This window comes from Marmota monax, unplaced genomic scaffold (assembly GCF_021218885.2).
Source record: "Marmota monax isolate L192 unplaced genomic scaffold, Marmota_monax_Labrador192_F-V1.1 WCK01_AAM20220418_F8-fsc00018, whole genome shotgun sequence".
In the NCBI taxonomy this organism is placed as follows: domain Eukaryota; kingdom Metazoa; phylum Chordata; class Mammalia; order Rodentia; family Sciuridae; genus Marmota; species Marmota monax.
Genome location: NW_026692201.1, coordinates 22,107,168 through 22,251,346, shown reverse-complemented (window position 1 = coordinate 22,251,346; position 144,179 = coordinate 22,107,168). Strand labels below are relative to the sequence as shown.

The following is a 144,179-nucleotide window of genomic DNA, read 5'->3' as shown; positions in this document are numbered from 1 at the left end:
GGATTCAGTTTCATTTTGTTGCATATGGATTTCCAGTTTTCCCAGCACCATTTGTTGAAGATGCTATCCTTCCTCCATTGCATGCTTTTAGCCCCTTTATCAAATATAAGATAGTTGTAGTTTTGTGGATTGGTTTCTGTGTCCTCTATTCTGTACCATTGGTCCACACGCCTGTTTTGGTACCAGTACCATGCTGTTTTTGTTACTATTGCTCTGTAGTATAGTTTGAAGTCTGGTATCGCTATACCGCCTGATTCACACTTCTTGCTTAGCATTGTTTTTGCTATTCTGGGTCTTTTATTTTTCCATATGAATTTCATGATTGCTTTCTCTATTTCAACAAGAAATGCCATTGGGATTTTGATTGGCATTGCATTAAACCTATAGAGAACTTTTGGTAATATCGCCATTTTGATGATGTTAGTTCTGCCTATCCATGAACAGGGTATATTTTTCCATCTTCTAAGATCTTCTTCTATTTCTCTCTTTAGGGTTCTGTAGTTTTCATTGTATAAGTCTTTCACCTCTTTTGTTAGGTTGATTCCCAAGTATTTCATTTTTTTTGAAGATATTTTGAATGGAGTGGTTGTCCTCATTTCCATTTCAGAGGATTTGTCGCTGATATACAGGAATGCCTTTGATTTATGCGTGTTGATTTTAAATCCTGCCACTTTGCTGAATTCATTTATTAGCTCTAATAGTTTCTTTGTAGAGCCTTTTGGGTCTGCTAGATATAGAATCATATCATCTGCAAATAGTGATAATTTAATTTCTTCTTTTCCTATTTTTATGCCTTTAATTTCTTTCGTCTGTCTAATTGCTCTGGCCAGTGTTTCGAGAACTATGTTGAAGAGAAGTGGAGAGAGAGGGCATCCCTGTCTTGTTCCAGATTTTAGAGGGAATGCCTTCAGTTTTTCTCCATTCAGAATAATGCTAGCCTGAGGCTTAGCATAGATTGCTTTTACAATATTGAGGTATGTTCCTGTTATCCCTAGTTTTTCTAGAGTTTTGAACATAAAGGGATGCTGTACTTTGTCAAATGCTTTTTCCGCATCTATCGAGATGATCATATGGTTCTTATTTTTAAGTCTATTGATGTGGTGAATAACATTTATTGATTTCCGTATATTGAACCAGCCTTGCATCCCAGGGATGAATCCTACTTGATCATGGTGTACAATTTTTTTGATATGTTTTTGTATCCGATTCGCCAGAATTTTATTGAGGATTTTTGCATCTAGGTTCATTAGAGATATTGGTCTGTAGTTTTCTTTCTTTGAAGTGTCTTTGTCTGGTTTAGGTATCAGGGTGATGTTGGCCTCATAGAATGAATTTGGAAGTTCTCCCTCCTTTTCTATTTCCTGAAGTAGCTTGAAAAGTATTGGTATTAGTTCTTCTTTAAAGGTTTTGTAAAATTCTGCTGTATACCCATCGGGACCTGGGCTTTTCTTAGTTGGTAGTCTTTTGATGGTTTCTTCTATCTCCTCAATTGATATTGGTCTGTTTAGGTTTTCTATATCCTCCTGACTCAATCTGGGCAGATCATATGACTTAAGAAATTTATCTATGCCTTCACTATCTTCTAATTTATTGGAGTATAAGGATTCAAAATAGTTTTTGATTATCTTCTGTATTTCTGAAGTGTCTGTTGTGATATTGCCTTTTTCATCCCGTATGCTAGTAATTTGAGTTCTCTCTCTTCTTCTCTTCACTAGCATCGCTAAGGGTCTGTCGATTTTGTTTATTTTTTCAAAGAACCAACTTTTAGTTTTGTCAATTTTTTCAATTGTTTCTTTTGTTTCGATTTCATTAATTTCAGCTCTGATTTTAATTATTTCTTGCCTTCTACTTCTTTTGCTGTTGTTTTGCTCTTCTTTTTCAAGGATTTTGAGATGAAGTATGAGATCATTTATTTGTTGGTTTTTTCTTTTTTTAAGGAATGAACTCCAAGCAATGAATTTTCCTCTTAGAACTGCTTTCAATGTGTCCCATAGATTCCGATATGTTGTGTCTGTGTTTTCATTTATCTCTAAGAATTTTTTAATTTCCTCCTTGATGTCTTCTATAACCCATTGATCATTCAGTAACCTATTGTTCATTCTCCAATTGATGTATGCTTTTTCCTTCCTTCTTTTATCGTTGATTTTCAGTTTCATTCCATTATGATCAGATAAGATGCATGGTAATATCTCTACTCCTTTATATTGTCTAAGAGTTGCCCTGTGACATAATATATGATCTATTTTTGAGAAGGATCCATGTGCTGCTGAGAAAAAAGTGTAACTGCTTGATGTTGGGTGGTATACTCTATATATGTCAATTAGGTCTAGGTTATTAATAGTGTTATTGAGTTCTATAGTTTCCTTATTCAACTTTTGTTTGGAAGATCTGTCCAGTGGCGAGAGAGGTGTGTTGAAGTCTCCCATGATTATGGTGTGGTGGTCTATTAGACTCTTGAACTTGAGAAGAGTTTGTTTGACGAACATAGCTGCACCATTGTTTGGGGCATAAATATTTATGATTGTTATGTCTTGTTGGTGTATGGTTCCCTTAAGCAGTATGTAGTGTCCCTCTTTATCTCTTTTGATTAACTTTGGCTTGAAATCTATTTTATTTGATATGAGTATGGACACGCCTGCTTGTTTCCGAAGTCCATATGAGTGATATGATTTTTCCCAACCTTTCACCTTCAGCCTATGTATGTCTTTTCCTATCAAATGCGTCTCCTGTAGGCAGCATATTGTTGGGTCTTGTTTTGTGATCCATTCTACTAGCCTGTGTCTCTTAATTGGTGAGTTTAAGCCATTAACATTTAGGGTTATTATTGAGATATGGGTTGTTCTTCCAGCCATATTTGTTTATTTCTGTTACTAAACATTGTTTGTTTTCCTCTTTGATTGTTTCCCCCCCCCCTTTACTGTCCTACCTCCCACTGTTGGTTTTCATTGTTATTTTCCATTTCCTCTTCCTGTAATACTTTGGCTAGGATGTTTTGAAGAGATGGTTTTCTAGCTGCGAATTCTTTAAACTTTTGTTTATCGTGGAAGGTTTTAATTTCATTCTCCATCCTGAAGCTTAATTTCGCTGGATACACAATTCTTGGTTGGAACCCATTATCTTTCAGTGTTTGAAATATGTTATTCCAGGATCTTCTAGCTTTCAGAGTCTGTGTTGAAAGATCAGCTGTTATCCTGATTGGCTTGCCCCTAAATGTAATCTGCTTCCTTTCTCTTGTAGCTTTTAAAATTCTCTCCTCATTCTGTATGTTGGGCATCTTCATTATAATGTGTCTAGGTGTGGATCTCTTATGATTTTGCACATTCGGCGTCCTGTAGGCTTCTAGGATTTGGGATTCTGTCTCATTCTTCAAGTCTGGGAAGTTTTCTTGTATTATTTCATGGAATAGACTGCTCATTCCTTTGGTTTGGAGCTCTGTACCTTCCTGTATCCCAATGACTCTTAAGTTTGGTCTCTTAATGTTATCCCATATTTCTTGGATGTTCTGCTCATGGTTTCTTAACAGTCTTGCTGAGCTGTCTATGTTCTTTTCCAGTTGAAATACTTTGTCTTCATTGTCTGATGTTCTATCTTCTAAGTGTTCTACTCTGCTGGTAGTATTCTCCATTGAGTTTTTAAGTTGGTTTATTGCTTCCTGCATTTCTAGGATTTCTGATTGCTTGTTTTTTATAACCTCTATCTCCCTGTATAGTTGATCCTTTGCTTCCTGGATTTGTTTGCGTAATTCGTTGTCGAGGTGATCTTTCATTGTCTGATTTTGCTGTTTAATGTCTTCCTTGATACTCCAGATCATCTGAAGCATGTATATCCTGAATTCTTTATCTGACATTCCATCTGCTGCAGCTGTTACCTCTTCTAAAGTTGCGTTGACCTGCATTGCTTGTGGTCCTTTCTTTCCTTGTCTTTTCATACTGCTTGCGTATCTTTCCTGCAGGTGCGGGCGGCGGCTCTGCTCTCTCCTTATTCCAATTGGGGTGTCGTGGCTACCCCGCCGGCAGGTCACTGGGCCTGTTCTGGGAGCTGGTGGCGGCTCTGTTCTGCCCCTACTCCAATTGGGGTGACGTGTCTGTCGTACCAGCAGGCCACTGGGCCTGTCCTGCTGGTCGGTCGCAGATCTGCCCACCTTTCGGGCACGAGTGGAGGCTCTGCTTTGCCCCTACTCCAATTGGGGTGTCGTGACTACCCCGCCTGCAGGATGCTGGGTCTGTTCCTGGCAAAGGAGGCGACTCTGCTCTGTCACTACTCCAATTAGGGTGGTGTTTGTACCCCGCCGGCAGGCTCCTGGGCCTGATCCGCCGGTCTGTTGTAGGTCTGCCTACCTTGAAGGCGCGGGCGGCGGATCTGCCCTGCCCCTCCTACCACGCCTGCGGACCCCTGGGCCTGATCTGCAGGTTGATCACTGGTCTGCTCACCCTGCGGGCACGGGTGGCGGTTCCGCTCCACCCCCACTCCAATTGGGGTCACGTGACCACCACACCGGCAGGGCCTGATCCGGGCGTGGGATAAGGATCTGCTCTGCCCCTACTCGAGTTGGGGTGACGTGTGTACCACACTGGCAGGCCACTGGGCCTGACCCGCCAGGCTGTCACAGGTCTGTTTACCTTGCAAGCGCGAAGGGCGGCTCTGCCCTGCCCCTCCTACCACGCCCATGTACTACTGGGTCGTGGGTCTGCCCACCTGGCGGGTGTGGGTGGCGGCTCCGCTCCGCCCCCTCTCCAATTGGGGTCACGCGGTCACCACGCTGGCGAGCCGCTGGGCCTGCTCCGGGGGCTGGCGGCGGCCCGGCTCCTTCCCTCTGGCTCGAGGACAAATTGAGGAGGCTCGGGTGACTGAGCCTCACCCCCCTTACCAGGAGACCAACTGCTTATGTCACCGCTGGTATTGATGAAGATCGCTCCTCCACCGCTTTCTGCTGACATCAGATCTCTGCCATGTTGGTATCCTATGCGAATGGCAGCATTTCGTTCCCCTTGCCAGGCAACCCAAGCAATGGGTGAGTCCTGACCTGCCCTCAGCAGGACCCGGACCGAGACACAGTTTCCGCGGGCTCCTAGCCCCGGTCCAGGGAAGTTCCGGGAGCCGGAACTCGGCCGCTCCGTGCTCGGTGTAAGCTCCTATAAGTGTAGGCTCCAAGAAGCAGCCCCCGCGGGCTCAGTTCCGGGAGCCGGAATTCGGCCGCTTAGTGTTTGGTGTATGCTCTGATAGTAGCAGGGTCCAAGAAGCAGCCTCCGCGGGCTCCGCAGCCCTGAGCCAGGGCGGTTCCGGGACGGTTCCGGGAGCCGGAACTCGGCCGCTCCGTGCTCGGTGTAAGCTCCTATAAGTGTAAGCTCCAAGAAGCAGTCCCCGCGGGCTCAGTTCCGGGAGCTGGAATTCGGCTTCTTGGTGTTTCGTGTTTGCTCTGATATTAGCAGGGTCCAAGAAGCAGCCTCCGCAGGCTCCGCAGCCCGGAGCCAGGGCGGTTCCGGGACGGTTCCGGGAGCCGGGACTCGGCCGCCCCGCGCTCCGTGTTCACTCCGATAAGATCAGATTTTAAGAAGCCCCCAGGCGCTGAACCCTAGCAATCTGTCTGCAAGCCGCAGGCGAATTGCAGCCTGAAATTACCTGTTCTATGGCTGAATGAGCTGCGGTCAGTCAAAAACAGGTGTGGTGACGTCAGTTTACCAACATGGTGGCTGCTGGCCTCCTCTGTGGTCTGACCGGTGTGGAGAACCGAGATGGACCGCTTCCTTCCCCGTCTCGAACCCAGAATTCAGCCCTGAGTGCGGTGCTTGCGCGGCTGGCAGAAACTGCAGCGCTGTAACCCTGCGTCTCTATCCCAGCGCGCCTTGCAGACTCTAGCCGCGGGGCGATTTGCTGAATAAGCAGTTTTACCCTCCGTGCGACAAACCTCTCGCGTTTGAGTCCCCGTAGCCGATCCTCGTGCGATGGAAATCCTTCCTCCAGGTTCCGGCGCACCCCACTATTGCTGGAAATTCCTAACAAGATATCCTTTAGCCGTCCTGACTTGTCATACTCCCACACAGTGAAGCAGCACACGGGGGTAATGCACTCCCCTCGCCGCCATCTTCCTATTTCTTTCATTTTTTTAAGAATAGTACTTTTTTTTCTTTGTTGTTTGTTTGGGGTTCGTGATCTTTTTTTCTTATTTTTGAGTTTTCTTGTTTGATACGTGGGTGTGGGGTTGGTGTTGTTCTGCTCTACTTGCTTGCTTGTTTTATTACTCTTATTTTCCTCACTTCTCCCTCTAATAGCAAAAAATCTTACTCTCTCTCTTCTACATCTTCTCTTCCTCCCTCTTTAGGCCCTTCGTGCATGACCTTACTTCTACTTTGTCTCCTCTCATTTTTTGAATATTCCAACCTTCCTTTTGCCTTCATACCCCAACTTCTTTGCTCTCAAGGAACTATATTTTTAACACTCTTTTAATCCCTGTAGTCTATCCCTTTGAGGAATAGTATAAGGCCATTCAGAGGAAATGCTATCATAGTTGGCCCCCACGGGTGAATCAAAACAACAATTCAGCACCAACAAATAGAATCTATAAAATTTAGAAGAGCGAAGAACTCTTTTACTTAAAACAGGTGATCTGAGCTGTGGGTTGAGGAGCCTGCTGACACTGTAGAGGACACACTGAGATCAATTAAATTCAGACCAAAGACATGTACAGGCTGAATGCAAAAGGATAGAAAAAGACATAGCATGCAAATGGAGACTGAAAGAAAGCAGGAGCAGCTACTCTCATATCTGATAAAGAGACTTCAAAATAAAATTAATCAGAAGAGATAAAGAAAGTCACTTTGTACAGGTTAAGAGAACCACCTAACAAGAAGATTTAATTATTGCAAATATCTGTGCCCTAATGTCAGTGTACCTACATACATAAAACAAATCTTACTTAATATGAAGAATCAAATAGATCCCAATACAATAATAATGAGTGATTTCAACAAACCTCTCTCACCAACAGATAAGTCATCCAGATACAAACTAAGATTCTTCAAGACTTAAAAAAAAATTATTAATCAAATGAACTTAATAAACACCAATAGAATATTCCATTCATCAACAACTGAATTCACTTTCTTCTCAGCAGTACATAGAACATTCACTAAAATAGACCATATTTTAGGACACAAAACAAGGCATAGCAAATACAAAAAAATAAAAATAATTCCTTGCATCATATCAGTTCATACTGGAATGAAATTAGAAACAGTAACAATATAAAAACAGAAAGCATTTTAATACCTCAAGATTAAATAATACATTTTGAATTAGGAATTGGTCATAGAAGAAATTAGGGGAGAAATTTTAAAATTCCTAGAAATAAATAAGAACAGATATACAATATATAAAAATCTCTAGGACAGTATGAAGACAGTTCTAAGAAGAAAGTTTATAGCATTGAGTGCCTGCATTTACACTAATGTTTATAGCAACACAATTCACAATAGCCAAGTTATGGAACCAGCCCAAGTACCTATTAACTGATGGATGGATAAATAAAATGTGGTATATATACACAATGGACTTTTACTCAGACATAAACAAAAATGAAATCATGTCATTTGCTTATAAATGAATGCAACTGAAGAACATCATGTTTAGTGAAATTAGTCAGAATCAGAAAGTTAAGGGTCAGATGTTTTCTCTCATTTGTGGGAGCTAGAGCAAAATAACAATGAAAAAAGCAGGGTGGGAGAACACCATGAACATGGGCTACCAGTGGAGTGGAGGAGGGAGATTCAAGGAGATCAGGGAGGGACAGGAAAGGGGAAAATAGCAGAATGAGGCTGACTAAATTATGCTGTTTGCATGTGTGAGTGTTACCATGGTGAATTCCACATCTATGTATACCTATAAAGTGCCAATTTATAAAAATAATAAATAGATGTGGGGGAGGACAGTGGAGTAGAGGAGTCGGCATAGAAGGTAGTGGGGAGAAGAGGAGGGAGGGAGGAGGTACTGGGGACTGAAATGAAGTAAATTATTAGTTTCGGAACTTTTTTACGAGTCTTCTTCATAGTCATGTGGACATTTTTATATCCTTACTTTAATTTTCTTGCTTTTTTCAGATTATCACCTTCATTATATACTGCACATTCAGTTGCATTCTATTTGTAAAACCATTTTCTTTAAGTTTTAAGAATTTTGAAATTCTTTTAAAGTTGAACTAGATCTCTTTCACTGCTTCTTAGCTGCCGTGAGCTGAGAGGTTTCCTCCACTACAACATTCTGCCATGAAGTTCTGCCTCACTTGGTCCCAGAGAAATGGAATCAGCAGACCATGGATTGAACCTCTGAAACCATGAGCCCAAATTAACTTTTCCTCCTAACTAAAAAGAGAGAAAGAGAAATAGCCAAACTTAGATGTTTTTTCTAAGTTTTTTGCTAATATTATTAATAATACCCAATATGTAGACAGATATATTCAAATTAATTTCATTTTCTACCCCAAACCACAATTCACTATTAGAGAAATTTTCTGTTATTAACTGCTATAGTACATTTTGAATTTCAAATTTTGTTTAAATCTAAGTGCTTAAATAGCATTTGGTCAGCATTCTCATTGTATAACCAAATGTATCTATTAGGTCAATTTTTTCCCTCTGGATTTTCCACATTTGGACAGATCCTGAATATATTGACTATAATGTTTAAACTATTCCAAAGAATGTCACCAATATAAGCAGAATTGAGGTCATGTCTCTTAATAACAAATATAATCATATATAAAGTAAATAGTATATAGTTCTAGATTTTTGCCACCTGATTTTTTCACCTTTGTTATCAACCATGTTTGCTTTAGAATCATAGTCTCTCCCTAAATTATATTTTAAATCAAAACCAAAAATGAAGTATTGTTTTCAATTTTCCCCTCGAGTAAAAATCTGTATTTTTCATAAGAGGTATGAAACCAATTAAATATTTATTAAGTTTAACTTTGTTATTCTTCTCTCCTAGAAATTCAGTATAAACATAAATAAATGTTATTAATTTAGCAAGACTTACGGATGCAATCTAAGTTGAACTGAGTAATATTTCTTTTTAAAATGTTTAGATATTCTGTCTTATTCTATTATCTCCTAATCATTTCATTTTAAAATTCTCCTTACTGAAGAAGTATTTGTTTCATCATTCATCATCAATCTTAAATTGTTGATTATTCTTTCAGCAAATTTCAAGTTCATTTCTACAAATCCTAAACATTTTTTCACAAACTTCTATGAATACTGAATATGCTATGAGAGACAACATTAAGCTCGGCTAGGAATTGGACATACAATATTCTTTGAACATTTCACTATAAAAATTTTAGTTGTCCAATTATATTTTAATAAAGTTGAAAAAACAACACTATGCCCATGAACTAATTTAATTGTTTCCTTTTATGTGTTGAATATCATCAATCATTTGCTATTTATTTAACCGTTTTTCAGTTCGAAAAATTACATGTGCACTTTCTCTGTGGGTTTTAGTCTGTTTTGTGTTGCTTCATCAGAATACCATAGACTAGGATAACTGATAAACAACAGAAGTCTATTTGACTCACAGTTCTGGAAGCTGGGAAGTCCAAGACACAGGGGCCATACCCATTAAGGGCTTTCTTGCTATGTCATAAATGTTGGAGTACATCACAGGATAAAAGAGAGACAGAAGAGAGAGAGAGAGAGAAGAGAGAAGAGAGAGGAGAGAAGGTACCCAAACTCATCCTTCCCTCAGGAATCCACTCCTGCTATAACTAACCTTCTCCCATGATAACATTAATATAATCACCACTTAAAGGTCCCACCTCAATACTTTTTGCATTGAGGACTAAGTTTTCAAAATATTTACTGTGTAGGATGCATTCAAATCATAGCATTCTACCCCTTGCCCCCCCCCCAAATTCATATCCTTCTCATATGCAAAATGCATTCATTCCATCCTAATGGCCCCAAATTCTTAAATTATTTCAGCACTAACTCAAAATTCCAAAGGCTCAACTAAATCAGATATGGATAAGACTCAAGACATGATTCATCCTGAGGCGAATTCCCTCCAGCTGTGAGCCTGTAAATCCAAAACAAGTTATCAACTTATAAAATACAATGGTGGGGGCTGGGGATGTGGCTCAAGCGGTAGCATGCTCACCTGGCATGCTTGCAGCCTGGGTTCGATCCTCAGCACCACATATAAAAACAAAAGATGTTGTGTCCGCCAAAAGCTAAAAAAATAAATATTAAAAAATTTTTTAAAAAAAAGATACAATGGTGGGACAGACATAGAGGAGAAATAGATAAGAAGAGGGGTAACTAGTCCCCCAGTAAACCAAAATTCAACATGGAAAACATCAGATCTTTAAGTTCCAGAGCAATCTTCCTTGACTCCATGCCCTACCTTCTGGGTGCACTGGAGCCTCAAAGCCTCAGCCAGACCCTGCTCATGGCTTTGCTAGGCACATACCACAAAGCAGTTCTCATGAGTTGGAGTCAAATGCCTGTACCTCTCCAAGGCGAAGTTGGATGTTGGCTGAGAGTTTTACAGTTCTGGAGTGTCTGCAGCTATCCTGACCCCCTATCGTTCCACAAGGCATTGCTTTAGAGGGGGCTTTCTGTTTGGCTCTGCCCCCTGACAAGTTTCTGCCTGGGTATCCAGGTTGTTGAAGACCTGTTCTAAAATCTAAGTAGAGGCCATTATGTCGCCATAACTCTTAAACTCTGTGCCTACAGAAGTAGCGCCACGTGGACACTGCCAAGGCCCTCTGTAATGGCAAACTGAGCTCCACCTAGGCCTGCTGGAGCCACAGCTGGAGCAGCTCAGGAGCACTGCACAAGAATCCTGGGAGCAGACTCATAGGGCAGTACAAGGCAATGAATGCTGAGGTCTGGCACATACCTTCCTGAAAAACTCTCTCTCAAGATTCTTACTCTGGTCTGTAATGGGAGAGGCTGTTTTGGAAATCTCCAAAATGCCTTTAGCGTCTTTCTTCCATTGCCTGGCTCCCTTCTATCCATGGTATTAATATCTTAAGCAAAGGGTCCTTTGACCACATCTTTACTTTGGTCTCCAAATCACACATTTTTCTTCTTTACATGGTTAGGCTTGAATTCTGCAAAAATTTCATATCTGCTTCTCTTGTAATTATAAATCCCATCTTTAATTGTTTCTTTCTTTTCTCATTTAATTTTAAGCAGTTAAGAGAAACTATATAGCACTTTGAATGCTTTGCTACTTAGATACTTCTTCTGCCAGATATCCCAGTTCATTGCTCTTAAATTCCACCTTCTATAAAGCCCTGGGGCATGAACATAATTCAGCCAAGTTCTTTGGAACTGTATAACAAAGATGGCCTTTACTCCAGTTTCCAATACTCTGTTCCTCATTTCCATCTCAGACCTTGCTGAAATGGACCTTACACTCCATATTTATACCAGTATTTTAGTGACTACTGCATAAGCAATCTCAAAGAAATTCCAGACTTTTCCTACAGTTCTTCTCTTCTGAAACAGAATCATCCTTGTTGCCGTTCATGAAATGTAAACTCTGTCTACTACTCCAAATTCTTCCAGCCTCTACTCATTAGCCAGTTCCAAAGCTTCTGCCACATTTTCAAGTGCTTGTTCTACCAACTGCCCCACCTGGCTAGCAATTCTATGTCTTAGTTTGTTTTGTGCTGCTATAATGGAACACCACAAACTGGGTATTTTCTAAATAATAAAAGTTTATTTGGTTTATGGCTACACAAAGTGTCAATGTATAAAGAACATTTTATATTTTACTTAAAAAATTAAGTGTATCCTCTCACAAATACATCCATTGGCTAAAGTCTATATTATTGGTTGTGAAACACTTAACAGTGACAACAAAATAGCCTCTAAATAGAGAATATAAAATACAGCTTCTACAATGTCTTACATGAAAGAATTTGGAAGAAAATGAAATACTGAAATTCTGGGGCTGGGAGTGTAGCTCATTGGTAAAGGTTATGCTTAACATGCATAAAACCATGGGTTCAATCCCCTGCATATGCACAGGTGTGCACGCACACACACATACACACACAAACACACACAGAATGAACAAAAGAAAATGAAGGGAGAGAGAGACAAAAAGAGAAAGGAAAAAATTGTCATGTTCATGCAATGGAAAACTTAGTTATTAATTTGCATTAGAGTGTGTTTTACTAGCAACAGTATCATACCATCAGAAGGATGTATGACTCCATTTCCAAAATCATCACCTAGACAAATGTTCTGGTGAACTTCTTCCCCAATTTGCTGATTTCAGAACCATTAATCTTCAAGATAGAGAAACTTCTCTGTATTCTAACAAGTAGGTCAGAGTTGCTTTTGTTGTTTCTGGCTTGTAAAATCGATATAAAATTGATTATCTTTTTCCTTCTCATTGTTTTAATTAGTAATTAAGTCTTCATTTAATAATGCATATAAAGTTGTAAGGATTCTCTTGGCTGACATATTTAAGTTGTGGATATCACAAGAAAAATATGTTTATTAATTTGCATCATTTTTGATCAGTAGCTAAATATTAAATAAGAATTTGTAATTTCTTTTCTGCAAAATCTATGAGGGTCATACTCAACAGAAGTTCACCTACTGTCATTGTTTCCAAGTTTTTATTTTTTATAAGTGGACCCTCTCTTTGGAATTTTTCCATTTTAAATGTAATTAATCTATTAAAATTTTTATAAAAATAAAAGTATTTGTATTTCTAGCATTCAAGGTCCATCTAGTTGCTTAAATTAAGAATTGATATCATGCTTTGAGCATATTTATTATATCTAGACACGACTGTATATAAATTTAATATTGCAAAATATTGTTCAACCACTGAAAGCAACAATTGCAAATACTGAACATATTGAAATAATCCCAAAACCATTAATTGGTTTACATGAAAAAAAAAACAAACAAGAAAATAGATGCTCAGCACAGTAGGAAATGAAACTTCATTATGCAAATGCCTGTTGCATTCATGCTATAAGAAGGATTTAAAAAGTTAATTAATTTATCTTTTCTCTCACTTAATATGCTTCTACACTGCAAATCCTTCCTGGACTCTAAAGCACTCTCCCTTTCTCATGTTGGAAGTAGGATAATCCAAAATACTTCATAGCATTTGGATGCAATCACCTTCCATTTTCAGGAGGCAAGTTAAAAGATGTGGAAAAGAATTTCCCTGGCCCCATGAATGCTAGACAAATGGAAGAATGTTTGGAGACAACAGAATCTATGGGGTTTTTTCGTTTGTTTGGTTGGTTGGTTGTGTTTTTTTTTTTTAATATATATATTTCTTTTAGTTGTTGATGGATTTTTATTTGTTTGTGGTGCTGAGAATCAAACCCAATGCATGCTAGGCAAGTGCACTACCACTGAGCCACAACCCCAGTCCATATCTATGGTTTTTAATGTGTTTAGTATATTTGTGATTTGAGGGCCCTCTGTAGCACAAGGCCAGAGCCTTATCCCAGAACTTGAACTCACCTTTCTACATTTCCCTCTCTTCATTGTCTCAATATACAACAAAACCACTCTCCCACCATAGCTCAGTTTGAGTCCTACAGAATAATTTACTCTTTCAGCCACCCCATCATTTACTGAAAATTTTGCACTGAAAAGTTCTTCAGACTTTCATATGTTGTAGAACTTTATCTGTGAGGAGAGTAAAATCCCCTTGAGGAGGGGTTGACAAACTTTTATAAACAGTATATAACAAAGATGGCCTTTCTGCTACCTGAAACACTATGCTCATGACATGACATGAGGACCATGTCTGAGTGTGTTTTGCCTACTATGATATCACAGAGCTTACCCAGGTAGAAGACACACAGGATTTAATTAACTATTTAACGGAGCTTACTATGGACTAAATGTTTGTGTCTCCTCAAAATTAGTATATTGAAGGTTTATGTTCCATGGAATGGTATCTGGATGTGGGCCTTTGAGAGGTGATTAGGTCAGGGAGCTGAAGTGCTTTTGAATGGGATCAGTTTCTTCATAAAAAGAAACATGAGAGAACTTCCTTACCCCTTCTCACACCCGGCTCCCTGTGAGGAAAACAGGAAGCAACTTGTCACCAAGCCAGAACATACTAGTAACTTGATTGCAGTCTTCCAACCTCCAATACAGTGAGAAATAAGTGTCAGTTAAGTTACCCAGTCTATGGTATATTTGTTATAGGAACCAAAACTAATCAAGACATAGTCTTTCAGATGCATCTTACATACTGTTTTCTTCCTCGCTTTTAAATCTTGATTAACCATCTCAAAATAAGTTTTCTCAGACCTTTATGACTAGTTCAAATTCTTTCATAAAATTACCTATGCTCCAGTGAATTTTCCTCAAAATTGTGGAAAATACAAAATCAAAATACTGTTTTCATGGTAAGCATCTGCATTACAGCAATCTTAGGAATATTTTCACCAATATTTTCATTAGCAAAATATTAAGTGCAGCCTCAGAGCATGGCCAATGTTAGCAAGAGATGTATTTTCCCCAAATGAAGCATTTTGAACACTGACTGACATGGGCACTAGGAAATAAGATGAGCACATGTTTTGAAGTAGTTCAGAATTTATTCTCAGCATTCAGTTTTACCTAGACATGAAGCAGCTAGGGAAACACAAACAAATATTTCTGGAAAGTTTCTTGAATCCTTTTTTGCAGATTTTAACTGCATTACCATGAAATCATTTGTTTATTAAAGAATGACTTCCATCCTGGTTCTGCTGAGAACCTGAAAAACCAGAAGAACCAACAAATGATGGTAATGTGTCTCTACATTTTCCCACAACTCCCAGTATTTGGTGGACACAGACCAAACTTTGATTTAGCTTCCTGCCTCTTCAGCTTTTCCATACACATTTGCAGGATACTTGTCCTCTCCTTCCTCAAAGAAAATTGGGAATTTGGAATGGAAAAACAACAAAACTGGACTATAATAATTGGACATTAACATCACAACCCACAAAACAACTAATGTTTAATTGGATCAGCTCTGAAAGTTTTTCAGTAGATAAACAATTTTTATTATTTGAGTCTTCATCTATTTTAAGTAATGGCATTATTCATCAAAAATGGGGAGTCCAGTGGGAAAGAAATGCAGCACCTAGTTCTTATAAGTTACTGGACTAGCTTTTTTTTTTAACATTTCAACTTTTTCCCCCCAAAGTTTCCCAAAAGCAGATGTTAGGAATTGAATATATAGCCCCAAAATTCATATGTTGAAATCCTAACCACAATGTGGCAAGTGGGACCTTTGGGACACGATTAGGTTATGAAGAAATAGGCCTCCAGAATGGCATTGGCATCCTTAAAAGAAGAGCTATGAGAAAACCTGCTTCCCCTCTCTTCCCTCCACCATGTGAAGATAAGAGAAGATGGCCTTCTGTAAACCAGGATGCCAAACATGGGATCTTCTGGCACCTGGATCTTGGACTTCCATTAGTATAGGTCCTAACAACAGCCTCAAAACTATGAAAAACAAATGTTTGCTGTTTAAACCACCGATCTTATGGTAATTTCTTAGAGCAGCTGAAACAGACTAAGACAGCAGAAAAATACTTTAGGAAACTCAGTCAGGGGAAACGTAGGAAATTATCAGACTAATTAAACTCAAACTCAAAAGATCAAGCCCTAGTTTATTGGCTCAATAAGAAATTCAAGTGAGACTCAGGAGCAAAAAATTTTGTTAATGTGTTAAGAAGTAAATTAGCAAAAATATGACCTAGAATATAATATTCAACCATGCCAGAAGGCCTGACCTCCATTTGGAATCAATGCAATTATTCTGGCATAAAAAGTGTACCATCAAGTTTCTGAGAAAGTGAGCATTGCATACTGATTCTGTAGCCTTAGAAATAAAGGAGGAAGAACTATTCATTTTTTTCTCATATGAAAACAAGGCCAAAATTGCTTTGAGTTCTTTATTTCACATAAAACAACATTAATGAAGGTAATATAGTAGAAGTAGACAGCCTAATTCACCTGTTTTATCAGGTAATACAACAGTAGAGGTCCTAATAACAGTCTATTATTTTCCTCTGCACTATAAAAAAAAATCATAAATCAGCAATTTTGTCTGTTGTAAAAGTTTATATATAGCAGATGTTTCTAGTGAGATTCTGTGGAAGTTCTCTTCGGAGCAAACAAACCACTTTTCTTTTTTTTTTTTTTTAATTTTTTATTGTTGGCTGTTCAAAACATTACATAGTTCTTGATATATCATATTTCACACTTTGATTCAAGTGGGTTATGAGCTCCCATTTTTACCCCATATACAGATTGCAGAATTACATCAGTTACACATCCATTGATTTACATATTGCCATACTAGTGTCTGTTGTGTTCTGCTGCCTTTCCTATCCTCTACTATCCCCCCTCCCCTCCCCTCCCCTCCCCTTTTCTCTCTCTGCCCCCTCTACTGGCATTCATTTGTCCCCCTTGTATTATTTTTCCCTTTCCCCTCACTTCCTCTTGTATGTACTTTTGTATAACTCTGAGGGTCTCCTTCCATTTCCATGCAATTTCCCTTCTCTCTCCCTTTCCCTCCCACCTCTCATCCCTGTTTAATGTTAATCTTCTTCTCATGCTCTTCGACCCTACTCTGTTCTTAGTTACTCTCCTTATATCAAAGAAGACATTTGGCATTTGTTTTTTAGGGATTGGCTAGCTTCACTTAGCATAATCTGCTCTAATGCCATCCATTTCCCTGTAAATTCTATGATTTTGTCATTTTTTAATGCAGAGTAATACTCCATTGTGTATAAATGCCACATTTTTTTTATCCATTCATCCATACCACCCTGAACGCGCCCGATCTCGTCTGAAACCACTTTTCTTTGTGGTTGAGAGGGGCAAAGGAAGAGGTTCTACAAAATCCTGTCCAATTCCAAACAGCACTGCCACACTGCTCTGCAGTTGGCCTCAACTGGGAACTGAAAGACGATTGAAATTGTAAAGTGATTTTCAAGGACATGAGTATCTTAACTTTTTGCCTTTATAAAAGAGTCATGTAAATATGTTTTTCTCCCTCCTCTCCCTGGATTTATTGGTTTGGGGTTATTTTTTAAATCATGCCTAAATTTCAATTTACTAAGTGCTAGTCCTGATACAATATGAGTAAATTGAAATCCTTTTCTTTAAATTAATAAAATAAACTTTGCTAGTATTCTAAAAGTGGAACAAACATGTAGAGATTATTAACTTTGAGAGGCATGGGTTGGTTTGTCGTCTTTTTTGTAAGTAAATTGCTTTTAACAAACTTGGGATAAATATTGCTCAATCTTTCTGCAATATTTTCAGTTATTGTCAAATTTGAGGACTATTGGTTTGGTTTGGTTTTCTGAATATACCATTTATTGAGTTTCTTGTTTTGTTGTTATTTGTTTTCCAAAGAGCATTGCAGCTGAAAGGAAAGAAAAAGTCAAGAAACTTCAAGAAAAGACACAACACCCTCAACTCCAGCTTACAGTGCAGGTTTCAATAGTCACCTTGTCACACATTTTAGAAAACTTTTAGGAGAGTTATTTCTAATCCAAGCTATGTGGAACAAAAAAAAATTAGAAGAGTATAAGCTTTTCTAATAACATGACTTTAAAGGAGACCAGTCTAAATGAATAGAATATCAATTTTTTTTCTAATTAGTTATACATGACAATAGAATTATTGTTTTAATGAATATTTTTTCCATTGGATGACAAGAACTCTATGGCTTTTAAAAAAAATATTGTTTTAGTTGTAGATGGACACAATATCTTTATTTTTATTTGTTTTAGTGTGGTGATGAGGATCGAACCCAGTGCCTCACATGCTCAAGGCAAGCACTCTACCACTGAGCCACAACCCCAGTCCAACTCTATGGTTTTTGTTAGCACTTTAGTTGTTGGCTAGAATTATTCTAAAGTAAGGGAAAGTCTGTATTTATTTTGCAAATATTTCAGTAATACATTATATGTTACATTTTCTCATTGGTCTGATTTTATTAGGAGGAGACAAGGAAACCTTTTTCACAGGATTTTATTTACCATCCATACCTCTGAAAGTAAAAATTAAAAACAAAATTTCATCCCCTTATCATGTCATACAAATCTTATTTTTTAAAGTTCCTACTTCTCCTATTTTATTGGGCTTTCATACAAATCAGAACTGTAAGCTTGTCTCATAACATTGTTATGTCCTTAAATTTTTCCATGACCTATATTTTGGATTATACCTTTAAAACTTTTAAAAAGTAAACAATTTGGGGCTGGGGATGTGGCTCAAGCAGTAGCGCGCTCACCTGGCATGCATGTGGCCCAGGTTCGATCCTCAGCATCACATACAAACAAAGATGTTGTGTCCACCGAAAACTAAAATAAATAAATATTAAAATTTTCTCTCTCTCTCTCTCTCTCTCTCTCTCTCTTCTCTCTCTCTCTCTTAAAAAAAAAGTAAATAATTTTATGCTTATCCAGACCCAATTTTTTAAATTACTATTCTTGTTCTCTGTGTCCCATAAGTTTACAGGTTATTGGTATAAAAGCCACCATAAGAAAAAAACGTGTTTCAGAGGTTCTAAAGTCAAGAGAGATTTAAAAACCTTCAATCCACCACCAGCCTTGAGACTGCTGCTCTGATAGTATTACTCCATTACTGAAGATTATAAACCCAAGCAAAGGGAATACAGAGGCCAAAACAGTTTCCATATGTGACATTTCAAAGTAAAACTTCATTTAGGCTCTCATTAACAAAATGAAATGAAGGGCATCATTTTTACCAGAAATTTGGAGTCCCCCTGACTCCAAAAGAGCTATGTATCAAAAGCCACTATAGCATCATCTTGACATTGACCTCTTATAGCCAAGTTTCCCAGAAGTGATTGACACATCATTGTCTAGCCTATGTGGAGCATGGCTTCCCCTCTGCTCTCCACCATGGCTGCGCAAGCACTGGAGAAGAAGTGATGGACATATCTGGAAAAGTACAAGAGGTTACATCTGTTCTGTCCTTTTCCCAACCACCCTTAGGCAGGTGGGGCCATGTCTGAAAAAATTCCAAAGATTTCTTTCTACCAGCATGGTTACCATATAGAGATCTGAGATGGTGAGTTAATCCCAGTTACTTAATCAAACATTTATCTGGGTGTTGGCATGAATATATATTTGAAGATGTATTTAACATCTACAATCAGTTGACTTTAAGTAAATCAGCTTACTCTTGACAATGTGGGTGGCTCATGCGATCAGCAAAAAACTAAGGCTTCTCAGAGAAGAAGAAATTCTGCCTCAAGACTAAAACAACACCTGCTTGAGCTTCTGGCTGGCTAGCCTGCCTGCCCTGCAAATGCTGGACTTGTTAACTGCCACCATGGTATAAGTCATTGCCTTAAAATCAGTCTCTTTGCATGTGTACATAACATACATGTTGATTTTGTTTCTCTGGAGAACCTGTCTGATAGAGAGCCTTTGGCCATTTCAGTTCCTTCTTTGCAGTACCTGTTATGTATTAGGGGAGTCATGAATAGACAAGCCTGTTTGCATTGGAGAATTATGGTTCTAAGAAGTACACTTAATACCTGGGATGATTCCTGGAGAAAGTCAGAACATAGTTTTCCCCTGTGCTTTACTGTACATACATAAGAGATCACTGTTCTAATTTACTGTATTTTTTGTCATATTTTAAACACTTTATTGTATTTGTACTACTGGCAAGATCAAAATTCTACCTTGAATTTTGGCAAATATTTATGTTGGAAGTTAGGTTTTTTTATTATAGAAATCCAAAATCTTTAACAATATGACATATATTTTGGCATCCATGTACTTTATTCCAACAGTGCTTAGATAGAGATGTGTTTGATATACTCATATTTCATTAGATCATTCAAGTTAATTGAAATGAGTAATTTTTGGAGATAAGATCATTTCCTAGAAAATGTTCACAAATTTCAAAAACTAATTAACTAAATTGTGAAAATGGAAAATGCTAACCAACAAGGATCTTGCAAATAATACTAGGTTAAACAATTGAATAATGGAGATTATAGTTTCTTGTGGCATGCTTTTTGAATCCTAAATATTTGGATGAGTCTATATAATTTTTAAGTATATTTTTGCGTGAAAATTTTCTATTATGTCAGATAATTTTCAATTTCTAAATATTTAGGAAGTTGGGGCCAGGGTTGTGGCTCAGTGGTAGAGCACTTGCCTACCATGGTGAGGCACTAAATTCCTGGCACCACATTAAATAAATATTTAGGAAGTTGAGAAAGCACCCAGTCATACCAATAAACCTCTCTCTATTCATTCCATAGTGCTGGTTTCTCATGATCCTTAGTTGAATAATGTCAGTTGTTTCCCAGTATTATGTTGGACTATATATCGTCTAGATTTGTGATGGCTTATGAAGACAAACTGGGAAAAATACTAGATTCTACAAAGTAGAAAGTAAAATTCTCATTTAATTAAATCTTAAGTGAAAATTTTTCAAATTTAAACATTTAATCAGAGTCAGCTAGAGTGACTGAATTAAATATCTATCTTTTGAAAACAATGTGAAATAAATATAGTAAAGGCACATGATTAGAGGATTGATCTGTTTACAACCACTTTGGCTTTCAAGATATATTCTAAATCTACTGCTGTTCTCATTAGTATTTTTTCTACCTTTTGCTAAAAACGTTGACATTGGCTTATAGTTAAGTACAAAAAAAATCACATCACTTCTAATATGAGTGATATCACGGTGGTTAAGACAACCTTGCTCTGCCACTTTCCAGTTGTGTGACTTTGTCAAATTAATCATTCTTCAGCATTCAGTAAAGTGAAGAAACTATTAAATTACTTCTTGTTTCACTAAAATGGCTCCAAAAATATTATGCATATATATTTTAAAATAGCTATACATATACCCACAAGTCCACATTTTTTTAAAAAAGCACTTAGCATGGTACTTGGCAAGGAAGCAAATGCTCAGTAACTGGTAGGCATTATCCACATCTTCAGAGTTTAGAAATTGCATGTGAATTACAATTAGTAAAAGTTCTAATCAAAAAATCGCTTAGAAATTGTACTCAAAAGCATTGGAGTTTCAATCAAAGAAAATTTATCTTCTTGTTCAATATTATTAAAGTTAAATTACACTCAAAATATTTATTTCTGTTCATTTTCCATGTGAAACTTAAAACATAAAAGGCTTATTGTACAAGAATTTCTTGCTTATAAGTCAACAGAACTAATAGAAGGGAGTGAAGTGCCCCAATAAGCCCTGGGGTAGGGTCAGAGATCAGGTAGTCTGGGGATCTAGATAGTAAAAATAGATGGGTTATTTTTCCCTTCAGATTTTTACTGCTGCGATGATTCTATTCCAATGGTGTCAGTCATTCTGTCACTCAAGATTCAAATTCCAAGAAAATATCCAAGTAGTCTATGTTGGTTGGATAGAATTAAGACCCTTTTATCCCCAGTCTTACCTTTACTTTGTTCCTCTAGAGCAAGTCCAATGGCAATTACAAAGGAAAGAAAAATGCATGCTAATGAAAAAAAACAAACGTCCTATATGTTCAGAAGCATTGCCTTTAATTATTTTTCAGAAATCACATGCCCAAATAGTCATCATAAAGACACACATTACATAGGTAACAAGGATCAGAAATTGTTATTTATTTAATGCTCCAATACCCAGACACATTAGCATATAGAACATACTTATAGAAAATTTGAAGTTATGGATAATATTTTTAATAAGCTATTGTTTGGTACTCCTGAATTAAGTAATATTACCTGGAAGTGGTAATGAAAATTTCTATTTCCACTTTTATACTAGGAGTAGATTGAGAAAATCTTCCATCTTTCCCCAGCCCAATTTTCTATCTTACTTTGTTATCTTGTTTTCTGAAAGTGGCAGGAATGGTGACAGAATCTTCCAACTTTGAGTTTGAATGGGCTTGCTAGGCAGGAAACAATGGCAGGTCCCTGGACCTTCACAAGCAGCCAAGCTGGTTTGTTGACATTGAAAGTTCACAAATTATATTGTTCTACCTACACTTCTGGTATAGGGTAAAATTGATGGAATACTAACACTGCACTTCTCAACTGTGGTGAAGTGAAAATTTTTCCAATGGTAACAAAAGAGTAGATGGAATTCTTTCTTTTTAAAAAAAATATCAGTAGGCTAATACAAGGGATGATAGCAATGCATACTCACCACATGGCTATTTACTTAAAGCTGACTATATTGATATATATGACTATATATACATGTAAATTATGTAAAATTCTAAAAAAACTAATTAAAATCTTTGAAAATTTGAAACAAATTGAAAGCTATATATTTGGATGTCAAAGGTATTTAAAAGAAAACTTAGTCAAAGTATATTGAGCCAGGCACAGTGGCTCACACCTGTGATCCCAGCAGCTCAGGAGGCTGAGACAGGACGATTGCAAGTCCAAAGCCAGCTTCAGCAAAAGCAAGATATTAAGCAACTCAGTGAGACCCTGTATCTAAATAAAATACAAAGTAGGGCTGGGGATATGGTTCAGTGGTTGATTGCCCTGAGTTCAATCCTTGATACAAAAAAAAAAGTATATTAAATTCAGTAAAGAAATAACATAGAACAAAACTGCCATGAAAATTTTCAAAAAAAAAAACAAAAAATACTAGATTCCCCATACTCCAAAGTCTCCTTGACTACATCACATTACAGTATAATAATTGACATTTTTAGTGATGACCCTAGATTCTTAAAAATTCTAACATAGGAGAGGATGTGATACATTTTAGAAAGATGTTCAAGAAATACAATTATTTAAAAAGACTGTCTATGAAGACAGTAAAACTTAGGGAGTTTCAAAAATATATACGTTGGCCCCCATGATTCTAAACAATAGCAATAACAGCAATAATAATTATTACTAATTAAGTATTTGTCATGTGACAAATGCTTTAACTTGATTAACTCATTTAGTTACAATAGTACATGGTAGGAATTGAGCTCACATCAATTCCTACCATGTACTATTATTATTGCTATTATATAGATAAGGAAACTAACAAGGTTAAGTGCTTGCCCATGGTCACTATTAGTGAGGATAGGTGAGATTACAATAACAAACAGCCCTAAAATTTCAGTAGCTTAAAACAACAGAGTTTTATTTGTTATTTGTGCCACCTGTCTATTATGACATGGCTGGGTCTCTGCTCTTCATAGTTCTCACTAAGGATGCAAAGTGATAGCATATCTGCTCTCCGAAATGAAGTTAGTTGCCGTGCAGATAGCAATTAGTACCCTGGCTCTTCCCTAATGTCATGTGGTCATGACTTACTTCAAGAAGTACAAACCTGCTGTGTGCCCAAAGGAGAACAGAATCCAGAATATTAGGGTACAAGCCTAAAGACTACCACAATCACATAAATAGAAAATAGAAGAGAAGAATTCAAACTTAAGCCTCCTAACAGTAAAGTGTTTATAATAAGGACAAGAGACTTCCAAGTTTTATGTATAAAAAAGAGTGACTAGGGGAGACAGGAGTGGGTCACATCTCTTAGAAAGTTCCATCTCCTTGCAAAAAGCATTCTTTTAGTCTTATAAAATGCTGACAATGTTGAGGAAATTAAAAAGTTTCAAGGCAACTTTGTCGTTTGTACAAATCACAGGGTTAGCAGATACATTTATTGCCAATGAGAGCAATGCAGAACAAGAGGTTTTATATATTTTCTGAGGATCAAATGCCCTTTTTTTGCATTGTCTAAGGATAAAATAAAGGGAACCTCTTTAAGAAAAGAATTTGGCTAGTATTAATGAAGTACTCTATAATCTTGGAAGCTCAATAGGAATAATTGTTGACATCCCTGCCACCATGTCTATGGTTACTTTAACAAAAAAAAAAAAAAAGCCTCCTTATAAAGTAATTTGTGCTTGGATGTGGAAAAAAATAGTTTTTTTCTTTTGATTGTTTGCATTGGATCTTTCTGATTTACATTTCAAAAAATGTTTCTGCACATTTTCCTTGGTAGCCAATATTGGGAAAAGTTGAATGTGTTCAACTTCATACTTTTCAGATTTGCAAACATGTTTTGAATGTTTACATATCTTCTGCATGACTCCAATGTAAGGTATTCCCTTACAAAACTCTTGCAGAAGAAAGATTAACAAATGGACTTAAAACAGATATCTACTTTTCCACAGGCAAAGTAAGCAGTGCAACACAGTCAGTACCAGTAGTTAAATAACCTGGAGTGAATTTGAAAAAAAACATCTGGGCTTTTACCCTGGTTTCAGGATTTTTCAAAACAAGATATATATGTGGGTTTACTTTCCACAAAATACAAATATATTGTACATAACTTCAATGTACATTTTTGTAACCTTAAGAAAATGAGACTCATTCTACATTTTATGACTCATACAGTCTTGATATGAGTTTAATAAACAAAGAACATTTTTAATTCCTAACCATATTTAAATTCTAGTTTTAATTCAGATTTCAGCTGACAGAAATGCTAGTGGGGGGCTTATTATATTTATATATTGTTTTCTTAGTCTTGGCAATAGCAACAAATGTGTGAATCTTGTCCTGAGACCTCAAAACAAGATCTATTGACTATTTATTATGTGATAATAATGCCAAGTGTCATATTACTACAAATTGTTATTTGTCTTCAATATCAACCATATCTCTGAGAACTTCACAAATTTGTGGTCACAATACATGAAAGTTTAATTGGAATTTATTGCAACTGGAAATGGGCATATTACGTTATTAGAAGATCTAGGGAGGACTTCTTGGCAGAGCACTTACTTTGAGCCTAATTGATGTGAGATTAGAATATGTAAAAAATATCTTACTTAAGAAATGAAATCCAACTAGAGATAGAGTAAAACAGAGACATGCTGCCTTTTGGAACATATTATTTAACCTAGGATCTGTTCTTTCATAACACTTTCTCTTTAGGATTAGGGTTTATCTATAGGAAGTCACCTGTTCCTCCCATTCCAACTGTACTTATTAGGAAATTGAAAATTTGGGAATTTTTATTTGTCAGTATTTGCTAGAAGTCCAGTCATGGAAGGGCTGTACCACAGATTAAAACAGCTGCCCAAATCCCTGCCCAACTCTCTGAGAGACTATTACCTCATTCACTAAGATTTTCCATTATCCAGGACAGTCTCTAACAACTGATAAGACAGGGGACAGCAATAGTAAGCTGTTTAAAACATTTAGTTTTAAGATCTTAAAAGTTTATAAGGTAAGAATTAAATTGAAAGGTAAAAGAAAATTTAGAAAAGAAAAAATAATGATAGCCTCAAATTTTAAGAAAGTACAAAAGTAATACCAGCTGTGACAGAAATTTTGACAAAAGAGTTGTGTATTCAGTGTACATGATACACTCCAGGAAAAATGAGATAAGCAAAAGCTGGTGTCTACATTCAAAATGCTTACCATGTTGGAGGGCACAAAATATACAAAGCTAATAGTATGAGACACGGTTCAATAAGTATGATGTGTCACTCAAAAACACATGTGGATAGGGTTATGCACTTGGTTTCAAATTTCTAGTGTGATATAAACAAAGAACAAGTATAGAATTCTAGTTAGTTCCTGAGCTTTGGACTTAGAAAAATGTATCAGTCAAGGTTCAACCACAGAAAAGAACCAAACCAGTGGTTGATCTGCATTGAAACTTATTGCAAAGAGTTGGCTTATATGATTGTGGAACTGACCAGGCAAATCTGAAATCTGCAGATAGTCCATCAGGAAGGACAGCTGAAACTTTCAGACAGCTGAAGCTGCAGCCTATAGACAGAGCTGCTTCTTCAAGGAGGCTCTCTTTTACAGCCTTTCAATTGACTGAATCATGTTCATGCAAATGATCTAATACACTATCCCTTACTTAAAGTCAAGCAATTATGGACTTTTTATTGCGTCTACAAAATAAATTCACAGAAATACTTATACTTTTATAATTGTGATTTTATAACTGCAGCAAAAGGTAGAAAACAAATCAAATGACCATAAATATTCTCTTTCATGATGATATATGATGGTAACACTATGCATTTATTTAAGAAAGTAAGAATGGTTTCTATATATGATATGCAAATAAAATATATATTAAAAGGATAAAGCAAAGTATAAAACAGTGTGTAAAAGTGTAATGATGGGCCTATATAGTCATTAGATATATTACATGTATATACACGTATTCATATCTTTATATATGAATGTCTATTTATGTTTACCTGAAGGAATTCTGGAAGGATACAAAAGAACACAATAAAGGATCAACTTGTGATAATGTAACATTGGATGAAACCTGGGTGAATGGAGAGCAAATCATTTTACTATATATCTTTTATATTTTTATTTTTGGACCAAGTGAATGTGTTTTCTATTTTAAAAACATACATATATGGAAATAATTCAACAATGCCTGTTATATTAGTTAATTGTTGAAAAAATGCTGTCACTGGCCAGACCAAGACTTAATTATTAAAGATTTATGGGTCAGCAGAAACTCAGCTGTCTTCAGTGCTTCAGCAAGCTCTCATTCTCACTCAGATACATAAGTCTGTTTCCTACTTCTCTCATTCTTCCTGGATCAGCAGAAACAGAGACAGAAGATGGCTAGTAGAATAATGCAAGACCTCTTAGTTCCTAGTCTGAAAAAAAATGGTACAATTTCTGCCTATACACCATTAGCAAAAGCAAGTCCAAGGAGGATGTACACTCTGCCCATAACAAAGTTCTGGCAAGAACGTGGATGCAGGGAGGGGCCAATGATTCAATCCATCACAGCTGTTGATCACTGCAGACATCCGGAAATATTCTAAAATAGAACTGTGAATCACAGGTCTAAGAGGCAGCAAACTGTAGGCATAACTTTGTAAAAGATTGAGTATTCTATGAATGCCACATCTTATCTTTAAGTTACATCATCGTTATCTATAAGGGTAATGAATGGAATGAAATGAAATGGAATGCCATTTTAGACTTACGAATTTGGAAGGGTCCTAGGAGCACACTGTGCCTTCTGCAGATAAGGAACTGAAGCCTGAATAAATTAAGTTAGCATAAACAAGAAACTAAATTTATTTGAGCAATTATAAAAAGCACCAAAAAAAAGAGCTGCAATGCCTAAAACATAACAACTTATTTAAAGTAAAGGGCAATCATGAACAAAAAATTAAATAAAGACTAGGAGGCACATCATAAAAATTTGTTTAAATGCATAATGTAATAGATTGATTAAGTTTCCTAAAAGTATGGGTCATAGATTGACCAGGGAAACAAAGAAAAGGAATTAAAGTGAGTGACATTATCTGCAAATAGCACCCACAGTCATAAATCAGGACACATTTCATGTGTATAAAGGAGTTCTGTTTTAGAAATATATCTCCAACATACATAAATAATAATAATGTATATTATATTTTTATTTTAAAATTTTTCATTAGAAATACAAGGGTATGTACAAAAACAAATCTCTCTCCTATACAATATAACCAGTATACCCCTTTATTGTGTTATTGTATTAATTCTTTCTAGATTTTGTTATTGTATTAATTCTTTCTAGTTTTATTCAGATTAATACACAGGACACTTTTATCTTATCCTAAGGATACAATTCTAAATACTTAGAATAATCCTATACTTACTTTCCCATAAAATATTTTTGCTTTAACTAATGACTATGGCAATGGTACTAAAAACAACTTACAATTCACTAGGTCCACCAGCTTAAAAAATTAGGCAAGTCTTACTTAATTCCTTTTAATCTGGGGAGAGTCACAATATTTAACTTATGTGGAAATACAAAGAACACAGAAGAGTCAACAATCCAGAAAAACAGAGTTTGCAGAGTTATACTACCTGACTTTTGAGACACACAACATAGCTACAGTCATCAGGACCATGTGGTAAGGGTATAAAGATAGACAGATAGCCAAAGGAACATATTCTTGGCAAACTTGTTGCACTAATAATTGTGATTGAACTAATCATTCACTGAAACTACTAAAACCACTTATGGGCAAGGATGTATCTATGTGCTTCATCCTCATTTTGTTAGTTGATTTAATCAAATATAGGACTTTACATTTTATCACCAGAGAATATCATCTTATTTGTTGCTTCCTTTTTTTTTTTTAGCCCAGCTCTTTCTAGATATTGATTCTGTCATTTAATACACTGTTTCTTCATGCTTCTTAATTTCTATGAACTTGGTAATCATGTTATTTAATATTCTTTCAGTCATAATTAATAAAGACCCAATAAAAATTCACCATAAACAAAGAGGAAATTAATTGACTCAAATAGTTAATAAGTCCAGTGTAAACTCAGATACAACTGGATCAAATAATACAATAGGAACTCAACATTACCTTGATTGTCCCACTCATTCCACTTCTCAGCATTGTTTTTCTTGTTACATTGTTTTTGAACCTCATCCCAATTATCTCAGCAAGTCTCGGACCTGAGAATGGTCTGCAATGAGTCTCATGTTCATTTCAGAACCAATCCATGTGGTTAGGAGACTGTATTTCTCTGATTGTCCTTGTTTGAAAAACACACTCACCCCTGGAGCCATGGCTGAGGTAAGCCTTCCTTCAAACACATGGACTAGGAGTGAGAAAAGGGAAAGGTGACTTTCCATGGAAAACAGGGCATTGTCACCAGTTTGTAGGGGAAATAAGCACCACAGCAAACAAAAATGACATATGTTGTCAAGAAATCCTAAGCATGATAAAATGAAAGGATCAATAAGGAGTTTATTATCATAAAGACATCTCCCAAAATTATTTTTAGGTTTGGTTTTAAAGTATGGTACTTGGCATAATGAAAAAGTGCTAGGTCAAAAGGAAGTAGAATATTATCAGTATTTGATAATTTTCCTATTCTGTTTGCACTGTATCCAAAAGATGAAAATGTTGTAGAAGACCTGTGTCTTAGTCAACTCAGGCTGCTATAACAAAACACCACAGACTAGATGACTTAACAGATATTTATTTCTTATAGTTCTGAAGGCTGAGAAGGCCAAGATCAAGGTCCTGGCAGATTTGGTTCTCAGTAGGGCCCTCTTCCTGGCATGGTAGGGCCATGTTCTCACTTTGTGTTCACATGACCTTTTCCTCAATACATGTATGGGGGGTAGGGGTGCAGTTGTTGCTTCATATAATAGCATTAATCCCATTTTGAGGATAATGAGAATTATCTTCTTGTAAACCTAATTGCCCCTCAAAGACCCTCCTCCAGTGTGATGTATCACACTGAAGGTTAGAACTTCAACATATGAATGTTGGGGGTGGGGGAGATACAGTTAGACGTTAACATCAAAAGAGCCATAACCAAGTTCAGAAGTCAAGAAAAGGCCAGAGGAATGACATTTATTTAGCCATTATTCACACAGTGAAAAAATCAACAGAACCAAAGATGGTCAATTTGGTTTTCACCCAGAAATAACATTATTCTTAGGTAAGCTTAATCTGCATGTATGAGAAGAACACACTCTGTATCCCCTCCAAGATTTCTTCCTTCAACCAGGAACTAGTATTAAAGTCAACAAATCAGGAAAAAAGCCTCAAAGGGCACTATTGAAGTAAACTATGTCCCATCAGCAGGAAGTTCAGCACAAGAGATTACACTTAATGGAAGCAAACTGGTCAATTAATTGAAGAATATGACATTAAAACCACCTTTTAAAATCCACAAGAATATCTGATAATTATGTGATTGAGGAAAACTGGAAGTACAAGATATAAAATGGGTGATGCCAAAAAAGAAAAGAAAATTACAGGTTATTATGCCAATTAGGGCTTTAAAAATATGTTTTTAAAGCTCAGATATTTAGCTATTGCAGGGCTGTCATTTTCGTTGGCTGGATCCACCAAGTGAAAACAGGGTATGAGAGGAGTTTCCTCCAATGTCTAGTACTTAAAATATAAAAAGGGATTTAAAAGTATAGAAAGTAATAAGGAAATAAGTAAGTCTGCCTTAAAATGTGCTAGAGAGCCCAGTCCAATCACTGTATTTTTAATTTTAAATTGACTTTGTGTTTCAAGGTCAATTTCACTGTCCTGGGGTTTCATGCCCGTTCTGATGATAACAAGAAATCATATATCTTTGATACCCCAAAGCAAAGTTATGCTCCTGCCCCTGATGTCAGGAACATCAGAAGCCTTGATTTTATTTTTTTTTCTTTTTTTTTTTTTTTTTTTTTTTTTTTTTTTTTTGGTAGTGCTGGGGCAAGTGTTCTACCCATTAAGCCACATTCTCAGCCCCAAAAGCTTTGATTTCTAAGCCCCACTGTGTCACTAGGTCAGACAATGAAATCATCTAATACCTATGAAACTGAGTTACCATTTAATCAAACTGACAAAGAGGAGCAGGGGAACCACAACAATGCTCAACAAGAGAGAGAGCAATATTTTGCAAATGTGAGTGAGCCCTACGTGCTCACTGACCACCCGCTCCCTAAGGAGCTCTGCATAACTTCTTATGTGGTTCAGGATGCTTAAACAGGGTTGAAGAGATGAAAATGAGTAGTTACAATCTAAATCTATCATAATCCACCAAAGGAAAAAAAATGAATTTGCCAATCACTTAAACATAAGTATTCATCCTTTTTAAGAAAAATCACAAGTTTCTATGAAAACAAAACTGACGTTAGAAATATTAAAAGTTCAAAATTTAAGACATAGGTATGGATAATACTTATTAAAATTATATTTTGATGTTCTTTAAGTTTATTGCACTGTATTTAACATATTATATGCTATGCATTATATTATAGTCTTTAATTTTCCTTGTTTCATTCCTTTAAAGAGATTCTACTTTTAACAACTCTCTGGAGATTTACAGTAAAATTATGTAGCATTCCCATATGCCCCACATCCAATTTCTCCCATATATTAACATCTTTAAATGGTTTGTCTTTGGTTTAATTGCTTTTATTTTCACCGGATATTCACTTTTAATCAACATAATTGACATACTTGATAATCTAATCAAATGATACTAAAAAGCTATCGAATACATCAGTCTCTATTGCATTCTTCCCTGTGAGTAATCACTTTCATGTGTATAGTTATTTTTTTTTTGGTTAATCAATTTTTAAATAGCATATTTATACTAAAATCACTTCATTTATTAATACTAGAAGTCATTATAAAAATTTTTCTAAGTATTGCATCAAATCTACCACATTAATTTCTGAGCAGTCTAATGTCATTAGATAATTCATCCCCTTCATTTCTTCCCTCTATTTCTGTACTGGAGTTTCCATCCTCCTGCTCCTGTCTGTCACTTACAGCTCCCTACACTTGATGCCTATCTGAGACCTACTTCACTAATACCTATGTTGTATCCCAACTGGGGACTTCATCTTCTTGGGTTCTGCTTCATTTTGTTGGAATATATGTTTTTGTAGCTTCATAAGAAAAGACTTGAGGATTTGATTTTTTTTTAACTTTCCTTGTCAAACCCTGTCTTTATTCTGTTCTCACAATTGATTGTTTGAATATAGAAGTCTGGATTGAAAACCATTTTCTCTTAGAGTGGTAATGGAATTGCCCTCTTGTCTTCTATCTCCAGTATTTTACAATGTCTTAAGTCATTCTGTTCTTTGTGATATGTGACCTGGGATGTCTGGAAGCTTTCAGAATTTTTCTTTAATCCTATGGGGCTATGGGGGTGGTGGTGCCTGGCTTAAATTTTATGAAGACATGCTCTACAAAGATCTCTTCATTCCTTGTGCTAGGCACTCAGTGGACCCTTCAAAGTGGAGACTGTTTTCCCAGCATCCTCTTCCCTACTTTCTATATCCTAAAATCTTAATAAAACCTTTCAACCATTGAGGATTCTATTCCCACATATTATAGGAGTCCTTTGAAGGAATATTTCAAGTGTATTGCCAAACTCTATGGCATGTATATCGGCTTCAGTATATGATCTGAAATTTTGAAAAGTATAGCATCTCAAGCTAAATAATAAAACCACTTGAAGAAAACCTAATCACCTGAGTTGAAGTTACCCAGTTTTCTTATCTGCCTCCGAATATAATCATTAGCATATGAATGGTCCAATTATGGAGCACCAATATCATGTTATTATTGTCATTGTCCTAAATCGCTTGGGAGTATGCTGGAGAGTAAGTCGACCTTTACCATTGAATATTTCATGGTGCATGTCCTGGGAACAAGTCATCTTCTCACATAACATTCCTGACTTTATGTCTAGTAGATTGAAGAAACAAGATACGCTCTTGCTAAAATTAACCAAAATATATGAATTCCAGATACAATGTATCTACACTGTATATGGACAAAGAGATTTAATGATAACAATAGAGTAGAGTATTTTTGTTATATGATTACACCTGTTCTTTCATCCCACGACAGTGGGTCCCACAGAGCTCTAGAACATAGTGTGTGGCATGACCTGCCAGCAATCAAAAGGTTTTCTAAAGCCAAAATCAACTTATGTTTTATTACTGGTCTTTGAAATACAAAAGATTCTAATGTGTTAAATTTAAATGTTGGTTTATTCTGTATTGGCCTTGCTATTTAAAATACCTGAATATAATTCTCACTTTCATATGTCTTCTGGAATTTTTTCTTATCAGAAAGTTTATCAGGGTCAAGATCTGAGAATGGAAAAGAATGGAAAATGTTCTATACAAGGGAAATGTGGTTTTCCTCAAGCTTACAACCTTGAGCACTTAAAAAATAGTCTTCAATGAGTTCTTAAGAAAAAATACATTTTTTTAAATTCTAAGTAACCAAACACCATCAACACATCTAAGTTACCTAAGAGGAAATAAATGATCTTTCTCAATAAGGATATTTGTGATTTTTTAAGTTGTAAAATGAACATGGTTTGTGTGAGGATTCATAATGAGAATATTTACAGAAATTTGATAAAATTTGAAAATGAATATTAAGAAAATGAATAACCATTCCATGAGAGGTATTATAGTATCATTAAAAAAGAACAAGTGGGAATGATTTAAATAGAACTCTATAACATTTGACGTGGTTTCAAAAATGAATACATAAATATTGTCATAATTTTAACAACAGCTTTTTCAGCTTTATGGCAAATGAAAGCCAGTGCTTCTTCTATTTAAAAGTGTTTTAACAACATAGGCTGGGGGTATAGTTCAGTGGTAGAGTGCTTGCCTTGGGTTTAATCACTAAGACTATAAATTTAAAAAAAAAAAAAGTGTTTAACAACACTTCACCAAATGTAGTGGACATCTGTTGTTTGTGTCTGCTCAGCATTCACCAGGGACTCCAGGTGGATAGAGAGAGTTTGTCAGTCAGGGAGCCTGACTCTCCCCTGGCTTCAAGAGCTGGGACAGTTGCTGGATAGTCAATCTTTATACCACCTTCTGAAGTTCACAAAGATTATTAAAGTGGTGAAAGTAGCACCCAAGTTGGACCAATCAGTCTCCTGATGAGCTCCATTCTATACACTGCTCTCAACTAATAAAAGACCAGTTAAATGTGGAACTGCCACTGGCTGTCTTTAACTACCACAAGCAAAGATGCTGCCTGAGGATAAAACCAGTACTAGAGGAATGTTGAATGGTGACAGAGAGTCAAAGAGACTGGAATTTGTTGAGCCCCTGGATTCAGCTATGCTAAAGCCAATTCCAAACCTATACTTCCTAGTTAAAAGAGCAAGTAAATTCTCTTTTTTGCTTAAGGATTTTTAAACTTTTTTTTCGCTATACATGGACACAATATCTTTATTTCATTTATTTATTTTTATGTGGTGCTGAGGATCGAACCCAGTGCCTCACATATGTGAGGCAAGCACACTATCACTGAGCCACAACCCCAACTCCCCTTCCCCCCCCCCTAAGTTAGATTACTGTCACTTGCAACCAAGCATCCTGGCTAACAGATAAGGCAAGTCCTTTTCAGAGCACAATGTATAATTTAAGGCATATATAAGTACCCTTAAACAATGGTTGCTCCTAAATTGTACATTTGCCAAATAAAGATTATAAAGTTATATGAATATAACATAAGCTTAATTTTCTTATAGCTTTGCAGCTCCACCATTCATATTTAAACAGCCCCAGACTGTTGATAGCCAAAAAGAGAAAATGAGCATATGGGTGGAGGGAAACAGAGCAGAACTGGAGGGGGAAGTCAAGCCAAAGACTCCCCCAGTCTGAAAAGCTTTCAAATGTCATAGGATCACTGTCTTTGCACTACACAAGACTATTAGGTTATTTAAGTTCAAGTTTGAGGTGCTGTAGTTATAACGGAAGTTGAGAAAATATGTTAGAGAGGTTGACTCAATCTAAAAGGCAAATTTTAGGAAGGGGGCATGAGATTGGTTTATTTCAGATTCATGTTCTTGTGACATATTAAAAATAAATTTCTTATTCTTAAAAAATTCTTGTACTATAAACAGGCTCTTTGGGAAAACCTGAAACATGAGAAATATGCACTATGGTTTTTAGTACAATAAAGAGAATTAGATACTCAGTACAAACCAAGTTCATTAAAACAGTTCTGAGTATTACCTCTCTTAGGGAAGTAAATACACCTTCTTACCACAGTGAAGAAATATTGTCCAAAGGTTGGTTGCAGTTGCATAGACTGGATTCTTCATTCATGTGTCTAACACGTGAATTCTCTCCTGCAGGCACAATTTCTACACTGATCTTTGGAGCATTAGCCTTGATTTTTTCCTCCCCAATTAAATCCTCAATCAGAAGAAGGGTATATCTCTAGACTCAGGGAACCTTAGAACTAGCAAGAAGTATGTGACATTCTCTTGTAATGATTCTTTTTCATATTTCTCTCTACAAAAACTTATGGCATCTTTGTCTTTCCTTTACTTAAGAGTCCCCTCACAGTGCTTGGCACAAAGTGAGTATTCAATAAATGTTGCTTGAATGAACAAATAAAACATCAATCTGGAAAGGATCTTGAGAATGAACTTTCACTTTATACTGGGAACAAATCAAGGGTCTCAAGAGTTGTCATGTGCCAAGAGCACAAAGCTAGTTATTGGTAGCCCTAAGACTACCAATAAATAAGGACTATTGGTAGTCTTGATTCATAATTCAATGTTCATCACTAAACTAAAATTCTCAGCCATTTTTCGTAATGTTCACATAGAAGACATATTTTCAACATATAACCTGCAGTGTGATCAATTCTAAGATATCACTGTAAGCATATGAAGTGTTTAAAAAGTCATTAGCAAACATCAGTATTTGACCCTGTACTAATCACAAATTTTCTGAGACATACTTTAAAACAGATGGAGACAAACTACTGGATTAAGAGATCAAACAAGTTGAGGCCATTACACAAGACTAAGCTAACATATTAAAGTCTTTTACCTCAAGATATCAAATTCATCCCTTGATTTTTACCTCATTGTTCTTGAAGCCACCAGACCTTGAGTTTTATATCCTGTGCTCTACCATTCTTGGTTATGAACATTACCTCCCTGTACACGAAGCTGGAAATTGTATCATTCCCCTTCATATGTCCCCAAAGCCAAGCCTTCACCCAGACATCAGTTTATGAGATAAATGAGGACAATCGGATATCCACATATAAAAAGAGGCACTTAGGGTCTTACCTCAAACCACATACAAAAATTAACATGATCAGATCATAGTTTTAAATATAAGAGCCAAATAGAAGAAAACACAGGAGAAAATCTTTGAGACCTCAAACTAGGCAAAAATTTGTTAGTACAAAAACTGCTCCAAAAACAAATTTCATAAAAGAAAAAATAGATAAATTAGACCTCATTAAAATTTAAAACTTTTTCACTATAAATTATACCACCAAGAAAATAAAAAGAGAATAAATATACTGCAAGAAAATATTTGCAAAACACACATCTGATGGAGGATTTACATTCAGAATACACAAAGAACTCTTACATGATAAAAAAAAGTGACCCAATCAAAAATTGGCAAAATATATGAATATATATTTCACTAAAGAAGATAGAAAAATTACTAAGGGCTAATAAACATGGAAAGATGTTCACTGCCATTTAATTAAGGAAATACAAATTAAAACAAGAATGAACTGTGGTTTCACACCCACTAGAATGCACATAATAAATATATCAGATAATAATAAGTGTTGGTGAGGTTATGGAGAAATGGGAAACTTCATACATTGTTAGCAGGAACACAAAATGGTACAGCAATTTTGGAAAACAATTCAGCAGGTTCTCAAAAAGTTAAATGTAAAACTACCAAGTGACCCAGCAATTCCACTCCCTTACATATTTACACAAGAGATATAAAAGCTTATACCTACTCCAAGACTAGACAGCAATTTTCATAGTAGAGTTATTCTTAATATCCCCAAACTAGCAACAATCAAATGTCAATCAACCAATGAATGGCTCACTAAGGTGGTATATCCATATAATTGAAAACTACTCAGCAATAAATGCTACATTGAGGGAGTAGGGGAGGGAAAAGGTAGGTACTAGGGAATGAGATTGATCAAATTATGTTATGTACATATATGAATATGTCCCACTATCATGTAGTATTATAATGCACCAATTAAAATGAATAAATTTATAAAGTTACATTGAACTGTGAATTTTAATTATTTGTCTATTTAAATGCAATATATAAAAAGCTTATTTTGTTATTATGAAAAATTATATGTAAAAAAATGACCCTCTTCAGTGCAAAAAATAAAATGCTGCTGCTTCACTGACAAACTTCAAAAATATTATGCAAAGCGAAAAAGCCAGACATAAGAAATGGCATATGATTCCATTTATCTTAAATATCATAAAAAGTACAAACTTTATAAACAGAAAGTAGATTTGTAGTTGTCCGAGCTAGGGTATGGAAATATAAATAAGTTTCATTGGGATGGTTTGGAGGAGGGAAATCTTATTGAGAGGATTAAAATGTTCTAAAACTGATTTAGGGTGATGGTGGCATTGCACAGAAGTGTTACTAAAAATCAGAATTGTGAATTAGGAATGAATGAATTTAATGATACAGAAAATATGCCTTGCTAAAGTTGTTTTTTAAAAGACGTGTATAAATCATTGACACACTTATACCTTTGGGAAGATTATTCTCATCATTGTCATTCATCCATTACATAGCCATAGTACCAATTTCCAAAAACATTCCATTCCCCTTCCCCTTAAACTCTTTCCATCACTACTGGTACCCCACTCAAAGAAGTATCTCAAAAGCCTACACTACCTTTTAATATATTTGTTCCAGTACTCCCATTTACAACAGATAGACATGGGCCCTTGCCAGCAGTTCATTCACATTTTCCTGGAGTCCTTCATCAATCAGTCTAGGTACCTTGCCCACAGAATGCTGACAGTTTGACAGATGAAATGATTCACAGAAATATTTATCAAATAAAGGCTCTGAAGATGTCAAGATCCTACCAGATGTAGGTAAGCAAAAACAAAGAAAATTCAAAGGAGATTTTATCTGAGCAAGACAGTACATGAGAGTCAAAATTCCCATGGGGGAAATGACCTCTTCAGCACCAATGGGTGGAAATATCTCTTCTGAGTGCTTTCAGCTATGGATTTTCATTCCTAGTCGTTCTTTTTTCTTGTCAAACCTTCTGTGAGCTCTATTATCATACATGGCTACTCAAACAAATTTGAACAAAGAGCAGAAGCTGAAGAAATAATTGGGCTTTCATCTGGAGCCCCGTGATTAAATTATCTCTTCATCACCCATATATAATGATGTCTTAGAAGATACTATTTCACAAATGCTGTTTTTCTACAATTTAAGCACCTGGAACCCATAGATAGTGTATCAGAGAAAAGGCTAGAAGAGCAATAGGAAGGCAAGTCCTGGGAGAACCCAAGCCCTGAGGCTCTGGAAAGAGAAATCCTCCTTAATGATTACTATGTAAGGTATATAAGTACAATTTCTTGACAAATAAGTGAATCAAAATTTAGTACAAAAATATCTTGTGTTTGGCCCTGCATAGAAAATGAATCCTGTCTCTTTAGTGGGAAACCCACTGACCCAGCAAGCTGACTCTTAAGAGAATCTGTTGAATCATTGTATAGAAAAATATCATACTAAATTTGCTATGTTGGTTCCAAAGCATTCAGAGGCTTTTGGCAACATGAAACTGTAAAGTGTCACTGTATTGAATACAATTGGTCCTTTCCTATTTATCAGGCAATAAATACATTATTCAACCATTAAGCAAACACTTAACCATGTGTCCGGCACTGGAATAACAACTGATAAATGAGGATAAATAAGAATAAAAGATGTGTAAGGGGTTCAAATAAAGTCCAGTGTTTTAAAATTGTGATCCATGGACCACCTGTATCACAAACACCTGCATGTGAATTCTAATTAAGTTATTGGAATAAATAATCCTGGGCCCCACTCTAGCCCAAACGAATCTAAGTCTCTGCCGGGAGAGTTCAGGAATGTGCATATAATGAGCTCCACAGGTAATTCTTGTGTATACTGAAGCTTGCCAATCAAACTGGTGAATTCATATCTAAAGGAAATGCAACTGTATGATAATAGACATCTCCATTTGAGTTAGTGGTGATTACGTGCCAAAGTGCTCTTCTATGATGTTTTCAATGTTAATACTTTTATATATAAGCTTCAGGAATAGTCTCATGAGGAACTACTATTAAATTATCAATATTGTAAAAATAATCATCACTGTAAAAGAGCACAAAGGAAAATGAGATTGACTCACCAGAATCAGGAAAGTTATCATATTGGAAATACTTGAATGGGGTCTTACAACTAGATCTTTAAGCTTGCTCAGCCAGTTCTGAGATGTCCTCTTAGGATTTTCTCAACATCACATTCAAGAACTGGCTGAAGAAATTGCTGCCACTGTTGATCCCCAAATCAGTTGACTCCTGCCATCTAGGAACCTGACCACCAGCCTTCTTCCTCCTATATCATGTTTCTGAGTCGAAATCTTCCTTGGTGCATCAGATTGATGTCACCTAGGTCATAACTGGACTCGAGCTACAGGGAGATTGGAAATACACCCTTTTGCCTTTGTTTTTATGTTATCTAAGAAAGTTAAATGCAGGGAACTATGAAAACATGGAATAGATGGTCAAAGGATTTTTAATTGCTATGTTATTATCTGTCTACTACACAGTATATATCCAAAACTATGTTACACTCTCCAACTGTGACCAGGAGCATGTGAGTATTCTAATTACCTGGCTATGGGTCATGAATAGAATGTAGGAGGTGGAAAGGGCTGAGCATTTCACAGCGCAACCTTCCAAGGCATTTAGTATAACTATTTCCAAAGTTCCCTCTCCTTTACCATATCTAAACAGCCTGAACTGGATCCTGACGCAGTGGACGGGAATCTGAGAACCCTTCCCTCTGCTTTTAACCTGAGATTATAAGAAGCAACTGAATCTATTGATCAATTGCTTCAAAAATAAACAAGCATTAAATATAAAGTATGCCAAAAACCAAATCTTCATTTCACACATACAAATTTCAGCAGCAGTTGGGCTGGGGTTGTGGCTCAGCGGTAGAGCGCTTGCCTTGCACGTGTGAGGCACTGAGTTTGATCCTCAGCACCACATAAAAATAAATAAACAAAACAAAGGTATAGTTACCATCTACAACTAAAAAGAAAATATATTTTTAAAAAATTTCAGCAGCATTCAGATGGGAAATACTAAATAATTCAATAGGTCAACTAATGTAATTATCTGAGCTTAGATCTCAGAGATAACTTAGCAAGGCTTCAGACCATCTCAAATTGGAATATTATAAATGAACCATATGAGAGTTCAATAGAAGAAGCAGCTAACTACTGATTCTAATAAATGGAATTTGTCAGACCACAGCTATTTCTTCTCTGCTTGTGATATAAAATTAGGGACTCAACAGAATGCATAGCTAGACAGTTAAGCAGGCTGAGATAAGCTCCACTAGATCAAGGTGTTTGATTCTTATAAAAATGTCAATACTTCAAGACTAATTTTTAAATCATACCTCAGTCCTTTTCCGTGGACCTCAACCATACCTCCTTCATTCTTGAGCTCACCTCAGTTGCTTTGGTCAGCTTACTGTCATCTGAAAAGTTGCTGCAGGGGTGGAAGAATAGGAAGCTATGTACTTTAGCTCTTCAGCAAAATATGGTTTGTCTATGGTCAGTCAGTACAAGAGTAAACCACATCAGGAATATTTTTAATTTTTTAAAAGTCCTTTAGCAAATATTTTCCAGTGTGAAGATTAATGTTCTTATATAAAGAGAATCACAGAAAATTATTTTTTTCCTGTTGTTAAAATATATGAGTCTTCCATCAGTGAAACACTCTTCCCTTTATGACACGAATAAAAGTATATAGTGCATGTGGTTTTCACTTTTATATTATCTATCAGGAATCTTGAAACTAAATTTCCTGCTCAATGGCAATGACTATCTTTAGTTGTTTTTTTAGGTACAATTAATTTCTTTCTTTATTATTTTGTTCATATTCTTTTAATAATATGTCATTAATTTCATTCTCAATTTTTATTCATATTTCTAATATAAAATTCACCCATTTTAAATATATGGTTTGAAGAATTATCACAGTTACACATAGTCATGTAACCTGCACAACAATCAAAGCATAGAATACTTCCATCAACTTTAAAAATGTCCTTTTTTCTTTTTTGCATTACAATTCTTAATACACCTTTATACCACAATTTATCATCTCTGTGTGTATATAAAGTATGTTAATTATGATTGTAATGCATTCCACTATTGTCATGTGTGTAAGAAATAAAAATAAATAAATATTTTTTTAAAATAAGATAAAATAAATGTCCTTTTTATAATTGATCCTCTCCTACCACATTAATACCCAACCTTAGGCAACTATTGATCTAATTATTGTCACTACAGTTTTTCTTTTTTTTTTTTTTTTTTTTTTTTTTTTTTTAACTTGATATATTTTTATTTTAATATTTCTTATATTTGAATCAACAAAAAATAGGAATATATTCTTTATGCTTATAGTTCTCATACAACAAAAGCTAAACATTTACAAATTAAATTTTTAACAAAAATATAAAACAAAAATGCAAATTAGTCATCTTAATTTATTTAATATAAGAAATAATGCTGTTTTGCTCAGATAGAAAAATGTTTTGTTCAAAAGAAATAAATCAAATATTTGGTTTAACAGTAAAAAGCTGTAGTTTCAGATTCCATTCTGTTCTTAAACAATGTTTTTACTTTAATGACAATGATTGTTCACACAGGTATCTTATTCAAAATGGCATTAATAATTTCAAGTCTTTCCTTTCTTTTTCATAGTAACCAGGAATATTAAACTCCTTGTAAACATGACACTTCTTAAATATCAATTTTAAAAACATGAGAATTGACAGACTGACAATTGAAAACTATACTTAGTAAAATCTGCGATAATAACTACTGAATCCAATTAGTTGTAGATATGAATAGGAACATTCTTGACTATTTGCTATTATACTTATTGCTAATGAACTGTTGTAAGTTACTCTGTATAGGAGACTCACAACTTAAGGGTACTAACTTATGGTACAGCTCTTTTCTGAGTAATGCTAAGACACTGTCATGTCAAAATCCAAATCAGGTATGTTAAGTATACAATAGCTGTACACCATCATTCTTCTCATCTTCATAGAATCTATGTTTTCCAGCTTCATTAGTTTTATTTTTTTTCAAATCAGATTTTAATTTTGAATACTTAACACTATTATTGATGTGCATTTCACTTTCTTCATGTTTACTAAGAATATGTGATAAATGCTGCCAATCTTTGCATCCATTCTCATTTTTCAATTGATTTTTTCCTTCTCCAAAGAGTTTGCAATACAGGCAAAACACAGAATCTTTTGAGGTTGAATAAAGTAGCCAGGATCTAGTTGCTTTTTCACCACTTGGAAGAATTCGTGTATAATAAGTTTCTGAAAACTTTCTCCCTGTATTGTCTTTTGGAAAGTTAAAATTTCTTACTTGAGGTGGATCATTTTCAACAAGAGTATCCCGTTGTTTAATATTCAGAATTCGGGGCCATGTACCTGGATCTGCAGAAAGCACAACTGGTATAATGGAATCTTCTGAAGTTTTGTTTTCCAGTTGCTCTTGAAATTTATCAGCTATGGCTGACATGGAAGAAAGTAAATTCACATTCTGTTTGTTCAGTAATGTATCTGGGGTACATTCTGCTGAAACCTGTAGTTCCAAACTCTTTTCCTTTTTTTCTGGTATTCCTTCTATTTTTTCCAAAAGTGTATTTGATGATCCATATAATTTTCTTTCATTTTCTTCTCTGATGGCATTCCTTTTTCTGTTTTCTAATGCTGATGCTTTTGATTTTGCTTCTGTCATCTCTTTATATTCATTAACACAACTTTGGGAACAAAATCGCTTCTGTTGACCTCCAATCAGGATATTGTTTCCAGCATTTTTATTGGGCATATACTCTCCACACTGTTCACAGCAGTTCATTATTAGACCATTGGCCAATCTGTACTTATTAAAGCAATGGTTGCTGCATAGCTTGTGTGTTACATTATTAACACTGACTTCATGACGAATCTCTGTTAATTTACTACAGATTGTACATCTTGACTTATTAAAAAATCCTTTTCTAAGATTCTGGTTGTCTTCATAGGGAGACAAAGATGTACAACAAAATTCTTGGAAGGATTTGCTTGATTCTACTGGAGTAACAATAGTAGCCTTCTTTGTAGGTGCATCTTTTTTACATGTAACATTTCGTGTCTTTCGAGCACGTTTATGAGAGAAGGAAGAAAGGCAGGTGGTAGAACAGAAGAGGTGAGCAGATCCTTTTCGTTGATAAGCTGTCTGTCCCTTCTGTAAAGGTTTTTTGCAGTTTGCACAAGTGATTTTAGCTGGTTTAGTAAGTTTTTGTTGGGCTGGAGGCTGGAAATTCTGATTAGGAAGTAAGGCCACTGGATATAAAGAATCCACCCCTGGCTGTTTCTGGTTACGGGGAAATGATGCTGACTGGGAGATCCAAGAATCAGGATTATGATGAGTTGGAAATCCTCCATTCTGAAATACATCTACTGCCACATTCATTCTACCAGGATTAAAAGGTCTTACTCCAGTCTTGGTCTTACTTCTTGAAAGACTTGAAGTGGAGAAATCCAAATCTTTGGTATTATTTTTAGTTGCAGGAAGTCCCCACTCAGTAAAATTGGAAGAATTTTTCTCCTCTCCTCCATTTGTTTCTATGTCCTCTTCATCATCAATAACAATTGTCTCACACATACTTCCCTTCTGAGAAGCCAAATCTTTTGAAGGCGTCAGGAACATGGAATGATTTCCTTGTGGTTTTTCATGTTTTGATGATGCCAATATAAAATTTCTTTGATCGGCTATTGTAGAAATTGAAGGAGGTTGTACAGATTCAATAAACACAACATCATCATCATCTTCCACTGATGAGTTTCTAGATCTATTTACTAAAGGACTAACTGGATCACCACGTGTATTTTCTATGTCCATGAGTTTAGCTGCCATGGCCGTACTCCCTAACAAAGCAGGAATCTGGTTGGTCAATTCTAATCCTCCCACTGAAAAATCATCCATGCCAAAGAACAATAGAGATATTTTCTGTATTAATTTCTGCCAAAGCTTCACCAAATTGCCCTGAAGGTGATTCCGGGTCCTGGTCCGGCTGGGTTCAGGAGCCCGGGAATCCGCTGCCTGGCTCCGTCGCTGGGCCTCTGACTCTCAGAGCCGGGACAGCCGGGAGCAATTGAAGCGGGGTCACTTGTCCTCGCGCCCGGGCTCCAGGCCGTTTCCTCGGTTCGAGAAGAGATGCGGCCTCGATGCCCCAACGTTCTCTCCAGTCCCTGGAAGGCTCCAGCGAGGGAGGACGCCCGGGATGACTGTCCAGGGGCATCTTTCAGTGTCGCCGGCGCGGAAACCTGGCCGTTGGCCCTCCCACAACTCCACCATTGCCTAGTCCTCAAGGATTGATGGAGGCCGCACTCAAACGCCTGCTCCATCGCTTCTCCCAGTTTTTCAATTTCTAGAATTTCACATGAATAGAATCAAGAAGAATATAATGCTGTGTCATCTTTCACTTGGCATAAGGTTTTTGAAATTCATCCATGTTGTTACTGTACATCAACATCTCACTTTTGCCAAATTATATTCCACAGTACAGTTATAACACAATTGTTTGTTGTGGTAATCACTTGATGAATAATTGAATTATTGAGAGTATTATGAACAATGTGCTTATAAACTTTCACATTCAACTCTTTGTATGGACACATATTTCTCCTGGGCAAATACCTATGAAGTAGGAAAGCTGGGGTATGGTTTTTTACTGTGTAAGACAGTATCAAAGTAATTGGGTCATTTTGCATGCTCACCACAAAGTATGATCATTCTAATTCCTTCACATCTTTGTCAACATTGGATGTTTTCAGGCTTTTTAGTTGTAGTCATTCTAGTGACTGTGTAGTGATATCTCATTGTGGTTATAACTTGCATTTCATTGATGATGAATAATGTTGAGCATCTTTCCTTGTGCTTAATAGGCATACTTATATATGTCATTTTTTGAAGTGTCTGTTCAAATCTTTTGCCCCATGTTTTTTTTTCTTATTATGGGTCATAAAAATTATTTATATATTCCAAAAGCAAGCCTTTTATCAGTATATGTTTTAAAAATACTTTCTGTCAGTTTGTGGGCTTGCCTCTTTTCATATTTTTAAAAATTTTATATATGGTGCTGAGGATTGAACCCAGTGCTTCACACATGCCAGGCAAGTGCTCTACTGCTGAGCCACAACCCCAGCCCCTCATTTAAAAAAAAAAAAAAATATATTTTGTTAGTGACTTTCACAGAGCAAATGTTTTAAGTTATGATGGTCAATTTCAATTGCTTTATTATGTGACACATTATTTTGTGAACTACTTAAGAAATTATTGCTTAACCCAGACTTTCTCAAACTTGGCCCTACTGGCACTTGAACTTTGTGGTAGGGAACATCCTATGCATTGCAGAATATTTAGCAGCATCCCTGGTCATGACCTGCTAGATAGCAATTATGTCCACTTCTGTTATAATAATCCAAAATGTATCCACACATTAGCAAATGTCCCTGAGGGTACAAAATCACCTGTGATTGAGAACAATGTCCTAACCCAATGCCATAAGTACCCACCTATGCATTCCCTGCTGCCCACCTGCTTCTTTTTTCTAGTAGGGTTATAGTGTTAGCTCTTGAACAGCAATCCATGTGGAGTTATTGTCTATGTAAACCATGAAGTAAGAATGAAAGTTCATTTTTTCCATATAACTATTCAGTTTTTCTAGTACAATTTGTTATAAAGTCTATCTTTTCCATTGTGGGATTACCTTGACAGCACATTTGTTGAAAATTAGTTGATCATATAAGTGGGGACCTATTTCTGAGCTCTCTATATTGTTCCACTGCTATATGTTTATCTTTATGATAGTAACACACAGTCTTGATTATTGTAACTTTATAGTAAATAAGAAAATCAGATAGTCTAAATACCTTGGTCTGTTTCAAAATTGTTTTGGCTATTCTAAGTCGCTTACCTGTCCGTAAATTTTAGAATAAATGTTTAAACTTTGATTGTTAAATAAACTTTATTCTAGAATAATTTTAGATTTGCAAAAGAGTTGCAAAGACAGTATAAACAGTTTCCATATTCTCCTCACTCAGTTCCTCCTAATGCAACATTGTACAACATTGTGGTACATTTGTCAAAACTAAGGAACCAACATTAGTACATTGCTCTTAACTAGACTTTAGACTCCATTTGGATGTCACCAGTTATTCCATTAATATTCTCTCTTTATTCAAGATCCAATCTAGCATAACACATTTCATTTAGTCATCCTGTCTCCCTAGTCTCTTCTGGTCTGTGACAGTTCTCAGATTCTTCTTGGGCTTTGTGCATGGCTTTTTTAATAGTCCCAAGTACTAGTCAAGTACTTTGTGAAATGTCCCCCAATTTTGGTTTACCTGATATTGTTCTCATGAGTTTATGGGTTCTTAGAATGGCACAGAGAAGTGTCCACATAATATTAAGGGCTATCTCATAGTCACTTGGTAGCATCACTGATAATGTTAATGTGAAGTAAATTTATTTTTTTAAAAGTCTATTAGGATTTTTAGTGGAGTTGTAAAAATTGTCTCTCTATACATATAATATATCAGGAGGATAATTGCCATCTTAATAATATGGAGTTCTTCAATCCATAAACCTAAAATTTCTCTGTACTTATTTGGATCTTCTTTCATTTCCCTCATCTTCTCTAAGAAAGAATTTCTCATTAAGATTTACTGTCTGTTCACTCTCCTGTATCTCAAGTACTTTATAATTTTCCAGAATCTATGGTTATTATGCAGAGGTCAGTTCAACAATATCTAACTCATCTATTTCTGGAAGTAGAATGCAAAATTGCCTCAAGTACTTTTTAAAGATGGACAGGGAAAACAAATTTAAAAAAAAAATTATATTATTACTTTTAGATACCCTTAGAGCATAGTCATAATCAAATCTGTGCCAAGTCAACTAGCAATCATGAAGTTCACCAATAGTTGGTAGACAGATAGTGTGTGACCATGAAACGAGCTTTTCTCTGTGAAAGAAAAGTGCACACACACCTGGGATAAGCAGCAGGTTTATTGTCAGGAGCCTCACAAGGCAGCTTTGTGCAGAGAGAGGGAGAGCAGCAACTCCCCCTTGAATGTTACCTGTTACAGGCTAGAATCGTGGCGGAGCGCTAGGGGTGGGTTTAGTCTTGACTGACATAGTAAGCATCCCCTGATCTTGTGAAAGGCAAGTTTGTTTCTTGGGAATAGAGACAGGCAGTTTTCCTATCTCTCAGAGTGGGGACGGGGAAACAGCATGCCCCTTTATCTTCTCAAGGAGAGAACAGGGTAACCAGTACGTCCCCATCTCAGGGGCGGGTAAGTTGTCTCCTATCTGAGAACAGGAAGAGACCAGCACGTCTCCAGGCCGGTAGGTTTTATCTCGGACTACTTTCTATTTCTTGGGAATAAGAACAGTATTCATAAAGTGGGGGTGGGGAAAAGGAAGATGGCTGCAATTATGCTAACACTCTGTATGTAGTGAATTGATTATATGGAATTGATGGCTTCGTGCTTGGTTAAAATTTCAAATCCTAAGATACCAAACCATATGTTTAGGAGCACCATATGTCTAGTTTTTGGTAAAATTACTCAATGTAGTCCACCCAAGTTGCAGTAAAATGGGCATCTTTGTATACAGCAATAGTTTTATGGTAGTTACTTTAATTAGCTCATTGGGAAAGCATGTGCATAAGAGCTTTAAAATTATTCATACCTTTGACCTAGTAATTACACTTCTGAGACTCTATCCTATGAAATAATGCTAGAGACAGAAAGAATAATGACCCTTATTCACAAATATTTTTAATAAAGCATCACTTATCATTTTTTCTTTGGTGCTGGGGATTGAACTCAGGTCTCATGCCCTACCACTAAGCTGTGCCCCCAGACCTATAATAATTTAAAAATGATACTATATAAAAGTCCAACAGGAAAAACATACACACTCAGTAATTTTTAAATGTTTATTAAAAACTTTTAACATTATAATATCAAGCATACACACACATACAAACACACACACACACACACACACACACATATGCTACTTGAGCTCAACTCTAATTTTTTTAAGTGCTGAACAAAAGACTAGAAGGTAGGTACTTAATGGTAGCTAGTGGAACTTTTAGATTTTTTTCCCTTTTTTCCTGCTATGCTCTTATTCAATAGTGAGCCAAGAACACAAAATATCTGTTTTAATCTTATAAAAACTTGTTTCTGAATTTCTGAGTTAGAAAGATCTCTAGAAAAACTGGCTCACCCCTGTACTTTATTGATAAGGAAGCTACCTTATCAATAATAGACAGAGAATTTAAAATATTTGTCTAAACTCAAAAAGAAAGTTGGTAGTACTCTAAAACTGACATTTCCTGACTGGACATGACACATATTCTGGTCAATTTCTGTTGTATTCCAGCCTCTATTTCTAGATTTAAAGGAATGGGTATGGTTCACATTAGCAATATTTCATTAAAATTATTTTTACATTATTAAATAAAAACCTCAAACTCAATTTTAGCTTGAACGCTCTAGAACCTGGAAAATAGAAGGAATTTTAGAGCTATGCCAATGAATATTTGAAAGATGAGTAAAAGCAAGGTTTCCAACTTTGAGATTTGAAATACCTCATAAAGAACACACATTACATTTTATTTATTAAAAGCTTGTTGTTCCTGGGGATGGGGGTGAGAAAGAGTGGTAGAGCACTTGCCTGTCATGTACAAGACCCTGGGTTCCATTCCTAGCACCACAAAAAGATTAAAAAAAAAAAACTTATTGTTCCCATGTTAGTGCTATTACTGTTTGCAGTTGTCTGAACAGAAATGACAGGGTGCAACATGATCTTATAAATTAGGACTTTCAGTTATGAACTGGTCCATCTTTATTGTTCTATAATGGTGGTAGAGTACCAGCATTGCTGATAATTATCTCTAAATCATACATTAGACCTTCAACTTAGTTTCAAATTGCCAAACAAGTTCTCCTAAAGTCTTTCTAACTGGATAAAAATATTTTTAGTTTTGCATTTCATACCACTGAAAGATAATCCAATGAGAATGTTTAAGGTTAGTAATGTTTATCTTATCAAAAGTGGTCCGGTCTGTTTGGGTTACTGTTTGGCTTCCAGCTGATCAGGCCTATTTACTAGTTTAAAAATGTTCAGCAATTAACAGTGTTCAAACAACACCAATCTGCTATGTTATTTCAGCTGGGAAAGCAGCTATATGAACCAACCCAACTTTCCTACTAAAAATAAATGATAACACTTTCCACTAACTGGGGAGTGAGCTTTTAGTCCTTTAGGTATGTCACACTGTCACACTGCATAAGAAAATAAGAGAGTGTGAAACAGCTTAGTAATTAAAAACCCAAAAGATATGCCATGTTTTCAGGTTAAAAAATCATAATAAAGCAACTTTGCCAACAGAAACATCATTGCAGGAAGACAAAACAAATACAAAGGGATTTTAAGAGGCAAGTTGTGGTCTCTCTTCCATCAAGAACAAGAACCTTCCCTGTTTTTAAGACTGTTTGGTTATATTAGCAATTTTCAACACATGGTGCAAATCAACAATCTACCTGCTCTTCAGACTTTGACACTTCCCCAGCTGCTAGGCCTGTGCTTAACTAAACAAGTACAGTAGCACAAGTGGAACATTTATGTAACACAGGAACTATAAATGTTCTTTGAGAAACAGGCCTACTCATCCTAAAAGATATGACAAAGGGATGAGAGCATTACATTTCAAAGTAGATTTAAAACTCCTCTGAGGAATATATATTTTTTATACTTGTTGAAAACTGTCACATCATTTATTTACTGACAATAAAATGTCCTTTCTTATCTTTAAATAATTTCTAAAAATTCTTTTGAGCATTTACCTGGCATTAGACTCTCCACAAAAGATTTCATACAGATTGTGTAATTTAATCCTTGGAATAATCCTATGAAATGTGAAGACCAACATTAATCCCCATTTTGCAGGTGGAAAAATGGAGACTTGAAAGGTTAAGTAAACTGCCCTAGGTGGCTCAGCTAGTAGATACTAGAGTGTGGTCTGAACTTCAGAGCCTGTGCTTTCTTATATACTATGGGCAAATCAAATGATACTAAAGAAGTTTAGAATGGAAAAGCTATCAAAATACCTGAATAAAACTTTGCAGATAAGATCATAAAGTACAGTCTATCTATGGCCTTTCTTTTCCCATTGATTGATATCTGTTTAGTGACTTCCCTTACCAATACCATCTTGTTCTTCCACTTCCTGCCCCTTCCAGTTCCACTTTCCAACACACACACACACACACACACACACACACATACACACAGCAGTGGTGGTGGCAGCAGCAGCAGCTTCACTATACAGTGCCTTTGATAGTAACACACAGGGCAGAAAGAAGTTAATGTTCTACTTAAGCAAATGGACTAAATGTTAAGTATGGCCTCAGACATGGTGGGGTGAAGGAGCGGGGAAGAGGTCATAATTTGTTCAATCGATTGGATGTACCCACTGCTTGTTTATTTCATTTATGGATATATAGGAACAAGAAAGAAAAGTCTCCCACTAAGGGTATTTCCTGGATTTCCTTCATTCTCTGCCCAGGCCATACAGCCTGTTGTTTACTTGACCAAAGATAATATTGTCAGTTTTCCAGAACAGAGTGAAAAATGAATTTCTGTAAGTAAATGTGGGTCTCAGTGAAGAAGATTCTATAGATTAGCACCTTCCAGTCAACATGAGAACCAAATTTTTAACCATATCTTATTTTAAGTAAGTGCATGTGGCTATTAGCTATTGCATTGGAAAGAAAAGCCATCGATTTGTCTCAACTACTATTCATTGAGCATCAACAATGTGTTAAGAAAGGTAGAATGTTGCCCCATTTTACAGATAAGGAAGATATGGCTCAGAGAGATTAAGGGGCTTTTCCATGAATTCACAACTAACAAGTGGTAAATTCTGGATTGGATTTTGCACCTACATCTGTCCCCCACAAAGCCCGGTGCTTTTACAGCCAATGCTGGTGTATTATTCAAAAATATTAATCTCCAGTTCCCAGTCTCTGGAAATTTTTATTTAATTATACGGGGGCTGGGCCTCAGCATAGGCACATCCTGAACTTCTACTTTGCAACACCACTGGGGTGACTGAGACCCCTTCTCCGGTGGTGGCAAACCATTTTTAAAAAGGAGAGCTGTGAAGAAGCTCTGCCTCCACCTCTTGTCGGAAGCATGGTTAACAATTTAATGCTGAAAAAGGAGACCCATGCCTTCATTTTGCAGATCGAAGAGCTGAAGTGAGGTCACAGAGCTGTTATTTGTAATAAAGCTGAGACCAGGGCCCAGATATTGAGTTAAAAGGTACAAGCTCCAGCTTCCAGAATGTGGGTAGCAATCAATCACAGGTCAGGAACACTCTGTCCAGGACTGTGGAGCCTAGAGAGCAGTGGGAAGCCCAAGGGCAAACACAGGCTGTGAGCAGGCAGTACCTCACTATTTCTAGAGGTAGGAACACCTGGTTCTTCCACCTGGACTTTTCAGCTTCATCATCTCCATCCCCTTTAATCACCTCTAGAGTTGTCCAAAGGCCTCTGCACAGCATTCTTCATTGTGACAAAGTTGATTTTAATGGATGGAGCCCTACCCTGGTACATAGTAGGTGCTTAAAATTATAACTGTGAAAAGAATGAAAGCATATTTTCTAATTCAAAAAACTGAAATTTATTCAGCTTCTGTGTGAGCTCAAACATCTGACTATGTATTCAATAAATAACTTTTTTATTTTTAAAAAAAATCAGATACAGAGTCCCTTTTCAGAGTCTTTTTTTTTTTTTTTTTTTTTTTTTTACTTATCTCACAAAAGCAGTTAGAGAAAAATGATATCAATCTCTAAGACAGGCTTATTTTGCCTAGACCTGGGGATGAGTGTTTTTGAGAAGAAACCAGCTCATGTACAGCTAGCACTGAGAACTACTGGTAGTCAAATTCTCAGGCCTTGAAGGAGACAGATGGAGGAGTAAAATCCCATTCCAGATTCTACAACCTTTAAGTGACTGGAAAAGTCACTTATCTCCAGTTTCACCTGGGAGGGAAAACTACCGATTCTTTGTCAGGTTTCTATTCAAACCTCCTTTACTGGCACAAACATATGGTCATTAAAAAAAAAAAAAAAAAGGAACCACTTTTTCAAATGTTTAAAGGTAGGCTTTTCTGAAGCTGAAAAGGCTTTAAAATGATGAAATAAGAGAGAAAGAGAAAACTGAAAAAGTTGAAGACAGGATTTTATACCATAGCCATGCATACTTCAGGAATCCTGTTAAATAAGGGCAACCTGCCTCTGTCCCTGTCTTGGGTCAGGAGGGCCTAGAGGTCAAGAAAGTCAGCAATGCAGGTGCTTGAAGGCAACTGCCATCAAAATAGAAAATGCTGCTGTAAACAATGTCCCTCAGACTAGCTGCTATTTCTTCCTCTCACACAATAAAGGAGTAAAAATAAAGATAATTTGTGTTTTAGATTATCCTCAGGAATGATGTGTGGCTGTAAAATGTGCTGGGGAAATCATCTCTCCATTCAGGAACTCGGCACAGCTGCTCCAATAAGGAGACTGTGTATGTTCTGAAGCTAAATGAAGTTGTATTATAAGAATTTGTCTTTAGAAGCAACAACTCTGAAAGCCATGAGCAAAAAAAAAAAAAAGAAAGAAAGAAAGAAAACAATCTCAATGATGATTGTAGCAAGTGACTTCAAATAGAAACACCCAGTCTGTTGGCAAGTGGCCTTTAGAAGACAGAATTTGAATTCTTCGAAAACAAAATCACTAATCATTCTTATTGGCCTGCTGCTCACAAAAATGGGGAGAACATAGATTTTTCCAAGCTGCATGTTCAAGAATTAGTTTGTTAATTTTGCTTTAGTAATGTAAAAATGAAATAACTCAAGAGTGCAGGAATCATTAACCCAGGGTGATGAGAGATGTGAAGAAGGCCAAATGGTAGAAAAAGCCACTTCAAATATCTCCAGGCTTCAATTTTAAGCCGTCAATTTTTAAAATCTTATCGGTTTTCCCTATCTCTCAAGCCCCTTTTTTCTTTCTTAATAGTAATACAAGCCCCAAATTAACAAACAACAAATAATCCCTCAGAATTTTTAAGCTATTGTCTACACCTTAAAAGGTTAAAGAAATATGAAGTCCAGTATGAAACTGTCCTAAAGAAGCCTGTTTCTCTGGCCTGAAATCTTCCATTCCAGGCCACTATTCGAGCTAGAGAATCTAAGACAGAGAATCAAAAGACAGAAGTTCAGCTCCTCACTTATCCCCAACCAGGTTTTGCCTTTGAAGAAAGTATGTCACCTCTCTGGAAGTCTTTTGTTTACCCTCTTTGGGGAAGCAAGAGAGGTGAAATTGCTGATTCTTGGTTTGCTTGCCATCAAACCTTTACTGGCACTAACAGAAATATATATATATATATATATATATATATATATATATATATATATATAGAGAGAGAGAGAGAGAGAGAGAGAGAGAGAGAGAGATAGATATAAATCACATGAGCCACTGAAAATTTTAGTAACCACTTTTTAAAATGCAGTAACCAATTATCAATTTTTAACCGATTTTTCAAAAGTTTAAAAGTGGGCAAATTTTTAACAACACCTTTTATTCATCCCAGCATACTCAAAATATTATCAACATGCAACCAATATAAAAATATTAATATTTTAAAAATATTAGTAATAGTTAACATTCCACTTTTCAACTAGGACTTCAAAATCTAGTGTGTATTTGACACAAGATATTTTAATTCAGACCAGCCACATTTCAAGTGCTGGATAGCCACATATGGTTGGTTGTTACTGTTACAGGTAATGCTGAACATTGTTCTATTTTGGTGAGAAGATCACTTTTGCATCTCTATACTTTATTGTCTCTTCTGCCAAAAAGAAGGAAAGAAAGAAAGGGAAGGGTGGAGGGAAAAAATTAATAAATAGATAAATCACTAATTTATCATTTGTTGGCAATGTCTGATCAGCAACAAAATGTAGACTCTACCTAGATTACTCAGTTTCAATATCAGAACTTTAATTAATACCAACACTACATCCCTATAATACATTTGGTCTTCAAGTGAATTTTTATTGTCTGGCTGAGTCATTCCTATTGAATTTTAGGTCATTAACTCTGAGCTTCACAGAACAAAATGAATATAGTATCATTGTTAATTAAAAATTTGAAAAATATCCAGTACTTTTTGAAAACAGACTAAAATACTAGCTGACCTAAAAGGCTATCATTTTTCTTCATTTTTATTCCCACAAACCAACCTCTTGTACCCCATCAATCATGTTCTGTACTTCTCAACCCTCTCACTAAAAAAATACCTAAAGCATCAACAGGCAGTGAAAGTTTAGCAGGTCAAATATCATCTAAATACTGAACTGATTTCCAATAAATTCAACAAATACTCTTGAGTACCTTCCACAGAGCAGGAACTATGTTTAGTGTTGTAGATTCCCACCTTGTGGTTTAATTTCAAAGGCTCAGATAGACCATTATCAGAGGTTCTGATATGTGAGTGTTGGGGCAAAGGAAACGTAGGATTGTATTCTATGGTATCTTTTCCTATAATTAAGCTTCCCTTGAAATCTGACACATTTTTAAATGAACTCCTTTTTATCCCTTCAAACCTATTCTGCCTATAAAATTATGCTAAAACGCTACGTACTGCTTTTGGCACATGTTATAAATTAAAAGTAGCACACACTCGTTGTAAAAGAAAATAAAAAGTGAAAAGTTATTGCCTCTCTAGATGCATTCCCCAACTGCACCCCTTCAAAGTGACCAGTTAAAGGAGTATTCTAGGATTCTTCAAGCATGTATAAATATATATGCATACTACACACATATGTGTATGCATATAAATCCATATGTAAGTTATGAGAAAACTTTTTTAAACGTATTTTTTTACTTGTAGATGGACACAATATCTTTATTTTATTCATTTATTTTTTATGTGGGGCTGAGGATTGAACCTAGTGCCTCACACCTGCTAGGCAAGCATTCTACCACTGAGCCACAGCCACAGCTCCGAGAAAATACATTTTAAGTAATGGGTTATAGAGAAAGTTCAGCAATATGAGGTTTATTTGTCCCTTATTTTAAAGATTTTGAACCATGGAAAATACAAGCCAGCACCAAGAATTGTAAACACAGAATCTCCCACTTCTTTTGTGCTTTTGCCTGCTAACAGCCAGATATATTCCATATGTCTAACATGCATCTACAAAGGAAGCAATCATCAATAACTCTTCTTCTGATTTTAAAAAGTAAAATTACTATCCAGAATTTAGAAATTGAAATTCCTATTCTGATTTTAAGAATTAAAATTCTTATCTGGGTGCACGCCTATAATCCCAGCAGCTGAGGAGGCTGAGACAGGAGGATCACAAGTTCAAAGCCAGCCTCTGCAATGGCAAGGTGCTAAGCAACTCAGTGAGACCCTGTCTCTAAATAAAATACAAAATAGGACTGGGGATGTGGCTCAGTGGTTGAATGCCCCAGAGTTCAATCCCTGGTGCCCCCCCCACTTCATAAAATTAAAATTTTCATGTGGCAGAAAAATAAAGAAAATAGTGGAACTTTGGAATAAGTCTTGGAAGAGAGAAAAAGCATTTAAAGTTTTACGGACCACCTCAGTGTTTTGGCGTTGCTATACCAGAATACCTGAGACTGGATAATTTATAAAGAACAAAAATTTAATTTGGCTCATGGTTCTAAAGATTGGGAAGCTCAATATTGAAGGGCCACTAGTGGTAGAGCTCTTCTTGCTGTTTCATAACTTCACAGAAAGCCTCACTCGGCATGAGAGAGCAGGAGAAGACTGAATTTGCTTAATAACAAACCCACTACCACATTAACCCATTCACGAGGGCAGAACCCTCATGACCACATCACCTCTTAAAGATCCCACCTCTTGGCATTATTCTACTGGAGATTAAGCTTCCTAGTTTGCGGGATACATTCCAACTATAGCAGGGGCTCTGTTTATATTCTTATATGTTTAGCACTTCTTAAATTTATTCATACAATTAAGGTATTCATTGATCCACTCCCCAAAACATCATTAGTGAATTTGAACACATTCACTCTGAAGCACTTTTGAGGTACTATACTTAATCCATAAATAATTTTATATCCCTGCATTTCCAACTCTTCTCCATAAATAACTTATGAAAAATTAAAAATGATATTCTGAGCTGCTATAAACATTGAGGTGGCTTTGTCACTATAGTATGCTGATTTTAAGTCCTCTGGGTATAAACCCAGGATTGGGATAGGTGGATCAAATGGTGGTTCCATTCCCAGTTTTCTGAGGAATCTCCATTCTGCTTTCCATAGTGGTTGCACCAATTTGCAGTCCCACCAGCAATGTATGAGTGTACCTTTTTCACCACATCCTCACCAACATTTATTATTGCCTGAATTCTTGGTGACTGCCATTCTGACAGGAGTGAGATGATATCTTAGAGTAGTTTTGATTTGCATTTCTATAATTGCTAGAGATGTTGAACACTTTTTCATATATTTGTTGATCAATTGTATTTCTTCTTCTTTGAAGTGTCTATCAATTCACAATAGTTAGTCTATGGAACCAACCTAGGAGTCCCTCGATAGATGAATGGATAAAGAAAATGCGGTATATATACTCAATGGAATATTACTCAGCTTTAAAGAAGAGCGAAATTATGGTATTTGCCAGTAAATGCTTGGAGTTGGAAGATACCATGCTAAGCAAAATAAGCCAATCCCACAAAACCAAAGGCCAAATGTTTACTCTAATATGCAGATGCTAATTCACAGTAAGGTGGGGGGCACTAGGGAAGAATAGCTTTACCTTAGATTAGGTAGAGGGAAATGATGGGAGGGGAGAGAAGGAGATGTGGAGATAGGAAAGATGGTAAAATTAAACAGACATTATTACTGTATGTATATATGTAACTACATGACCAATATGATTCTGCAACATGTACACTCAGAAAAATGAAATTATATCCCATCTGTGTATGATATATCAAAGTGCATAAATGCATTCTGCTATCATGTATAACTAAGTAATACAAATTAAATTTTAAAAAAAGAATTATAAGTTGAAAAAAAATGATATTCTAAAATACCATATTATCTATTCTTCATAGTCCCATTTCTCTTCCCTGGGAAGTGTGAATCTCCCCTTTACTTATATCCTTTATTGAGAACTGATATTATTATTTAGCATATGTCATGTATAACTAAACAGAATAAAGCTTAAAAATAATTTTGTCTAGAAAGGTGCTTTTAGTGATTTTAGTAATAGGTTAAATGTACATTTTTACCTGTAGCATGACCTGAATTTTATATCCATGAATGCATATATGTCTAGATATAGATATAGATATAGATCTGTGTGTGTGTGTCTGTGTGTGTGTGCGTGTATGTGTGTGTGTGTGTCTGTGTGTCTGGGAAGGATTGGTATATGCTTCTTAGTAATGACTTTTTAGGTTATGGAGTTGACAGATAATTTAATTTTCTTTTTTTCTACTTCTCTACATTTTCCTAGTTTGTCTGCAGGGAATATTATAGGGAACGTTAACAACATTATAGGTTAGGCCCTAATGCTTCTGATAGCCATTATTCTTTAATATGAACCACTTAAATTTTTTTCAGAAATGTACTCTGATCTTCTGGATACTTCCACCAGTTCACTGAAAAGAGTGATAAATATGAGTGTGAATTTCCCACTTTTAAGGAGTGTTAATTCATTCAATAGCACAATTAAGTTGCCACCTGATAACCCAATTCATTACAGCTCACCAGACTCCAAACACCCAGTTCATTTCCTCTTCTGTTCTACGTGGGCATATATATCTTGACTTTGTTAACTGAACCATATTACATTGTGAGGCAGAGATTTCTATATGTTGTAAGACAGTGAGTTACTTTTCAATTGAAAAACTGCTTGACTTAGTTAGAATCATGAAGAATCTCCCATAACAAAGTGTATCCAGTATATACTTCTGTTAATACATCCTGCTTTCAACAGTTTTTAAATAACTCTGCTTTTCTACAATGTTCCTTAGACAAAAAGTAGAAAGGACAAGAAGGATAAGCATAGAATCCTGTGATACTATTTATCTATCTAGACTTTGGGTATCATGTAGCTCAGTGACTATTAATACTAGCCACACATTAAATTGGAGAATTTTTAAACATATGATGCCTCAGCCCTACCTCAGATCAATTTGCTCAAAATCTCAGGATGGGGCTTAGGCATGGTATCTATTTTATGTGTGCTAGTCACAATTCTGAGTATTTTTATTTATGCTCAATCATTTAATACTTCACCCATGACATAGGTACTATTGTTACCTTCCGTTTACTTGTGATGAATTGAGGCTTATTGGGTAAATTTACTTAACCCAGTCAGACAATGAAGTAAGTGGCAGATCCAGCATCACACCCAGGTTCCATTACAGCTTGGATTTTAACATCCATTCTCAGAGCCCTTTAACCTGTCTTCCCAGAGCCTTCAGCCTACCACACACTTCCTGGTTCTGTAGAGTTCTATTGGATAAAATATAATCAGAGATGAATGAATGCAAACTATGCAGACTGATTTTAGGGAAAGTTAAAGGCACCAGTGCAAATAAGATAGGTGACATAAATTGCATAAAAGACACCTGAAACTATTAAAATCAAGCAGTCTGGCTAGTGATGATCAGGAATGAGTATTCAGCTGAAATAAGGATATCTTCAGGCCACAATCTAAAAGACAGTCAAAGAATGCAAACTGGAGATCTCACAAGTTAAGTCGAGAAGAGTTTCACAGGCCAGGTACATACATGAACCACAAGTACAGGGTTCATTCCAACTTGAGTACTTTGAACATAAATATCAGGTTAGTAAATCTGATTCCCACATGCTACCTACATGCAGAAAGAACCAACTTACATCAGATTAATTTGTGCTACTGCTTTGACTTCAGACACCATTTTATCTTATTATCAACAAAGGTAGGGAAAATCCCTGATCAAAATATAGTTAAGCTGTTGATATGGGGAGATGGAAATAGTACATTCTAGGTCTACAGAATAGCTGGTGGAAAATGTGGATTTTGATTGCTTGTGTTTGATGGGATTTTCAATTTACTTTTAAAAGTAGGTCATAAGTGCCTGCGTGAATTAGAGGAGGAGGATTCTCTAGAGACTCCTGCTGTGTTTTGAGAAATGTCCTTTGGAGCACAGTGTGCTTTATCCACAGAAAGTAAAGTGCCCTTGAAGATTACAGGCAATAGCTTCTCTCTTCTTGCCAGTATAACCAGAATAGGGTGGAGCCACAGGATTTGACTCCCCTTGGTTATTGTCAGGGGACCAATTACTATATTCACAGCTAACTTAATGGGATCCTGAGTATCTTCATTAAGGGCACAGTAGGCAATAAATGGTTATAAAAGAACCTTGTGAAATTCCCTAGGTATCTATGCCTGGTCTACCTCCCTTCCCTAATACCATCTGTGGATATGCACAGATGACCTGGAAATGGAAATTGTGTAACTAATAACTTCTAATTGAAAGAAATTCTAACTTAAGTCTGTGTATACTATTCATTGAATGTTATATTGTAGTTTACACCTAGGGATTCTAAACCAGTTCTTACTAACCTCTTTGGAACTCTGAAGTTAATCATCACTAAGTTTCATAACACCTGTGCCAGGTGAAAGAATATTTTTTAAATTCAGTTGAAGGGCAATAGTTTTTGGTAGGAGATGCTTGCGACCTTTGGAGAAATGACTGAGGGATCAAACAATGAGGCTGTTGTTAAAATGCAGATTCTTAGCTACTTTCCAGACTTACTAAATCCATACCTCTGAGGGCTGGGGCCCAGGAATCTAAAGTTTAACAAGCTCCCCAGTTGATTCTATGTACATTAGTGTTTCAGAGCTTCGGCTCCAAGGTGTCACCAACTCAAAGCTAAAATTTACCTGTAACTACCAAATGTTATAAAATATTGAATTTCTAGTATTGCACTTCTTAGTATTCCAACCACACTCTGACTTGCCTATATTAGGGTGTGTGGTTCTCTGTGTAGCAGAGATTTTTATAGTGATGCTGTACAAGGCTACTAATAACCAATCCTTATGCAGAATACCAATACCATGATTGGTTTGTTCCAAACTTAATCACAACTATTCTCCTCCTTTTGGTATGTTCTCTTGTCTTCTCTAAAGTAAGGACAATGTAAATTTTAAGCAATACTTTGTAAAACCAGTACACATTTCCCTTATCAATATTTTAAAGCATATTCTTCTTATATTGTTCTTTTCAGTATATTTATAAATTTATTCCTATGATTATAAATGGCTTCAACCCCTTAGCAAATATTCTGTCTTATAAAATAATATTCATAAAACTATCTATCAAAGGTAAGAAATTGACAAAACAAAACAGGATGAAATAAGCTTCAGCAACCCAAAAGAAAGGCCATGCCCTCAAGCTATGTCCTCAAGTGCTCAAAAATTCTTCTACCTAATCCAAATGTAACAAATCAAATCTTGAAGAGGGGACTAGGGATCTTTGAGGGACTATCAAAAGCCAGAAAGCTTGTGAAACTAATAAAGAATAGGTAATACAATGATTTTTTTTTTCTTTTGGTGGAAGTTGCCATGCCTGTTTGTTTTTCAGAAAGAAATAACAGCCGGTATAAACACTTGAAGAAAATAACATTTATCTATACACTGAGCTCACACAGAAACTGGAAATTGGAGCATATCTGTGAAAACTTAAAAAAAAAGTTCAATTGCAGAGGCACTAGAAATCAAACTGCTTTCATAAAGAAAATTCTCCCAATCAGACGCCATTCAGTCTAGCTCTATTAGCGTCACTTTTCAAAAGGCAGAAATCTTAAATGGGATGAATCATAACAGCTGGTTCCCACCAACTGCATGTCCACCAGACAGGAAGCTGGTTATCAATGGGTGGTAAGGTGTCGCCACTGTCCAGCCTGCTCAGGCAGAGTGGTAGGGTCTATAGAGGTGGTGGCTCCCTGTGAAGCCGTCAAAGGAACTTCTGCAGATAGTAGTTCAGTAGGTGGTTATTTTGAAAACATTTGCTTTTTGACTCGGATGCTGGAAAAACACAAGTTAAATGCCATAGGGCATGGGGGTCTTGTCAATCCAGGAAAGAAATAAAAGTAATATGGCTATAATTTATCCTGAGTTTACAATCAACATATAAGCTGAGTGAAGACTGAAGGAATTGGAATTGTTTATAAATAATTTATTTGCTTTAATAAGAAGATTGAAAAGGAAATTTACTAAAGTGCTTCACAGAATTTGTTTCTTTCTAGCACAGATGGTCAAGAGTTAATGCTACTAAAAAGCTACAATAATCATGACAGTGTGGTATTGGCAAAAGGAAAGACACACAGATCAATAAAGAATAGAGAATCCAGAAATAGACCCACATAAATACTATAGTCAATTGATTTTTTTTTTTACATAGGTGCAAAGACAAGTCAATGGAGAAATGACTGTCTTTTTAACAAATGGCACAAATCCAAATGGCAAAAAGAGAACTTAGACACATATCTCATGTAAAAATTAACTCAAAATGGGCCATAGACTTAAATGTCAGTGTAAAACTATAAAATACTCAGAGGAAAACATATGGGAAAAATCTCTGTGACCTTAAGCTAGACAGAATTCTTAGATATACTACCAAAAGCATCATCCATAAAAGGAAAAAAATGATAAATTGGACTTCACCAGAATTAAAAATGTTTTTGCTTTGCAAAAGACACTTTAAGAGAATGAAAAAAAAAACAAGCCACAGAGTGGGGGACAAGTTGGCAAATCCCATATCTGACAAAGAACTTAAATTCAGATTATATAGAGAATTATAAAACTTAACCAATATGAAAATAAACCCAACTTTTTAAAAGGACAAAAGATCTGAAAGACACTTCAACAAAGAAGTTACACAGATGGCAAATAAGTACACGAAAACATGTTCTGTAACATTAGTCACTGGGGAAATGCAAACTAAAATCACAATGAGATACTACTATTGTTAAAAGAAAGCCTGAGACCAGTTAAATTTAACAGTTTTCGTAAACAACAACAACAAAGGTTCCAGAACCAGGCAGCATTCCAGACCAAAGATGCCATACCCCAACCACATGTACAGGTTACATTTATAGTCAGAGAAAAGGATATGGCATAAAGACACAACCTGACAGGCTTCGTAGGCACTTACCTTATATGGGCATGATCTGATCAGCTGCAGTCTATGATTGGCTAAGGCTTGAATGTTGTGAATGGCTGAGATTTAGCTGCTTTGCAACAAAAGTGAACCACTAAAATTAAAAAAAAAAAACTAACAATAACAAGTGATCTAATGCTGCAAGTATACAAAGAAACTGAACTGTCAAATGCAAAATGGTGCAGTCCCCTTGGGAAAGAGTATACCAAATTGTTTTAAAGTTAAATATATATTTATTACACACAGTAATCTCACTCTTAGATTATCAGAACCATTAGTGAATGTGTATAGGAACTCTACTCATAATCATCCAGAACTAGACACAATGTATTAACCCTAAACTGGTAAATAAACTATTGAGCATCCATAAAATGGAATACTATTCAACAATAAAAAATAATAAACTACAGGTACATACAACACCATGGATGAATCACAAATGCGTTATGCTAAGTGAAAAGAGCCATACTCAAAAGGCTACACAGTATGTGTTATTCAATTTATATGACATTCAGAAAATGCTTAACTACAGCAATAGAAAACAGATCAATGGTTTCCAGGGGATAAGAGTGAGTGGAAGAAGGATCAGAACACAAGGAGTTTTTTTAAGGGTGATAGAAGTTTATCAAATGTATAAAACTATACACCAAAAAGAATAAATTTTACTGTACATATTTTTTATATTATTGTTTTGGTACTAGAGATTGAACCCAGTGGCATTTTACCACTGAGTTACATCCTTAGTCTTTGTTAATTTTTTTTTTTTTTTTTTTTTTTTTTGAGAAAGGGTCTTGCTAAGTTACTGAGGCTGGCCTCAAACATGTCATCCTCCTGCCACAGCATCCCAAGTCATTGGGATTAGAGGCATGTGCCACATGCCCAGAATTGTACATATATTTAAAATAAATTTTAAAATGTTTATCTGAGATAACACTTAAATATTTCACAGTAAACCTTTTGGGATACTTATCATTGCAAACCCCCAAAATGCCTTCAGATTTTCTATTTTTAAGGTAAATTTCCAATGCTATGTTTCAGTTTTGGCAAATATTCAAAACTAGCATTCAAAATTCCAGGCTTTCAGTGAGTGTGTAAAGACAAATTAATTATAAAACCACAAGATAGAAATTTTAAAAATAGATTCAGGAACCTAAAAATGAGGCAAAGATACTTACCAAGTGAAAATCTACTTAGCACAGATTTCTCCTATGCAAATACATTCTTCAATATTTGACAAAGCTAAATCATGCTACTTGGCTTTTTATACTATTGTGGTTTAATACAGTCTGCTGACTCGGGCCTCAGTCTTTTCACCAAGGGTCAGAGCCATAATAGATCATCAACATTCTGGACTATTGTTTTTAAGAAACGTGAATGTCCCTGTTAAAGGCTAAGACACTTTTTGCAGGTAAATCAAATCATACTTTATATTTTATATTTTTTACATTGGTTCAGCTGAGAAATATTGAAGATTTGAAATGTAACAATTCAAATATTATGAGCTTTTAAATTACCCAGAATCATTACATAAGAGAAGTGGTTTTATTCAGGGCAAGAATTAAAGGGACAGAATCAAAAACAGTTCTTCTTATTTTGAGTTAATGACCCTGCTTCCAAGATCAGATTACAGATTATCAAACACATTTCTCTTAATAGTCATCATTAAAATTAATTTGCACTAACAATTTGAAGGTGGCATTATAACTTTTAGTACTATGACACAATATCAACCTTTGGTATTAAAGGAATAAATGTATTTCTTTCCTTTTCCAGTTGTATAAAATTTCTTAGGATTGAACTGAAATTTTTATCCATTTAGAACAGATAAAAATCAGTGTACAATGAACAAATTTATTCACTAAGTATATGGCTATGGCCAATAACAAGATTCTTTTACTAAATACTTTTTTCAAATTACCATTTAGGCTTCATACTATTCATTATTTCATGGTATACCCAATTTCAAACTTCCAAATAATATAGAGCCTCCTCTGATCAATGGTCTGTTTATTCTCCTCAGTAATCTCTTTTGTTCCCTAAACTTTCCAGATCACAGTGCCTTTAGGCTCCCCAATTACTGCCTACAACAGTGAATGGCCCCCTACTTTCTGCTATAACATAACCAAGGGATGTGGGTGTACATCAAATAAGTGCAATGCCTAAAGGCAGTTACTTATTCCACCCCTTTTCTCCCACTCCAAGAAACATGTCTGAATACAAGTAATTAAGAGTGATGCTATTACTGGGAAAATCTTGGAAATACAGTCATGGATACACACACACACCACAGGTCTAAGATGCTTGGGGAAGTAAGAGTGGCCCACCATAGCCATAATTCTTAATAGGAAGGAGCTGTGCAGAACTTAAAGTGGGAATAGGACTTGGGGAGACTCCCTAGTTCTTTCCTTTCTCCTCCTCTTTTCTCATAAACTCCCTCAGAAAACTTTTCCAATTCCACACCTCCTATTATTACTCATGGGGTGGATTCTGAGACCTAGGACCAAATCACTAATACCTCTAATCTAAATAAGCTCAATCTCCTGATTTCCTTACTTCTTTTCATAGTATCTTCTAGTAAACCAAACTTGATGATAGTAATTATTTTTTATTCTTCATGCTCAATCACCTCTCATACCTAAATCAAGTTGCCAAATCAGCCCATTCGACCTTCATAGAGACTTTCTTATTCTCCTCCTCCCCTTCTCCATGCATACTATAAGTACCTTAATACAGGACCTCATTACTTTATGCCTCCTAACTTAGCTCCCCCTTCCCTGTATTCCACATTTTAATCCACTTCTCAAACTGCTGACACCTGGATAGTCCTATCAAGAATTAGATCATGCCACTTCCTGTTCAAAAGACACCTATGATTCCCTATTGTTCACAGATAAAATACAAACTAAGAAGTGTGTATCCATTACTGAAAGCTCTGTTCACCATCTGTCACAAAGTACCTGCATGTGCCCACAAGCCAGTTAAATCATATTACTGTCTTTCCCCAAAACACCTTAATGATAGCTCATAAGATCCTTAAGCTTACAATGTTATTTAACCATTATCACAGGTACAAATCTTTGATATCCCAATGCTAACTCTTCCATAAAACGTTTTCCAATGCCCTGAGCTGAATAATTCCTAGCATCTGGAACTCCTATATCATAGAATTAGTGCCTATATAGTGCTTCTCACCCAATATCCCTTACTCTTATCTTAATGTCTTCTATTAGGCTATATTGTCCAGTTACTAACTCTGTAAATATTCTAACCTAATAGGACATGTTGTTTCTTAATTTTTCCCAATCTAAAAGCAATAGCTAAATCTCCAAAAATAGTAGAGCATAACAAGTCCAGAAACTAAAGATGATTTTAAAAAAAGATATTTGAATAAATGACTAATTGAAAACAAAATGGGATCAGCCATATCTGCAATTACAACTAAGTTAAATCAGAAAAATCTCTGTGTCCATAGGTGTGATCCATTTATTCTCTATTTATTCATATTTTTGCCATAATGTATTCTGGAAACAATGTCACAAAGTGACATTTTCCCAGGGAAATAGTTATATTATTGGGGTAATTTTGGCCAAAGGCTCATTATCAAATGAGTCATAGATATGAACAACATGCAATAAAAGTAAAGATATAACAACAATAAATCTTTGTAATAACTAAAAGTTATACTCTGAGCTCTTTCAAATGGGTACATATGCACTATACATATTCATTATACCAAAGGTTCCAATATATCAAGAATCAAACATGCCACACATAAACAGAATTAGCTTTCATAAATCTCACTAAATCACCTTGCTAACTATAATCCATGAAAGTTGAATGGATTTTTTTATTTGCCTTCTTACTATTTAGAAGGATATCTGGCGTTTGGTGTAGAAAAGGTGATACAAATTACTTATGTCTTGCTTTCAAGACCAACGAAACCAAACTCTAATATGTTCAAAAATGTACAACAAACCATTTGCTTTATTGTGGCAACCTGACACATTCAGTTTAATTTTTCAGTCCTGACAGCCATGTCTAAAAGTAGATGTGCTAAATTGGGACAAGTGAAATCTTAGGTTCTGACCTGGCTCTGTCACTTATCAAGTGGATGATACACTATGTGAACCTCAGTTACCTCAAGAGTAATGTTTTATTCAGATTTTTGATGCTGTGACTCAAGGACCAACCAGAACAATTGTAGAGGAGGAAAAGTTTTTCCGGGGGCCCACAGTTTCAGATGTCTCAATCCATAGACAGCTGGGTCCATTCCTCAGGGCTTGAGGTGAGGCAGAACATCATGGCAGCAGAGTGTGGCAGAGGGAAGCAGCTCACATGATGATCAAAAAGCAGAGAGAGACTAAACTTGTCAGATACAAAATGTATACCCCAAGTGAACATTCCCAATGCCATATGCCTCCTCCAGCCATATCCTACCCACCTTCAATTACCACTCAGTTAATCCCCACTAGGTGATTAATTCACTGATTGAGTTAAGGCTCTCATAACCCAATCATTTCTCTTCTAAACCTTTCTGCATTGTCTCACACATGTGCTCTTGGGAGACACCTCACATTCAAACCATAATAGGTAACAAGAATATAAAAATGACTCTGCTCAGAGGGATAGAACAGTATATAGATGGTATATAGAACAGTATATTCACAGAGTTATTGAGAAAATTCAGAGATAATATAACAACAGTTGCTTTTAAACTATAAAGTCTGTTCAAGAAAAAGCTGTTCATAATCATCAGTATTATTCTTGATGTTGATGATATTTGGCCCACTATTAGCATCCTTAAAAGTAAAAAACTTGGGCTGGGGTTGTAGCTCAGTGGTGGAGCACTTGCCTGGCATGTGTGAGGCACTGGGTTCGATTCTCAGCCCCACGCATAAATAAATAAAATAAAGATCTAGCGACAACTAGAAACACATTTGAAAAAAAAAGTGAAAAACTTATCAAACATCCTCCCCACCTTCTACCTAACTCCTCAGTAATACACATGTTCCTCTACAGTACAAAATAGCATGGAATGTAAGATCACTCCTCACCACTCTTCTCCAAGCCTCTCTGAGATCTTTCAGGGCACTCTGCACTATGCTGAAAAACCATAAAACAATTATCTTGTGTGAAAAAGCAATACTTGAATTATTATATTGTGCAATTCTTTGGACAGGACATTCTGCTCAATCAGGAAAGGAGGAGAGAGTTTTATTGGTTTGCAGGAAAAATAAATTTGACTCTTTTTGCCTCCAAAGTACATGCAACTCCCTAAAGACTGCTCTTCAAGTAAGGAAAGAGAAAAAACAGAGAGAGAAAGAAGCTTGGAAAGGTGTTAAGGAAGACTAAGTTTTACCATTTTAGGAAGTCAGTGTGTGCCATGTTCAATGTGTGTAAAATAATGTGAGATAGTCCTGCTCACCTAGCTTCTATTCAGCCCCAAGAGTGAAGAAGGGATTGTAACAGGACAGGATAATGGCAGTGAAAGTAGGATTCTGGGGGGCCAAGGAGTGGTGACAGATGAAACTTTTCCTACATCCAGATCACTATATTTTAAAAGAACTCACTGTCCTACAAGGAGAAAGGAAGTTTCCTGAGAGGGAGGCAGTACCTGGTAACTTTAAGCTGTCTGTCTCAACAAAGATCCTAGATGAGCTATCCCTTTCATAAAATCATGTGGACTTGGACCATGATCATATAAAAATGGACAGGAACAGCTTCAACCTCCCTTCTTATAATCCCCATCAATACCCCCTTAGTCCTACCCCCAATAAATACACAATCTAAGTAAAAATCCAGCTTCAATTCAGGTCCTCTGGTTTTATCCATCCATATTGTGCTCTGTCCTAAACCATCCTGAAGACAAATTCTTGAACCTCTAATGGATTATACTAGCAGTGATGATCATAGACCAGAAAGCCTCCCACCGTGTATTCTGCAACATTTGTATGACCTATGAATATACTGTTCTATCCCTCAGTGAAATGAGGGGGGATTCCTATCCAGATTTAGAAATAATAATAACAACAACAAATAATACAAGGTGACATTTCTTATACTTAAACAGTAAAAACTATTCACACATGATAAAATAATAATTATTTAGTTGAAACTTGTACTTACATGGCAAATATTTATACCCTTCCTATAGGTATTTCATTTTTATTCTCTATAAACAGCAAAGTTCTTTTAAAACCTACTTCAACTGCATCCAAGGAAAGGAGAAGAGTTTTGTACAGTGTGAGGCAAAGATTTGAAAGAAGAGTAGTATAAATGGTGCAAGTTGAACACATGGACAGGAGGTATCAGAGAGAATTCCAAGGGAAGAATTTCCACCTGGAAATTCTCCATTCAGAGAACTTCTCTGCTATAATTCAAAAAGGTTCTGTATTTTCTTTGAATAGTAGAAGCTACTATCCTGTATTGATATTTGTAGGCATTAGCTTTTTGTATGGGTGGGATTAAGAAATAACTCATAAAATTGCTAAGACAGGTACAAGATAGATTGCCTTCTGCATTGAAAATCACTAAAGTAAACAATGAAAACTAGAAACGTGTGTTAACTCTGACTCAAAGACATTCTATTGCTGTTTATTTCTTTTACAATAGTGGGGATTGAATCTAGGGTCTTCATCATGCTAGGGAAGTGTTTGCCTCTGAACTCCATTCCCATTTCCCACACCTTTTTAATTTGATTTTGAGACAGGGTCTCATTAAGTTGCTCAGGACGGCCTCTAACTTGTGATCCTCCTGCCTCAGCCTTCCAAGTGGCTGAGGTTACAGGCATGCACTACCATGCCCAACTCAAAGACATGTTTAGTGTCCAGAAAATATATATCAAAATCTTTTATTAAGATGCTAACAAGGTGACCTACTTCAACTGCATCCAATGTGATTCTGCAACCTGTACAATCAGAAAAATGAGAAATTATACCCCATTTGATTCAAATGTAAAAATAAATAAATTTTTAAAAGATGCTAACAAATAAAAATCAGGAGGTTCATATAAAATCTTTATTTTCAATCTCTTCTTGAAAAATTAAATCAAGCAACATGGGCCCCCCATGCATGTTCACTTGAACAATCAATTGAACCAAGAAACCACTAAATTCTCTTTTATTTTTTTAAATTTTGTGGTAAAACATTATCCTAATGAAATGACTGAATTCTTTAAACACCCCCAGCTTATCACAGTCCAGCACCTTCAGTGCCTATAACATTTTATCTGGATTATTTCACTCACTTGAAGACTCACTGGTCCCTACACGTGTCTAAATTAGTGACCTCAGTCCTGAATATGTCAGAGATGATCATTAAATATGCACCATTCAGGGATATCAGGTATTCTGTTGTCTGAAGACCAGAGAAGGAAGACCTTAATGTTCAGATATCCTCTGCCTACACTGTATATTAGACATCAGAAAGAGAGTGGGCCCTGTGTCAGATTACTTCAATTTTGTCTTTGCCTGCCCTTAACTATCTTATAAGGCAGATTTCTTCTCAGTTAAATGCAAACAATAGCTACTTGGTACATATAGGTACTAGAAGGACACTTAGAGATCTGATTCAGAGACTGCCTCTTCTGATTATAATAGATTAGGCAGGATACTTTAAAATTAACAGGGTCTCTGCTTTCTTATTCACATGGGTTCTGCTACAATGATCATAAATATCATTTTTATTTGGCCTCTCTCCATCTGTAATGCCTCCACTTATTTAGGATCTACTCTGCCCTCAAGAGATTTTCAAGTTCCACCATTACCACAAAACCTCTTCAGATGTCTCCTTTCTTTGGATTTTTGAGGTTATCACCAACACCATCTAAATTAGCATTTATTAATTATCTAATTGTTTTGCTTTGAGTATGTTGGTGTGAAACAGAAAATTCCCTTAGAGACTATAATGTTTACTTTTTAAATTCTCTACAGTATGCTACACTTAGCAGGAATTTAATCATTAATTATTTAAACTGAATAAAAATACAGAAAATATATATACAATGATAACTTTCTCAAACAGCAACTTTCATCAGCCCTCTCCAAAATAATTATCCTTATGAACAGCCCAACTTGACCATCTGACTCAGGCAGGCATAATTTCATGCTATGCCTGTGAGATGTCCATTAAGAGAACTACTAGATTACCATATTACTTTGTACATGATCACTGAATCCTTCTACAGTTGAAAAGCTCAAAGGAATACAAACATTAACCCACTACAATAATATAGTGTCCATTAAAGATCTGTTACCCACTAAAATAGGGCAGAAGAAAATTTTTCATACCACAATTAAGAAAAAAATCATTCCACTGTCATGTATTTAAAAAAAAAATAAAATCAATAAAACTAAAAATAAAAGGAAAAAAACAATTACTAATAAGAGGCCATACTGTAGACATTTGAAAACGACAGTGAAAATTACCCTTGTTCCCTGCCCACCTTGGAAGTCATCAGAAGTTCTGAGTAACAGAAGACCAAGTTAGGATTTTACGTGGGCAGGAATTTACCCACCTTCACAGAAAAAGCAGCAGGATACAGACTTTACTTGTTCTGGGCAAACCTCCCCTCACCCCAATAATTAAGGCTTTAGATACATGGTCAGTCCTTTTCTATGGAAGTAAAGCAAACAAGAGAAAAAATAATTTTATAGTTCACTTAGATATGAAGTAGTTAGGTAGGGTTTATGCTTCTGGAAAGCTGAGAAAACCAGCTAATAAAGCCTCTATTTGCCTTCTAAAAGTAAAATTCTTAATCCAATTTTTTGTGATTGTCTTAATTTCCCTATTTGATAAATTTAAGATAACTTGACACTCTGTATTAACACTAAGGTAAACTAAATTAACAAGTGTTAATCATGTCTTAAGAGCTAGCCAATATATTCTAGTATATCGCAGTTAAGTCAATTTACAAACAGCTCTCCTGTGATAAAACAACACCTAACACAAGCACTTTCACTTAATTCAAATGCTATGGGGAAAAAATTGTTCTGAAATTCACATTATACTCATACAATGCAAGGGTTTGAATCAAAAGACAGTGTACCTGTAGGGTGGGGAAGGGATGTATTCATATGTGTGAGTGGTGGAGGGTGTGGAATCATGGAAAACTGGAGCACTAATCCTATTTAGAATAATTAAATACCTATAAATTTTCCCCAGGGAATTCCAGCAAAAATGCAACAAAATTTTAACAACTGTAAAGATAAGCATCTCAATTTTTTTAAAAGTATCTTCTTAGATTGCCTCTTAATCATTTCAAAACTTTCAATGGTTTGTTTTTATCTGGTGTTTCTGATCACTCAATTAATTCATCATTTCCGAAAGCCTATCTGTCAGTCTATCTACACACTGCCTGAAGAGGACTCTAGATTATGCTCCCTCCTTTAGCCACACCCCCACACACAGCATCAGCTGGAATGACGACTATGCCAGGCCTCTGCATCCGCCTGGACCCATTTCTTTCATTTAACCTCAGGGGCCCCTCTACTGATCTTATAGCTGTTTTTTCCACAGCCCTATCAAATAAGATGAACCGAACTCTGGAGAAAGTGATGTCAACGTTTCTTTCAATTTAGGTCAAGCCAGTTCTACCCTTCCAGGGTCCTTTGAAAAAAGGTATCCTTCTAACCAGGGGTGCTTCTCCCTACTCCATTAACAGGCATGATCCTGACTATATATGGCAAGCTCCAGGGAAACTTATTCCATAGGAATGATTCTCTGTTATGCTAAAACCACGCAAAAATAAAATAAAATAAAGTAAACCTTCGGCATGGCATTGTATTTAAGATACTTCACACAATTTAAAACAATCCCTAATACCTAGGGTCAACTCACTAACCTCAAATTTAGAGTAAAATGACTAAGGGCGTTCTTCCCATCACATCTGCTCAACCACAGTACTGAACTTAGTTTGGAGAAACTTTTCAGCGACTGTCTTCACCTGCACACGCCAAGCTCTACAAGGTTCCGCAGCCGTCTAGGGACAAAGTGTTTACACTGTCATTTGTCATGCCCTCACACCTTTGAAGTGGGGATCCTCCTCTCCAAGTATCATCAGTGTATCCAGACTCTCTACTGCCCTTACTTGCCAGTATCCCCCCGCAAAGGGGTGTGGCTCCGACTTAGGTAACCAAACCAGGCAGCCAGGATACCCAATTAGCAGGGGATCCCCAAACCAACCCGGCCAATCACGATCAAGACAACCACACGTGACGTCAGGTGTGATTAAGTTGGAGCGTCACCCCGACGTCAGCCTCTCATTTCTCGGACGTCCCGTCCCGGGAACCAAACTCCTGCGACTTTGGGCCCCGCCCCCGTGAGAGTGGAGGGCGGCCAATGAGGGCAGCTCTGAGGGGAACACGGCCAATGAGACGAGCCCGGGGCGGGGCGCGGGGCCAGAGGGTGGGGCGGGTGGCGGCGGTGGCAGCCCGAGGTCTGGCTGCGCGCAGTATATGACAGTACGTCAGCAGCGGGATGGCCGTAGCTGTGGCGGCGGCTGCAGAAGCCCGAGCAGCCGCGGCCGCAGTGGAGGCTAGAGCCCGAGCGGCGTCGGCGGTGGCACCCCGGGGAGTTTAAGATGGCGGCAGGGGGGGCGGCGGGCCTGCGGGAGGAGCAGCGCTACGGACTGTCGTGCGGGCGGCTAGGGCAGGACAACATCACTGTACTGCATGTGAAGCTCACCGAGACAGCGATCCGGGCGCTCGAGACTTACCAGAGCCACAAGGTGAGCGGACCAGCCGACCCAGCTCGGAAAAGAAGAGGGCACTTCTCACCGCCCGGCCGCGCCTCCCCCTGTCCCGGTACCCGGCGCGGGGACCCCGTGAGCCGTGGCTCGCCGCTGCTGCCGTCAGCGCCCGTGGCGGCAGGGCAGGGCAGGGCCAGTCAGGGTAGCTGACGCCGCGGTCCCGGGCCAGCGGGGCGCCGGGGCGTTGGGAGGCGGCGGGCGGGCGGGCGGGCGGCCCCTGGCGGCGGGGCCCAGGCAGCCGCAGCCCGGACTTGGCTGCGCCGCCGCTGCGGGACTTTCCGACGGCGCCCGCGGGTTTCCTGGCTTGTTGGGTCCCAAGGAGGGAGAGAGGCCCCAGGGCGAGAAGTGAAATGACCACGCTGCCTGTAGCGGGGGAGGGGGCGCGCGTACAGCGTACCAGTACAGAACCAGGGGGTACCCGTGGCACAGGCTGTCCGCTTTTTCGGGATAACACCGTGGCACCATAGACCCGAGAGACCAGGACACAGGCGCTCCTTGTAAGGGTAGGACACAACGTGTACTCCCAAAGACTTGGAGACACAGACGCTTTACGTATGCGGGGTTGGCGGGTAGGCACAATGTGTACTCGAAAAGGCTAGTACACAGCCGCTGAGAGTACGGGCTAAAAGGGACACATCTTGCTCTCTGAGGGGCTCTAGAATACAGATAGTATGCGTTCGCGGAGACGCACCGCGTCCGGGGCGAACACGAACCGACCCGGCGTCCCAGGGAGACACATGAGAACTCCCATATATCTAGCCCCTGGAACATGATTTTGGGTTCTGGGAAAAGAAAGGCGAGGAAGCTCAACATACCAGAAAGACGCTCAGCGTCTGGGGTTGACTCGCGGACTTAGACGACGAGCGATCACGATGGTGGGAAGATACACTGCATCCCAGGCAGAGATTCCGGACTCTTAACCGCCCCCGTTCCGGAGAGAAAACCATGGGCACACATCTCCAGCACAGGGAGAGGCTCAGACGCACTTATACAGCAGTTGGGGCACAAATCCAGGAACGTTTTCATGTTGAAAAAAGTGGGAGAAAGGGGCACCAAAAAGAGACACTGGCGACCAAGGGGCGTGAGGAAGTTGTTTATGGACATGCAGTAAGTACTGTGGAATGAGGGAGACCAGAATGGACGCATTGCCTAAGGGGAAGATATAATTTATATATCAGTAACATTTTATTTGGAGAGAAGAAAGGGAGATATAACTCACAGGGGCATACTGACAAATAGCTCAATCCATACTAAGGAACACACTCTAACTGGTCTCATAAAACGCACAGAGGAACGGAACGGAGGGACACCCAGACAGACTCTCATACTTATTCAGATAAAGTGGAGAAAAGAATTCACATCTGTTGAGCTCCCACTAGTGCCAGGCATTTTAAATACAGAGAAGACACAGAGTCCTAAGCAGAATGGCAGGAGAGGTGTGAACCTGAGCCAGTTTAGTCTCCTCACATTAACATGCACATAGGAGGAGCACACAGTTATGCACACCTTGGTAAGTATATGAACTTGTATATGAACTTCACATGATAGGATATATGTCAACAGAGCAGGAGAGATTCAGAGATGAATATACTCTAAGAAAGGCTCTCAAAGAATTGGGTGGACACATGGATGTATCCATCAGGATGCATATGTTACCTACCAGAGAAGCATATGTTGAAAAACAGGATTTGTGGGGGGGTTGAGGAAAAGTGACAGAACAGGGGAGTGCACATACAAAGAAAGAAATACCTTCCTACACACTATGAAATCCTAGGGAGAAAGAGTCTCAAGTATGACTGATAGTTAAGTGTATATCAGTAATTAAGATGTAGAGAGGTAAAAGAAATTAAAAAACCTGCATGTTTCAGTAGCTACTCCCAGACAGGTGCACCTGCAATGGAGAGACCCACACCAGCATGGAGTGGGAGGCCCACAGTGGGGGGAAAGCCAGATACACAGGCAGAGGGACTAAGGCAGGCAGTGGAGAGAAACTCAGCCCTGTAAGATGGAGAGATAAGCTTGCCTGTTCCAAGAGAAGGGCGTGGGAAGGAATGACAGTGAGAAGAAGGTAGGTCAGGGGATGTAGAGAGAAAAACATACAGAGGCCTGGAGAGAAAAAAACCAGCAAAAGGAGGCCAGTCCCTAGACAGAAACAGACCTAGGGTGCAGAGAAAGACTGACACAGCTGGTGGGGAGAGGCTCTCTGGAGACGGGAGTACAGCCAAACACCTTGGGAAATAACAGGCAAACTGTACAGTTAAACAATGAGATTGACACTGTATTTGGTGAGGAAGAAGCCCACACTAGGGGAGGAGAATGGTGTACACAGGGTGAGTGAAGTGGCAGAAATGTCCCTAGTGCCCACTGATCAGCATGACCACTGGAGGCCCAGGAGGGGAATTGCAATTTGTTTTTCTACCTTCTTGTGGCCTTCATTTCTTCTTCCTATAACCTTGTGTTTTCATGCTTGTGGCAAAGGTTTGAGTGGTCCAAAAGCCTCTACATTTATATGCCAGTTTCTTCTAAAAGACAGTAGATCAAACATTTTCTTTATCTCCCAACCCACCACTTGATTTTTTTCCCCTATTTTACTTTAGTCAAAAATCAGTGAAATGAACTTGATAGCTTTGTTTGCTCTTGACTGTTTTTATTGCCTATTGATATCATTACCATCTTTTTCCTGTAATCCTAGGATTCCTTTTCTCCTGAAAAACTGGTGATAAAAGCAGTGGCATGCTAAAGGGTGGGAGGGAAAACTGAATAAGCTGACTTGGCCTTTGCAGTTGAACACTGTCTTGTTCCTGACTTAACCAGTTCCTGTCCTCAGGCCTCACTATCACTTCAGCTCTAGAAACTCTTTTTAAGGGAGGGGGTGAAAAAGTAGGTAGGAATTGGGGGGAAATGCCAAGCCATGTTGGACAAAAAGTGGGAGGAAAGAAGCTGAAGAAATGAGGGACCTTTGGGATGACCATAAGCACTATCAGGAGCCTCTGGAGTGTTCAGCCAAGCCCCCTACAGATGTGCCCTTAGTGCCTCTCCTGGCTCAGCTAAACCAGGGCTCCCCCATGGCATGGTAACAGTTTCCAACAGAAGGCATTTGGCTGAGCTTTTATCCTCAAATGGAAAGATATTTATTTGGTCTTTTTTACTTTTTATCTTTATCAGAAGTACAGTTCATGACTTTAAATTATAGCTTCTATTTGGGAATGTTGGCATATGTCAGATAACTAGAAAAAAGTTTCTGATAGTTTATCTTGTTACTCTGGGGGGGGGGGCAGTGACTTTTATTTCTCATATAAAACTCCTCCCACCATTACTTTGCTTATGTAGGAAGGTGTTTGATGCTTGAAGACAAATGACCTCCACAGTGACTTTGGCCAATGCAAAGTGAAAACTGTTACTCCTTCTCTTCTAATGACTTCTCTTCTAATGACCAGAAATTTCAACAGGTTAATTTGATAAATTAAGCATCAGAGAGTTTCTTTTTTTGTTTTTTTTTTTGGTCCACGTTATTTTGTTTATTTGATTTAACTCTTCTAAATTATCTACTTGACCTAAGTCTTCAAAGAAGTGCATTTAGGAATTTTAGCAAACTGATTTAAGCAGAATAAACAAGTTCTTTAGATATAATTGAGCAAATATTCCATATTATTAGGATATTCACAGTTCCTCACGAAAGATAAACTTGTTTTACCTTTATTATTATTATTACCTTTATTATTCAAGTTTTCTATTTTTACAGAAAACTTTTTCTATTTTTACAGAAGAAATCTTGGAAAACTTTCTAAATAGGCAGGGGAACATTGTGAGTCCAGGAATAGGAGTTGTAGTTGGAGTAAATATGTCCAAAAGTTATTTTCTACTCACTTTGAATATTTAAAAACTATTTCAAATTGATTACATATGAAGTGTTCACTGAAAAGGAACTTTCATTGTTTGCAGGAAAATTCAGATATGCTAGTACAGATATCTAAGATCTGAAGCTTTTTAAAATATAGATAAATTAGTTTGAATGAGAGGACAAGTTACTAAATAAATAAAAATCACAAATTACAACTTTATATCATTTAAATTGGTGTTTGTGATTATGTGGTCTGCATAAGCTCTACATATTTTTAAGTGAGCATGTATTACTGTAATTACATATTTCTCCCAAACATAAAACATATTTAAAATGAAAATACAACATCTTATAATTTATAAACTTAATTTCTCCAGTAATATAGTTGAGTAATAAATTTGTGTAACAAAAATTTTATCAAAATAGAGTTTAGATTTTGTCATTGCTGAGCCTGTCAATTTAGTTTTTACAAATGTTTTCTTAAAGTTTCAAAGGTAGTGGTTCAAACACAATCATGCTTACCCAACTATCACATGAAAAGTCTTACATGGTTGTGTTGAGGGCTAGGGGCTACTCATTCTCCATCTCTGAAGGCCAAGAAGTAAATCCATTTAAGTAGGATTCTGTTAAAATATTCTCTTGTTAATTGTAATGGCTTAAAATAAATTTTTCTGCCTTGATTCAAGTCATTTAGGAAAAATCTTACTGTTTTTGAAAATTTGTGCAAATATGCTTTCATTTCATCATTTAATTTTGCATGAAGAACTCAGTCTCTTTATTAACAAATATTATTTTTAATCAAAGCATTAGGTCTTATTTAAACCTTCCAGGTTATTGTCCTTCATGGTAGCTCCCTTCAGTGTGTTACTTGATCTTTTTATTTTCAGTCCCTGATTCCACAAGTTATGGGGTTTCATGGTTTGCAGAAAAATTCAGATATGCTAACACAGATATCCAGAATATCAAGCTTTTTAAAATGTAGATAAATTTAAAATGTAGATTTCCTCACCTTGGCCTTTCTTTCAACCAGGTGAATATTTCAGCATTTGATTCATTTTGGTTTAAGACACAGAAAAGACTCATCTCCTGTTTCTTCTCTTTCTGTTCTTCCTGCCCTCAATTGTGTATATGTGTAGGTTTTCACTAACATGCCTTATAAAATACAGAAGTCTGTGTTCCCCAAAAGCCTCCACTTCAGTATCCCGGTCTGCTAACACAGCCCTGCCATCACTGTCAGACATGTTTATTAAGTAGAACAATGAGGTTCGGTGTAGTAGATTCCATTTGTTCCACTTCAAAAATGTAGCCAGGCTTAAGTAATTTAAACTTGCTTACTCTCACCTTCAGTCAGTGCTTGATCTTAACCTGGTTTTTATCAAATTTGTGCCCCTTGCTGCCATGTTTGAAAAGTTTATTCAGATGCTCAGTTAGTTACTCAGTGCAAAGGAAGGTGTTCCTCCCTGAGAAAAGTAGTAGCCAGATCGCCTAAAAAGATAGACAGGGAACCTTGGCACCAGAATTAGGAGGAGAGAGAAAGAACATATGTGAAGGACTGGAACATGTTCAAGAAAAGAATTTAAAAGGAAAGGAGTGTAGAATTCTTGGAATGATTTCCAGGGAAGCTTACCAAGGACAATCACCAGATTCAGCCTTTCCATTTGCTCCATTTGCACTTGTGAAAAATTACGGAAGCTTTGCTTCTAGGGCTTGTTAGGTAATTTGCAATAAAGCCAGCAGAGGGAAGAAAAATGAGAATTGCAGCTGAACCAATGCTGGGTCATTTTTAACAATTTGCAATGACCCTTTTCTCTGTCACAGAGAGGCTCAGGAACTAGCACCAGAATCCAGCCAGTTTGGGCCCAAGTATATTTGGAGTGTTTGAGAATATATCCCTAAATGTGATATTATAGTCATTTTTACATTTAAAAAGAGCTAAGTTTTACATCAAAGAACAGAGTGAGTAATATAACCCTGCATTTGGCTTTCCTGCATGTCACAGCTCCAAACAACATTTCCTATGACTTGTGCAAAAATCTAGAAAAGCAAGTCTGGAGGAGAATGCAATAAATTAATGGCCAAGTCTCCATAGACAAACTAAAACTGAAAAATATGGCATAATTCAGGTCAGATGAGAACTGTTTTATCTTTGTTTTACTTTTTCTCCTCCTTTCCTTTTTGTCCTTACTTTTATCCTTCCCTTTTTCCTTCCTTCTTTCTTAAATTTCTACCTATCTATAATTTCTGTTGTGTCACTAGGGCTTTTAAGAGTCATGTTAAATCATCAGGAAGAACTGGTTTAAGGATCTCCACTAATACTGTGCTAGCAAAGGTCAAACCTACCTAGCATTTCCATGCCTGGTGATTTAATATAGGACATAAGAAGAGAGAATCTTGTTAAGGTATAAGCTCCTTAAAGATTCATGAGACAAATTAGTACCTTGAATTGACCTCTACAGTCAGACAATTTAGCTAGTAGGTTCATAGTAACTACATTGTTTGACAATGGCATGAGCTTCTTTTCTTCTTGGAGTTCCTATGTTATTGATCTAGAAAAGATCCTTGGGTCTTAAAGGGTTTTAGTATTAAGATTTTAGCAAATAAAGACTGGATGGAGGACCACATCTCCCGCAGAGAGAATGTCATAGGTAAAGAACAGTAGTAGAAAACCTCAGGGCAGGCTCTGAGAATTGTCGGAAACACCCTGTTTCACTTAACCTGGAGTGCAGGAGAAAAAGATGGTTGTGTTTAAGAAAGTTGAAGCAGGTCCAAGTAGGGTGATTACCTTATGAAGTAATTTGGACTTTATTCTGTCTACACCGGGGAGACACTGAGTAGAAATTTGAGTGATCTGAGCTACACTTTTAAATTATTCTGATCTTGGTGTGCAAGATGACTATGAAGTGAATCTGGAAGGAAATAGACAGGTTATGAAAAAGTTTATGGTCCAGGCCAGAAATTATTGGAGTCTATGCTACGATTCTGATGGAAGATATTAGAGATGAATCAATCTATAGAATTTAACAGTACTTTAAAGTAGGAGTTTGAGTTGAGATTTCTAGCCTCTGGGAGAGGGGACCCTCAGAAAAGGAAAAGTCAGAAACAGATAGGAGAGTGGGGTGGGGTGGGAAGGATAAAGATGATGAGTGTGATTTGATGAACATTTATTCAGTCTTTTGTATAGTCAAAAGAGACTTAAGTATATTTTGTATTTACATGATTAGATGTTGTGTATTTAAAGGTATATTTGGGAGTCTGAGGCAAAATATAGAACAGTGCTGTATGACTTATATGTCCTATATTAACTGTTCTATTCAATGGAAATTTTGGAAATTGTTAATGTCCAGGGGGAGATTTAAATTGGAAAAATTTTGGTTTGAGTGGGGCTTTTTAAATTTTGCTTTTATTTTTTTAAACTTTCTTTATTGAGTAATCTCTATAGGTTGTACTTAAGATCACTATTGACCATAGATAATATGAAATTAAAAGAGTCGGTGTTTTTCCTTCTTCCAGATTATCTCCATATCTGTTTTGGTGGAGTTTTGTTTGTTTATTTTTTTGGTTTTGTTTTGTTTTGGTTTTTGATGTTTGTTTTGGCGCTAGAGATTGAATCTAAGCTCACACTCTACCATTGAGCTATACTCCTAGTCCCTGTTTGGGGGCTTTTTTTTTTTTTTTTTTTGTACCAAGGATTGAGCCAAGGGGCACTTAACCACTGAGCCACATCCCCAGTCCTTTTTTATATTTTATTTAGAGACAGGGTTTCTAAATTGCCTAGAGCCTTGCTGAGTTGATGAGACTGGCTTTAAACTTGTGATCCTCCTGCCTCAGCTTCCCAAGCTGCTAGGATTACAGGTGTGCAACAGCATGGCCCTTAGGGCCAATTTTTTTTTGTTTCACAGTTCCTTATAGAAAACAAAGCAAAACAGTCATGAATACATCAAGTTTTTGTTATATATGCACAGTGTAGTAGACTAATATGGGGCTGCATTCATAATCCATGGTGGTAATCTTGGTGAGAACACTTCTCCACCGAATAGGGAGCTTCTTCAAGGGTGAAATCAGGCTGGAACTTGTAAAATTCGCTGATCTAAATATACTTATTTGGAAATGTAAGTGTTAGCATATTTTAAAATAACATTTATTTAATTAGTATCATTGCTTTTGGCTCCATTATTGGAAACTATAATGCTGCAGAGGACCAGAAAAGGTGTCATGTAGTAAAAACTCAATTGAATATTTTAAGATGTTTCTTCTTTAATAAAAGATTAAGAGGTAGCAGTCAAGAGTTACAAACTACCTTTGTTTGTTCTTTCAGCAAACATTTTTATTCGTCTTCCGACATCTGCTAGATATAGAACTAGGCATTGAAGATACAAAGCCAAATAGGTCATAGATGGTTCCCACCATGAAGAAAGTACATATCATTAAGTAGAAGCAGATAAACATGTAAAAAATAAATAAACACAAAGTTTGTGTTCATAGGGAACACCAACAGATAGAAAAGTTGTATTTGAGGGTGTATCTGTGTATTCTTCACCTGCTGTCCTCAACTGAGCCTACTGTCTCTTCCACACCCCTGAGGCTACACCTGACCAGATACTGTTGCAAATCATTTCTCTGTTCCTATCTTACCAGACCTCTGGCATCCTATCATGTTGACCATTTCTTCCTATTACAAACATTTTCCTCTTACCTCTTGTCCTTTGCTTACTATCCTTTATTTCCCTGACTCCTGAATATTGGAGATCTCAGTTCCCTTCTCTTTATCTGTTCACTTTCTCCAGGCAAGTTCATCTAATTCTTTGGATTTAAATGCCATTTATATGTTAATGGCTCCCAAATATTTATCTTCAGATCAGAATTTTTCTTTTCAACTCCAGGCACTTATTTTCAACATAGTACCTCTTCATCAAAATTTAATAGGCATCACACACTTAATATATACGAATATAACTCTTGATTTCACTCCTTAAGCCTATACCCACCTGAGTGTTTACCATCTCAGTCAGTGGTAGCACTCTCCAGTTGCCTAGAAATTGACTAGTAACCTTTGATTTCTCTCCTCTTTTGTTAACATCCATCAGCAAGTCCTGTCACTTTTTAAAATGTCTAGAATCCAACCCCAGACATTAATGCTATCTCATTCCCAGCCACCATCATCCTTCTTCAGGATCACTGCCATACATCTCCCAGCTAACCTCCAGATTTCTACTCTTCCCCCCTAATTCATTCCAAAGAGCAACCAAAGTGATCTTTTAAAACTGAGTATAATCATGTAGTTTCCCAGAGTCAAGCTTCCTAGTGATTCACTTTGTAAAAAGTGATTTAGCTGTTCTATTTTTATCAATTTATAGACTTTTCAAAATAATCTCTATTTATCTAATCTTATTTTACCACTTCTCTTTATACTTCTGCTCCAAAGATCAAGATCCCCAGGAGCAAAGCTTTATTTGCTTTTACAAGTCAGATTTGACATGTAAGTTTATTATATGATTATAAGGCCAACATTAAGCTCTTGGGGGAAAAACAGTGGGATGTTGTGCTTCAGGCATTGTTGGTTTAAAGGCTGGGTCACAGAAACTAATATTTGGCTGGTTTTTCAGCTAGCATTTTTGGCTTTCATGTTCATTTAAAAGTTGTTTGAAATCCTAAGATTTAAGACAACAGTAAATTTTGTTCTTTTAATTTGGTATCAGGTATCTAGTTTCTCAGAAGCTATCCTTCAAAACAAGGATTGTGCTAAATAGATTAGTGTTTTTCCTTCTTCCTACTGTATTAGTAATTCCTTTTGTACATCATTCTTCTGTGTTGTAATGGCTAGAAAGAAATTATTCTTTACTACATATGCTCTTTGATCTTGTTATTCAAAACCTACAGAAACGGAGTTTCCTCTACAACTAAGGTAGGATGGATTCACAAGGCAAAATACTAGATTGGTTCTGTGAGCATTAGTGACTCTTCTGTAGGCATCTAATAAAAGGTTTGAGACAAAGGAGATGCTGTTTATTAAAGCAGTTTTGCATTATCTCTAAATTTCATATCATGTATCAATCTATGTTTATTACTGGCTTTTGACAAGAGCTGGTACATTTGATTTTTCAGGATCAACTGTCTGATTTCCTGTGCTATTTCCTGCTTTAGCTCCTATTTTCTTTCTTCCTCTTCTCTCTGTCTAAATATTTTTTTTATTACAGTAGTCAAAATATAATTATGGGATAGACTTTGGATTCTCTGTCAGGTGATATTATAAAGAACAAAGACTAAAATGACTCTTAAAACAAAAAATTCACAACCACATGTTTTTAACTAGTGTAGTGCCTCTTTTAGGAAGGAAAATGAACTATTTGATATGTTATATCTCAAGGAAAATCATATCTATTTTTTATTGTTTACTTGTACAACTGAAAACAAGTTCTTGAATTGCCTGATACTCTCCTTAAGCCATAGTGCAAAACCAAAGCGATTCGCTGTCTGTCCTTAGTCCTGTCTGTTTTAGATTTTTTCATATTTTATACACCTATTTGCTGGAGAAGGATAGGAAAAAGCTAGCTATGTGTAAAATGGTGGATTAAAGCACAGTTTTTAAAGTGAGACAGTAATAGAAAGAGCATAGTTCTTAAAGTATTACTAGGCTTGAGTCCCAGGTCACTTAGTTGTCTGATCTTAGATATTCATAAGACTTAGCTGAGAAATAAGAACCCACGTATCTACCCTACAAGGGTGTTTGTGAAAATCCATGAAGGTTGTGGTAAAAATAATTAGCACATCTGATATATTTCAAGCATTCAATAAATGGTAACTGGCTAACTAACTATAATTATTTCTTTTTTTTTAGAATTTTATAATTATTTCTTAAAATAATCTCACTTAAATCAGTTACCTGTACCATCACTATTTATAGAAAGTGGCTTGTTTGGGGCAAAGTTCCAAAATTATTTTTGACTTTGAAATTTTCTGCAATATACTTATCATGACACTGATTACAATTTAAATCCATAGGTAAATACCAACAAGTATGTAATAAATGTTTAGTTTTAGTAATTCAAGAATAATTCAGAGTAATTTAGGGTTAAGCATTCCATGATGGGCTCAGCATGGAAGCTGAAGGTATCTTAAATGCAACTCTAACTTAGAGACAGTTATAAACTACCCGAATATGTAAGTGACTATTGAATTCCACAGAACTGTGGAAAACTTCTCTCCCACTCTCTAGGAATCATTTTAGGAATTAATATTACATTATTAAATTAATATTACTTAGTAAAACTGCTTAGTAAATTAGGTATTATTTTTATAGTCCTATGTTGAGGAATAATTCCTGGAAATACGTGAACATAGATCTCTTTGGTCATAGAGCAAGTTTTATTGCAGTAGTATTGGTTTGTAATGGCAAAAATCAACAGTATAATAAACTTATGAGCATTTTATTATTGGTACTTCTTTTCAATACTTGAGAATGTCCTGCCTATATAAAGGGTTACATGAATTTTGAAAGAGCTATTTGGTACAAATATTTAATTAAAACTAAAAAACAAAGGTTGAAGCCCTTCCAAAACTTATTTCTTATGAGAATGTAATTAGTAAGGTAAGATTTATTTTTAAAGCATGCCAGATCCTATTTGGCCACCTATAATTACTTCAACTTTTAAAAGTAGCTTGCTTTAAAAAAATTTTTTTTAAAGATACAGTGAATTGAGGTCATAGGTTTGCTGTTAAACTAGGCTAAAAAACGTTTGGACAAAAAACTAACAAGCTTGTGATACCTGCTTAAAGTGGCATTTACTTTTAGAACTTCTTATTCCCAGTAATTATCCTTTTAATGTAATGGTCAAATGCATCAGTGGTATAGAGTTCTGTGGAGGAGTTTGCTGTGCTTTGGTATATGGTGGGAGGACCATCTGTGGACTGTATGACATGCTAAGAGGTTCTGCTGGCTACATGAAGGATTGGGAAGTACTTGAAGGAAGGAAGGAAAGCTTTTATCTAGGTGCCAGGTGATAAGGGCTTGAAATGGGCCAGGGGCTTTAAAGCTACAGACTAAGCTTATGTTGAGGAAGTCTGCAGCAGACTGGCTGGAATTGATGATTGGTAACCCTAGAGCCACCTTGACATCATTTTTCTTGGTGCCTGATATTCAATCTGTTAGCACATCTTATCAGTCTTCTTTGGGAATGTCTGCACTGTCCACCATCTCTTTTGGGCTCTAGATATAGTTATACTAATTTAGGCCTTTATCACTACTTCCAGGGTATTTCTAAAGCATCACTCGAGCTGTTTTCAAAGACATTTCCCCAGCCCTCCCCTACCCCAATCCATCTGTTTTACTCATGGCTGAAAGAGTTGCCTTCACCCAAAACATTTGTTTCAGCAGCTCACTTTCTTATCCAGAAAAGGAAAAGCCCCCAGTTATTTATCCCGTGGGAGGCAAGACTTAAAGATCATTAGTACGAGGCTATGGAGGATATTAAGGCAGGATTCTTTCACAGGGTGATAAATCTTTAGGGTGGATATCCTGAGATCTGAAATTTAAATTATTGTCCTATTTATTCTGTAACAGATAGAATCTAAAAGCAAAGGCAAATTTTGAGGACAGCAAATGCTTAGGCAGGAGCCTTGGGTTCAATAGCCTTTATGTTGTGTTTTAGTGTGAAAGAATTTTGTATATACACACACCTTCCCTCTTCCTAGACAGTACCAATTCCTGTCTCCTTGCTTTTTTCCTCAGGGCACTCTCTCTCCCTGGAGTTTGTTTTTTTTTTCTAATCTATTACTCAAAGTCTATTTTTTTTTTCCATAAATCTTTTGACTTTTCTGACATCTATTAAAATTCATGCTCTCCTTTCCTTTCTGAGAATGCTTACTATACTTCCCAGTAGGACTTAACCCAGTACTTAACATCAGGTATCCCCCCAATTAAAATATGAACTCTGAATTGAGGAATTAGGCATCCATATTCTTGTACCTTCCAAAGGAGATATGTGTATTACAAGGTAATACAAGAAAAGTAGCAAGATGCAGGGTACAGTGGCATACAGCTGTAATCCAGCCACTCAGGAGGCTGAGGCAGGAGAATTGTAAATTCAAGGCTAACTTCAGCAACTTAGCGAGACCTTAAGCAATCTAGAGAGACCATGTCTCAAATTTTTAAAAAGGACTGGAGGTGTAGCTCAGTGGTAGAGTGTCCCTAAATTCAGTCCCCAGTATAGAGAGAAAGAGAGAAGGAAATTAGCAAGGCCCAGCTTAGTTATTACTGAACCACAGGGACTGGGAAGGACTGGGGATAGAATGGTGGGCATCAACTATTATTTCCAATTTCTCTTCTGGATTTGGAATTCTGATTCTAATGACATATAATTGATTAATATAATATGGGGTTGGGGACAGGAGATGTAAAGAGACTATAAATTCTAAAGTTGTAAGACTGAAAAACCAAGAGTAAAGAAATGTCATTGCCAGGACAGTAGGAAAGAGGTACCAGTTTGGTTGGGGAGGCTGGAGATGCGAGAGTTAGTGTTTGCCAATCAGTAAAAGTTTGCTGTATCGAGAGTTTCTAATATAAAGCACCCTGTATGCAGGAGTAAACAGACAATTGTAGAAAAATGCCAGATGAGGACTGGAGAAGAGATTTAGTCATTTCCAACAGGTATGGTGAACCTCCAGAAAGGAGTGGGTATAGAAAGAGGAAAGGAAGCTAGCTTTTGAAATGAAATGTATGATCAAACACCTGAGAATACTGGTGTCTCTAAGTACAAGGAAGAGGTAATATACAGTGGAGAAATCAGCAATCTGAAAATTGGGGGGAAAAAAATCTCATTTATTTGACAAAGAAGAGATGATGAGCATGATGGAGAATTTCAAGTTCCAGAGAAGTGAAGGCAGCATATGAATTGAAAGTAGTCAAGTAGGAAAGTGTAATCAGCCTCCAAGGAAATGGTCAGATTCAGGAGATAGGGCTGATGGACACATTGTTAAAGCTGGAACCTGAAAAAGTAGGCCCAAATCTCCATCATGTCGGTTTAGGCCCCAACTTCCTTAACAAGACTCCTATAGTGCAAGAATTAAAATCAAGAATTAATAAATGGGATAGATTCAAACTAAAAAGCTTCTTCTCAGCAAAAGAAACAACCAGTGAAGTAAATAGCCTACAGTTTGGGAGCAAATTTTTACTATTTGAACGTCAGATAGAACACTAATCTCTAGGATATATAAAGAACTTAAAAATCTTAACACCACAAACACAAATAACCCAATCAATAAATGGGCCAAGGAAATGAACAGACACTTCTCAGAAGAAGATATACAATCAATCAACAAATATATGAAAAATGTTCAACATCTCTAGCAATTAGAGAAATGCAAATCAAAACTACTCTAAAATTTCATCTCACTCCAGTCAGAATGGCAGCTATTATGAATACAAATAACAATAAGTGCTACCGAGGATGTGGGGAGAAAGGCACATTGCTGGTAGGACTTCAAATTGATGCAGCCAATATGGAAAGCAGTATGGAGAATCCTTAGAAAACTGGGAATGGAACCACCATTTGACCCAGCTATCCCACTCCTCAATCTATACCCAAAGGACTTAAAAACAGCATACTACAGGGACACAGCCACATCAATGTTAGCAGCATAATTCACAATAGCTAAACTGTGGAACCAACCTAGATGTCCTTCAGTAGATGAATGGATAAACAAAATGTGGTATATATACACAATGGAATATTATTCAGCATTAAAAGAGAATAAAATCATGGCATTTGCAGGTAAATGGATGGAGTTGGAGGATGTAATGCTAAGTGAAGTTAGCCAATCCCCAAAAACCAAATGTCAATGTTTTCTATGATTTAAGACTGCTGATTCATAATGTGGTTGGGATGGGCAGGGGTGGGGCATGGGAGGATTAGATGAACTCTAGATAGGGCAAAAGGGAAAAGAGGAGGAAGGGTAAGGGAGGGGGCACAGGGGTAGGAAAGATGGTGGAATGAGATGGACATCATTACCCTAAGTACATGTATGAAGGCACGAATGGTGTGACTCTACTTTGTGTACAACCAGAGATATGAAAAATTGTGCTTTATATGTGTAATATGAGTTGTAATGCATTCTGCTGTCATATATAACAAATTAAAATTTTAAAAATGAAAAAAACAAAAAAGCTGGAACCTGAATCTGTGTTACCTAACTTGTAGGGCCACCTACTTCAACACAAAGTACGGCTTCTAGCCTCAGCAACTTTTATTACTTCAGGAAGAGTAAGTTTAGCCATGGAAGGTAGTTGGATGGGGGTTTTCTTCTAAAGAATAGTATCTGTATTTTCTACTTTTTTTATACCTTTATTTTATTTTTTATTTTTATGTAATGCTGAGGATCAAACCCAGGGCCTTGCACATGCAAGGCAAGCACTCTACTGCTAAGCCATAACCCCAGCCCATGTATTTTCTATTTTTTAAAAAAAGCCTATGAATTAGAATGATTCACTACTAAAAATTGTGTTTTAAAAATTCAAGCACTATGTTTTTATCTTCCCTTTTTAAGAAACCCATTTTTCCCTCACCAGAAATGAATTTGTCCCCCAGTAGTACTTTGATTCTATTAATAAATCTAGAGTTAAATTATCTTTTCTTGGTGGTCAGACAGTGATAATAGTTTGCATTATAATTTTTCCTCAAGATGTTACCCATTTTTGTAAATAATATTACTGCTTTATATTTTATATTGAGGTTTTCTATCTTTTAAAGAGGCACTATACTCCCCCACCCCAGTTATTATAATCCTGATTAGTAAACTTTTAAATCTGCAGATAAGTTTCAGGAAGTAATTAGAAGTAGTAGGTGATATGCTGTAGTTTATGGGAAGGACACTTGGCCACCTCTATGGGCATGGCAGGGGTGGGGTGGGGTGGGGGTGGATCAGGGGGGTGAGAGGGGGTGCGATAAAGATTAGACCAGAAACCTTTTTTTCTGTTTGTGGATTTGGATATAAGGGTGTGAAAAATAATTTACAGACTGCCATCACTATTAAGTACTATTCAAAGCTGATTTTCTTATAGATGCCTTCTAACAATTTAGAAAAGCATTCCCATGGGAAAACATATTGGTAACTTTGGATATAGAAAATTATGCTGGGGATAGTGACTGATAATTAAAATTACAGCATAACTCTGTGATACAATACTGAAGTTATAAAGATGACAAAACTCATAATTAAAAAAACAAAAAGCACTGATCTAGGAATTATGTTCTTCTAGAAAGAATCTGTGAGAATATTGGTAACCTGTGTGACCTTCAAGTAAAAGCTTGATAAAATGTGAAAAAGTGGAAAACTTGAGTTGATTCCTGAATATTTTAATTTTATATTTGTATTGGAGTTTTTTAAAATTCTCCAATTATCTCTTCCTTTTCCTCATCTGTATTAAAAATATGTCAGGAAATTAAGCAAGAATTTTTAATATACAATTGAATTAGAATACTAATTAGTTTTACAAATCATGTTAGCCAATTTCAAAAACACCATTAGCTACACAACCAAAAAATACCTTTAATTTATATGGTTCAGAGAAATGTAAACAGGTTGTCAAAGCATTGTAATATGTTGACATCTGAAAGTAAGCACATGGTGAAAAGACGTTTTCATATACTATGGCACTGACTAAATACATCAATTTAAAGTTTATGTATTTAGTTCTGTGTCACCATAACCGAGGTTTACATTTTTGTTTCTTATGTTTCTTTTAACAGAATTCAATTCCTTTTCGACCTTCGATTCAGTTCCAAGGGCTTCAAGGGGTGAGTACTGTTATTGATTGAGCAAAAATATTTAATATTCTTTTTATATGCCACAGAGTTTGAAATTTACTTTAACTTGGCACTCTTAATATCATTGGTCACTCATATTTGGCGAACTTTGTGACTAAACAAAAGTTTCTGACTTCTTTGATTAAGACACTTGAATTATCTTTTTTTTAATTTCTTTAAAAGATAATTCAGATATAGCTATTGAGAATTTTTTTCCTAAATCATGAATAATTGCATATTTGAACCTTTTATTGAAGGTTCAAACATCAAAGTTTTGTATGAATGTTTTATTTGCCACAACAAAATCTCCATAAAGAATTATTTATTTCAAGCATGTTATAAATATGTGATTTTGTTACTATTAATAAAATTTGCTGTCTGTACCCTCAATTTTAAAAATTATATATGCTAGGAAATGAGATGTATGAATAGAAATTAAGCTTTTTCAGTGTATAAAATGAACCATTTTCTGTGTCTATTTTATTGCTATAATAAAAAGCAAAATATGCTGGGGTGTAGCTCAGTGGTAAGGACGTGTGAGAGGCACTGGGATAAATCCCCATCACCAAAAAAAATGCATAATATGTGATAACTTTTAATAAAATTGACCAATGTATTGTGTGTTTGCAGTATATAATAAATTTTACAATAATATCAATATTATTTTAAGTTATTATTATTAATATTTGATAGTAACAAAATAGACTGCTTCCTCATTGAAGTTAATATGCATTTCTGTCCCTATGTACTGGCTTATAGTATGGATATCTGGAAGATCTGTAAGATCGAGCTATGAAAAAGGCAAACTGAGGGAGGATGATCATACTCTTGTTTATTCTAAATCTATATGCTTATGATTTTTTAATGTTACAAAATGCAAAAATGTTCATGTAAATAAATACAGTAGTTCTAAACTTTACAACTTGAAGACATTTTGAGAGTCAGATTAATTATATCATTCAACTAAGAGTACAGTACTTCTAAATCTGTTGTGTAATGCTAACTTCAAGAAGATGTTTGTGTGGATGTCAGGGATTTTCTTCTAGTGACAGCTTTACAATGAAGTCCTTCCCCCCCCCCCCCCCCAGTAACTGAGTGTTCATGAATGGGATCCTAATTGGAACAAGCATTCTTCTGAATTCTGTTGTATAGCTTTTTAGGTAGTCTTTAGTGCTTACTGATTCTATATTTGAGGAGTTAGTTCGACCCTTTATGTAAGGCTTCTTGAGTTTTTCTGCAGGTTTTAATGGCATTGGTAATATTTGAAGGAATGTTCCAAAGGCAGACCTAAGTCCTTGAGTCCCAGAGGGCTCCATGGATTTTCAGAAAAGGGTTATTTGGAAGGGGAGAGCAATGGCTAAGGGGGAAAGTAAAGTTGGAGCTGCATTTCTCTCACTAGGGATCTTAAGGCCATACTTGTTGTGGGCTACTGCTTCCCTCAATTCTCTCTTTAATCCAGTTGGGACATTAAGGTTAGGGAAATGCAAGTAAAGGCTACTTTCTTAGGAGGCACTGAATTAGATTGGAAGACTAAATGATAGTGAACAATATATGTATGCTTCCAAACTTCCATTCTGACACTTGCAGCTTTTAGAAATCTTAGAAGGATCATGGTTTTCGCTGACATACTAATTGCCTCAGGACTTAAGCACCATTGCAAAGCAAGTAGATTATATTTGAAAGCTTGGGCCTTCTTTTCCAAATTCTCCACCTATCTTTCCCCATAGTGTTCCTGGCCCCATGTGTCCAAGCTTCCCTAGTTTTTATTTGCCTATAACACTCTTCTTCCCACTCTATCCCTTTCCTGAATATAGATTGCTGATAAAAATAATTTAGTTATAAATAGCTGGTAGGTTTAAATCTTAATGGATGTTTGAATTTTAGCAGATAAGCTTTTTAACCCAAGTGAATGGTGGTTGGATTTGGTACAGAAGAGGGGTAAGGGGGCAGCAGATTGAGAGCTATAGGGTACTTGTTCCTACCTTGCTTATTCTGGATCTGTCTTCTTAACCGCGCCCCCCCTCCCTTTTTATTATTCTAACTGGGAACAAAATATATGGACTCAGCATTGTTTTAGAGCCTGCAGCTGCATTCCATCTGCCCTCCCCCCTTCTCTTTGCAGAGCTCTCCCCAGCCCTTTGGGACTTAGTAAAAACAAAGAGTCATTACAGGGGAAAGAGTGGGTTGGCACAGCCTACAGGGAATATGCAGAGCCATAAATGTGAGGGTCTTCTGTACAGTGTTCCTCTGTTTTTCTTGAGAGCCATGATAAGTTAGCATTACCCATGCTGATTGCTTAAAAGCCTTGAGGACGTATGCTTAAAGAGTTTTCCTATGCGGAAAATGCTTAGGATTTGAAATTGGAAGGTTTAAATTTAGATTTCCCTCCAAAGATACTTACCCTTAGTTAGAAATTTTGTCTTCTTACACCAGACATGATTGAAAATGCACCTTAACTATCATGATAGTGTCATGCAGGCATATTTGAAGCATAACTGAAGCCTGCTAAAATATCCTTTTAAAAGTGAGCATGGCATGTTAAAATTATCTCCTGTTTCCCTGAGGAGACTTATGCTAAGTACCACATGGTTATGCTGTTCCTTGTTACTAATTATAGGATTTTTCCCCCTCAGTAATGTCTTTAGGAGGCCAGAATTTGAGTCTTGGCAGGTTAACTTTTAAGTATATTTACTTTTCTGCTTGAACATATTCTCTTAGGTTGAAGTTAACTTCTAAATAAATTCAGATCGAAACATTAAAGTATGAGTAAAAATTCTAAGAATCATTGATAACTTGGATTTTTACCATCAGAGTTGAGCAGCAGCTTTTATAGCTTAAAAAATAAAAATAAAAAAAATTTATCTTTCACAGTTCAGCACACCCCTTTCCTTTAGTGAAAGAAGGCATTCAGGAAATTGGATGGTCACTGAAAGCATTTTCTGGATTCAAAAAGATAAAAATATCTATGGGAGCTGTTGATTTTGATAACTAAACTCATGAATGTCAGGAACTGGATACATCATCTAAATGCCTTGTTGATTCTGAAGGGTGGGGCCAACCAATTATCTTAACAGTTCTAATACATACCTAGGATACTTACTCATAACTAAAGGTTTACTGTGATTATAAATATCTATAGAGCAGCATATTTGTACAAAAAAGAGAGCTGATAAATCCATGTGGGCTACTGCATTGAAATGTTCAGGTTACAAATTCAGAGGGATGTGTTGGCATAATCTGCCCAGTTTCCAAAGGCTCTATCATTGTTGTCAAATGAGGTTTATAAAAGTCAGGATAGTTCTATCTCTACATTTTAACCAGACACTAAAAATGCAGCAGGTAAACATTTTTCAAAGATGTGCATTCTAACGAATTTTTAAAAACTGAACTCCATATTTTTATGCTTACTGAAAGTTTCTTATCTAAAGACATAGTTAATAGAGGCTATAGCTATAGCTACAGTGACTGTTCTTCACTCTATACTGTATATATAGCTTTAAAAGAAGAATTGCTGGAAGCAGATTTACATAGTATTTTCTCATAATGGCAATTGTTACAGATACAGTAACATAATTATTCCAAGTTATTGGAACATAATTATTCCAAACTATAAACAGTTGCCTAATCAATGAATATACTAATAGGTTAGTTTATCGTTCTGCTTATTTCTTATTTTATTGCACATTCTTTCTACTCTTATTGAAGGCAAGTGCTTTATCATGTACCTTAGAATGAAAAGACACAGGGATGTATAAGACATAGGCTTTCTCTCAGGGAACTCACAGCCTGACAAACACACATATACTAATACTCAGGAAATAATTAAAAATAAAGGATTTAACCAGAACCATCCACTAACAAGGAACTGTAGGAACAAGGGACTATCAGAAACAAGGTGTAGTGTGCATTAGGGACTGGTATGAATCAGCTTTTTAAACAAAGGTTTTGGTGGATGTAAAATGTAATATCCTGGCAGTAGGAATGTAAAATTCCAAGCCTATTAAGAACTGTGCTCACACATACACCACACAAACACACACAGACAGAGGTAGATCTGTGGAATAATTGAGATAAAATCTGAAATGGCAAGGTTTTCAACAGCAAATGATGGCCACACCTGCTGGCTCCTGGTGCTGTTGTTAGTTGATTTGCCTATGGCTTCAGGGACTGATGTCCAGGGATGATTCCTCTGGGCAATAAGAAACAATGTTAACTTTATCACAGTATGAGATTCCAGGCCTCAAATTAACTCAGTATTTGTCATGAGATTGCTGCTCCAAAATTCTAATTTAATTGCTTATTTCAGACTCAGCAATCTCAGAGGCTTTAGAAATTGGAAGTTAATTTTACATATATAATTTTTAGAAATGATTATTAAGAAAAGAATTGAATATAGAAAATATTTTCTTAAGAGTATTATGCATTTTCTACACTGAGTGAAACACTGCATTGCACACACTTTTCCAAGAATGAATAAGGAATAGCCAGCCAAACAAGTTCTAAATGTATGCCTCCCAAAAAGGCATGGTGACCTTCTGAAGTTTAAATCGGTATTTAACTAGTAACTTTAAAGGCTTGAATGGTGCTATAAAACTCATGGAAGAGAGTCATTAACTCCAAAGAACATAGAGTTGAGTTGAATTTTTCTTTTCTTTTCTTTCTTTTTCTTTTTTTTTCTTTTTTTTTTTTTTTTGGTTAAATCTTCAAGTTTAGCACAGCATTCAGAAATACTTTATTAATTATTCAATTTTCCTTGTGGGGGCTGGGAAGAAGATTTGAGTCTGAAAAACTAAATTATACAGTATTTGAAATTAGTAGGCAATTTCAACCGCCTTGAAAATGCTTCCCGCAGACTGCCCTTCTCTACCCGACTTGGTACCTGGGAAGCAAAGATAACTATCAGCTTGAAACAAGCAGTAAAGACAAAAATAAATCCCCAACACTGCCATTCCTTCTTAGATGATATACCTTTCCTCTGACTGCTTTCCCCTGCCACTTTTGGTTTGGCTAGCCCACTGGTTTTGCCAATGGTTGTGTTTAGTCAGTCTGCTCAGAAGGTTGCTGACTAACAGTTACCTTCATAATCTTGGCCCTGAATGTAATTAATACTAGAAGGATGTTAAAATTATATCCATTTATAATGGCAGCTCTGTTTTAATTTTTTAAATATTTCAGTGATTGATGTGTAGATAGCATTCATTTTAATGTTTACATTGAATGACAGCTCTAACCACGTTAGTTTATTAAGATATTAATAAAATTAAAAATTACCTAATTTTTAAAAATGTTTGAATTTGATACGTACACACACATACACACACACTTTTATAAATCTTATTTTAGCTAAGGGTCTGAGCTGCCCCTGGAAACTTGTTATCTCATACAATAAGGGAATCATAGTCTGAAACTACTGTAAATTGACCAGCTTCTCTATTTTATGTTAATATTCACCTCTGCCCTCCTTCTCTTTCTGGATAAGAACCAGCCTCTGCATTTGCTACATAAGCAGAAACAGTGAGCAAAATTCATTGTCCCTGTCTTCATAATATAACCAGGTACCACTATAGACCCCAAGCAAGATGAATCTAGGCCAGCTCTGCCTTCAAAGAGTTCAGAATAGCAGAGAGTGGGAGGGCAGCTGACTCTGTTTTAGGTGTTTGAAGAAACTATCTGAAAGTACTTACTGACCACAGCTTTGCACAGGCTTCAGAAAGGGCTATAGTAAGACAGGCCACCACAACAGGAGCACAGACAAGGGTACTCCTCTAGTCTGTCCTTCACCAAACCTCATCACCTTGGAAAACAGGGATTGGAACTATGACTGAAATCTGAAGATGCCACAAACACCATAAAGTGCTTAGCAATGAGTTGATTACTGGTTTTATTCAGCAAACATTCAGGCACTGTGATGGACAGTACAGATGAAGTAAATAAAACCTTAAAATGCTACTTCTTATTCCTAACTGACATTATCTGTTTGTTAAACTCTGCCACTGATGGCTTTTTTTTCCCTCACTAAAAACTAAAACTTGTGAAACTGAGTCATCTTCATTGCAGACAATGTCACTTTAATAGTACTCACTTATTTAAGCTTGGAAAATAATAATTTTACCCTTCTAGGTTTCCCATGGTTATTATACTTAAAACATCCCTTAAATTTGAACCCTAAGCATTATTTAATTATCTTTTGACCTCTCGCTATGCACAAGGCTCCATTCCAGACATACAAGACTATCTTGCAAGAGACTTACTTTTAAGAAATTCAAAATTGAAAGCAGGAAAAAGAAACCTTTGTAAAATTATGTCCAAGTCCCAAATCTTATTCCAAACAATATTTAATATGCACTTAAACAAATCTATGTGTCCTTGATTCCAAGGTATCATTTTGGTTTTTTGTTTTGTTTTGTTTTTGTTTTTTAACATTAAGTTCTTTGAACTTGGAAGTATTTCATGATCAGTGACATCTTGGTATGATGTCACAGTTTGTCAGTATTTTACATAGCAGTACATAAAATTCAGAATTTTCTTACAATTGCTGGTATCTTAGATTCAGTGAACAACAGCAATACAGTATTTAGAGAGTTCCTGTTTGCTGTAGTAAGGTTTTGCCTAGAATCTTTTCAGAAGCTTTCTTTGCTGAGTCCAGCCTTGACTGACTTGCTTATTACTAATAGCTTGATATGTTAGACAATATGGAAAAGTATATATTATAAATTTACAGGGAAAGTATATATTGTAGATTATATATATAAATTATATATATAATATATATGCATAGATATATGTGTATGTATATATTATACTAACATAATATATATTAATATTATATTAAACTGCTGTTTTGTTTTATTTATTTATTTATGTTTATGTGGTGCTAAGGCTCAAACCCAGTGCTTCACTTATGCTAGGAAGGTATATTTTTATAACCATTCTTGAATTGTGATTTAAACTGGAAAGAACAAGACTATGAAACAAAAATGTTCTCAACTTTGTCTTTGAGTCAAAAATGTTTACTTATCAAAGTAGCTTGTTTGAAAACAAGTTCAGAGGAAGAGTTTTATAGACTTAGGACTTTCAGCGCCCACAAACGTGCTTTGAATTTGCCATATCAGGCTAAGAATTTTCAAATTCCTCTAGGGTCTTATAATTTGTTCTATATTTAAAATAAATTGGACAAGCACCTATTCTATTATTTCATTTACAGATTCCAGTAATTTTTCAACAATTACCTTAAAATTTCTTGAATATTACTGCCAAGAACTCTATACTAAGCACTTGCAAATATTATTCTCATTTAATCCTCACAGCAATGCTATGAAGCAGATACTCCCATTGTGCTCATGTGTAAACTATACCTTTGAAGCTACATTACTTGCTGAAGTTTCTGCAGTATTATTTCTTATTATGTGTTGAAGGAGCCTGTACTCAGATCTAGGCATCTGTTCCCACTGCTGCACTAATGTACCTTTCCATAATAGTGTTTAATGAGCATTTTTATTTATTTTCACATTCACATAAACATTTGTTGAACATCTTCCTGACTAGCACAGGAAAGAGCGATGGTCATTGAGGCCTCAGAAAAGTGTGTTTGAGCTGAGGTTTGGATTATCAGGAGTTGGCGGACAAGGGGGTGGTGGGAATACTTTTCAGACCTGAGGTTCAGCATGAGCAAAGTGGCAATCTGGTATGGGAAATGCCCCCCACCTTCTTAAAATGTTAAAATTTCACCCTGAAGATCAGTGCTTCTTACTTATTAAGTCTCTCTGGAGGTATGATGAGATCTGGACATCTGGACTTTAAAGTTTTCCTCACAGGCTTCCTTATGATAGCTATATTCACTGTAATGAGAATATAAGTGTCCACATGTGTACAAACACATACACCTCTTCTCAGGAGAAGTTTTGTGGCTGTCATCAGTTTCTGAGTGAGATCTTTGACCTTTCTAATTAAATAAAACTACTTCTGTAGATGAATGTCTTTCAAACACAGTTATAGACAATTTTCATTAAGACAGTTTACTTTGTGATCCTTTACACATGTAGGTATTCACATTCACACTATTGTGTTGTCTTTTATTTAAAAGAATCCTGATCACAATCCACTAAATTAATGTCATGACTTTCTAGTAGGTTTCAGGCTATGGTTTAGGAAACACTGTAGGAGATCATCATCTATTTAAAAAGCTTTTAACCAGGGAGCGATGTTGCCAGATTTGCAATATAACATGCTTCTCCTATAGCTGCCTTGACTTAGTTATTCCTTATATATGGGAAGGATAGCTCAGCATTTATTATTTGAGCATTTGAATGGATGGTGAAGCCATTATTCATGATTTGAAATAGATGGCAGCAGGCAGAGATAAGAAGATATGGTATGTTTGGGACATGCTGTACATGTTCAGGTAACTTTCCAAACTTTGTTCTATCAACATGGAGCTATCTAGGAGGCATTAGCCTTGGAGATTTGGAGGAAAAGGATTTTTAAGAAACAACTTCAAAGGATTTTTTTCTATGGTTTAATTATTTCTGAATATCCTGTAGTAAGAAGAAAAAAGAGGCAGATTTACAGATGGATTTTTGGTATGAAGCTATATTTAAGAATTTTTTTCAACTATGAAGAATGCTGGTTTAGGAGTAGTGTTACTTTTAATTACTAGAAAGCTCCTTTTGTCAAATTTTGTTCACACTAATTAAGAACAATGGCAGGTTAACAGAGATGAACTATGGTATATTCATTCAGTGGAAGCGTATACAACAATAAAAAGTAGTAATGTAATTATAACTCTACAACATGGCAATGAAAACTCCAAGTGGGCAGAAAACTACATATGATATAACCTCATTTTTATAAAATTTAATAACAGGCAGAACCAAACAGCATAGTGTATAGGTTTTATATGTGATAAAATCTTTAGTAATCCCCCCCAAAAAATAATAATCACAAAAGTTAGAATAGTGGTTACCTCTGGTAGGGAAAGGCAAGCCAAAGATGAGGGACAGCAGATGGGTAAACATTGTTACTGCTGACATTCTACTTCTTGAGCGGTCAAGTTTACAGGTGTTCATTATGTCATCAGTCTTTGTAAGTCAAACTATACTTATTTGTAGAATCAAATATTACATAAATTAAAGCTTATTCTCATTATTATTTGTCATCTTCATAGATTAAATGAGAAAAACCTGAACATATTTTAATAGATGCCCAAAAGGCAGTTATCTATATTTCCTAATTGTTCTGTAAACATAAAAGAAGTTTTTGGATATGCCAAATTCAAATATGACAAGAATCTAGGAGAAAGGATGAATATTAAAAAGTTTTAAAACCAGGTTGAAAGAAGGAGATAGAGAAGGCAGGTCTTGAGAATTTATCTATAGCTAGACACCAGCTAAATATCTTACTAGTCAACTACTTGATAGAGATGCTTTGTCATCTATCAGAGGAGAAAGAAGTTTTCTCTGTCTGTAATCTCTCTCCTCAGTGGAAAGAAGGTACAGGCAGAGTTGCTGCTGTTATCAAGGACATAGGAGGAGAGAACCATTTTTCTGAGTTAACACTTGACAAGTTTTAGGAGGGGCATTGTAAAGTGTCCTGGGGGGAAAAAATATCCAGCCTGGAAAGGACAGATTAGGAGAATTAAAAAAATAGCAGTTAGTTGAATTTAAAAAGATGAGGTTCTTAGGGGGCTTGAGGTAACAAAACTCAGAATTCAATAGAGAACAGATTAAGAACCAAATTGGACCCACACCAGTAAGAAGTTGGTAGATATTTTAAAAGCTTAGAGTCTTTAATAATTACTCAATAAGTTATGTCAGGGATATCTTATTTTAGAATGAGAATATAAGGAATAGCCATATTTATGAATGCAATACTCTACTAATCTAAGAATTTCTTTCTTATGACTGATCTGAATGCTTTTTAGTTTCTTCAGTCTAAACCTGTTGGTATTCATTCAACTCAGCCTTCATAGATTAGGAAGAAGGTATTTGGGAGTATTCCATTTCCACTGAAGAGTATGGTGATGCTGACATATATTTCCACAGCTGTTGCCATAAAGGGAAACTTTGTGCTAAGGATACTTGTTGTTTTGTTTTGTGTAGGGGTTTTTTGTTTGTTTGTGTTTTTTTGGGGGGGAGTTGTTTTATTTTGGTACCAGGGATTGAACTCAGGGGCCCTCGACCACTGAGCCACATCCCCAGCCCTATTTTGTATTTTATTTAGAGACAGGGTCTCACTGAGTTGCTTAGCACCTTGCTTTTTGCTGAGGCTGGCTTTGAACTCATGATACTCTTGCCTCTGCTTCCTAAGCCACTGGAATAAATGTCGTGCTTGACAGTTTTTTTGTTATTTTTGTTGTTGTTGTTTTTTAAGGAAGATAGTATTCTGTTCCTTCTGTAGAGAATTTGAAGAATAAGATAACTATGATTAGTTTTGGATAAAGTGTTACATGTCATAATTTCTGACTCAGTAAGAAAACAATCTCTAGCTTCTTTAAAAAATACTCAAGGCAATTAAGACATGGAGGACCAGGGTCATAGTGATAACCTAAAGTATAATTTATTGTTTTTTTATACAGCCATTATTTTTTCTGATTGAAAAACAAAGTGAATGAACATTTTAGGATTATATAAAGTACATATACATGAATGAAGAAGAATAATAGAAATGTCCCCAACAGTGAAAGACCTTTTTTTGGATTTCTCCCAGTCTTTTTTTCATGCTTTTACATATACACTTTAAAAATTGTAATGGTAGTCTATTGTTTTTTTTTCCATTTAGCATAAGTCATGAAGTTTTAAGTAGCTGCCTAATATTTCATTGTATGAAATGAAACTATCATTTGTTTAGCCATTCTCCTATATAGTTTCTATATAACAATAATAGTACTAAGAACATCCTTGTGCATAAATATTTTATTTCACCACTAATTATTTTTTTGGGATAAATTCCTAGATGTAGAATTTACTAAATCAAACGATATTAAGGCTTTTCAAGTTTTTAGTAACTGCCACCAAATTGTCTACCCATCCCCAGAAAATTGCAGCTATTTTGGTTCCACAGCCCTTTGAAAGTTCTGTCTTTCAAGATGCATGATTTTTAAATTTCAAAGTTAATCATTTGATGTTTACAAACTGACAGTATGACATACTTGGTAATATCTGTTGTGGGTAAAATGTAGTGATGTTTTAGGAATCATGAAGTATTGTCAAATGTTTTACTGTTTGCATCTGATATTGCCATAAGAAATGGCTTTGATTTTTTTTTCATTTCCTTATATAATTTGTTTCTCCCAATATAGTGGGGGAAGTTTTTATTTTAGCAATCATAGATACTCTTTGAGATAATTACATTTTTTTCTAACTTTTAAAAATAATTATGCTAGATATGAATTTGGTGTCAACATACCTTATATATAATCAGAGATATGATAAATTATTGTATAATGGTGTATTAAGAATTGTAATGCAAAATAAATTTTAAAAAAGAAAAAAATAATTATGCTATTTATATAACACTTTACATATTTTGCTGTTCTGACATTTTTATGTACCAATGTTTATGGTCCTAATAATTTAGTGTTTTTGGATTTCCACCCTCATCTTTACATGCCTGCCTTCTTTAAAAGAACATTGCAAACTTCTCATGAAGCCTGGTGATGTGGATCTCTTTCTTTTTATGGGGCAATGCAGTGAGCTATTGACAACGGGATAAACTGGGTTACTACCTCATCTAGTTCTTTTGTCCTGATGTGTGTGGTGCTACCTCCTAGCAGAATTAAATAACAAACTAGAAGATAATCAAGCAGAAGTTCTATGATGTTAATTATCCAAATATAGTAATTGCATTAAATGTTCATATGTAAATCTCTGCCCCTTGTTTGATAGCATAGTGATGTCTGAGTTTTAAATTTTCAAATGGTCAAAGAATGTGAATACATAGGTTTATGTGAATACATAGGTTTGTGTGAATATATAGGTTTATGTGAATACATAGGTTTGATGGCTTTGTTAATAGCCCAGCTATACTATCCCTAGAAACATTTCAGTCTTATATTTCTTACAATCATAAATCAATTTATCTAAGAGGATTAACAGGCCCTCTTATTTATATCAGACATGCCAAGTGTCTTAGAAGTCAGAGCTATTTTGTTCTAATTTAGCTCTGGAGGTGCTTTACATATTGACACCTGTGAAGTCAGACATAGTTTTACTTTATAGACTAGGAAAAATTAGCAAATGAATTGAACTTGTGAGTAGAACCAATTTTTTTGGCATAGACCCTAACACAGAAATGTAATGTCAGAGCAGATATTTGGGGCGGGAGAGGGAAAGAAATATGAAAATTTAAATACTAAGACCTTATTCATATTTATTCACTTTTAGGGGTATCTATAGCTTTGGCACAAGCAAAAAAAACACAAGTCTTTCAGAAATTGTTTGTATTTATGAAGACTGAATGCTGTAAAGTCACAAAGTTGTAGTTCCCATGAGAACCCTTAATTCTATTTCTTTGTTTCTTTGTTGTGCTGTAGCTAGTATCTGGGATTCTCTGGAGCTCTGAAAGCAGTGTATTTTTTTTTTTTTTTTTTTTTTTTTTTTTGTGGATAGGACACTTGGGAAGCAATGTTTGCTACCCTGCTGGAGTATCAGAGCATCTGAGATTTTTCAGCCTTTTAAGGATATCTATTGTGGCTGATTTGGCCCTGTACCTTTTTAATCTATACTTTGAGTTCAGGATGGTTAGAAATATTGCCAATCTTTTTACTTTTTTTTCTAGATAGCTTCTATTGCTTTCATTGACACCAATACTAAAGTTCAGACCTGGAAGGCTTGTAACCCTTAGGTAAATGCAAATGATTCAGAATCAGTGGAGTCACTTATGATTATCTATAGGGTGCTTGTTACCATTCTTTGACCATTTGAAAATTTAAAACTCAGACATCATTATGCTTAAGGAAGACATATGTGCTTGTATCAAACAGAACAAGTAGGAGCAGGAACTCCCCAGTGTTGTCCTTATATCACCAGAGCAAACACATTTTGGTGCATACTATGTGCTGGGCCTTATGCCAAGCACCTTAGATGGGTTATATCCGAACTTCACAACAGTCATGTGAGATGGGTAATATTATTATCTACATTTTACTGGGAGGACACTGAGGATTGCTGAGGTTAATTACTTGCTCAAGGTAATGCAGATGGTAGACTCTGGAGCCAGAATAGGAAACTGGGCAGTTCATTTCAGAGCCCATGATCAGGCACACTAGATGTGTTCAGTTCAGTTTTGCAAAATCTAGGCTGTTCCCTTTCCATCTGTGTGTGAAAAAGAAGTTTATACTTTTTCTTCTCAAGCCATTAAGGGAGGGCTAACTTAGAAATGGAAATGGCAGGGGATTCAGTTTTACAGAATGCTGGCAGCTGGAAGCTTCCAGCTGCCAGCAACAGAAAGCATTCTTAAAAGGAGTGGGAACAGCAGGATGCCATTTCCTAGTTTCCTATCTTTAGTGTCAGCATTGATTCCCATTAAAAGGTGGCATGTGTGTTTCTGAACATGTCTTTGGTAATTGTCATTTTAGGTGTGATTGAATATTACATGTCTTCTTGTTTCTCCATCTCTAATGTAGACCATGGCTTTATGCCTTTGGTCCCACAGGCTTTTATGATGTTACCACAGTGGCTGCCTCAGCAGTCCCAGTCCCCCATCATCCATTCCCTCAACCAGAGCAGCTCTGACTCTTTGTAATCCATGGTGGGTTTTCTCATAAGATTTATTTTGAGAAAAAAATACAAAATTATGTATAGCTTAAGTGGGGGAGTTGAAAGTAATTAATGTTGAAAACAGAATTAAAAGCTAAATACAATTTCAAATCTACATGGAAATGTTTTTTTAGATTTTTATCTATTTATTTTTATTTTTTAGTTGTAGATGGACACAGTATCTTTATTTTATTTATTTATTTTTAGGTGGTGCTGAGAATCGAACCCAGTGCCCCACAGATTCTAGGCAAATGCTCCACCACTGAGCTACAACCACAGCCCAGATTTTATCTATTGTTTATCTTGGTGAATTCATAATTTCTAATGGTAGTGTTGATGGGGTTTGGGTAAAACCATGTGTTTTGCAAAATCTAGGGCCTGGGCCACTTTTCAAAACCTCTGTTGATATTAAGGACTCTCATCTGTCAAGTTATAGTCTCTACCCACAGCTACAAAAAGACTGCAGGCACAGATTCTAGAACTGCCCATGTTTGCCAGTGATTCCTTCTAGTATCATGCAAGATACTAAAGAATTAAGAATTAAGCTCTTAAGAATTAAGAATTAAGCTCTTAATGTTATCCTTACACAATTCTCATGTTCTTTACAAGGTTTCCTTTAAAAAAAAAAAAAATGGAGCCCAAGACCACAAAAGTGCATCTCACTCTCAGGTGTCCACAGTCCTTCCTTTAAATGTGTACACTGCTCTATTGCTTGCTTCTCTGAATGAATCTCCTTGCGACAGCTTTCTTCAAGATTCCAGGGAAGCAAGAAGAGCAAATGAATTGAAAGTTGCCAGTCATATTTATTATTCATTTATTTATTTTGTAGAATTCAGGTTTGGGCTTTGTTTCTGAGAAACAAACCTTTGAAAAAAATAATTCTGCTTCCTAGTTGACCAGAATTACTAAATATAGAATTGTTTAGTGTTGTCTCCATAAGTTCTTTAAAATATGAAGTGGCTTTAAAGAAGCAGAGTCATATTTTCAAGTGGAATTTTTTTTGGAACCAGAATTTCTGTTAATATTTTCATAAGATGAGATACACTTTTAAAAAAGAAAAGCATATGATATAAATGTAAGTTCCACAAACCCAGGAAGCCATTTGGCCTGGGGTTTGAGGGCTAAACATAGCACAAGAGAGGTCAGAAAGTTTCTTTTCCTGACGTTTGTGCCACACAGCAGCAGCTGTATGAGCTTTCTTCCTCCTTTCATTTTATTTATATTTGCCTCTTCTTGGAAGTCCAGTTTTCCACAGACTCTTAAGTAATGCATTTCATTTTTATATTCATTTTTATAAATTTATTTCTGAGTGAATTTAATCTATTCCAAGTTTCCAGATAAATCCAACAAATATTTATCAAATATCTGTTATGCCCCAAATATATATATATATAAAATATTTATAAGACCATGGTTCTAACCTCTAAAAACAGTCTGGTGAAAGAAAAAGACACATAAATAAGTACTTAGTGTACAGTGTAGTGAAGACAGTAGTAGAGGTGAGGAGACTCAGGGGGCCCATAAAAGGGACCTCTGAACCTACCTCCCTGGGAAAGGAAAAGTTCCCTGAAAGAGGAAGGGATTCCTGATCTGAATTTTAAATGAAGGTTAATAAATTAGCAAGAGCTAAAACAAGACATAGGGACCCAGGCTAGTGTGTTCGGTGCCTAATGGCACAATATTGTTTCTAAAACAAAATATAAGATAGAGAATAAGGCCCAGTTAAACTGGTTTAGTTGCAAGTGTGCTAGTCTATTGGGAAGGAACCTTATATATCCTATTAAGGAGCATGAATACTGAAGAGAGAGACATGAAAAAGTAAATGATGCTTGGGATTGACATAAAATTGGCATTTTATGAAAACAATTTTAATAAAAACTGAGTGTTTTAGGGGATAACTGAAGAATGATTTAGAGGATGGGATTGAGAAGGGTCCAAAATGGAGGCTGAGGGCAAATTGTCCACAATAAGAAAAGGTAATATTGAACCAAAGCAGAGGATGTAGATGAACACATACACTTAAGAAATAATTTAGGAGGGAAAGGCAGTAGGACTTATGATGACCTAGATTTTGAAAGGGCTGAGGTTGTGTGAAAAAGAGAAGTCAAGGTCAACTCCTCAGGTTGTCAGTAACCTCAGTCACTAAATGAATGGTGATTTGTTAACTGGGAAGTAGACAATGGGGCTCAGGGGTGGTTTTAAGGATCTGATGATAATTTAGTTCATTTTTATACCAACATTGATTCTGTGTGTGGGAAGGGGAGTTACATTTTGGAAGTAACTGGTTAATAAAACAAAATGAAATTCAATTTTATGATAAGAGATGCTGAATTCCAATAGCCATTGAGGAGGCCCTTGTGCTTAGTCCAGCTATGACTACATTTTGAACAAACTACTGGCTTTCTCACTTTTCTTCCAAAAGCTACTTTAGCATTTGCTTCACTTTTGCATTCATTTTTAAACAGACTATTTCATTTTCTCATGCTCCATGAGCCAAATATTTTTCCCTCAATACAGTATCTCTAGTTTCTGTTATTTGCATCTTTGCCCTGCCAAAAATTGTCATCCCCCCTTTTTTCCTGGAAATACCCAGCTACCAACCAACTCATACCCAACCACCTGGTTTCTTCTAAATAATTTTTAGCCATGAAGCTACAAAATGAGTCATAACAAAACTAACTTTGAAGCCCCCTTTTAGCTGGTGAAACCAACATTGGTTAATTGTTTTTTAAAAATAAAAGGTGAGTTCAGTTAATTAATAAATTCAGTTACATTAAGGGACTTATCACATCCAAGATATATTAATTTATTCATTCAATCTCATATGTTTATGTAAAAATGCATATGTCTGTCTATGTACACACACAATTGGCAAAACACCTTACAGTCATCTTTTACTTCTCTCTTTTATTCCTCACATTTAATATGTCTAGAAATTCTGCTATCTCTAATTGAAAAATAAATACCTTTCTCTCTATTTCCTGGACCTAGCTACTATCATCTCATGTCTGGATTTCTATTACATATGTGCAACAATAGCAGGGATTTTTGTGAGGTTTATTCAATTGTATATTGCAGAAATTTAAACATTGCCCAGCACGGTAGCACTTGGTTAATATATGTAGAATAAATTAAATAAATGAATCAATTAGTTAATCAACATCACCTCATCTGACACACCAGAAGGCTGTCTTTGTATTAATTGAGTAATTATATTCAGAGAGCCAACAATTACTCGGCAGTTTCTTCAGTTTCATTTATATAGCAATTTGGGTGTACTTGATTTTTTAAAATGAGTACTTGTATTCTATAGATGTTATTGCTTACTTATAATTTCAAATAAAATTAGTTTTGAAATGTTGCCACCAATGTTTTCTCCAAAAGGGTCATAAATTTCGAAGAATACATCAGAAATGAGAGTGCTATTCTAAGTAATCATTTTTCCAGTAACTCTGGATCCTACCAAAATCAGGGAAGAGCTCAGTATTAGGCTGTTCTACTCTCCAATCCAGAACTACTTAAGAAATTCTAATATTGGATCTCACAGAGCTATATGAAGAACAACAAGGAAAGCTATTTTGTTTTACTTTATAAACATCTTACTAAAAGGGAAGAACTCAAAGAAATAAATGGACTTATTTTGTCCTGAATTATTTATGTTAATTGCTACAAGAACTGAATTTTTTTGGATAACTGCCAATATTTCTCTTTGTGCTAGATGAAGTTGGCATTTTGTACTACTCTCCTCAGCAAAGTATCTCTCTCATATGAAATTCCAGATGTAGAAACACATGCAAGAAAGTATTTTGGAATCTCTCCACTTCCCACCCTTCTTATCTTCAGAAATACTTAGCTCTTACTGATCTCTCTAATTCTTAACTTTTTTTATTGCTGGTGAAGGATGCCCTCTCCTTCCTACTCCTCCCCCAGCATTTGTTTGCACATCTGGGCTGATCTGAGAGGTTTTTATTTTCCTTCTCTAAACCTATAATGTCGGTTGGGCCTTAATGTTATAACTGCTGCTCTAGTTTGAAAAATAGGACTTGTGGCTTTCAGGTTGAGGTTTCTATTTTCTGTTCTGATTCTAGATTATCTATTCTGTACCTACCATGTACAGTCTGAATGGTACATGCAAATATATTTTTCTAGCTAAACTGTATTTTCTAGATTGTTAGGAAATTAGAATTATCAAGAATCTGGAAAGAATTTGAGTGTGCAGTTGAATGATAGATAAATTAGCCAAATAATTTTAAGAGGCAAGCTGGCTTTCTAAGATAACTGGAGGGGTGGAGGAGATGGGTTCTGAGGTCATACAAATTGGGAAAAACTACTAAGTTGAAAGGACCTACAGCAAAGAAAGTCATTTTGTTTAACCTGGCATTTCCCAAATTTATTTGAGGGTAGAATTCCCTTTTTACATAAGGAAACTTTTCAGCATGCTTTGGAAATATTGGTGGAAAGAAAGCAGACACTTCAGTTCTAGCCTTGGCTTAGACACTAATCCACATTTTCATTCATTCAACAAATATGTATTGAGTGACAACTTTGTGCCAGTACCATTGGAGATGCTGGCAATATATTCAGGGAACACAATAGACAAAGGCCTCTGTCTTTGCAGAGCTTATATTTGGTGGGGGAAGAAAGACCATAAACATAACATGTGACTATTATGGTAATGAGTATTTTGGGCAACCATGGAGCAAGGTAAGGGGACTAAGAGTCTAGGGATTGCAATTTAAAATACGGACATAACCTTTAGCAAGTCTCTGAGCCTCTTTGTCCCCAGTTTATAAAACGAAGAAGTTAAACTAGGTGAATTTAGCTCTTCTGTTCTTATAGGTCTACTTTAAGACCAGGAATTATCATATCAAACTATAATATTACTGGTTCATGAGTATCTCATTGAACATTTATAGTCACCTTAGCAGAAAAGTTGGATATTAAAACTCATAGAATTGCTGCTAAAGAAGAGCTCTGTCACTTCAATCATTTATAATATTCACAAAATCACAAAGCTTTTAAATAAATGGGAGAAGAAACACTACTGGCCCTATTTTTAATTTAGTGTATATCTCAATCCAATACTGAGTATTATTGGACTTAAGGGTAGGAAACCTCTGCAGGAAAGGTGCCGACTGCTTTTAAGCAGATGTTAGCATACACTTTTAAGCAGATGCAAAAGTTGCAGCAGCATGCACGTTGCACTTCTGCCCTGGATCCTTATGTAAATAGCAGGTCTGTGACTTGATGTCGAAATGACCTTTCAGACAGTATTCCATTGCCACATGCCTGAGCTTGTATCCGAGAATAATTAGAAGCTTTGACTTACACATCTTGGTATACGGTATACAGTGTTTATGTTAATTATAAATGTCTGAAAGTTTCCTGAAACTTTGTCTTTGTAGCTTTTTTATCAAAGACAGACTGGTGTTTGGGAGGAGGATTGTGGATTGTGGTCCTAAACCTTTGATTTTCAGTCTCTCATTTTTGGAATGAAAATTAAAATCTGCTCTTCCAGTTACCTAGACAGGGTGATATATTTTTCTTTCCTTCAGCTTGAATAAGAAACTGTTTGGAATCAGGCAATCTTTAATTCTTTCTAAGTAATATTTTCTTGTTAAGTTACCCATTAGACACAAAGTTTATTTATACCAATATCTAAGCATGTCTTCAAGAGTGAAATGGATATAAAGAGTAGCACTATGTTTATAACTGGTAAGTCTGTATAACAAACACTTTGGCTCACTCAGGAGAGCAAGCCACTCAATAAATGGGAAAAGCAGGTTATAGAGCAGGTGAGGGAGAGGAGGCTTCACAACTAAACTAGGATATCTCAGAGTAGACCAGAGCCTGTTTGTCCCCAATTTATAAAATGAAGAAGTTAAACTAGGTGTTGAAGGCTACACCTGGGGTATCTTGAGATGTTATCTAACCCAGAGCATTTTGGATAGCTAGAGTGTCAGAGGAACTTGTGGATATGCATCTGTGATGTCCTCTAAATATATGGGAGCCTGTTCCACAGCTTGTGTAGGTGGTTTTTTCTTCCAAATGGTCACAAAGCGTGTTCTGAAAAACTGCCCTTCAAATTTATGGACTAGAGGGATGGGGAAGTGAAAATGTACTGGTTAAGGTGGGCCTAGGAACAGCTTTGGGGAACTGGGCTGACTACCATGGGAAATTAATTTTGAGGTCTGATTTAGAAACAGTCTTGGAAGAACATCCCTTGGTAAGATATAGGAACTTCTCAATTTTAGGTATTTTAAGCTTTTCCAATAGGTCAGTGGGAATGTCTTTATATTTAGGGACTCAGGATTTACTTGAAACTTTTAGCTAAATAACTTAAGTTTTATAACTTCCAATTAGAAGAAAATGAAAAGTTAATAAATGCACATGAGCCTTATTTAAAGGATATTTAGCCATTCTATGGCTCATGTATGCTTCATATTTGCTTTTCAATTACTTCTGATTGGAAGTTACAGAACTAGAATAAATATCTCAAATAAGTTAAAGTGGCCTCTTTCATTTGAAGTAAAATGGGCACTTTAAGAAGTTAACACCAGCAATGAAGTCAGAATTTTGACTTTTCTACAGGACTGATTGATGTCTGATTCTTTATGACTAATACAAGATCTCTTGGCCTCAGCCTGACATACTGTACTGGGTAACTGTGTTATGGGGGCTATGCTCAGGATTTACTTGAAACTTTTAGCTAAATGACTTAAGTTTTATAACTTCCAATCAGAAGAAAATGAAAAGTTTTACACTGTAGGGTGTAAGACTTTTTTTTTTTTTTTTAGTTGTAGATGGGCACAATACTTTTATTTTATTTATTTATGTGGTGCTGAAGATCCAACCTAGTACCTCACAAATGTGAGACAAGCACTGTACCACTGAGCGACAACCCCAGCCCTTCAAGAGGCTTTTTAAAAATGAGAATATGAAAGTCCCCTTTGTCCATCAAGCCAGACCTTAATATATTGAGAAATGTACTTCATACAAGATATTTTTGTGATAGAAATCTCCACATTTACAAAAGACTCTAACTACATGTGTGTTAGTTAAAAAAATAATAAAATGGAAAAAAAATGTTTAGTAAGATCATTCTTTCACCATAAAAATATAAATGTGACTAAGTTTGGAGGATGAAATAGGAAAAATCTAATGCTTAATATAAAGATATGTTAAGAGCTTTCCCATGACTTGTCAGTAAACATCTGAGCTAAAAAACAAATGCCAAATGTCTTCTTTGATATAAGGAGAGTAACTAAGAACAGAGTAGGGTCGAAGAGCATGAGAAGAAGATTCACATTAAACAGGGATGAGAGGTGGGAGGGAAAGGGAGAGAGAAGGGAAAATGCATGGAAATGGAAGGAGACCCTCAGAGTTATACAAAAGTACATACAAGAGGAAGTGAGGGGAAGGGGAAAAATAATATAAGGGGGACAAACGAATGTCAGTAGAGGGAGCAGAGAGAGAAGAGGGGAGGGGAGGGGAGGGGGATAGTAGAGGATAGGAAAGGCAGCAGAATACAACAGACACTAGTATGGCAATATGTAAATCAATGGATGTGTAACTGACGTGATTCTGCAATCTGTATATGGGGTAAAAATGGGAGCTCATAACCCACTTGAATCAAATTGTGAAATATGATATATCAAGAACTATGTAATGTTTTGAACAGCCAACAATAAAAAAATTTAAAAAAAAAAAGAACTCTAGTAATTAAGTTAACAGTTTTCAGTGAAAGAATAATTCATGTTTGTAGAATTTTAGCACAGACTTCAGTCATTCTTTTAAAAAATAGAAAAAAAAATTTAAGGTTCTATTTTTTTAAGTTGTAGATGGACATGATACCTTTATTTTATTTATTTATTTTTATGTGGTGCTGAGGATCAAACCAGTGCCCAGTGCCTCACATGTGCTAAGCAAGTGCTCCACCACTGAACCACAACTCTAGCCCCTTTAAGGCTCTACTTTTAAAAAAAATACAGCTTAGAATTTCCCAAATGGGGTGACCTTTCATACTTTTATGGGTAAAGTATTTCTCTATTCCCCCAACCTGAACTTCACAGAAGAAATCTTTCCACCTCAACTGAATCCAAAGTCTGACTTGAAGATGAAACCTCAACCACTGTGAAAATCTTCCCAACTGGATTCTGCGGGTGGAGATGGAAAGTTGTGAGGAAGATGGATGGAGGTTCAGGGAGTCGGGGTGGGGAAGGGATTTCAGTTGTCCACACCTTTCCTACCGGTCTTCCTCCTCTCCAAGTCTTAGGGTGGCTCTAGGATATATCCTTCTTGACCAGCAGCATTTCCCTGTTCTTGGGAAAACCAAAACATGTATCAGGGAAAGCTGTTAACACCAGCATAGAGATGGACTTCAAGTTCTCTTGTGTTTGCCACAAGCATTTCTTTAGCTCCTGCTATTTTCCACTGCTGTAGGATCAAGAAGTTGCCAGTGTGGGTGCAGACTAGGTGTGGAGTTTGCACTCCCAGTAAGACAGCCTAATGACTACCTACAGACAGTACATTAAGACTTGTTCACAAAGTTAGAGCATTTTAGAACTGGGGGAAATTGGAGGAATTAAATAGTGATTGTAGTGCTCCCAAAACATTGTTTATAGACTAGATAATAAAGGTAGAGACTTATTACTCAGAAATTGGGGTTAATTTAAAATAGGGAGACAAAGATAGTTTAAATTCATAGATAGTAGAGGCACTATGGATTATTACCTAGCTCTCAGCACTTCATAAAACTTGACCTTTTAAACTCTGAGTCTTTGAATTTCCTTTGGAAATATTTGTTTCTTTGACTTATTTCATCTCCTTGTTCATTCATTCCTTCAACAGATATCTCTTGCATGTCTAGTATGTGCCACATAGTGCACACTCTCTCCCTTCTACTTTTCTTCACTCTTCTTCTGGAGAGTTAGAGATGTTGACTCCAAGTCTTTCTTGTAGGTCACAGTTTGTGACTCTTTAGATGGGTTAAGTCAGAGATTACAGGGTGTCCTCTACAAGGGCAGGGACCATAATTTTTTTTAATTCTAATTTGTTATATATGACAGTAGAATGTGTTACCATTCATATTACACATATAGAGCACAATTTTTCATGCTCTATATGCAAAGTATATTCACATCATTTGCGTATTTATACATGTACTTAGGGTAATCATATCCATCTCATTCCACCATCTTTTTAACCCCCATACCCCCTCCCTTCCCCTTCTACCCCTTTGCCCTATCTAAAGTTCATCTAATCCTCCCATGCTCCCCCTCCCAACCCTACTATGAATCAGCCTCCTTACATCAGTGAAAACATTTGGCATTTGTTTTTTTTTGTGATTGGCTAACTTCACTCAGCATTATATTCTCCGGCTTCATCAATTTACCTGCAAACCATGATTTTATTCTCTTTTATTGCTAATACATGTTTGTACTCACTAGCACATTCATGAGCTGTCACATACCTGGTAGCCAGTTAGCTTTTTATCTTCCAATAATAGAAAGAACAGATTTTGAGACAAATGAGTATTATAAAACATTTAACCCCTTTCTACTTACATACTAAGTTACCAAGACTCTGTGTGTTTGAGGGCTGGAGAGTGGGAAGTAATACTTTACATACTTGTCAATGAACCCTCTTTTTAATCTTTACTTAACACCAATGAAGCCTCTGCAGAACAAATATAAGAAAAGTTTCAGGTGTTGAGGTGAGTGAAGCAGTTGAAAGACAGGAAGAATATTCCAAAACTTGTACACAGGTTTATTGGTCTCCTCCCATATTCCAAGAAATGTGCCTGATACAGGGCCTTTATCATCTAGAGAAACACTTGTTTCTTCGCTTATGGGGTTTTCCATCTAGTAGGGAAACAAGCCTTGAGCAAGACCACAGAAAACACATCTGTAGGTTCCACACAATTGCCTGGGGCTCAGCCAGGGAGTGGCTTGCAGAATCTTCTCTGTAGACTGCTGACCCTGTTGTATAAACATGATGATGAATCAGGGAATAGTGGGGCAGGGAGAAACACCCTAGCTGCATTTTGCCTTTGAATGTAATTATGATATTAACCTCGTGCTGCTAGTTATTCTTCTTCAAGAAACAAAAATTAATGAAATGTGTTTTTATTAAGAGAGCAAAAGATTGGATATGGACTGTATGTCAGAGACCATTTAAATATCTTGCAGTCGATCATCAGGGGCACATATCAAAGAGAAAACGTTTAGCTCAAAGGAGGAAGAGTTTTTTTAGAAAATTCACTAATATGACTTCCATATGAATTGTAATCATTTGCTAGTTTGAAATGAAGAGTTCCTCTTATAAGCTAATTACTAAGCAGAAGTGATTACTGATATGTAAGGGTAGAAAATAGAAATAAGAATTGGTGAGTTATAGCCATACTTGTCAGACTCCTTGAATTAATTATTTGATCATTTAAATGCTATAAAGATGTATATCAAGGGGGTTAAAAATGATCCACTTGAAAAACCAGTAAGTCAATTATAAAGTCTTCTCTGGCAAATTAATAATTTGAGGTCTCTTTCTCCCCCTTCACCCCTTTCAGCTTGTCAAAATTCCCAAAAGTGATCCCCTCAATGAAGTACATAACTTTAACTTCTATTTGTCAAATGTGGGCAAAGACAACCCTCAGGGCAGCTTTGACTGCATCCAGCAAACATTCTCCAGGTAAGTACTTTTCAAGGTATACTGAAGGGAAAATTTTTACTTACGAGAGTTTTAAAAAAATTAATTAAATACACATTAGTCATTCCATAAATATTTATAGAATTGAATTGCAGAGCTAAGCACACTTACACACTTAAATTTATATTTTTCACTGGAATACAATCACAAAAATTCTTAGATTCTTGCCCTGGATAAGGGTGGATTTTAAGGTTAAAAAAAAATGTTGCCTTATAAAATAAGAGTTTTTAAATAAAAATAATTTTGAAGATTTTTTTATAAAGGTTTTATTCATTACATTTTAGTAAGAGTGTCTAATACTGTATTTAATGTTTATACTCAGTGGAATAGGCACTTTTCCTGGTTAAAAAATAAATTAATTAAACATGGAGAGAGGAAGACAAGAATGCATACCCACCCCAGAGTACCACAAGCTCTTATCTGCTTAGATCCTCTGGAAACAATAAGCTACTTGTTTTGCTTTACTTTACTTTGGTTGTTCCTGATTCAAGAATGGGCCTTTGGGCCTCCACAGAGACAAGGAACATTGGGGGTTGTCCTTTCTTTGAGGTGTGAGGCTTTAACAGTATCAGTCCATCCTTGTGGCTCATGAGTGCAGTACTTGAAACTGTGTAAGTACTTGCAAAAAGGGAGAAAAGTTGTGACTCAAGCAGGAACAGAAGGCAGTGATACAAAATAAGACATGTTACTGAAAGAGTTCTAAATTTCTCTTCTCATTTAAAATGACTAAATCTTTTTTTTTTTAACCTTAATATGTTGCTTTCCCTGAGTATATTTTATTTTTTTCCTTTCTGAAAATTACTCCCCCTAAACATGTTTTTGATATCAATTGCATGAATTATAGATCATCATAGCCTTTTCTATACTGTTCAATTTGATGGCTACATGTAGCTGTTTACATTTCAATTGGTAAAAGTGAGGATGAGGTAATATTTACATTTCCATTGTTCATTCTTTTTTAACTAAAAATGCAAGTTTAATATCATCATTCACAAAGGTAATGAAAGGATTTATAAAAAAGTATTATTTGGAGATTATGGGTTATAGGGAGCAATATGAGGACATAAATTTAAAGGCAGCTGAATGACTATGATCTTCTCTCAATTCTTTCTCTTTTTTTCATTTTTTTTATTAGTTGCACATGACAATACAATGATCTTGACATATCATACATTTGAATCAATTGGGTATAATTTCTCATTTTTCTAAGTGTACAGGTTGCAGAATCACATTGGTTATACAGACATGTATATACATACAACAATACTAGTGTCTATTTTATTCTGCTGCCCTTCCTATCCACCCCCACTCTCCCTGTCCCCCTCACCCCCTCCCCTCCCCTCCCATCACTTCTCTCTACCTCCATTGTTCATTCTTACTGATTGCCTTTTACCAGCTCAAAAACCACATTTGACTATCCTAGGGACAGCATAGATATAGTACATTTCTACCACTGCAGAAAGTTTTGTGGGACAGCCCTGTGATATGTGTAGTATCACCAAGTACAAGGGTCCTATCTGAGAAGTGAGTTTGGGTGCTTATTTTTCATAGTGGGATCATGTAAGCCAACCCCTTCACTTAATAGGTGAGCTACCCAAGGCACACAGCTGGTTAGTTAGTGACTGGACAAAAGGGAAACCAAGTCCCAACTCCTAGTGCAGTATTCTTTAGACAACACAGGCCACTCTAGACTCATTGTGATGCCATCATCTATGATGCTTGTATTTTATTAAAATAGGACATTTTGACATCAGATTGAACTCTGTGTCCCCTTGGGTTCTGATTAAGGAATTTAATCCCTTCTTCAAAACTGGTCTTATCATAAAAAGGAATATGGTCTCACTCTTAGATCATAAATAACCCTTCATGTTTACTTCTACTTATTTGGAGAAAGATTTAAGGTCAGTTATTAAACTATCCAACATGCATCAAAAGAATAGAAACAGTTGTGAGAAAATTGGGGCAACTATATTAGTATCCATTCAGTGATTCAAGGAGCATTGTAAAATGATGTGGTATGGAAATAAATTGAAATCCCATTGTGAAAATAAGTAAGCACCCAAACTCACTTCTCAGACTGGAAGCAAATTTATCCATAATATGGCTCCTTCCTTTCTATTTAATATTTTCCCCATGCATCTTGTCTCTCCTATAATAGTGCAAGCTCTTCATGTGTCCTTTTTCTAGTTTCTTAGTGTCACCTGGGTTCAAAATGAATGCCCAGCAAATTGATCTTCAACCAATATGGATTAACTAGTCTCTTTCCTGATCTATTTTTTTTTTTAACCTTCCAAACCTCACTTCTCTCATATACAAAATGGATGAGACTTCGTAGTCTAAATTACCTTTCAAAACCTCCTTAAATCTTTCTATTCACAAGCTTAGTGAAAATATATAGTTTGGAGCACTGGGCATACAGTAATATCTACTCAAGTACAGGAAGCAGTGAGCCAAGCCAAAGAATGATGAACAGAACATTTATACACATATGTCCAAGTGTATGATTTCCAAGGTAGCTCAGTTAAGAAAGGACCAATAAAGAATTTTATCTAGAGGACCCTCTGACTTACAGGGATTGGCACCTGTTTTCACGTAAAAATCTGTTCCTTGACCTTGAATGATGTAAGCAGTAACTTAATTATGATTGGCAATAGGTTCAGCTTACTCTATGTGAATCACTTAGCAGATAACAGGGAGAGATGTTAAAACACAAACTTCCTGCCATCAGACCTTCAGTATACTGCAGTTGTTTCCTCTCTATCTACCCCCTCCATCCTGCCTCCCCTGAGGGTTATACCTCCTTGTCCTCTTTCTCTGGCTTTTCAGCTCAAGTCTGTCTTACTAAAAGAGAACATAAAAAGCCAAAACAACCTCCCTTACATTTACTTCTTGACACAAAGTCTGGCTTCAGCCCCCACCATTCCACTAAAACATACCCCAAGAGGGCTGTGACCTCCTTGGCCCTAAACCCAGTGGATACTTACAGGTTCCTTATTATTCTGACTTATGGCTAGCATTTCATTTCATATGGCCACTCTCCTGTTTGAAGTACTCCATTAAAATGGCTTCCATGATATAGTACTTTTCTGTTTTCCTCTTTAGCTATGTTTTTTTCAGTCTCATGAGGTCTCTCCCGGCCCTTGCTTAAATAATAATATTCTTCACAGCTGGTTCTCTTCTGATACCCCTTCTGGCCTTCATTCTGTCACTGTCTTCAACACTGAATTCATTTCTCTTCCAATGGTATCCCTAACCCACCCTTCTTTTGAGTTCAGTGTCTCAGTAAAGAGCAGCTCTATATACCAAGTAATCTGGCATGATCTTTAATGTCTTATTCTCTCTAATCACTGACCAAATCCTGTCAATCCTCTATTCTCACTATCTCTGGATTCTTGATACCCTTCTGTGTTTTTCCCTGCCCTACTCTGGTTCAGGCTATCACCTCCTGCCTGTAGTTCTTTAGTAGCCTTAAATGGTCTCAGCTTTCATTCTTGCATCCTTCTTGCTTCCCATCAATTCTCCATCCAGATTGATCTTCCTATAATACAAATGAGGTATTTTCTCTGTTTTCAACCTGGTGTTTTTGAAATAAGTCCAATATCCATAAATCCCCCAAAGCCCTACGTGATCTATTTCTCATTCTCTCTTCAGTCTCATGGTAATTGTCCTTTCTTAGCTCTCTGTGGCCAAACTGAAAGCCTTCTTATTTGCCTTGGGCTGACGCAGGTTGTTTTATTCTCCTAGAACACTTTTGTCCTTCATCCCCCTTATCTAGTCATCTTTCTAATCAGCTCAGATATCAAGTGAAACGCCTCTCCAGAGGGTCCCCTGCTTCCTGGAATTGTTCACACTGTGTTGCAATTTCTAGTTTACTTATTCTTATCACCTATTAGAGAGCTCCTTGAATGAAGGACCATGTTTGTCAAGTCCTTGTCACAGACCCGCCTCTCATGTTGCCTGGCATACAGTTCCTGCCCAATAAATATTTATGAGATGAAAGAACTAATTTTTTAAAAAAGCATTTGTAAATACAGTTATTAGCAATTTACAAAATTTTAATCAACACTTATTTCTTAGTATCATATAACAAAGTTATTTTCAATTCAGTTTGGACATAAAGGACCAGAGCTAGAGTGTTATTTTCATTACTTTTATATTCCAATTTATAATATTTTCTTTTAAAACCCCAGTTATAACTATTACCAAGATTCCCCTATATTAGCATATTACTTTGAAACAAAGCTGTCTTGGCCAATGTTAATATTTGTGTTGTTCCAATTAGAATCTTTTAAAATATTTCTGCAAAAAATAATTTTCCCTGTATTTTCTTTAATATTTGTTATATAGAGATTTAACAAGGTAGTAAATGTAAATTCTACAAATTTGGGGGAAGTTTAGTCTTATAATGCAAAAGTAAGCTCTGATGTTAGCCTTAAAATTAATACCTTATTAAAAATAAAAAGAATTATGGTTTGTTTTATCCAGTCATCTGTAAAGCATTCACATTATAGTTCCACTAAAATTAAACTTTTAAACATTTCTCATGTTGGTGATAGGTAATTTTTGAAATAGTTGATTATTAAATGAAAGTAGAACTGTAGTGTTCATTAAGACTTTGGTCTTCACTCCAAATAGTTTTTGTTTTAAAAAATTCATGGATTTGGTCTCTGAGAGCTCATTTTACCCTTTCTGTATAGAACATGGAAAAAATGTGATATGAAATGAAGAAGAGGAACTTAAATATTTTAAATAATTTTTACATTTAAAATTAATATTAGTTGTTTTAGAATTGCAAATTTATTTGGGCTGCTATTGTTGGGATAATAAAAATCTTGCTTACCTTTATTGTACAAAATAAGGGTCATCTCTGACAAAGCCACTGTCTTACTTGACAGCTCTGGAGCCTCCCAGCTCAATTGCCTGGGATTTATACAAGATAAAATTACAGTGTGTGCAACAAATGACTCATATCAGATGACAAGAGAAAGAATGACCCAGGCAGAGGAGGAATCCCGCAACCGAAGCACAAAAGTTATCAAACCCGGTGGACCATATGTAGGTTTGTATAGATATCTTTCTTCTTCTTGCTGATTGATTGGAGTAATTCAAGATCGCTGTAGGTAAATGTGGGTAATATTAATTTAATGAAAACACAAACTAGTTTTCAGAACATTTTGTATAACGTGGTCAAAGAAAGGTCATCTGTTATCTTCAGACTGCTAGTTAGTTGAATAACATATTTTAAAGTTTTATGACTTTACTGAATCCAGAATCCTCTGTTGCCTAATTATTATTATTTTACAGTACTGGGTTCTTATCAGTGGTACCGTTGTGTTTTCTTTGTCATTGGATGATGTAATTTCTATGATGGACAGTATAGTTCTTGTTTTGCACTTTTGTAGGGATTTTTTTTTTTTAACAGTAAAAGCTATTTTGAACTTCTGAGTTGCTGACCTCACTGTTGCAGATTTTTCTTGTATTTTCAGAGGATCTTTAAACAATGAGGAATTTTTATTACAAGACTATAAAATGTGCTTATGGCAAAGCATTATAGCAAAGCATTAGGGTGATGACTCTTTGGTACCACAATTATGATCCTCATACTCATCTATCCATTAATTAAGAGCCTGTACCATGCCCATCGCCTTTATCATTAGCTCACTCAAATATGCATCAGATCGAAAGGAAGTAAGATCAGACCAGCAAGATGAGTCTTCTTTATGAGCAGTGCCTTGAACAACTTTGAGGAGTCATTCACAGTGACTATTAACAGTAGTAGAATGATCAAGAGTGAAGATGAGCTTTTTGAGTCCTTGGTGGGTTTCATAATGCAAGTCATCATAGTAAATGATGAAAGGATATTAACTTAGAAATTTACATTCTAATAAAAATAGTCTCTTGAAGAGTCAATTCCTTAATCAACATCTTTCCAGGTTTGATATAATTCTACTTCTGTATTTTTCTATAGCTGATCCAGCTATAATACATTCAACTTCTAAAGGCTCCACTAGTGACTCTAATAAGTATTTCTTTGGAATAAGGCCAATGCTCCTGGGACTTGGTGCTTAGCTTAGATACATTTAGTTTGGTTTAACAACAATTCATGGCTTCCCCAGGTATATATACCCATGGGGCTGGGTTCCATGCCTAGTAAGTTACCAACAATGAGACTTTTATACCTTCCCTTTCCTACTGAGTGAGGTAACAACTTCCAGCCTCCTTTCATTCTCCTTTCTTCTCATAAGTGACTTAATTAGCTTTCTGTGCTAGTAGGCTAAATCTCAAGCTATTTTTAAGATGCACAATATCTCTCATTACATTTAAGTACTAACTATGAATTATCTGCCTGCTTGAAAGTGTTGTTTGATTCTGTCCCATACCAACGTTTTATAAACAGTGAGGCAAATTGATGTGTATGACAAAAGAATAGAAGACTCAAATCATGAAAATGATTTTTCCCCTCCCAATATAACTAGCTGAAAACTCTCATCTTGATTTATTTCAAAACTTGAAAATCATCAATGATTGGTCAGGTGTTTACTTATAACTTATACAACAAAATTTTCAACACCCAAAATCCCAAAGACCATGCACTTCCTAATGGGATTAGGAATTTTAGAACTCACAGGATTTCTTGTAAGCATTGCAAATAATTTATGTACATTTGGGGTAACTATACGAAATTTGAGCTTACTAAAGTTTATGTATGAAGCATTCTATCTCCCCATTCTAAGAAGGGCTATCCTCCCCTCTGTGCCCTGCAGTGATCTCTGCCAGCCCAAATGTCCTATTCAGCCTCATCCTGTTTGCTTTGTCCTCAGTGCCCTGGCACTGACTGTCATAGCACAGTGTTCTTCCTTGACCTTAATATTGTCATTAACCTTTGCATCCTTTTATTCTCTAGATCACATGATCCCAGATCCTTTTAACTTTTCTTAATATGGCCCATATCCCCACCCTTTAATTACTTTTAGTGTTCCCCTCTGGCCTGCCTCCAATTCTTCACCTCAGAGTTCAAAACTGGACATACTGCTCTTAATAAAAGTCTAATCAATTTTGAAGACTCTAGTATCCTAATTGGATTGTCTGTTGTTTGTTTTTGTTTTTTTACTGTACTTAGTTTTGTCAAGTTTTGATCTTTTGCATTTAACTGTATCCATTGCCACTTCTTTTCCACATGTTTCTTTCCAACTAAGCAGCTTGGTTTGTATCTTCCTGCTTTTTTCTGAATCTCAGAAGTATCCAATTAATTTTGTTCTTCAAAATATATTACCCAGCACTTACTGAGTGCTTTCCCTCACCCTCCTTAATTTCAGTGGGTTAACACATATTTGAATGAATAGAGAAATAATTTAGCACAAGGTATCAGCTAGCGCTTTACCTGTGGTTACTCATCTGAGTCTCATGATCACTCTAGGAAGTAGGTTATGATTATCTCTCCATTTTACACATCTAGTTGTTGGGCTCAGCAAATAGCAAATGATATAGGCATGGCCTCGTGAACATGTTCTCTTCCTAAAACAGCAGGACATGCCCCTTTAGTTCATAATTGACTATACCATGTAAAATGACACCAAAAGCTCACCTATGCTGCCTCAGTACCTGCAGAACCAGGTTTCCTTCAGCGGTGTCAGCCTGGGTGGAGGCAAATGAGAACAGTGCTGTCCTGCTGTGGTACAGTGGTGGCATGATGCCACACCAGGCCTCTCACAGCTGAACTAGGGCACAAACCCAGCTTATGGGATAGAGACTGTGCTCTTAGAGGTCCAAGGTCACCTGGCCTAATCACCAGGAATATGAGCTCCTGCAACCCTTTTGTGAGCTGAACAAAGCAAAACCTATTTGCCTAGAGAGGAGCAGAGCAACTTTAATCTAGAAAACAATACTTTTATTTCTTGAGTAACATTTTCAGTTCTAGTCATGACATTTATGTCAGGGTGAACATTACTGTATTTGTCTAAGAAAAAAATCACTAGTCACCCTGACTTCTGTTTTACCAGTATCTTAAGTCTACTTATAACTTACAACCTAAATTCTGGACTTTTATGAATTGCAAATCTTTATATGTACTAATATTTATTTGGGAATTTAAAATAACAATTAATATTATTTCTAAGATTCTATTTGAAACTTTCCCTCACCCTCCTTAATTTCAATGAGTTAACACATATTTGAATGACTAGAGAAATCATTTAGCATTTTAATTTTCTCAAATATTAAAGAGGTATTTGAACCAGATAATATCTAAAATCTTTTATAGTTTTAACATTTTGTGTCTATTGAGCATTTATTTATTTATTTATTTATTTATTTATTAAATAAACCTTTTGAAAAAGTGATCACAAATGCCAAATGGTGGGTATGGATTCCATTGCAGTGGATTATGTATTTAATCATAACCCAGGCCGTGTCATCAGCACAACCCTGCTGATGTTTTTCAAGCCTCAGGTCTGTATTGCCAGGGTTTTGGGTCAGGTTCCTTAGACCAGAAAAGCAACTTCAGAAGATGGCTACAGTCCTTCCTCTCTTTCTGATGGACTGCTTTAACCTCTCTCTTTCAGATTGTTTACTCAGAGCCAATAGATTGAGGGAGAAACACTTTTACCATCGCATAAGAAAGGGAAGAGTTAGAAGTGGACTCCTTGTTATGAAACAACGACTCAGATATAGTCCCAGATTGCCCAGCCCTGTTGGTACCACTGCTGCTGTTTATAAAGGAGCCTAGGGAATTGATTAGCAGTTGGGTCTGGAAAGAGAATTAGATTTTTCCCATAGGCTTTATTAAAAGGGCTTTTCTGAGGCAAATATTAAAAATAAAAATAAAGCCATTCTGCCCACTTTAAACCTGACATTTTCTTGCTTTCTTCTTCTTCTTCTTCTTCTTCTTCTTTTTTTTTTTTTTTAGCTTCTCAATTCTCTAAATATTTCTATCACCAATGTTTTCCTCATCTGTAACCTGTCTTTTCTTAAACCCAAGGTCTTCCTCCTGGTTGTATAGCACAGGAGGAATGAGGAGGCAGCAAGCAAGTGATCAGTGCAATTCAGTGACCCAGTGTATCTGGGTTGTTCTTTCAAGCATTTGAAAAAAAAAAAAAAAAATGGGTTACGGTTTGACTGTCTAAAAGAAAAAGGAGATAAAAAGTGAAGTGCATGTATTGGGGGTGAGGGATCCAGAGGGAGATGACAGCCTGTCACTAGGCCCAGCTCTGTTTTTTCCCTGACCAGATTCTCATTTCCCATTAAACATCATACCTATTCCCCTCTTAGGGGAGTGTTAGCCTCCCTTATTTATTTCTGCCTGATTCTGGGAAGGTGGGGTTAAACCCATAGACCTTGGAGCCCCTCTGAGGCCAAGGAGCAGAGACAAAGAGAGGTTCAGAGGAGGTGGGGAAGCTGGAGCACAGCAGCAGTGCTCTCACTTTGTTTTTATTTTTATTTGCCTTGCTGGCTTGAATTCATTCCAAATGATCCATCAGTCAGCTTGGTTTGGAAAGGAGTGAAACAGGTTTCTTTCTTTTGCAAGACTTGGCAAGTGTGGAATTTATGGCATTTCCTATATTTTTATGACCCCGATCCTATTTTTTTTCTCACAAGTTCATGTTAAATTTTCAAAGAATGGTAATGTTAACACTATTACAACTGAGAAATGTCAGGTTGGAAAGTTTGAGTTTAAAATTTCATTTTAGAAATTTCAGTGTGTCCACAGACTATCAATACTGGAGAATAGTAATAATTCCCATATGGCAATATGGGAAAATATAGCTCTGTTGATTCCTACTCCTCTGTTTATTTGCTGTCTTGTTCTCATTCACTCTGTTATCAAACACTGATTCATAATCTGCTGGTAGAGAAAACAACCATAGTCCTGCCCTCATGGAGTTAACAATCTAATATGGACCAACAGCAAAACAAAGAAGTACAATGAGAAAATTTGGGTATCAATCATAGAAAATCCCATATGCTAAGTGAGCACTTCACCATTTGAGCATATCTCACTGAAAGCCTCAGATACCTCATCTGCGAAATGGGGGCAATGTTCACCTTTTCAGATTACTGAAAGATCTAATGATGTAATGTTTATGAAGCTGTTAGCATACTGTCCTCACATAACTGATGCCTGGTAAATATTAGGTCCCTTTGCATCTTACATTGATCCAGCTGTCTCTAAATTACAAAAAAAAGAAAATAAAGAAATCAGATATCTCCAAAACTCCAAGTAGTTTAATAGTTTTTCATATCATTAGACACAGTCTCCTTAATGGTGAGTTCCTTTGTTGTGCAGTACTTTGATCTGATATTTGCAATCAGTTATGTCTGAATAGTAAAGAAACAGCCTAGCTGATAGAGGTTTCCAGAGAATATTTCTCCTTTTCCTCTTTCTTGAGATAGGATGGTGTCAAGCAACTGCCAAGCATGGGGAGCCCAACATGGACAGAGTTACTCTTCATTAGAACTGATTCACCCTAGGCCACAGCTCATGAAAATTGCTGTAATTATTTATTGTTTCTAGTTGTTAGTCCTGTTCCTAATGTAATTGCCCCACATTGTACATTATTACTAGTTCTTCCCCCACTTTTAACCAGAGGGCTTGGAGTTGGGCTTAATGTGATCTAAAGGATCTGAAAGATTCTAACTCAGAAATCATAAAAGGAGGGTCTTATACATTTCATGCTACTTTCTGTCCCTTCAACAAGGAATGATTACCAGGGTCTTCGGTAACCAGTCATCTCTGGGTAGCTTCGCACATACACGTAGTATCGTGTCAGCCCACACATTTTCTATAAAGTAGCCATTTGCCAAGTGTCAGTGTTCAGTCCAAACAGAAAATGGGTTACCCACATGAATGGCCCTGGTCCATTAGGCAATGGCGTGAAGGCCTCCTTTGTACCATTTTCCATTCCTCCAACCATAATCCATCCGTTCCTTTAGTCCCAGCTCACAGAGGGCAGATCTGTTTGCCTCTGTGAGATTGTTTAGTTTGTGGGTTGGTTGATTTTATTTATTGGTTGGTGTTTTCTTTTTGTTTGTTTCTTGTTGTTATTGTTTTGATTTTTTACTTCTAGAATTTGTTATGACTTTTTGAAAAAGAATATCATTACTAGATCCCTGGTGGATGTTGACTCCCCTCTCAAGGCTTCTGAATCTGTGAAATTATTAGTCACCCAGGTTAGCCAAGAATATGCTCTTAGTGAGATTGGACAGGTTTTTCTCCTATTACCGTGTTCACTGTATTCCTTTCTGCTGTTCAGAAATGTCATATAATATGCAGATTTAAGTTCTATAAATTGGACAGGTAAGCATGGGAATTATTATGAAAAACCTACAATCTAAAAATTTCTAGTCTGTTACATTTGTGTCTATAATTATTATCCATGTGTAGCCTAGTAGCCAAATAACTATAATATGTATTTATTTCAAGAAATGATTTCATCAAAAGAAGTCCTAATTTTAGGTCATTTATTTAGAATACTTTTTGTTTGCAGGTCTCTGTAAACTAAAAAGTGAAATAAAGTGACCTTTATTTCTTCCAGAAATGAAAAAGTACCTAAATCTGAGTTGTGGAACCCAAAATGCTCATTATATTATAACCCTCAAACATGTAACATTGTCATTTCCACTGGGCTTTAGGGAAAAGAGTGCAAATTCGGAAAGCACCTCAAGCCATCTCAGATGCAGTGCCGGAGAGGAAAAGGTCAACCCCCATGAACCCTGCAAATACAATTCGAAAGACTCATGGCAGCAGCAGTGTTTCTCAGCGGCCATACAGAGACAGGGTGATTCACTTACTGGCACTAAAGACCTACAAGAAACCTGAGCTCCTGGCTAGACTACAGAAAGATGGAGTGAATCAAAAGGACAGGAACTCCCTGGGAGCAATTCTGCAACAGGTGAGGGCATCTAGGGAGAGGTCCTTCTGTATAACTTCTTGTTTAGAAGTTCACTAAGAAGGTTTATTATCATTTAATCTTGTTATTATTGTAATAGAGAAATTCAGAGTAATTTGATCAATGGTGTATGAAATATATAATTGCCTAATATTAAGTTAAATCATCTTTTTTAAGCATTTAGTCAAAAACTAATTGAAATGTGGGCTTATCTTCATGTGTATCAAACAAATTTTACCATAAAATTCCATTAAGAGTAGGCAAGGGGCTGGGGTTGTGGCTCAGAGGTAGAGTGCTCGCCTAGCATACATGAGGCACTGGGTTCAATCCTCAGCACTATATAAAAATAAAGATATTGTGTCCACCTATAACTAAAAAATAAATATTTTTTAAAAAAAGAATAGGCAAGAAGTTCTCTTCTGCCTTTAGTCTCAAATCACCTAAACTTTTGCCTTAATTTTCATTTGTTTATGTATAGGTAAAGTTATACAGTGTATTTTGTGGTCTTTGGTAAAAGCCAGAATATTTTTGTCACTACATAATTTAGAATGTCTCCTGCCTTGAATACTACTTGCTACCCTCACTGCCCTGCCTTTTTCTACCACCAAGTGAGCCAATGTCAGTCCCATGTCTGCATTAAATTATGTGTTAATACTCTAAGCAGTATTAGCTGTGATGAGTTCAGTATATAATCTGAGCAGTATTAGCTGTGATGAGTTCCCTTGAAATCACAAGCTTAAGTATAATAATAAGCCATTCTTTTAAATTAAGTCAATAGTTTGTCAGATTGTTAATTTCCTGTATTTTTCATACTGGCTTCAGATCCACCATAAATGTGATCCATCTCTGTTTTTTCTAAAGCAATAACATTTCCAAATTTAAGTTGTTCTTAAATTCCATCATTTAAAAAAAAACCCTATAGGCTTTCATCTGTTTTTCAAAGAATAACACTTTTAAGTCTGTTTTTTATTAATACATTTCTTATATTCAAGATATAATACTACATGTTATAAAAGAGAAAAACCATCAACTCCAGTTCAGGATTAGCCGTCCCCCTATACACCTCTGTCTGCCTCAAGGATCTTTATTAAACCCACTGAACATATTTTAGAAACAATTTAAATCCATATATCCCATAGAAGGTTTAAGAGCTCCAAAGAAAGGATGAAAGAAAAAATGAGGATGAGAGTGTGTTCAGTCTTACATTTGAGGAAGTGAAAATCAGGTTACATTTGATAAAATACTTGGTACTTGCACCTCCAGAAAGGTTATGGATTACTTTCTAGGTTAATGGATGGAGAGGGAAAAATAATGGCAGAAGGGGTTCTCATAGAGGCCAATCATAGTTGTATGGTCATATGTATGTAGATAGATATATCTAAAAATGTAGATATACTTGACCTCTGAGCAATTGGGACATAGAGTTATTAGGATTGGTTGGTAGAATCTAATGTAAAGACTCATCCTTCCTGTATATTAGAATACTCCAGGGAGCTTTTTTTAAAATGCCAGTGCCAGAATTCCACCCTATAGCAACGAATCCAAGGGTCTGAAAATAGGGCCTGGGCACTGATATTGCATAAAACTCTTGAGAAATCTAATGTATGATATGGGCTGAAAACATAGATACAAGGGCTACTTACATCTATCATTTGGGGGGCATTTGCTATGTGCTAGGCAATGCACTTGTGCAATCTCATTTAATCCTCAGAAGGAAGTTAGCAAAAGCATATTTAGAATTTTTACTTAAAACAATTACCCCCATGTTTCTTTTCCTGAACACTCCTGATAGCTAACATAAAATGACTTGTGCACCAATGAAACTAAAAGTAAGCATGAAAGAGAAAGGGAAAAAAAAATAACAAAATACTTAAATCATTCAAAAATTGGTTGGTCTGTCCCAAAGAAGCCAGCTGGCAAACAAGTGGCCTAAAATGATCAGTCATGGTTTTTCTTTGTCAATAAAGATATCTGCTGATTCGTTGCTTATATAGTTGTTTTTTGTACCCTGTAAACATTATTAATTCATCAAAGTAATAGCTTTCTAAGGTAAACTAAGCTGCTAGCACCTAGTGAAATTTAAAAGCTTGTACCTGAATTTTAAAATGCTTGACATCCATCAGGAAATCTGGATTGTTACTAAAATGGTATATATTTATAAAGCTTTTTCTTAGAATGATGGTTTTCCTGGAGAAAAAATAAATTTTAGAAATCAGAAAAGCAACTAGATAAATCTGAATAATGTTCTTCTTAAGCTTAACATTTGGCTATTTGGCTCAAGCTTAACATTCATTTATTCTACTCATTTTAAGTATAATTGGCCTTCCATATCTACTGGTTCCATATCTACAAATTCAACCAACTGTGTATCAAAAATATTCAAAATAAAATTACATCTGTACTGAACATACATACTTTTTCCTTGCCTTTATATGCTAAACAATACAGCATAACAACTATTTAATAGCTTATCCATTATATTAAATATAATAAGTAATTTAGAGATTATTTACAGTATATGGGAGAATACTAAAAATCTATACCACTTTATATAAAGAACTTGAGCACCCAAGGATTTTGATATTTATGGGGGTCTCAGAACCAATTCCTGTGGATACTAAGGCATGTCTGTATCTGGAATGTGCTAGGTACTGTTCTAAATATTGGAATCCCAAAATGACTCCGACAGATGATCCCTGCCCTTCTGGAGTATATTTGGACAATTTCAGGAAGAACAGGGAGTTTGGAGGCTCTGGGAAAGAGACCTGCTACTTCCAGCAGGGAGTTCAGGGAACCTTTTTGGGCAAAAGACAGGAACAAGAGTCAGTACTCCTGAGGAAGAAAAGGTTTGGTGTGTTCAGGGTAGAACAGAGAAGAGGATACAGAGACCAAATTTCAGAGGACTTTTTATGGTCATAGGTGAGGAGCTCAGATTTCTTTTGAGTGAGGAAGGAAACCACTATAAAACTTTACTCAAGAATATGCTGTAATCTGATTTATACTTTCAATAAGGCCACTCAGACTTCAGTGGCAAGAATGGCTTGGGCAGGGGGAGGGGTAAAAAAAGAGGATAGAGGTGGGGGTGGAGGTTCAGGCAAAAGCTGAAGAGAAAGATCACTTACATAAGCCTGCTACAGAAATCCAGATATGAAGAGTTAGTGGCTTGGTCTGGTGGGAATGGTGGAGATATTTTATCAGATTAGATATATTTTGTAGTAAGACTTGCTAAGGGCCTTGGTGCTAGGAAAGAGTGAGGGAAAGAATGGAATCTGTGATTATAACTAGGCTTTTGTCTAGAATAGCTGAATAGATATTCAACCCCTGACTGAGATAGGAAGGGATGGAAAAGGAACAGGTATAAAGTGGTGTGGAGTGGTGGTCAGAAATTCTGTCTTACATCGATTCTCTTTGAAAGATGTCCAGGTAATTGCACATGAATAGGTAATTATATACAAGGGTCTGGTGTTCAGAGAACATTTGAGTCTTGAGCCATGAATTAACAGCATATAAAGAGGGCATTGAAAGTCAGTGGACTAACGTCATCTTAGAAGGAGATAAAGATAATGAAGACAACAGGTCAGAAGGCAGACACTGAGCATTCCATCCTATAGAGCAGTGAACAAAGGGGACTTAAGAAAGAAAAGGTGCTGCAGGAGGAGAAAGAAGGGTAAGAATATCCTAGTACAGAAGCCTAGAGAAGGGATTCTGTGGGGTGGGTGTTGGCATGTGTAGTGCCAAGGATAGTAGAAAATCAAGGGACTATTATATTTTTTCCACTTAAGACACTTCTGATAGTATGTATTCTATGTTAATTTATTTGCAAATTTGAATTTTCAGATAAGTGTGCTGTGTTCTAGTTTATACCAACTTTAATATTAGATTACTATTCAGCTAAGCTATGAGAAAAGCATAAACTATGCTTGATAGTTCTTTTAAAAGACACACTAAAAAGTCAAGTTATTTATAAAGAACATATCCAAAGTAAGTGACAGGCAGGAGTATCTTGTTCCTAGCCTTAAAAGTTACTTTTGAATAAAATACCACAAAATATTTGGATAAAGAAAATAAAAAAAAAAAAAAAAAGTTACTTTTGGTTTGGCACCTGAAACCATGCATTTGTGTAGTTAATGGATTATAGGCCTTGACACTCTAGGAATTGTAGTTAAGGGATAGGAAAAGATTACATTTGGGGATAAACCATTTGGCTAATAACAGTTATTTGGGTTTTTCTTTAGTTTATATTTCCGTTTATCGGTTTGCGGGAATTTTAAGGACTGGGTTCTTCAGGAGACCTGGCAGATAAAGGAGCAAACTTGGTTATTAAAAAAAAAAAAAAAAAAAAAGACATGGTTATCAGAATTGATACAATTTATAAAGGCAGTTTCTGTTGCTAGCTGAAAGGACACTTTTGTAACCCATTTGGACACTGTTTTCTTCTTAATACAAGTGATGGAGGATTTTTTTCTTGTGGTGCTGGGAATTTAACCCAGGGCCTCACGCTTGCTAGGCCAGAATTTTACCACTGAGCTCATCCCCAGCTTTGGTCAAGGCTTTTTATTATGACTCAAAAGTAATGGAGTTAATAACAGGAAGTAAATGATGATGATATAACTGCTTTAGATTCCTAGAAAACTTTATTTAAAATTTATTTCCCCCATTTTTTTCCCCTAATGTGTGCTTACTATATGATTGGAAATTTAACAGTTCAGTAGCCACCCAGGAAAAAAACATTCAGCTCAGCTTATAAAGTTTTAATTCCTTCTGTTTTCTTTTCTTTCTTTCTTTTTTTTAACCTTCTCAAAATGAAGTTTTGAAATAAGGATGATGAAGAAAGAACAGCATTTTTTAAGATCTGGCATGTACAAAGTCAGTCCCTTTGTGGTCAATTGGTTTAATTATTTTTAATATAAATCCTGAAGATTACCTTTTTTAGCAAAAATATCTAATGATCTGTCTTTACACCACACATTAGGTAGCCAATCTGAATCCAAAAGACCTCTCCTATACTTTAAAGGATTATGTGTTTAAGGAGCTGCAGCGAGACTGGCCAGGATACAATGAAACAGACAGACGGTTATTGGAATCAGTGCTCTCTAGGTAAGCTTTTTCCTTTTACTTATTTATTTTTTAATAATACAAATAATTATTTTGGTCACTGTTATTTTAGTGTTGAGGTGGGAAAGAAAAGCAAGGTTGAACTTTCTATCATGAACATTTTAAAGTTCTCTTTAATTACCTGGAACATGTGTGTCCTTTACAGAAAACTAAATTCATCTCAGAATTCTGCTGGCCCCAGCCGTTCAGAATCTCCCATATGTTCTAGTAGAGATTCTGCATCCTCTCCTCAGGTATGTCATAAAATTATAAAACCACAGAATTGACATGGACCTCAGGGGACAGCTAGTCAGGTCCTCTGATTTGTAAGTGAGGGAAATGAGGCCCAGAGACCGCACAGGTTGCCTTTGTAAAGCCACCCAGCTGGTTCATGGCCAAGCTCAGCCTAGAACTCAGGTCTCGGCTCTCATCCCAGAAGTGTCCCCTCTGTGCAGCACTACTGGTCAGATTACTTAACACACATACCTTGCTTTCCATTTTTAAAGTTTACATTTTGTTGTAACATTATCTACTTTCTAATTTGGTCACTAGAAGACTTATCTAGTTCCATTTAATTCACAGATTGTATGGAAAATTAAAGATATTTAATTTTGTCTGAAACATTTTCTAGAAAAATATTCTTGGGGAAAATGTATTTATAATAAGCAAATAATTTTTAAAATTATGTCTTTCTCATATATGTGTTATCTTAATATTCTTTTCAGTGGGTTCTAATCAAAATACTCTATTCCAGTTTAGAATTCCCCTGAAATATAGCCCATCCCAGAAAAGGTTGGGCAAGCCCTGGGCAGCGCCGGAGTCCCAGCTTTCTGGTTCTCAGCTCACCAGCTAGCACTGAAACTTCCTGAGAGAGTGAGTTCTCAAGGAGAGTTTCAGTGTCCAGACACATTGGACAGACAGTGGGAAGACCTCCCCACCTCCTATTGCAGACACAGGGTTCTCTTTCTCCTCTCTTTCCCCACCCTGCAAGACCCTGCTCCTAAGAATTAGGGAGAAGCAGACAGATGTGTAGAAAAAAATAAGCTTGCCCTGGGCAAAAGGCTATTCATACCACAGAAAATGTTAGAAACCTATTGTGAAGGATGCAAGGGGGGTGGGGGAGAGCATTTCCATCCTTGCATATATATTGTGTGTGGAAGCCTCATTTTTTAAAATATTTTTTAGTCATTGATGGACCTGTATTTAATTTATTTATTTATATGTGGTGCCGAGAATTGAACCCAGGGCTTCACACATGCCAGGCAAGTGCTCTACCACTGAGCCACTACCCCAGCCCCTGAAAGCCTCACTTTAATGCCAACTACTAAAAAGCTACTTCTACTCTGATCAGATTACATACCAAGTACCAAGTAAATGGTACTGAACTGAAATAAATTAGTGGGTTTATTATCTATTATTTTCTTTCAAGCTAAAATATAAGCTATAACATTACATTTAAACATAAAAATAGACTTACGTTTTATACTTTTTGAGCTTCAATACTATTGCTACTGCTAGATTAAACTAATATTAGCATGATTTTTAAAGTATTTCATAATTTTAATAGATCAGTTATGAACTTCCAGTTACCAGTTTAGAATATGATGAAGAGACATGTAAAATTTTAAAAATTAAATAGCTTTTTAGCAATGACAGAGATACTTAGAGAAATTACCCTGAAAGTGCTAGCTGTACTCACTCTAAAACAGATGAAATGATAAATGATAGCCAAAATATTCATAACTGGAGCATTTTAGAACATTAGAGATTAAAAGGGCATGGGCATCTTCCCTTTTACCTGAACTTGTTAGTTCTCAGTCAAATGGTAAAAATTGCTTTCTCTTCTTATTTACTAGAACTGGACTAATGTGGAGGGTGGCTGTCTCTATTTAATAGTGGTCTAATCCTCATAAATCAGCATAGTCTCTTAGGAACTTAGAATAAGACTGCATAGACAAAAATAATTGAGTATCTCCGCAAAATATGTATTTGCCAGGTTCTGCTTTTGACATTAGACATTTAAATTTGTTTTCCTATTGGTTTGGTTTGGGGGTTGTCATAGGGTTTGTTTTGTTTTTGCTTAAATTTGGAGAAGGGTTAGTATGAATAAGAATACTCAGTTGTTTAACCAATTATATATAATATATATATATAGTGAATTTATTGGATTTTATTGCAAACCAGCTCACTTTTTTCCTTCCCCCTCCCTCCAGAAACGACCTGTGGATTCAGAGTTTATTGATCCTTTAGTGAATAAAAAAGCTCGAATATCTCACCTGACAAATAGAGTACAGCCAACATTAAATGATCATTTGAATCCCACCAGTGACAAATCTGCTGCAGGTCTCCCGCCGCCCCCTGCAGCTGCTGCCATCCCCACCCCTCCACCGCTGCCTTCAACTCACCTGCCTGTCTCAAATCCTCCTCAGACTGTAAATTCTAACTCCAATTCCCCTAGCACTCCAGAAGGCCGGGGGACTCAAGACCTACCCATTGACAGTTTTAGTCAAAATGGTAGTATCTATGAGGACCAGCAAGACAAATATACCTCTAGGACTTCTCTGGAAACCTTACCCCCTGGTTCAGTTCTACTAAAGTGTCCAAAGCCTATGGAAGAAAACTATTCAATGTCTCACAAAAAGTCCAAAAAGAAGTCTAAGAAACACAAGGAAAAGGACCAAATAAAAAAGCATGACATTGAGACTATTGAGGAGAAGGAGGAAGATGTTCAAAGAGAAGAAATTGCCAAGCTGAGTAACTCCAGTCCAAATTCCAATGAAGGTATAAATGAACTGAAGAACATACTATTCACAAATCTGAAATTATACTGCTTATAATTAATAATGTTCTTTAAGCAAATCACCTTCTATTTAATTATTGATCTTAATATTGCACTTTTTTTTTTTTTTGGTACCTGGGATTGAACCCAGGACCATTTAACCACTGAGCCCCATCTACAGCCCTTTTTATTTTTGAGTCAGGGTCTCAGTAAGTTGTTTAGGGCCTTGCTAAGTTGCTGATGCTGGCTTTGAACTCATGATCCTCCTGCCTCAGCCTCCTGAGTCACTGGGATTATAGGCATGCACTGCACCATCATACCCAGCTAACTTTGCACTTTAAAGCAGATTTTTTTCCTTAATTTTATACTGTCATTTTTAGGTTCTTTTTCATCAACTGTTACACATAATTTCCATATTTGTTAGTAAGATAATGGCATTTGAAAGTGACCCTGTCATCCTCCAGAACCTCCTTTTAGTTGTTGATGGACCTTTGTTTTTTTTTAATATTTATTTTTTAGTTGTAGTTGGACACAGTACCTTTATTTGACTTATTTAATTTTATGTGGTGCTGAGGATCGAACCCAGGGCCTTGCATGTGCTAGGCGAGTGCTCTACCGCTGAGCCACAACCTCAGCTCCAGAGCCTCCTTTTAGAAGGTAGACTTTGATACTCTTCTCCACGTTTGTTAGGACATTGTACATGTCAGTTATATGCCATATCATGACGATTATATGCCATTCTTAAACTGATTTAACTAGACACACAATTAGCAATAGAAATATTCATTTTTTCCTTTCTCAGAGAAATGGGGGGTCACCCCTGCTTTAATTAATTTTAGCATAAGGGAAATGTCATTATACAACAGGCAAGGTATAATTATATTTGCAGATCTATAACATCATCTTCATTTGCAGTGAAAGCAGTTTGCCTTTTACAAGGCTATTAGCTATTATTAGCTAGATAGACATTAAGTTTTTATCTTTTGATGGGGAGGTTGTTTTCACCCTTGAAGTTCTGTTTTAGAAAGCTAATATCTATAGTTATTCATAAAATTAACCTGATCAGGCTTTAGGAAACTTAAAAACCAATATCTAGAGACCTGAGAAGCTTAAAATAACTCTACCTCTAAAGAAAGTTAAGCAGTAGACAGACTGCTTACCTAAGGCATACTTATTTTGAAAATCTAATGACAAATTTAGATTTTTCTTACTTACAAAAATTATCTTCTAAATTTAATGTCTTGCATGCCAGCACATAAAAGATCCAAATCTGTCATTTAGCATCACTGCCTGTTTTAAACCCAGATGTAACTGACCATTTTACCACAACAGAAAAGCCCTGATTGTTTCCTTTTGGTGGTACTTCAAAAGGAGTTGTAGAATACAATTGCACAGTGACTTGTTTACCTGGATTGTGTATACTGAATGGCAAAACATATCTGTTGAAATATTTAGATCAAGTTGTACTATAGAATGGCCTGAGAGGTAGGCATAAGCTTTTTTCCCCTCCAACACTCTTGTCTTTGAATTTGTCAGGTAAGGAAAAGTCATGGAGGAGTAAAACTACATGCTCAAAGTTAATGAGCCAGGTTCCCAGGCATACTCCACTCTCCACGTTCCCCACCCCCAATGGGTGATCCTAAGACACTGCCTAGTGCCAGTTGGACTGGATTCCAGTGTGCTGAGACCTACAGCACAGTCTTGAGTATTCTCAGACTTTGAGACCTGAAAGGCAGACCTGGTCTCTTTGCATCCTTCCCTAAGGGTATGCAGAAATGCCTTTCAGAGCAAGTGGGATCCTCAAACCAAGGGAAGATCTGACCCACATCCTCTATATCTGCTGGGATTTCTCTGGTGTCTGTGGCAAGGGAAAGTGTACTGCACTTGATGCTGTCCCTTGAAGACTCAGGCTGTTGTACAAACATATGCTTCTGTACCCAAGCTTGAATCAAATGTGTGTAGCTAAACAATTATCATAGCTCTATGCAATTTATTTAGTGTACTTTGCCCTTCAAAATATATGCATTTATTTTATAATGAACATACATGTTTTGCCAACAGATTAGGGTTCGAGTTATTTACTTAACTATACTTTGAATGATTAAAAAAATTACCCCAATGAGAAGTCCAAGCATAGCCCCTAGAAATTGTACATTTAAATAAACAGAATACTGAGCACTTATATACTTTAACTGCATAGTCATGAGTGACTAGGACTTTTTTTTCCCCTTTGGTTCTAATAATAATGATCTGTTTCATATTATGAGGAACAAAGATAGTATATAAATCAACATTCAATAATACCTTATTTTAAACTGATGGGGAAACTTCCTACCCAATTCTACTGACTGCATATAAGAAAGGGGAGCAATAAAAATACAGTGACCAAAGCAGTCTGCTACCTGACTTTATTGTCTCATCTGCCTTGTTTGAATCCTATGAAAAGTAGATGTTGATGTAAAATTTGTATCTCCCATTGTCTGGCTGCATCTGCCACCACAATCTTTGAATTGCTGGGCAGATGCCACAACTGTTGTTGAAAGAATAGAAGAGTGACCTTGGGTTAAGATGGAATTCCTTTATTGTGCAGACACTGCAGTAGCCAGGGTGCTTTAAATGCCTGGCGTGGGTTCTGCTGGCGCTGGTCATAGGGCCTCTATTGTTCGTGTTCAATTGTATTCCTTGCTCACTGTTGCTTATTGAGATAGAAGAATAGAATTTGAGGAAAAGTGTTCCAGATGTTTCTAATCTATTTTAGAATTACAGGCATTTGATAACCATGCTGGTTGATGAACACTCTGATTTTTTTTCTTTTTCTTTCATAGGAGTTAAAGCGGGTTGCACTGCCTCCATGGAGCCTTCTTCAACAATTGAACTCCCAGATTATTTGATGTAAGTTCATCTGTCTGCCAATGGAGAGAGCTGTTTAATTTTAGAAAGTTTGCAAATTCTTTTTCCCATAATTTGCAAATCAAAAAAGTAAAAAATTCTAGAAATAGAGTCCTGGAGCCACCCCTGCAATTGAAAGGCTGCCATTAAGCCTGCTTGTCCCAAATCCACCCTTGTCTGCATGAGCAGGTTGTGCCTCCCCCTGCTCTGAGCTGTGTTCATTGGCCTTAAGTATAGAGAAGCCTGTCCTTTGTTCCAGGGCCAGGCCAAGCTTTTGATTATGGAAGATTTCAGGGATCTGACTCTTCAAGCTGACAGTCTGTCAGTGCACAGCCATTCACTCAAGCCCCCCAAAGGGATGGTATATTATTGACAAAGTGCTGGAACCTCTGCACTTAATAATACAAATACAGATAAGTTGGGTTTTGTTTAAACAATTTTCTGCCCTCAAATTAAGAGAATAGTAAAATTAGGTCATTTCACTTTAGTATCAGTTATAATGTTTTTCTTGTTATGACAACAAGTTGCAAAACAGTAAGCCAGGGACATTTTTGTAACTGGTTATCACAGAAATTGTAACGTGGACACATAATTCTAGCTTTTTTACAGAATAAAAGGCTTCTGTAAGGAGAAAATAATTAAGTTGCAAGAGCCTGGAAAAAATGAGAGTGAAAGAGCAAAGAGATCTGACTGCAGATAGCTTTGAAAATGAACAAATGTGCAAAATAACTTGAATGTAGAATGGAGAAAATAGCATCTAGGCTGTATGAACATTTTTGCCCCTATTAGTGGCATCTAATGGTGGATAAAGTTAAGCTATACAGGTTAGCCTTGCTCATTTCCAGAGGAGAGAACATTTTAGATTTGAAGTGTGTTGTTTCTGCTTAACTGTAGTCTGAAAGCTATACTTATTGGGGAGTGAGACCACATGAAACCATAATGCTGGTTATCATCTCTTAACTAACAGGAGCCTGAGAAACTGTGCTGAGTACTCTGTCATCTGAGGCAGTGTGTGGTTTCAAAGTTCTGTGGGCGAACCCTTAAAAGTAACCACCTCTGAGTGACCCAGGAAGGTCTACAGCCAGGCTTCCCAGACAGCTCCTGGCTCCACTGCTTGGAGTGTGTGTGTGTGTGTGTGTGTGGGGGGGGGGGGGGGGGGGGTCCTCGCTCTAACTGCAAACCCACTCCTCCTTAAAAGTCTTCTGAAAGTTGTCCCCTCTAGGATGCTGCTTGAATGATCTGTGATGGATTTTGAATCCCTCTTTTATCATAGTGAAAAATACTCGTTATGTATGATGAAATCATGTGGGGAGACTCAAAAATATTCTAAACTTTCCCCATGGATTCAAAGCTGTTGCTGTGTTTTGCCAACCTAATTAGTTAATTCTATATATAAAAAGCTTTTTTAGGTTACTGTTCCTACCTCAGTGCATCTCTATGTTAATCACATTTCCAGTGCTCTGATTTATGCTTGATTTATTTAGATAAAAGCAACTTATTTTAACAACAAAAAAAATTGTTTTCATATAAATATAGCAAATTATCTAAAAGTAATGAGAAAATTACCCAAAACACAGAACTTAAGTTGCCTCTTAAGAAAATCAAAAGAACTTAGTATAAAACCTAAATGATTAGCCTTTGAATAATTCATACTTAACTACAATGTTACTAATTTTTATATAATAACATGTTTAAATGGTTGTTCCACAGTATTACTAATTTTTACCCAATAAGAATATTTTTGTTACTTGTGCTTATGAGTTATCCAGACTGTTTAAATTTTTATTCCATCACTGCTTCAAGAATCAACTGTAAAACTGTAACAATTTTGTTAAAAATAGTGAAATGGTTTTTGTTCAAATGCCAGTATAAGCAAATAAACAACACCATTTGGGGCCAGTTTGGTATTTTTCCCTAAGGAAATTGTTAAATGAAATACTGAGGGTGTGATTTTGAGAACATGGGATAAATATATTATACAACAAATTAAATGTGAGTTTTGAGATTGGTTCAGCCATTTTGCTTATCCCCAGAAACCTCTTTCCCTAGGGGCTCCCTCTGGTGTGCAGTCAAGGCAGCCCATATCTAGGAGAACTGTTTCCCAGCTTGGCTGCCTGGGCTCTTTTTACAGCTAAGGCAACAGCAGGGCGGCTCTAAATCAGCATACGACTGCTGTCTCAATTACACTTAGAAAATTAAACCTCCACACTGTCTAACTCAGCATGAATAAAAATATTAATGAGGACACTAAGTTTGCTCACTGCATCACTTTTCTCACATTTCCAGCTAGGCATCTATGATAGAGCAATTTAAATAAAACGGCTAAGATTATATAAAACCAAATGGAGAGGACTCAACTCCAAGATGTTACACAGTGAAAAATAAATGTGTATCCCAGGGTACATCCCAAAGCTCCTCCACCTGCCTGAAAAACCTCTTTTTTTTTTTTTTTTTTTTTGTCTAATAGTCAAGGGAATTTTGCATTTCATGAGAGGAGCACAGAGTACAAAGAACCAGGTCAGATATGATCCCCGTTCCCAGATCCACAAATAATAGTTTTAATATTAAAATGTCTTTAATTTTAAAAACTATAAGTAACTCCCTTTTTATATTTTTTATATTTGCCTAATCAGAAATATGAGGAAAGAGGTAAAGAGAGCTAGCTGAAGACCCTTTGTTAAGGAGTTCTGCTTGCTACAGGTCTGAAAGGCTAAGAGACAGACTCCCTCATAAAGCCGTGGATCCAGGGACAGTTTTGACCCCAGCATTCCAACTGCAAGACATTTTTCTGGTGTCTGTTAATCCGTCAAGTCTTTCTGTCTCTGTGCAACTTATAATAAATGGGCTGACCTCTACCACTGGTGTGGTAGTGAATTGTTTAGGCTAAAGAAGAGTTCAAGAAGCCAAATCTGTGTAAATACTTTTTTTTTTCTTAATGTAGTTGCACTTTAATTCTGTTGCCACTATATCTTTTTCACATTTGCTCTCCTTCATTGAAGCTTTTAAACCCTCCTGTGTGATCTTTTTACTTGGAAGTTTCTTTGAAAAAGTGACCTAGCAACAGAATAATGGCAGAGCAGCATTAAATACAAATAATGCATACATGGATATAGTTTCTAAATATTTGGTTTAAATCTCAGACTTGAGGGGTTGGGGTTGTAGCTCAGTGGTACAGCACTTGCCTCGCATGCATGAGGCACTGGATTCTATCCTCAGCACCATGTTAAATTAATTAATTAATTAATTGATTAAAGATATTATGTCCATCTACAACTAAAACATACATACAATTTTTTTAAAAAACCTCAGACTTGTGTAGTCATATTGGTTCTATAGCTACTCTCCATTTACATTTTTCTTCTCTTCTCATTAGAAAATACATTGCTATTGTCTCCTATGAGCAACGCCAGAATTACAAGGATGACTTCAATGCTGAGTATGATGAGTACAGGGCTTTGCACGCCAGGATGGAGACGGTAGCTAGAAGATTTATCAAACTGGATGCGCAACGGAAACGCCTTTCTCCAGGCTCAAAAGAGTACCAGGTAAATGGATTTGTTCCTAGATGGACAGACTTTTACATTTTACTCCTTTCTTTTCCTACTGTACCCAACCCCAGCCATCCCACTGACCTTTAGAACAAGTCCTCTTACTGACCAGCATCTGCTGCTTTAGAAAACTAAATATTTTAAGCACTTCTGAAATCAAATAAACACAGCAGAAAATCTTTGTGCCACTACAATATAATATATAGTGTACTTCTTAAAAACAAACCAAATACAACTAAGTAGGGGAAAAATGATCTTGGGATACATTTCAATATTTGATTACACTGTCCACTCAATTTGGTGCTTTGCTCCAAAACTATGCTATTTCAAATAAATTTTTTAATTATTATTTTTTAAAAACCTAGTCTGAGCCAAGCATGGTGGTACATACCTGTAATGCAGGAACCTAAGGCAAGAGGATTATAAATTCAAGCCAGCCTGGGCTACTTAGGGGACCCTGTCTCAGAAAGAAAAGGACTGGGGAGTAGCTGAGTTGTAAAGCACCCCTGAGTTCAATCCCAGTGCCACAATCAGTCAACAAAATAAAAACCCCAGTCTGACATAAATTAGGTACTGTACAAACACAGAATATAAAGGAGGTGAAAACTACAGAGATTGGGGTTTAAATGAAGACAAGTGTGCTATTTCCAATCATTCCAGAGCCTGATGCTTGTTAACCAATATTAGTATGTTTTTGCTTTGCTACCTTACATGGTAATATAACTATAGCTAACAAAAAGAAGTAGACTCCTGACCTGTCTCCTGATTTTTTTTTAATTCTTAGCAAAAACATTGATAGAAATTAATACTTCCATCCTTGCGTAAGCCAGATCACCTTTTCCCACTTACAGCCATAGAGGATATGGTGCCTCTCTCCCAGCCCATTGCCACTATTCTGACTGCAACCTGTGTGAGAAAATGATTGTTTCCCCACAACAGGCAAAAGAGCCCAAGAGCATTTGTGTTCTAGAGATTGCTTATGTCTTATAATAGTGGACATTAATCTCTTCAATAAGCTGGTAAGAGGAACCTCTTCAGTAAGACTTTGGGAGAGGAATCAGTGTTTGTGGGTAGGAGACGTTAGTGATATAATAAGTTTGAGGTTTATTTTTTCCCTATATAGTTATTTTCCAATGTACATTATTTTACTTAAACTAAAATGTAATTCCAAGTACTGCTTAGTCGTAGCTCTGCGTTTGATACTTGTGTGACCTTGGGCAGGTTACTTAATGCCTCTTTGACTCAAATCCCTATCCACAAAATGGAATAAGGATAGGGTTGTTGTGAGTACTAAATGTAAGTAAGCACTTGTCAACTGCTCAGATCCAAGTCTGATATCTGGTACATGAGGACTAGCTAGCTATTTTTGCCCAGCTACCTGATCTTCTCCCTGCCCCAGTGGATGTCACCACTAATGGCTTCCAGTATATTCTTTCAGAAGTGTGTATTATATGTGTGTGTATGAAATGCATATATGTATGTATATACCCAAGTAAATTTGCATATCTAATATATTTAATTGAATCTACGATTTCTTCAGTTATAGGTTGCATTATTTTATTATGTCCAAGTAATTTAGAGCATGATACATTATTGTTTATCCTGGTTTCATTAAAATGAAAAGAAATTCAAGTCTTAAAAACAATGAAATTCTTAGAATATATTAGTCATTCTGTTTGTCCTTTTAAGTAAATGCATTCAAATTGTCCATATTATTTTGCACTAACCAATATAATTTATCTAAAAATATTTTTGTATCACTACATAGAGTATTTCCATATGTTCTAGTGTCCTCTTATTATCTTTTGTATTGATTGATGAACATTTTGATATTGTTTGCCATCTTTTGCTTTACAGACAGTACTGCAGTGAATAACCTTGCATATGCATCATTTTACTCAGGGACAAATAAATCTGTAGTATAAGTAGAATTGCTGAGTCAGTTTTGCATTGACTGTTTTGATAGCTGTTGCCAAACTGCTGTCCATAAAGATGTACCAAGTTATATTCTTTCATTGCTATTTCCTACATCCTCCCTGAATACATATTAGCTATTTGTTGCCAAAAAAAAAAAATTCCTCTTTTCTAATTCTGATTTTTAATTTTGTAGAATGTTCATGAAGAAGTCTTACAAGAATATCAGAAGATCAAGCAGGTAGGTATCATCACTGTTGGTTTGTTGACTTGTGGTTGAGAAATGTTATAAATTTTGCAACCTAATTCCTCACTGTCTTTTTTCCCCACCTGCAGTCTAGTCCCAATTATCATGAAGAAAAATACAGATGCGAGTATCTTCATAACAAGCTGGCTCACATCAAAAGACTAATAGGTGAATTTGACCAACAGCAAGCAGAGTCATGGCACTAGAACTCTGCTTGGACCAGAAGATGTGAATAAACTTAAGCTTATTTATTTAAAATTCCAAATGAGTTGCTCTAGATTCTAAAAAGATGAAACTTTGCCTGTTGAAAGTTTCAGTATTAGTAAACTTGAGTTACTTTTTTTCCCCATTTTACTTTGCTTCCCTGCATTTTAAAGCTGCTTTTTCTGGTCCTTTTTCCCTCCTTTCAAGACTTGTGTTTGTTAATAGAAATAATTTTTTAGATTTTGGGGATCCAGTGTCTATACTTCAAATCAGTTTTTTTCCTTGAAAACTTGTGTTTGTCATTAGAAATTATTTTTTGTAGATATTGGGGCTCCAATATCCACACTTAAAAGTTGTGTGTGTTTAAAAAACAAAACAACAGTAATGTGCAAGGTGAAATGCTTTTGGATAAACATAAGCCTATTTTCTGACCTTTCTTAATGCGAACTCTTTGCCTTAAATGGTAGAATATTTAGAAATTTGCACAAAATACAAAAAAATTAAAACATTGTTTTGGAGGGTTAAAAATAAAGTTGTATGAGTATGTTTTTGTGTATAATTGTATACACAGGTATACAGGCTAACTTGATCTGAAATATTAAATCCGCCCTGCAAGTTAACCCCCCATTACAATGGTTGCCTTAAGGTGTTTGTTAGTTGTGTACCTAGTGTGGTTAATCATTAGCTACACTGCTTCCCAGTGATTAGAGCAATGGGAAGCATACTGTGGCCTACCAGCGTCTGGAAGCATGTGCCCAACCTGTATGTGTGCAGAGGTGATGTGGATGTGAGCGTGCATGAAGGAAAAAAGCTGCTACTCTCAGTAGGCCAAACGCTCAGGTTAAACAACTGACGAGTGTTACTGTAGGGTTTGTTTTTTGTTTTTGTTTTTTCCTGTCAAATTGCTACTTCTATTGTGGAAGACAAAAGCATTTCCATTTCAACAGTTTGTCAGCTTTATTAATGTTGGGCAAAAATTGATATGTTATAAAAATTAAACAGATCTATAGTTTTGGGGCAAAATTATAAAATTAAATGTGTAGGTAAACTATTTATATACTGCTATAAAGTATTTTTTGAAGAGAGATATGCAAAGAAGCTATTACCTACATGAGATGTATATTTAAAGATTTTTTCATCCTGGATGCCAGGAATATAAAAAAAGAGCGGCTATATTTAACCATAACATACTGTGATTCATCAAACAGCACAAACTTTCATTTCATGGAGTTTATCTGTTAACGTTGATTTAAACTATCACTTGTTTTATCATGTGGGAACATAAGTTATGTGGTCAAAAATATAAGGATTTTGAACTAATGTTGATTCAAGTTGTGTTGTCTTATTGTATTGTCTTTTCAAAGTGCTGCCAGTTGAAAAGGGAAGCATTATGTTTACAAATCTGTTTTGAAATGTTTGCCAAAATTTTTGGTAGTATCTTTAATAAAGATGTTTGTCTTCAGCATCCAAGAAAACAAATGACTTTGTCGTGTATCACTGTAAACCAGAACACGTTGGTATCTAGGAGACATGAGAGAATATGTAGATTTACTTTTCTCTTTGAAGTTCTTTCCTAAACATTGACTAGAACAATTAGATAACATACTTAAAGTACACAGACTATACAAAGAATGAACAAGACTCTTTTGCAACTGTAAAACATTGAGGCAGAAATTTGATTTCTATGTAACATGGACTTCCTAGGGAATTCTGTTTCTTTTAGCCCTGAGATCCCTTGGGCTTTTCCTTTTACCTCAGATTTGGTACAATCATTATTAAATATTATTACTAACTTTCAGTTGAAAAAA

The 144,179-nt window shown here is 36.2% G+C and overlaps 2 protein-coding genes across 2 annotated transcripts; one reads left to right on the top strand and one right to left on the bottom strand.

Moving 5' to 3' along the window:
* Positions 1-41,085: 41,085 nt before the first annotated feature.
* LOC124082327 (zinc finger MYM-type protein 5-like) lies at positions 41,086-43,900 on the bottom strand. The gene has a single exon (XM_046428796.2). It carries the CDS (start codon positions 43,609-43,611, stop codon positions 41,629-41,631), a length of 1,983 nt encoding a protein of 660 aa, XP_046284752.1. The 5' UTR covers positions 43,612-43,900; the 3' UTR covers positions 41,086-41,628.
* A 28,483-nt stretch (positions 43,901-72,383) lies between these two features.
* On the top strand, positions 72,384-143,850 carry Ell2 (elongation factor for RNA polymerase II 2). Its single transcript, XM_046428812.2, has 12 exons — positions 72,384-72,691; positions 89,294-89,341; positions 113,672-113,793; positions 118,707-118,870; positions 125,440-125,699; positions 130,669-130,793; positions 130,957-131,044; positions 133,004-133,571; positions 136,395-136,461; positions 139,832-140,003; positions 142,117-142,161; positions 142,257-143,850. The coding sequence occupies exons 1-12, from the start codon at positions 72,545-72,547 to the stop codon at positions 142,371-142,373; spliced, it is 1,923 nt and encodes a 640-aa protein (XP_046284768.1). The 5' UTR covers positions 72,384-72,544; the 3' UTR covers positions 142,374-143,850.
* Positions 143,851-144,179: the final 329 nt, after the last annotated feature.

What these genes read in the sequence shown, in the direction of transcription:
- LOC124082327 (XM_046428796.2), bottom strand. Translation starts at nt 43,611, where the DNA reads ATGGATGATTTTTCAGTGGGAGGATTAGAATTGACCAACCAGATTCCT.
- Ell2 (XM_046428812.2), top strand. Translation starts at nt 72,545, where the DNA reads ATGGCGGCAGGGGGGGCGGCGGGCCTGCGGGAGGAGCAGCGCTACGGA. An exon ending in ATTCTGCATCCTCTCCTCAG is followed by an intron (nt 131,045 to 133,003) that starts GTATGTCATAAA and finishes CCCTCCCTCCAG; the next exon opens with AAACGACCTGTGGATTCAGA. An exon ending in AATATCAGAAGATCAAGCAG is followed by an intron (nt 142,162 to 142,256) that starts GTAGGTATCATC and finishes CCCCACCTGCAG; the next exon opens with TCTAGTCCCAATTATCATGA.